The following is a 141046-nucleotide window of genomic DNA, read 5'->3' as shown; positions in this document are numbered from 1 at the left end:
GTTGGTCCTGCCACCAAAGAGACGCTGAGAAAATTGCTAAGGGAGTACTCAGCTAGTGTGGGGGTGGAAAGGTTCTGGAAAGCGTGGTAGGGGGTGTGATTGCTTAATTGAGTCTTAGGTTTGGAGTCCTCCCATCTCCAATCTGTGTGTTAACCTCTTAAGACTCACGCCTCACGTGAGCTCAACAAATACTTCTGCTGTCTGGGCAGCCTCCATCCCTTTCGAATCAAAATGGGGGTGAAAGTCTGTGAAGGGGCCCCTCTGTGTCCTGTGTGCCCTACTTTCCGCCCTACCTGGTCCTATATCCAATATCGATGTCAGAGGAAGAGCATAATTACCTGTTTCCTCAGGATGCCTAAAAGGCTCGCGGCAGAGCCCGCAGAAGGGACTCTTGAGAGGTGGTCCGAGCGGAAGGGGGGGGAGATGCGGCTTTGCGCTGGGGGTGGGGTGTAGCCCCAAATGAAGGTGCGGGAAGAGATGGGGTTAACTGACGCTTCGGCGGTAACCCTCTTTCTCCGTTGAGCCTGCCGTTCTCCAGCCTCTGCTCTCCACCCTCAAGAAGGGGAGTTAGGCTGCTGCACGGAGGGAGGGTGGGGGGATGAGGAGGGACTGCCGGGGAGCAGACATCTCAGGAAGAACAATCAAGAGGTCCCTAATTTAACGTGCACCCCGCCTCCATGCTGAGTAGCTGCAGATCGGAGGCACGGGGCGGGGGGGGGGTGAGGAGTGGCGGCGGGTGTGGGGTGTGTAGGGGGGTGACACAGACGCTGACGGCGTGTCCTTTCCGACCTGACCTCCACCCCTCAACAATCTGGGTTGCCTTCAGTTTCTCCTGGAATAGAGCGTTCACCGGCACTTTTTCTTAAAATGTGTGTTTCCTTTAATCCCCAATCTGGCCCACCTCGGGGGTGGGGTGGGGGAAGTGGGGGGCGTTGAGTTCCGTTAAATTTTCTGCCGGGCCGAATAAAGAAGGACTTCCTTTTACGTGTCTCCCCACGTGCCCCCTGGGGGCGACGCGGGGGGCGCCGGCGATCGCGGGGCTGGGGCGGGGGGGGCGGTGAGCCCGAAGCGGCCGCGCAGCCCCTCCAGGATTTCCTGCGCTCGGCGCGGCAGCGAGGCCGGCTCGAACTTCGGCCTCCGACGAAGGCAGTCCGGCCGCCCCAGGCGAGGCGGGCGCCAAAGCCGCACCCCCCGCCCCCTGTGGCCGTCTCCTCCCCTTCCCCCCTCCGCCCCGGCCGGCTCCTCCCCGCGCCCTCCGCGTGGGGGCCTCGCTGCCACCTGCCCGCTGCCCATCCCACATGCAAAGCGTGACCGCCGGGGAAGGAAGCCGAGCGCGCGCCCACACCGGCCCCGCGCCGCCGCGCTCGCCGACTCCGTCCGTCTGCGCTTACCCAGCATGCACTTCCAGGCTCCGATCTATCTCCGAGCTGCAGCCCCGGGGTCAGAGAGGCCGGAAGAAACAGGAAGTTTGGGACGGTCCTAGTCGTGAGGCCGGGAGCCCTCCACGGCAGGCCCTTCACTCGGCCCTGCCGCTCCCTTCCCCCTCCCTCCCGCTGGCCGACTTCCCTGGGGTCCCTTTCAGGGGCTGGCCTGAACTCCCAAACTCCAGATGTGTTTGGGGGTCATTCAAGGCACACTCCCAGGGTTCTCTTCGCCTTAGCATCTCTTTGGTTTATGGAACCAGGGGTGGGAGAACGTGCTCCCGGCCCCCGGGGCTGGGGCTGGGGGGTGGGGGGATGGGCTCAGAGGGTAGCTGGTCTTTTGCACGCACCAACCCCCCTTGTCCAAGAAGGAGACTCTCCCGATGACGTGGAGGTGCTGGAGAAGGCAGTGATTGACTCCCCCCCCCCACACACACACACCTCAAGCCATCTCTTAAGCGGGTAGGAGGTTTGAACCTGCTTCTAGTTCCGGGTTGTCATTCTCCCTGTCTCCACTTAGCTAGGTTCTAAGCACACAGGAAGCCCCAGTATTCCCGGCAACTGTCTCACTAGGTTTCACACTGTTCTGCAGCCACAGAAGCAAGAGAGAGGGGAGACTAAGGCACAAAAGGCCAAGGGCATATGCAGTTGAACAGGAGCGCCCACATCTGTACACCTTTGGTCAAACACGAGGGACCCACGGGAGTCTCTGTTCCCTTGGGCATCCCTCTCAGCTACCCCCACGCCCAGCAGGGCAACCCCACTACGGCAACTAGCTGGCCTCTAGCTGAGAGGGGGTCCAGCCACTGGTGGAGCCCAGTGTATTGTGTGGATCCTAACGCGTCCTTTGGCCAACACTTTTCTGGCGAGAGGCACACTCTCTGTGCGTGACTCTGTGCATGGAAGCGCTTCGCCTCTCTAACTCTTCGCCTGGCCTTCCACTCCTGCCAGTTTTTCTTCCCAGCTCGTTAGCGGTCTCTTAAGTTCTCCTGGTTGCCCTGACTCAAGGCACCTCTTCCCTGATTCCCTGAGAGGAGGAGGAGGAGGAGGAGGAGGAGGAGGAGGAAGAGGAGGAGGAGGAGGAGGAGGAGGAGTGCGCAGAATGAGAGGAGAAAGATTTTAGAAGTAGGCAAGTGAAGGTAATCACTCATGGGCAGTAGACAGGACTGTGAGACTGTCACAGAGTTGCTGTCCCAGGCACCTCCAGGCTGAATTAATTGGTCTTTCCTCTATTATCACATTGGACTGTAATTATTTGTTTACATGTTCCTCCCCCCTGCTAGCCGGTGAGCTAATGGAGGGCAGAAACTATGCCTTATTTATCTCTGTAGCTCTCTGCACAGACCCTTGCTCACAAAAAAAGGGCTGTTGAACTGGAAATGGAAGGGATTCAATTAGATGACCTCCCGGCTCTCCTGCAGCTCCAGTGTGCTATGATGCGATTTACAGACGCCAAGAGCTGCACTCCTACCCATCCAAACACACACGAGCGTGCAAATAGCCACAGCACATCAGATCACAGGATCATACCACAGTCTGAGTGCCCACTTCCCCCTACCCAACCCCCCCACCCCCCCACACACACAAAGGAACAGATGTTACGTGATGCCAAGGAACTGGCCTTTTGAAAGTTGAATCTCCAAACCCAAACATCTGAAGTGTCCACAGTCAACACCACAACCGTTTGGGCTGATTTTCCCCCCACCCTCTTAACTTTTGTAGCAGCCGCAGCACCTACTTGTGAAGACAGTGAACACTTGAGGTGCAAGGACCCTCGGAGATGTTGGGGCACAAGTTTCATTTTCTTTCACTTTCTTCTTAGTTGTGAAAGGGGGCCAAGGCTCGCCCACTTTTATTTCAATGAGTTCCAGCAGGGGGCTGGGGGGGGCAGCATTCTTGGGTGGTGGTGGGGGGGGCAGGGTCCCTCCTGACTGAACTGGGAGGGGAAGCCAGGCAGTGCCCTGGATGGAACCTGGGATCTAAATGTCAGTCTGGAGTTCTCGAAACTTGGAGCAAGCACATGCAGGATGCATGTCTGAGAGGCAGACACCTGCCTGGTCCACCCGGCACACGTGTCTGCTGACGTGCTCAGGCCCACGTGTGCCGCGTGGACCAGGCGGGTGATCAGCCCCAATTTACGCCACCACTACCCCCAGTCACAGCCTCGCCACAACCAAGGAGCGTGGCTCCTCCCCCACACACCGTGACGGCAGGTCCGGGAAGGGAGGAGGGGTTGGGAGGATGGGGGGCTTGGACAGCTTTTGTCCGCGAGTGAGGGGGATTTAAAAAAAAAAGGGTACGGGGTTGCTGCTGTCACTGAACATGCTCACCCAGCTCCCCATGGCTCTCCTCCCCGCTGCAGAGGGCAAGGAGAGGAGACATTCCGGGCTCATTCCAGCGAGCCGTGTGCATGCTGCAGGCGTGGTATGTGAGTAAGCGGCGCGTTTCCAGCTGCTGCCTTACACTTCGAGGGCTGACAGGCGGTCCCCTCCCCCCCTTCCGACCAAACTCCTTACCCACCGCTGGCCTCTCTTCACATGGGCATGATTAAAGCCACCCGGACCTTTGCAAACCCTTCTCAGAGGAACGAAATTATGGCTTTGCCCCCACCTCGCCTGCCCGCCTTTTCCCTAAGGGAATCTCGCCTCTCTGCAGACCCACGTGGAACTGGAAGCCCCGGCAAACTTAACGCCCCCACCGGCCTCTGGGAGCCCCGCTCCGACCTGCTCCTCTGACACTCCCCTGGAGCCCGCTCATTGTTCCCCACCAGGATCCTCTCCCCCATCTCCATGCTAGTTAGAGGCGCCTCCTAGCCTGGCGCGGTGGAACGCTTTGCAGCTTTCAACGCGCTATCCCACACGCGTCTTACTTTCCCTTTACCACAACTCGTCAGGCAAGTATTAGGAGCTTCCTATTACATGTTCGGGAATGAAGCTCAGAGAAGCCAAGCAAGCTGCCCAAGGTCACACAGCTAATACCTGCGGATGGGGAAAGGCCACAAGTCCATCTATTTTTTTAATTTCTTTTGGTTGTGAAGCCACACTCCACGCAGGAGTTCCCCCCGTTCCCCCCTTCCGATCCCCCCGCCCCCCCCCCCCCGCAGTAAGGAACATGAGGTTCTGCTGCTTGGAGTCGAACCCAGACCTCCTGCCGGCAAAGCAAGAGCATTCTAGTCCTTTGGTCCCCGCACACTCCATCTCTGGCTACAAAACCCGCGCTGGGCTTCCTCTACACCCCTCCTCGCAACCGCCCACGCCCACCCCCATTACGAAGTGGTTGTCCGGCATCCCCGCTTCCTGCTTCACTTCTACCTCCCAGAGTCCCTTATACCAGACTGGGTCTGGAAACAATAGGCATGTGGAAGGGAGACAGACAGACAGACACACGGATGGATCAGAAGCCCAACCAGCGAATCGCACCCGCTCCAATAAAGGGAGAAGCACTTGCGGGGTCCGGGTGCCCGGTAGCCTCGGACACGCACTCTTGTAGCTGCCCCCACCCCTACTGCCCCAGGACAGAGGCGGCTAGGGGTGGGGGCAGCAAAATCCAGCTGACAGCAGCCCCAGACCCAAGATCCTTTGGGGTTTCTGGAGTGTAGTGGGCTCCTGAATACAGCTAATACTGAAACACGGGGTAGAGAGTCGGAGGACTTTTTTTAATCTCTCTTTTTTTTCTTTTAGTTTTTGGGTCACGGCCAGCGGTGCTCCGGGCTTCCTCCTGGCTGTGCACTCAGGAGTCACTCCTGGCCATGCTCGGGGACCAGATGGGATGTCGGGGATCGAACCCGAGTCCGCTGAGTGCCAGACAAACGCCCTACCCGTAGTCCTATGCTTCGACCCCTGAAGAAGGACTTTTGTCTGGGTCTGTTTTTCAGCGGGGACCAACTCCGCCCGTAGACTGCCCCCGAGGTCCCAGCCTTTTCACTTCAGCTGACTTGAACGAAGGGCGGGGCAGCCCCCGACCCCCACCCATTTAGGAGTCTCAGCTGATTCCCAAGGAGGACGGCCCCAGTCAGCAGCGGCCCCGCCATCGGACTCCCGCACTGTACCTGGGACCCGCCCAGACTATCCTCGGGGGCGGAGCCAGCCCCAGGGCGAGCTGAAGCAGGAAGTGGTTGCAATTACACACTCCCGCCCCGCACTGGCTGCCACTGCCGGAGCGACAATGCTCACTCGTCCAGCCCTAAACGTCAGGGGAGAGGCTGGAAGCCGGCTGGCCAGAGGCTCCTGGGTTGCAGTGGAGCTCCTTTCCCGAAGGAAGGGGCTTTCCCAAGCTGGGTGAGGCCGGACGCCTCAACTGGCTGCTGGTCACATTCAGGGATGAAGGGAGGAGGTTGTGGGTCTCCGTCCCCAAGCCAGCCTTGCCGCCACTCGGCACCATCATCCCTTTTTAGCTTGGTCGCTATCTAAAAGCAGCTTTTCCCTGCTGCTAGGGCCCCCTGCTCGCAACTGCCAGGACAGCCGGCCCTCACCCCTCCCTCCAGGAGAGGACAAGCTTTGATCCTCTGCTACTGCAAATCACCAGAGCACGGTGGCGTTATCCCCCCCCCCCCATTCCTCCTGAGTTTCTGGGCCATTCTCCTCTGGGGCCGGCTCTGGGCCAGGTGGAGGGTGTGACTGGTGTGGTCACAACGCCGAGAGAGGCATGGGAGAATCAGAGCGCTGGGCTGGAATGCCTTCTGAATTCTCTTGGGTGGGTTCTCGCCCAAAGCATCACTAGCTTAGAAAATGTGGGCTAGGGAGGAGCAGAACGTTCTAGTTCTCAGGAAAGATACTAGAGGAGTGAACGAAGATACGGGTCTGAGAGAGGGCATTGGAATGAATGAAGTAGTTCATTGGGAGACTGACTGGGGTTGGGGGGTGGGCATGCCCTGCAGTGCTCAGGGCTCACTTCTGGCTCTGTGCTCAGGGCTCGCTTCTGGAAGTGTCCAGGGAACCCTATGCAGTGGCAGGGATCCAAGCTGGTTCAGCCTTACTGCCCTGTACTATCTCTCTGGTCCCACAAGTAGATAGGCTTTAAAAAAAAGACCTCCAGGCTAGATGGGGCTGGAGAGATAGTGCGTGTGACTGACCCGAGTTCGATCCCCAGCATCCCATATGGTTCCCCAAGCACCACCAGGAGTGATTCCTGAGTGCAGAGCCAGGAGTAATTCCTGAGCAACCCCACCCATAAAAAATGACCTAAGGGCCGGAGACAAAATGTTGGAGAATGGAGAGAAAGCACTAGAGTTGCAGCTGAGTCAGAGAGGTCAGTTCAAAACCCCGGCACCATATATGGTCCCCTGAGCACTGCCAGGGGTCACTCCTGAGCACAGAGTCAGGAATTGCCTGTAAATGCTAATGGCTATGGCCCCCAAACCCACATAAACAAACAAACCAAAAACACCTCGAAACATGGGACCAGGGACTGGAATGATAGTACAGCGGGAAGGGAGTTCGCCTTGCACACGACTGACCTGGGTTCGATCCCTAACATCCTAAATGGTTTCCCCTGAGCACAGTCAGGAGTAATTCCTGAGTACAGAGTCAGGAGTAAGCCCTGAGCATTGTCGGGTATGACACAAGAAGCAAAAAGAAAGAAAGAAAGAAAGAAAGAAAGAAAGAAAGAAAGAAAGAAAGAAAGAAAGAAAGAAAGAAAGAAAGAAAGAAAGAAAGAAAGAAAGAAAGAAAGAAAGAAAGAAAGAAAGAAAGAAAGAAAGAAAGAAAGAAAGAAAGAAAGAAAGAAAAAGAGACATGGGGCCAGAGAGACAGTACAGCAGGTAGGCTGTCTGTCTTGCACGTAGCCAACCTGGGGTTAATCCTTGGCAACACATATGGTCCCCTGAAGCCCACCAGGATATAACACTGAGTGCAGAGCCAAGAGTAATTCCTGAGCAAAGCCATGTGTTATCCCCAAACCAAAATAAATGAATAAATCATTTAAAACAAAACTAGAAACAAACCAGTTGGAGACAGTGGAGGTTTCTCTTTGCCCTTGACCAGCCTCTTGCACAGGAATTACTCCTGGCTCTGCACTCAGAAATTACTCCTGGCGGTGCTCAGGGGACCATATGGGATGCTGGGAACTGAACCCAGGTCGAACCCGGGTCGGCCACGTGCAAGGCAAACACGTTACCTGCCGTGCTATGGCTCCAGCCCCTGACCAGCCTCTTTTCCTGTAAGGCCTAGCTTCCTTGTTTATGTGTGCAGCCTGAGAGCTGCACTCAGAGGGTATGTCCCCAGCTAGAGTCCCGTTTCATAGCTGTTAAACACTCCACGGCACCCTCTTTTCCCTGTTCATTGGAAATTACCCCTTTCTCCCAGACCAGTTCCCTGAAGTGGTCTGGGGTCCTCATTTTGAAGTTGCCCAAAGAAGGGGCTCTCCACTACCTCTTCCCCACTGGAGCCCAAGATTTTGCCATCCAACTTGGGGGAGGGCAGCTATTGATTGCAAGCTATTTTCTTTGGGGTTCTAGGTTCTCCGGAGACTATGAGACTGCATTATAAGCAACTCAGACTCTATGGAGGGTACAGCCAGAGAAAGAAAGGGAAAAAAAGCAAGAAAAAAGTGCAAAGAGAACAACTCTCAATGTTGGGCAGGGTGCAGGAGGGGCTCTGGGCCCCACCTAAGTCTTAGTTTTGCTTCCCTCACAGCTGGAGATCACAATCAAAAGATTGTCTTTGAATATGAATGATGATGACAGGCTCCAGGATGAAATAAAGGAATAGGGATGAAGTATTTTGTAAACTATGAAGCTCTATACAGATGTGAGGGATTACTATTAGTATTACTATGCATTACACATTTTGATTTTGCTCCCCTGGATATGGCTTATTCAATATTCTCCTTAATAGTGGAAAATGATACAGCCAGGTTAGTCCTGGGGCTTCTGATGCCACGTGAATCGTGTGTATTTGAGGGGCTTGTAGCAAGTGCTTGCAAGTGTGAGAGGAATGGTGAGATTGGAAGGAACCTCTTAATAGGGCTTCTGTAAGATGGCAAAATAGGGTTACAATGGGAGCAGGTAGGGTACTTTCCTGGCATGCGGCTGACCCGGATTCAATCCAGCACCCCATATGGTCACCCAAGTCCTTTCAGGAATGATGCCCAAGTGCAGAGCCAGGAATAAGCCCTGACCACTGAGGAGTGTGGCCCCCAAACCAAAAGAACAAAAATAAAATAAAGTTGCAATTAACTTGGAAAGACTTAACATTTAACAACCTATCACAAATCACCCCTCACAAGCTGTGTGGCCAGAGAGGTCCAAGAGACAAGTTTAGGTATTCTTATTTTTTTTTCTTTTTGGGTCACACCCGGCGATGCTCAGGTGTTACTCCTGGCTCTGCACTCAGAAGTTACTTCTGGCGGTGCTCAGGGGACCACATGGGATGATGGGAATCGAACCCGGGTCGGCTGCAAGCAAGGCAAATGCCCTACCAACTGTGCTATTGCTCCAGCCCCAAGTTTAAGTATTCTTAATACTCCAAACAATTTAGGAAAGAACTTGAGTACCTCATTCCTGCTGAATTCACGACTGACGGGATGTGTGATGGAACAGAATGAGGGAGGGGTGCTTCAGCCTAATCCCCTCCTCTGCTGCCACGGCTACAGTGCTTCATCTCAGCTCTCTTCCATTGTCCTGACCGTGCCCCACCAGGCACCCTCAAATGCAGGCGTGTCTCTCTACATTCATGGCAGCAAGTCACAGTGTCCTACCTGTCTCTGCCACAACAAGAAGGCATTTGCAGAAATTTAGCAACAACCCAAGGTCATTCACACCACAGAGGTTATTGCTATTTGATGCTTCACAGCGCCCTCCAGAATCTTGCAAAACCTTGGTCCCAATTCGAAATATCCATCGACAAACAAACGAGGTCATGGATGGGAAGCACTTTGTGACCTGCAAAGCCCCATACAAACGTCAGGGATTATTGGATCATGTTGCAAAAAACAGAGCATTTCCATTCTTTGAGGGTAGTGGAGATTTGGATTTGGGCAAACAGGAGTTTACTGCATTTTACAATGTGGATTTGTGTGGGAAGTGTCTACACATGTGCATATTCTGTGTTAAGACTCATAGATAGCAACCCACCTGGCCAAATGGCTTAGACAAAGCATCCTTTAGATGGAGCAGAGCCACTATTGGTACATGAACAGGGATTGGTTGGCCTTCTATCTTTTCCACTATGCTTTTTACATAGGTGCTCTCATCAGATTCTCCCAACAACACTATGCCACTGTTAAGTCCCTCGGACTTGAGTTCAGTCCAATAAAGCACACAGTGAGCTTAGAGGAATCGACTTTTTGAGACTTGCAGGCTCTGAAAACTTCGCCTGGGAGAAATTTTCAGGCAGGGAAAAAAAACATGGTCTGTGTAGGTCCTGGCAAGGCACTCCAGACCCATGCCAGCTTCTCTCCATTCTCTATCCTCACTCTACAATGCCTCCAGGCCAAGAAGAAGGCTCCCTTTCAGTCAGACATTCAATCAACAAACATAGTTGGAGTGCTTTCCCCTCCCCCACCCCTGTGCCAGACTTTATGCGGGGCCCTGGGCATGCAAATACAAAGGAGCTTTACTGCTCACATTCACTTTGCACCTCACAAAGTGACATGTTTTATGGTGTCAGCCCTCTTCGAGACTTTCCTCGGTGTCCATTTTCTTCTTCTGAACAAAACCAGGGCTAGTGTTTTATCTTTCATTTTTGTGGTGGTGGGAATTGAACCCAGGACCTTCTACTTGCAAGGCATATTGCTTACCACTGAGCTACATCCCTGACTATGCCCTGATTTTAGATCCAGCCGGGTTGTTTAATCTCTGATGAGGCAACTAGGAACCCCTTGAGAGAGGGTAGAAATGGAGTTCTCCGGATTGGAATGCAGGTAGCGTGAACCTCTAAAGGAGAGGCAAACCTGATTTCTTTTTTGTCTTTTTGGGTCACACTCAGTGATGTTCAGGGGTTACTCCTGGCTCTGCACTCAGGAATTACTTTTGACAGTGCTCGGGGTACCATAGGGATGCTGGGAATCAAACTCAGTTTGGCCACATGCAAGGCAAATGCCCTACCCGTTGTACTATCACTCTGGCCCCAAACCTGACTTCCTGTTTTTTTGTCCACACCCTTGAAGTCAGGAGAAAAATCATGCGATCTTTGTTGTGTTGGAATAGCATTCTCACCTCTCGGGTTCTGCCAGAGTAAATGCTTTGGTCTGGGAGGACTCCTAAGTAAGATCAACCTAGAGAGTGACCTTTCAGGAGGACAGCAAAAAGACTGGTACGGGTCCCCCAGCACACAAACCTGTGCATCCTTGACTGGGAAACTCTAGTTTGTTAATTAGAACATTCAAGTGAAATGTCTTCCTGGATTTTGGAATTTTCTAATGTATCTTCATTTTCAACCCTTTACTTTCAGTGTTTTTCTTTTTTTTTCTTTTTTGAGGGGGGTCACACCTGGCTATGCACAGGGGTTACTCCTGGCTTTGCACTCAGGAATTACTCCTGGCGGTGCTCAGGGAACCATATGGGATATTGGGAATCAAACCCAGGTCGGCCGCGTGCAAGGCAAATGCCCTACCCGCTGTGCTATCACTCCAGCCCCTTCAGTATTTTTCTTGTCTAGCGGCATGGTGTGGAAAAATCTTCGTAATAGGCATGAGCCCACTTTCTAGATTTTCAGGAGAGAATATTGAGATTGGCAGAACTTCTCTTTGTTGCCTTGGTTTTTAATTCTCCCCCAGGGATACCAAACTGGAATCCCTGGACTCATAACACTCTGGAAAGGAGTCTAAGAACTATCTTTGCATTTTATAGGCTTTTAAAATTTTTTTGGGTCAAACCCAGTGATGCTCAGTGGTTACTCCTGGCTCTGAACTCAGGAATTACTCCTGGCAGTGTTGGGAGGACCATATGGGATGCTGGGAATCGAACCTGGGTCGGCCGCATGCAAGGCAAACGCCCTTCCCACTGTACTATCGCGCCAGCTCCTGTCAAGTGTTTTTGAACTTTGGCTAGAATTAAATGACTGCTGTGTGGCTATCTGGGAATTATCACAGTATTCTGGTGTTTTTTCATATGGAGCAGACACATTTTCATCATTTTTTGGTTTGTTTTGGGGCTACACCCCACAGTGTTCAGGGCTTACTCCTGCTCTATGCTCAGGATTCCCAGATCACTCCTGATAAGGCTTAGGGGACAATATGAGGGACTGGGTATAAAACCCAGGTAAGCTGCCTGAAGGCCAGCACCCTACCAGCTGTACTATCACTCCAGCCCTGGATTAGATGTATTTTCAAATGGAAAGTTAGTTATCGCCTGAAAATATATTCTGTAGACAACCATTTTGAACACAGAAGGCTAAGAGTACAGATTTTGGAACCAGAATTCCTAGATTAACCAGATAACAAACAGATTGTGGTGTACATATACAATGGATAGCATGGAATATTATGTGGACATTAAAAGGAATGAAGTGAACCATGGTGACAGTACAGGAAAATGCTTTGCATACAGCAGACTCTGGCTCGATCCCCAGCACTGCATATGGTCCCCCAAGCACTAATATATGCTACAATGTAAATGTACCTTCAAAATTATCACCTGAAGTGAGTCACCTATTATAATTTCACTTCAAAGAAATATTCCAGGGGCTGGAGCCTGTGGGTACAGTGGGTAGGGCGTTCATCTTGCACGGGGCCAACCCGGGTTCGATTCCCAGTATCCCATATGGTCCCCCAAGCACCACCAGGAATAATTCCTGAGTGCAGAGCCTGGAGTAACCCCTGTGCATTGCCGGGTGTGACCCAAAGAGAAAAAAAAAGAAATATTCCAAAGGGGTAAATCCATAGAAACAGAGTGCAGACAGGAGGTCACCAAAGGCAAGGGGAGGGAGAAAGGGGAAACAGATGCTTAATGGGTTCAGAATTTCATTTGGTGGTGATGAAATGATTTTAGAAATAGAAATGGGGGCTGGAGCGATACTACAGTGGGTAGGGCGTTTTGCCTTGCAAACGGTCAACCCAGGTTCGATCTCTGGTATCTTATATGCTCCTCTGAGCATGACCAGGAGTAATTCCTGACCGCAGAGCCAGGAATAACCCTTGAGCACCGCTGGGTGTGACCCCCCAAAAACAGAATTAGAAATGATGGTTACACAGTTGTGATTGTATTAGATGCCATTGGATTAGTCACCTTTTAACAATCTATTATTGTTATTGCTTTGGTTTGTGGATCACACCCAGTGGTGCCCAGGGTTTATTCCTGTGGTGCTCAGGGACCATACAGGATGTTGGGGATCAAACCTTGGTCAGCTGCATGCAAGGCAAACGCCCTACCCCTGTACTATCTCTCTGGTCAAAGAGTTTAGTCACTTTTTGTAAACTGTTATAAGGCTGGATAGATAGTATAGCTGGTCAAGTGCTTACCTTGCATGCAGTCAACCCAGGTTTGATCCGCGGCATCCCATATCATCCCCTGAACACTTCCAGGAGTGATCCTAGAGTATAGAGTCAGGAGTAAAACCTGAATACCACCGGGCTTGGCCTCAAAGCAAAAAAAAAAAAAAAAAAAGTATTGCCTATCATTCATCACTACTGTCACTGTCATCTCGTTGTTCATTGATTTGCTCGAGCGGGTGCCAGTAACATCTCCATTCATCCCAGCCCTGAGATTTTAGCAGCCTCTCCTTACTCTCGTCTTTCCCAATGATTGGAGGCTCTTTCAGGGTCAGGGGAATGAGACTTATTGTTACTGTTTTTGGCATATCGAATACACCACAGGGAGCTTGGGGGTTTACAATATAATTTCCAATCTCTGGAGGTGACTTGAACAACTCCAGGGAAGTGGCATGTCTCAGGACTAGAGTCCGTCTACAGACACCTACTGGCTCACAGAGACCTGTCCTTAAAATCCTGATGTGGCGCCGGGTTATAATTTCCCTATTTTAAATGGGATTTTGAGTAAGCTTGATGGTTACTAAATAAGCTTGATGATTAATAAATCTTGTTTTTTTTTAAATACTCTACTGTATGGCAAGACCTTTTGACATGCTTATTAAGGTTCTTACACCTTCTAAGACACTTGGCCCCCAGGTGTGTGGTGGGGCCTACCCATGTTCCATACCTGTCCCCATCACCTCCAGCCATCGTTCCCCTATGGAGGCTGACCCTCAAGTGTCCAGTGACCATCAAACCGCCTCAGGAAGCCCTGGTGCCCCTGGGACACAAGATACAACGCATCCACGAATGGACCAGCTTTTAAAAAAAAAATTTATTTTATTGAATCACTGTGAGATAGATACAAGCTTTCATGTCTGGGTCACAATCTCACAATGATCAAACACCCATCCCTCCACCAGTGCACATTCCCCACGACCGATATCACGGATATAACCCCCCTTTCTCACCCTCCCCCTGCCTCCGTGGTAGACAATATTCCCCATACTCTCTCTCTACTTTTGGGCATTATGGCTTGCAACACAGACACTGAGAGGTCATCATGCTTGGTCCATTATCTACTTTCAGCATGCATCTCCCATCCCAACTGGTTCCTCCAGCCATCATTTTCTTAGTGATCCCTTCTCTATTCCATCTGCCTTCTCCCCTCCGCTCATGAGCAGGCTTCCACCTATGGGGCAATCCCCCTGGCCCTTGTATCTACTGGAACGAACCAGCTTTTACTCATCACTACAAACTTCTTTATTGATCTGTTTGTCGGGAGGGGGTGTCCACATTTGGTGATACTCAGAAATTATTCCCAACACAGTGCTCAGAAGTTGATCCCAGTAGTGCTCAGGGAACCATCTGGTGCCTGAGCCTCTCTCATGCAAATCATGTGCACTGTACCTTGGAGCTATTTCCCTTCCCCCGTTAATTTTTTGTTGTTTTCTGGTTTGTGGGCCACACCCAAGTGTGCTCAGGACTTTCTCCTGCCTCTGTGCTCAGGGATAACACCTGGTGGTGCTCAGGGGAACCTGAGGTGCTGGGGGTGGAAATAGGGCCAGCCACATGCCAGGCAGACTCCTTACCTTCCTAGCTGTTCTCCCATCACATTTTTAAATTTGTAAATAAATGGACAAATGAATTCCTTCACCACCCTCTTTTAGGTATCACTGTATCACTGTCATCCTGTTCTCATCGATTTACTTAATACTCTCAGTAGCTTGCTGGGCTCTCCGAGAGGGATGGAGGAATCGAACCCGGGTCAGCTGCATGCAAGGCAAATGCACTGTGATATATATATATATATATATATATATATATACATACATACATACATATATATATACAAACACATACATATATACATATATATAGTTGTTTTCTTTTAGGTATCGTTGTTAATGTTCTAATGCCCAGGACTGGCACACATGCTTGGCTGTGGTGCGCACCAGGGGCGACACATCAGATATTGGTGCTGGCACATACTCATCCATGGTGCTGACTTTTGCACTCCTTTAGTTGGAATGTTTGGCCATGCGCCTGTCAAGGTCGCCCTTCCTAGCCATGGCACTCACATGTCTGTCTATTTGTGGCACTCACCGGTACTCACAGTGCTTTTGGTGGTGCATACATACACCTGGCTGTGGTACAGCCTGAAGTCACTGGCAGAAACGCCATAGATGAGAGACCACAGAGGTGCCAGGCTCCAACAGCAGAACTTCCAGGCCAGCCCTCAGGGCACTTGGGATACTGGGGGTTTAAACTTGTGTCCATAGACGTGCAAGGCAGGTGCTCTAAGCCTCTGTGGTGCTCAGATTCCTTGGAGCCATTGAATTATTCATTTTAAAATGATTCCAGGGATTGGAGGAATCCAATCATTTAGCACAGCGGGTAGGGCACATGCCTTGCATCAGACTGACCCTGATTCTATTCCTAGCCCCCCATATGTGGTCCCAGAGCCCTCCAGGAGTAACCCCTGAATGCAGAGCCAGAACTAAGCCCCGAGCACCACCAGCACCTTCCCCCACCAAAAAAAAAAAAAAATACTAAAATTATTCCATATGCTTGCTTGGATTTTGTTTTGTTTTGTTTTGTTTTGTTTGGTGGCCACACTCATTACTTCTCAAAGATCAGGTGTAACTCCTGGTGGAACTCGAGGGACATTATGGGGTGCTGGGGATTTAACCCAGGTTGGCTGCATGGAAGGTGAGCATCTTATCCACTGTACCATCTCTCTGGCCCCTAAAATGATTTCTTTTGAAATTTGTTTTTGTTTGTTTTAGTATCAGATCTAGTTATACTCAGGGCTCTGTGCTCAAGGGTGACTCCTGAGGTTACATGGGGGGAACAAATGTAATGCTGGGATTTGAACTGAGGTTGGCCTTCCTTGGATGTAAGGCAAGAACCTTCTTTGTACTGTATCTCTGGCCCTAAAAAGATTCATTTTATGTGTTTGATCTCAAATTTTTAAAAAATGCTAGCAGGCTGGGGTGTGGTTCTGTGGTAGAGAGCATACTTTGCATGTATGAGGCCCTGAGTTTGATCCCTGATGCTGCCAACCAAAATAAAGTTAAAATGGAAAAGTTACCACCTCAATTACTAGCCTTCAATTTTTCATAGAATCCAGCCCCTGCTAAGAGCGTGCTTAGGTAGAAGAGAGGTTAGTTTACATTTGTGGCAACTGTCCAAATCCTCTGAGGTCCCAGATCTGAACTTCAGTGGTCCATCTCCTGTCAGTGTACCTCACTTGGACACTTCCCACCTCAGAAGCCAGTCACCATGTTATGAGGAAGCCTGGACCAGTGGAGAGACCACATCCGACTGGTTGATGTAAAGACAAACTGAGGTCTTTGAAGGAGTACATCAAATCAACCATCAGACATCCAGTGAACAAGACTTTACATCAGTTTTTCAACTTTGAAATTACTGACTTTTAAAAAAGAATTTTAAAAATTGGAGCCAGAGCGATAGTATGGTGGTTAGGGTACTTGCTTTGCAAGCCACCAACTCAAGTTTGATCCCTGGTATCCCACATGTTTCCCTGAGCCTGCCAGAAGTTATTCCTGAGTGAAGAGCCTGGAATAACCCCTGGGCACCACCGGGTCTGTTCCCCCAATTTTTTTTTTGATTTTGGGGTCACACCTGGCAATGCACAGGGGTTACTCCTGGCTCATACACTTAGGAATTACTCTTGGCGGTGCTTGGGGGACCATATGGGATGCTGGGAATGGAATCCAGGTTGGCCACGTGCAAGGCAAATGCTCTACCCACTGTGATACGGCTCCAGCCCCACTACTTTTTTATTAATTAGAAAATGTTAGGTACTGTGATTTACCATACCTTTAAAAATCAAAGATCAGGGGCCAGAGCAATAGCACAGCGGGTAGGGCGTTTGCCTTGCACGCGGCCGACCCGGGTTCGATCCCCGGCATCCCATATGGTCCCCCCAGCACCGCCAGGAGTAATTCCTGAGTGCAAAGCCAGGAGTAACCCCTGAGCATCGCTGGGTGTGACCCAAAAAGCAAAAAAAAAATAAATGAATAAAAGAAAATCAAAGATCACTGACATTTCAAATAGGATAACTTTTTGGTGGGTGAGGGCCGGGGCGGAGTGAGGATCCCGTGCACTGAAGAATGTTTAGCAGCATGTAAGACCTCACCTACTAGATGCCATAGAAACTTCCCTTGCACCAAGTTATGAAAATCAAAAATGATTCTAGACTGCAAGAGAGCATACAGTGGGTAGGGCACTTGCCTTATATGTACCTAAACTGGGTTTGATCCCTGGCTCTTTATAGGGTCTGGTGAATCCCTCCATGAGTGATCCCTGAGCACAGAGCCAGGAGGAAGCTGTGCCCTGAACACAGCTGTGTGTGGCTCAAAAATGACAAATATTCTAAAGACCAAACAGATGGTGGAGAGCATGCTTAGCATTCACAAGCCCCAGGTCTGATCCTGGCTCTGCAGCGCCCCCTCCCCCTAAGTGCTGCCAGGAATGACCCCTGGCTATGCTCAGGGCTTATTCCTGTCTCTGTGCTTAGGAATCACTCCCAATGGTCTTTGGAATCAAACCTAGGCCAAACATGTGCAAATCGAGCGTCTTAACCTCTGAACTATCTCTATGCACCCACCTCTCACACTCTTTATTGTAAAAAAAATTCTAAGGGGGACAGGATGTGGCTGAGCAGTAGAATACATCCCTTGCATGTATGAGGTCCTGGTTACCCTGAAAAAGAAGTTTAGAGACATTGCCAAAAGTGGGAGAGGGCAAAATCATCCCTAACTGAGAAATAATGATTTACGTGATGTCAGTCATTAGTCTGAACTGCCCCGCTAACTTGAAATAGAGAGAGATTTGGAGATTTGTATCCAGAACATTGCTTATATTCAAAGTCCACTAAGTTTGGGGTATTGTTTGCTGTAAAACATTAAATCGTTAGAAGTAGTCCCTCCAAAAAAAGGTCTTCATTGTTAAATAGAAAAATAATATTATTTATTGAATGAACTTGTTCGCAGTACTACATGAGCTAATATTTTAAAATCCGTAGAATACTGTCAGGCCGTAGCGAAGTAACAAAGAACTGTGTTTTAAATAGGATCCATGATGGGAAAAAGTTATCAAACCCTTGGTAGTGTAATGTTTGAAGTTCTCAGATGAAGAGGAAAATGACAAAGATCTGGGACCAGGGAGATGGTTAAAATAGCTAGGGTGGAGGCCTCACACGACTCCCTGAACACTACCGGGAGTGACCCCAAGCACTTCTGGGTGTGACATCAAGCAAAGAAATTGAAAAAGTGCTCCCTGGTTTTCAAGGTTTTGTTCAAGAATCCTTGGGTTCAGAATTCCTAGTTGAGATTATTAGGAATTCAGAGCATAATACACCACCTCAAACTACACACAGTCAGCCAAGGTTGGGTGAAAAGGGGTTTCTCAGGTATATTAAAGTTTGGAAGAATTTGGCACAAGCATTTAGGCAGAATTTGTGCAGAAGGAAGAACATTGGCTCCCTGAGTTTAAAAACAAATCTGAACCTCAGGTCTCAACTTGTTTTCTAATCATCTGGTGACTTTCTTCCCCTAATGGACAAATCTTCCTCTGGAGTCCGTTACCATTTAGTGGGCAAAGGAAGACAAACAAGAACACACAGAAACATCCTTTAGAAAGCATAAAATAATGGCACTTTATGGTAAGTTACCAATAGCAGTAAAACTATATGCTAGTCTGTTCAGTTACTGTTGCAAGTACAATGCTCGGCTATATGGAAGATATCGTCAATGGTGGCCCTTGCCATGAAAATAGTTCCAAATCTAAGAGACAAGAGAGATTCTGCAAGTATTTTGTGAGTGTGGGGTTGCAAAAGGGTGGGTGGCTGGGTGGGGAAATGAAGAGTTGGGCCATGTAGCGTGGGTAGAATTTGAGTGAACCCAGACCCCCATTTCTCTCGAGCTCCTTCACCAAGCTGTCAAACAGTCCCCAAGTATTCGTGGAGAGTTGTTGGCAGCCAATGCATTTGAAACAAGTACCCACAGATAGACAAGGAGAGAGCAGCACATAGCACAGGAAAGCACCGGGTGCTGAGCTCTGCAGCACTGCACCTAGAGGACCAGGATTTCAGAGGCAAACAACAGCGATAGAAAGCTTGAAGGATTTGGCCAGGTACAAGGAGAGTTCAAAGATAGACAACTGAGGGGGGCTGGATAGCACAGCGGGTAGGGTGTTTACCTTGCACGCTGCCAACCCATTTTCGAACTTAGCATCCCATATAGTCCCCCTGAGCACCGCCAAGGGTAATTCCTGAGTGCAGAGCCAGGAGTAACCCCTGTGCATTGCCGGGTGTGACCCAAAAAGCAATAAAACACACACACACAAAAACAGGCAACTGAGAGGATCAAAATTGGTGGTTGTGGGTTCAATAGGGCACTTGAGGCCCATGGCAACATCGCAGTGGCTCCAAGAATCACCACCATACCCAGGAGAATGCAGTTGCTCCAGGAACTGGATTAAGTATCCACAGAATTCTGGCATTCAGTAGTATTTAGCATCCTCAGTGGAAGAAGTAAGGGTTTTACTGGAAGGTCTTGCTGGACCTTATTCCATTCTCCTTGTTAGAAATACACCTTTAGGAACTGGAGAGCTAGTACAGGGGCTAAGGCACTTGCCTTAAACATGGTTCATCACGGTTTGATCCCTGAAACTGCTTAGGATCCTTCGATTGTGATGCCTGAGTCAAGAATAAGTACTGATCCCATAAATATGACCTCAAAACAAAATTTAAAAATCCTCAAGTTAAAAAAATCTACAAAGCAACTACTCGGAGCCTTATACTGCTTTTAGATACTAATATACAAAAACTCATTTGATCTTGGAAGCTTTTTGATTATTGGTTTTTGGGCCATACCTGGAAATGCTCAGGGGACCATGTGAGATGTGGGCATTGAACCCAGGTCAGATGCTTGTAAGGCAAATGCCCTACCCGCTGCACTTTAGCTGCAGCCTGGGCCCCTTTATTAATTAATTAGTTAATTAATTAATTAATTTTGCTTTTTTGGGTCACACTGGCGATACTCAGGTGTTACTCCTGGCTCTGCACTCAGGAATTACTCCTGGTGATGCTGGGAATTGAACCCAGGTTGGCCGCATGCAAGGCAAATGCCCTACTTGCTGTACTATGGCTCCAGCCCCAGCCCTCTATTTTAGAGTAGGGAAACTGAGGCTGAATCCTGGCTTCCTCTCTTGCTATTTAAAGACATAGTTTTTAAGTATTGGTTGGTCTCTTTTTCCTTGGTTCTTTTATCATTGAATGGTTACATAGTCTCTGAAGTCAGGCAGGCTAAATTTGAGTCCCATCTTTGTCATTTCTTAAGGCTATCACGTTGGGCACTTCAATTCCCCCATTGTCCCACCCCTGACTTTCCAGCTTCAATTATAAAATGGAGCCTAGGAAAGATCTGAAAAGGCTTCCAGGATGTAAACCAGGAGTAAATTCTGAGTACAGAGCCAGGAGTAAACCTTGAGCATCACCAGGTGTGACCCCCCAAAACAAAAACAAATTTTATTAAATAAGGAGGCTGGATTTGAACATCTATCAACTCATCTAGCAAACATTAGTAGAAGGTTGATTCCACCCTCGGCGGGGATGGCGGAGTAGGGGGTGGGGGTGGAAGTTGTAAAGAAAGGCAAGAGAACAAAGATACATCATAGCGGGTAGGGCTCTTCTTGCCTGGCATGCAGCTGACCCAGGTTCGATCCCATGAGCCCTGCCAGGAGCAATTGCTCAGCAGAAAGTCAGGAAGTAAGCCCTGAGCACAGCCAGGTGTGGGCCCCAAAATGAAAACTAGAAAGGGAAAAAGTTGCAGTACAGAGATGAGAAATACTGGGAGCTGTCATGCAAAGAATTTAGTAAAAACCCTGTTAGAATGCTTGCCAGGCAGCATGGCTGAAGCACTAAATAAACGGACAGGCTCCGTACTGGGTGCGAAGAGGAGGGGGGGCTCTGAAAAGCAGCTAAATTCCAAGGGATGGGGGGGTGGTGGTCAGAAAAAGTTACCTGAAGAGCTGGCTGAGTAACTGTTGAGTTGGATTTGGACGAACTAAAAAGGGCCTAGAAAAAAACCGAAGGGGACCATCAAGGAAGTGAGGGGCTAGTTCGGTAAGGATAGGGAGCTTGTGAGAAACAGGGAAGAAAAGGAGGTTGGAACTACATCAGGGGAGAGTTCTGGAAGCTAGGTGGACATGATTTGGGGACTGCAGAGGATTTCCCAGAGTCCCTTCCTCCTCTAACAGTCTGTTTGATTAAGGACCTTGTAAAGTGCCTAACCAACCGGCTGAAGGAAAAGGAAAGGTTTGACCTCGAGAGGCCTCCGGGGGTGATTTTAACCCCCTGCCTCATCTCCTCCACCCCCTTTGACTATAAAATCCACAGAGTTGTTGGCTGTTTACAGAGCTAAGTTTAACCAGACACACTGTCTCCCCAGCTGGACCCCAAGCTCAGCAGGCTGGGGGACTGTGGGATGCATCCCTCTCCCACCCCCCACCACAGCAACCTGCAGCAGTAGCTTTGTGCACGGAGATTTTGAAATAGGGAACATTTAGGCCCAAAAGGGGCAGTGAATTCCCCGACCCTCCGCCAGGCTCCTGGCTGAACATAAAAAGCAACATTGGGGCCCAGAAACCAGGGAGAAAAGAGCTAAGTTGCAACATTGAAACATTGTCAGGAGGTGGGCAGGCACTCACTCTCTTCTCAGGTCTTCCAGCTGTGCTCGGCCCACGTGTACCCTAAGGCTCTTTAGGTACCTCTATTGCCCCTGCGCCCTTCAACTCTTGAGGGTGACTTACAAGAAGATCCGAAGTACCGAGCCTGACCACCTTTAGCTGACTGCAGCGCTGGGAAATTAAGAGATGACCAGACGCTTCACCTTCTTTTCATTCTCACACTCTAAAGCTCTGAACTATTGGGACTGGAGTGTTTTCATAAGATTGGGTTGTTTTTACAAAGGAGAAAAGACCTCTGAGGCAGAACCAGAGGATCGAAACAATTATCCTATGAATTTAGCCAAAGGTTAGTTTGGGGCCTAAAGTACACCCCCCATGCCTTGATTTTTTTTTCTTTCTGTTTGGTTTTGGGGCCACACCCGGTGATGCTCAGAGGTTATTCCTGGCTTTGCACTCAGGAATCACTCCTGGTGGTGCTCAGGGGACCATATGGGATATTGGGGATCAAATCCAGTTCATGGGCCTCATGCAAGGCAAACACCCTATCCACTGTACTGTCGCTCCGGCCCCATGTATGTCTTGTTGTGTCAGTGCCAGGAAGTCAGGGCCCAGGCTGATGGCAGTCCTCCATCTCTGCGCTACCCCTCTGGTGGCTGGAAATGTCCATACTGATGGCTGGTGGGTGAGTTCAGTAATTTACAGTATACAAAACTCATGTACTGGGCTAGAGAGATATTACAGGGGTTAAAGCACTTACCTTACATGTGGCTGACCCTCTTTTTAACACCTGGTGCCATATGGTAGCCTGCCACCCCCCCCCCCAGCACCACAGGGAATGACCTGGAGCACAGAGCTGGGAGTGGCACCTGAGCATTGTTGTGTGAATCCTATTGTCCCCATTCCCAAGTAATGATGGCTTCTAAAGTTTGTTTTGGGGTCACATCCAGTGGTGCTAAGGGCTTCCACCTGGCTCTGCTCTCAAAGATCATTCCTGGTAAGGCTCAGGGGACCCTATTGGTGTCAGGAATTGAACCGAGGTTAGCTGCGTGCTTTCCGTACCACCTTCCCCTGTCCTGTCTTCCAAATAAATATTTTTTAAAAAATTCTTTCCCGTATAAGATCTCATTTGATGTTCAAGGGCACTCTTGTGAGGACGTAGGGCAATAATTAATGCATTGATTATTGATTTTCATATTTTGGAGGTGACGGAACACAGGATCGGGCATCAGGCTGGCACTACTCAAATGTTAGGCCTTGCGTGGGGTCCCACTGCTAATTACAGACAAGAAAGGACTAGGATTCTGTTCTTGGAACTCCCTAAACAATTCTCTTTTCAGTTCACCAAGCTGTTTGGAGTCCAGGACCCCAGCTAGTGGCTCTTATAGATAGGAAGAAAATTGAATGGAGGCAATACTGAGGGGTCACACCTGGATCTCTGCTTAGAGATCATTCCTGGTGGTGTTTGAGGGACCGTATGTGATGGGTGCATATGAATTAAGGTCAGTTGCCTACAAGGAGGATGCTTTAGCCCCGGTCCTACCTCTCTGGCCCTGGACCATACTTTCCAATAAGTCTAGATGTGAAGTCAGAACCACTGGTGTAATGGAGACTGCAGAACTCATTGATTATGTTACCTTGAGCAAGGCACTCCTAGACATCCAGACTCAGTTTCCTGGAGGGTGTTAGAGATGCACACACTCTCAGTCTGGTCAATTACAAAACCCAAGCATTGTAGAGAGAAACAAATTAACTAACACAAATGAAAGGGCTGTGTCAACACTCTGAGGCTCTTAAAAGGCAAGCTCTTGTGGTTCTGTTGGGCTTTAGGGTCAAATAAAATAATCCTCTTTATCTCTCTTCTTCATAAGGCTCCTCACAGCTCTTCCCACTCTGCTCCTTGGTTTCCCATCATCTCCTGTAGGACAGGAAGTGTGGCCCCCAACAGGAAAAGGGCTCAGAGAAGCTAGAGCTGCAGCCAGGAAATAGCCATCTTGCCCCAACCTTCATTTCACCAGATAAATGATGCAGCCAAATGGTGAAACACAGGACACTGGAGACAAGTGCCCAGAACCCAGTCTAGCCTCACACCAGGGAATGGAGCTGCCCTAGGGCCCTTTCTGAAAAGTCCTAAGGATCGTAAGGGCAGTGGAGATTTAACAGTTAGCAGATAAATTAAGATCAATATCCTCAGCCAGGTTAAATCAAAGCCCAATCATGGGGCCTGCATTATCAGGCCCATCACAGAAGCGAGGATTCGGGTCACCGCCCTTCATTTGGAGTTCATATGTTGCTTCGTTTGAGCAAATCACTCCCAAATCTTCACTTTCCCTTCGTGCAACTTAGATTAAGCAAACATTTTAAAGTGTTTGGAGATGTGTGTGTGGGGGGGAGTGGGGGTGGTTAAACCTAACTACTAGTGAAAATGTTTCCAAAGCAAAGTGCAATGGTAAGGCCATTAGGTCCACAGCGCTGCCAATAAGAGTTGGAGGTTGCTGAAGACAAGAAGGAAAGAAGGGTCAGCAGGCCTCAGGTGACTGCAAAGCCACTTGCAGCCCCGGTGCTTGTCCTCCTTCCTACAACTCACACACATCCTTCAAAACCAGGTGAGGGAGACATACCAGGCAAGTCTCAGCTGCCATCTCTAAAATCCGTCCAAGGAAGACACCTCATAGCTTAGAGAGGGACCCTCTGGGCCCAGGACAAAAGTGGAGGGTGGGGGGAGGAGGAGGAAGACATTAATCCTTCCTTCTATTTCAAATGACTCTCTGGCTTTCTCAGGATACACATTAGATCGCAACAAACTTTATCAATGCATTCACACATCGACCCCCCACCCCCCTCCAAATTCCTGCTATTCATTTCCCATTCTGTTCACAAAGCCTCGAACCCTCCCGGAACTGCTGGGTACAGTCCCCTAATACCCTCTGGGCTGGAGCGCTGTCTTTGAAGTCCCCCCCCACCGTTCAGGGTTGGAGCTGCAAAGACGGAGACACCCTGGGACCTGAGCAAGTCTGCCGTCAGTTTCAGATCGCATGGCAAATTGCTTTCCTCCTTGCCGTTCAGATAAAGGCATCGGAGTCCTACTGCGGACCGCAGGCTGCTCAGCCTTCAGTCTAGGGGATGGTCTGGGATGTAAACACATACAAGGATTGATGCCTAAGGCCAGGCGGGGAGTCGTTAGGGAAAGGGTTAAGGGTCAAGGGGCTTGGTTTGGTGACTGAGGAGCCTGGGCCAAGCACGCAGAAGCCAAGTCCTCTTCGAGCCAAGTTTGCGGGCCCCACTAAAGCAGGCTTCCCCCTTTACAGTCCCCTTCCTCCTCCTTCCTCCCTCCAGCCTCTCCCTCCCGCGCCCCCCCCCCACCGCGTTCAGACGTCTCCCTGCCCAGGCCCGGGATTGCCCTTGCAGGGCGGCCCTCGGGGCTTGCAGCCCCCGGGGGTGCCACGAAGGTTGGGCCGTGTGGAGACGCGAGGCGGAGCCACGAGCCCCGGCATTTTCCCTTCCCCAGCACCTGTCCCACTTCGCTGGGGTTGCGCCCGCGGGCGGCCTCGGTGCCTGAACGCCAGTGCCGTGCACTGAGGTCGCCCCGCGTAGGGAAGTGGGGGGCCGGCGGAGGGGCGGGGCGTCCGGCGGGGACGCCCCCTCGCGTGCGCAAGACCCTACGCCCCCCGATCCCGTACACTGAGGCTAAACGCCCAGAGAGTCACACAGAAAGCTCGAGCGAAAACGCTCTCCGACCCCGAGCGGCGTTGCAAGAGGCCCCCCCGGCCCCCCCTCCCGCTTCCTGGAGCCGGGGACTGGCCCTGGAAGGTGGGTCCGTTCTTCCCCCGTGGCCAGTGCGGGGTCTGCGGCTGCCCGGCGAGGTTCCGGCTTCCCCGGGGCTGGCAGGGGGAGCCCCGAGAACTGCAGGCCCGCCCCCCCTTCCTCCTCCTCCTCCCTCCCCTCCTCCCCCACGTGTCCTCCGGGAGCCCAGCGGCCTGATCCCAGCACCCCCCCCCCCGCCACCTCCCTCCTCCTCCCGCTCTACCCGCTTCCCTGGCTGCTCGGAGAAGAGCAAAGTTGCGACAGCGGCCGGGGGGCTCTGCCCAGGTAAAGGGGGACGCTGGGTATGTGGTGGTGGGGGGGTGGGGGGGAGGACGGCGCGGCCCTGCGGCGGGGGCGGAGGGAAGATAAAGAAACTTGCTTGCCGCGGCCCCCACCCCGCACGGGTTCGGATCTTGCGTGGACCGAGCCCTCGTGGCAAGACGCGCCAACGCTGCCGGGACCGAGGCCGGCACCGCGACCCGGACCCGGACCGCGCGCCTGGGCCGGCTGGGCGGACACAGGCAGCGGGCCAGGCCGGCACCCAGGCAAGGGCGGGGTGGGTGGCGGTCCACCGGACCGAACCGGGGACTCCGGTGGCCTGGGCGCGGGCCGAACCCGGACCGGGCCGAGTTGGGTGGCGAAGTAGGACGTGGATTCGGGGGCGGGGCGGGGCGAGAGGGGGAGCAGGCCCGGCCGGACTGGCCTGGGCGTGGGGGCGGGGGGCGAGTTCGGGGCACTTGCTCGGCTCGGGACCGAGCGGTAGGGCGGGGCGGCGCTAGGGGCTGGGCCGGACCCGCGGGGAGAGGGCGAGGGGAGGGGGAGCCGGGGGTGGAGTAGGGGCGTGGAGTTGCGAGCGGGGTCTGGCCTCGGCCGGGGGCGAAGGTAGATCAGCGGGGCCGCCAGCGGAGGGAGGGAGGCCCGCGGCCGCGCGGCGGCGGCGACGGAGGCCAGCTTCCGCGGAGTTTGTGTCCGCCCGGGCTGCCCGAATGCGGCGAGGGACTGAGACTGGTGAGCAACTCGGAGTGTTAGACGGGGTTCGGCAGCGATTCCGGGAAAAGCGGGCAAAGACACCGTTTACGGTGCTGCCGTACCCCCTGCCCACCTCTGGAGCATCTGGAGTCGGCTTGGGGGGCGGGGGGCGCGTACCCTCCCAGCTTCTGCCCTTTCGCTCGTCCGCTCTCCCGGCGCGGCTCCTCCGCGCCTTCCTCGGCTCGCAAACTCTCCTAGGGGTCTGTGTTTGGGGGTGGACGACTGCAGCGGGGTGTGTGTGGGGGGGTGGAATTTCTCGCGCGCGGCGGCAGCCTACTTCGGATCTTATTCCTACATGGAGCTCCGTTGCGTGTAGCGTAAACGTTGGGGGTTAGATGACCGTCCCCCCACCTCCGTTCGGCCCCAGCAGTTTGCATAGCTTTGGAGACAAGGGGCGAATCCCTGGATTTCCACGTCTGGGGTGAGGTTTGGAGAACTGGGATTCACCCTTGAGCTCACTTCCACGATCGAGCCCTCCGCTCTTTCCTGTGTAACATTTCCAGGGGGATCTGAACTTGGGGTGGCTGTGTGTGTATGTGTGTGGAAAGAACAGAGTATTCATGCGCTCCTCTCTCTCTGTCTACAGGGTCGACGTGGTCGAGGACGGCTAGTCTCGGAGGGAAAGTCGCCAGCACTCCGACTTGGGTCGCACCCCCCACTGTTACTTAGGTGAGGAGGCAACGCCGAAGAAGGGGGTCCTGGTGGACAGGGCCCAGTCCGGGAAGGGGCTGGGGAATCGCTCCAGGAGGGAGTCCGTTTCTTGGCTGGGAGAGAGACACGAGCCCCGCTTCAGGGGAGGGGTTCCGGGGAGGGAGATGGGGGGGTGGTGAAGACTGGGGGGGCAGGAAGAAGGGGGAGTCACGCCCTGCCAGCTAGGGGGAGCCTCCCTCAGGCCCCTGGGAGAAGGGGGCTGAATGCATTTGTTCTGTGCCTCCCTGCAGGGGAGATCTGGGGTCTCCAGCTTTGCTCACTGGGACCGGGCACCAGTGGCCGGAGAAAGTCAGGTCGGGGCATTAGGGGAGAGCGCTGAAAGAAAGAGCCGCGGCGCACCGATCTTCTCCTTTCCTCAACCTCCCTCTTCTAGGGGCGTCGAGGTGGGGGGCGTGGGGCTCTCGAAACCCCTCGGATCGAGCGCCTCCGCCTCTCCCGGGAGTCTAGCTTTTTGCCCGGCTTGCTGCAGCCACCGCTGCCTCCCTCTCCGGAATCCGCTCGGTCCTTGCAGCGATCCCCTCCTCCTCCCCTACCCTCCCAGTGTCACCGGGGCTGCTTGGCTCTGCCCCCTTCGCCGCCGCTTGCTTGCTCCCTGCTTTCGTCCCTCCCTCTCTCGCTCGCTCCCCCCCTTTGCCGCCTCCTCCCCATTCCTCCCCCCGGACGGGCAGCACTCTGGGAGTTGTAGTCTGGCGGCGTGGGGGCTGGCGCCGCCCGCGGACGCGGCCGGACTCCACTTCCCGTCGAGCCCTGCGACCGGCACCCACTCTACCAGGCTTCGCTCGCACACACAGACACACACACACCGCTCTCCCCCTCACTCTTTCGCTCGCCGCGGCTGCTGCCAGTGTGTGGCTCTGTCTCTCCTCCGCTTTGCTGAGCCCTCCCTTCTTCCTCTCAGTTCCTAGAGTCCGACCGCCGCCGCCGCGGAGAGAGGAGAAGGAGGTCGGTGGCGAGAAGGGGTGGAGGGGGGCGTCGGATCGGGGCAGTATTCAGCGGGTGGCGCTTCGGTGGGGATAGGAGGGAGCCGGGGTGGCGGCCTGAGCCTCCCCGCGGAGCCGACCCGGGAACAGGTGCGTCTTTTTTCTCTCTCCCCCAGCCCTCCACCCCTTTAGACTCCCGGCTTCCTCGTATCCCCCCACCCGCTTCTTTCTTAAACCTTCGCTCAGCCCTGTCCCTTCTGCGCCCGGCGTCTGTTCGGCTTGCCCCCCGGGGGCGCCGTCCTCAGCGTCCCCGGACGTAGCGCTCCCTGGAGCTCGCTCCGTCCTCGCCCCTCCCTTCGGGACAGCTCCCCTCCACTTCCCACCTTCGTACCCCATCCCTGCCCTACCCTACCCCCTCGATGCCCCCTTCTCCTGCAGCCAGGTGAGACTTGTTCACCGCGATCTGAGAGACTTGTCGGCTGGGCGGGGGTCTCCATGGAAACTGGGGGTCGGGTTCATTCGGAGGTGGGGGGTAACCATTGCTATTACCCCACTTCTGGAAAAGGGAGGTGGAGGCTACGTTCTTGTTAACTACCTGGTCCCCCACCCCTTTCCAGCCAGCCGAGGCTCCGATGATCCGAACGGAGACTGGCCAGCAGGGCAGGGCGAGAAGGGGCTTTTTTTTTTTTATTTGGAGGGGGGGTTACTGTCCGTGAGGAAGTCTTGAAGAGACCGGGAGAAAATATCCGCCAACCTCCGAGGGGAGGTGCAGCGGGTGCTCTTCAGGGCTGTTTTCTCCCCGGTGTTGGGGTGCGGGAACCGTAGGGTAAGGGGGACCCCTAGGTGGCGGCGGGGCCTGGGTTCGGGAGTGGGAGTGCTGTGATGGGGGCAGGGGCAATTATCCGAGTCCCTGGAAAAAAGGCGGGGGACGACTTCGGAGCGCCCGGGCTCCGCTGCCCTCGCTGTTGGGGCGGGGGCTGCCGGGCCGGGCACGGCGGGGAGGGAGGGGGCTTAAATTGCCGGAGGATGAGCTGGGGGCAATTCTCACTCGCCCCGGCACACCGAGCGGGGTGGGGGGGGAGATCCGGCTAGCAAGCTCTCCACCCGCTTCGCGCCAGGCCTGGAGGCAAGGGGACTGAGAGCGAAGCCGAGGGCTGCGAGGAGGGAAGCTCCGGTTACGGGGCCGGGTTTCGGGATCAGGGGCAATCCCCCAGCCCTTGGAGGAGGAGGGCGAGGGATGGCCGCGAACCCCAGGGCTCCCCCAGCCCGGGTCCGGAGGGGCGTGCGGAACGGACAGCAGGCCCGGCGGAGCAGGATTCGAGCGGATCGCGGCTGGGGTACGCGGAGGGGGGGCCCGGCGGTGGGCTTCTGGGGGAGTAGTCCGGCGGCGGGGCGGGCCGGCGGGGCGTGGGGCTCCGGCGGGCGGCGGGGCGGGGCCGGGGCGGCGCTGCCGCCGCCGCCGCCGCTGCCGCCGCCGCTGCTGCTCCTGCTGGGGCCGGCGCAGCCGTTGCCGCCGCCGCCGCCGCTTCTGGGCGGGGAACGGAGGCCAAAGGGAGTCCCGTGCCGGGGCAGAGGGCGCGGGCGGCGCACCGTGGGGAGGGGGCCGTCCTGGGGGCGGGGGCAGGCGGGGGGTGGAGCCCCGACGGGGGCGGTACGAACCGGGACGACGACGACGCCGAGCCCCGGGGGCCGGGTGCATGGAGGACGAGGTGCTGGGAGAAGGAAGGGGTGGGGGGTGGGTCCCGCGACGGGCCTCGTGGGCTCGGCTCCTCGAGGTTCTGCTTCGGGACGGAGGCGCGCGGGAGCGCCCGCAGGGCCGGGAAAGGAACTGGGAGGTGAGCCGGACTCCGGCGGGGGCGCCCTTTGCCGGGGTCCCGCCGAGAGGAAGGCTGGGCCGGAGGGACGTCCGGGGCAAGGCTGGGAGGAGTCGGCCGCACCTAGGCGGGGGTTCGGGGGTGACGGAGGGTGCGGGAGATCGCTGCAAGGGAAAGATGTGAAGTCCAGGGCAAAAGCGGGAAGGGGAGCGCGGAGCACACCCGGGAGGCCGGCCGCTCAGGTGGGGGTGCCCTGCTTTTCCGCCCGCACCTCCCCCCTGTCCCCAGTTGAAGCACTGTTTTTGTTACATTGTTCAGAAATGTCCGGTGTTGACTAGTGGGAACTGTCGGATGTGGTACTTCTTCATTCTCGGTGTCTTCCCAGAGTAGACAGTGAGGACCAGCGTCCTTTGGCGAGGACACGTCGAACCCAAAGTTGAGGGTTTCTTTCCCTGAGAGTGGGAAGGGGGCCCTGTAACTTCTTGCCACCCGTCGAATGGCCATCCAGGCAATTTGGAGGCAGTTCTCCGTGGTACAGGGGTCGGAGTGCCATGTCCAGAATCTTTGCTGGGATCACTGGGGGTGCGACTGTGAGCGAGAGCATTACCCGATTAACCCCGCGGTTCTTTTTAACTTCAAAAGCTGTTTTTCACATTCGTACTTCGGAAACTGGGGAAATGAATGGGGGATGCGTTTGGTGTGGGCAGTGAGCTTAGGTTGCTAGTGAAGTCCCAAGGTTGGAAGAGACCTTAAAGGTCATCTGGTTCTCAGTTTATCTGACCTGTTCTTTCATGCTGGACTAGTAGGAGCTTTATTATGGGGACAATGGTTAGCAGCACAGTAGGGGCAGAGTTTAGGGTTACTTGGGTCAGATGGGGGTTGCACCACAGGGTGCTCAAGTGGACTCTTGATTGGCATAAAGTTTGGGGCATTCTGTTGAGGGTACATGGGGTCACCTAGTTCAAAGAATCACCCAGAGTCTCCAGATAGAAGCAAAATCTTGGGGGCAGCCTGTAAAATTTGGATGAATATGCAAGGTTAGGGGATTGGAGAGAGTACAGCGGCCAGGGCACTTGATTTGCACACTGCCAGCCCAGGTTCCATCTCAGGCACCCCATATGGTCCCCTGAGTCCGGCCAGGAGTGATTTCTGAGTGCAGAACCAGGAGTAAGCCCTGGGCAATGCTGGGTGTGGCTCAAAAAAACAAAGCAAAGTTAGTAGGCTAGGCTCGGGGCGGTGGAGGGGGCTAGGAGAAGCTATGTGCTAGGTGATGGAAGGATTCAAAGGTAGGTGGACTTGCAGGGCATGACCCTTTTGACTAAGCATTTGTGGCTGGTGGTTGGCACACTCGCCTTCTGTTTTGAGGCTGCAGCCCCAGGCTGGATGGGAAGAGGAGACTCGGGCCTCAGAGTACAGAGCTGTGCTCAAAGTGACTTGTAAGAGGTCAGCTGACTCGGCTACCAGATTGTCAGGAAGGGTAGGTAGGTTTCTTTCCCTTTTGCTTCTTAAGTCAGTGGAAGAGGAAGAAGATGTGCGGGACTCGGGTATCTTCGGTTAAGGGGGTAGTTGTTTAGAACGGACTGATACGGAAAGCGTGGTTAGGGTCGGACAGAGGAAAGCTAAGTTCATGGCGGACTGTTGTCAGAGCCCGGATTGGAGCAGAGGATAAGGGAGTTCAGAAGAAATGGTGGCTGTACCCAGGACACTCATACAGATCTAGCTGTTTTGTCTTGGCTAGCTGAGGAGGGAGAGAGACAGGAACCCTTTCTTAGTGGTTCAGACTTTCTTGGGAGGCGACGGGGCTTCCTCCAAGGTTTTCTGTGTTTGGTGGATGATGCAGTTCACTACCTAGGGGGGGAAATGCGGTACAGATGACAGAGGGCTCAGGATGTAATTAATCGGATTACGGGTTCTAAAGTGGGGCTTCTTCTAGAGGAACAGGAGGATGAGAGGAAATCCTGAATTTGAATGCCAGGAAGAAGAAAGGCAAGAAGAAAAGTTGGCAAGAGGGTGGGTGGAGCAGTGAAGGGGTCAGAAAGATTTCATGTTAAAACCTAGGCAATCTTTAGGATGTTTTCCAGAGTGAAGTTTCAAGAATCTTTCAGATTTGTTCAACTTTTTGCTTTGTTTGTTTGGGGGGGGCACACCTGGAAATACACGGGTTACTCCTGGCTCAGGAATCATTCCTGGCGGTGCTCAGGGATGCCCAGGTTGAAACCTGGGTTGGCTGCGTACAAGGCATGTGCCTTACCAGCTGTACTATTGCCCCACCCCACCTTTCTCAACTTTAATGCTAAAATCCCTAAGGTTGAGGCTGTAAGGTCAGAGACCAGTGATCTTGGGGTGATCTTAAGTTGAAGAGAAAGTGGCATTTAGGCATTTGCGCCTGTAAAGGAAAGAGAAAACAGATGTAGTAGACAGCGATGTAGTAGACAGGTAGGGAAATGCAGAATGTGAAAAAAGAGGGGAGGGGAAATAATGAGCTGAAGGAGGAAGACAGTCTGTCCGGAGCTGGTGTAGAAAAGGTTAAAAAATTGCCTTTGATCGATAGCCTTTAGCCAGGGAGAGTCCAGGAAGTGGAAGGTTAGTTTGGATGCGGGTCTGACAAGTCCAAGCACTAATGAGAAAATCTTGATGAAAGTGAGGCTTCGAGATGGAGGAAGAAATTCAGGGTCCTAGGTGGAAGGGCCTTGAAAGGAGGAAGTGGATATACACCAGTGTTGTGTCTGCAGTTGGTAGGGCCTCCTAGGTAGGGGGAAATGAGGGATAGAAATTCTGGAATGATAGAATGAATAACTGTAGCTGAGAGTCTTGGGCCAAAATTGGAAGAAGGAGCTGGGCACTGTGGAGAGGTACTTCAGTAGGGCTTGGGGATGGTTCATTGGTTTTAGGATGGGCTGAATTTAGGGTGACATAGAGCATCTGACGCAGTGAGCCAGAGAGCTGTTTTCCAGCTCAACCAGCACCTGGAATTGAGAGAGAAGTTTGTGGCTGAATTGGGTGGGAAAGCAAACAATAGAGTGGCGCAGAGGAGTGCTGGGGAAAAAGTAGAAATTCGAGGGAATAAAATGGACAGGAAAGGAGAGAAGCTACTGATGGTTGAGGGGAGGAGACATGGACCTTTTTGGGTTTTCAAAAACCAAGGACATTTCTCAAACTTCCAATTAGGTGTGAGTGTAGGCTTGCCAGAATGTTCAGCATCAGGATGGCTAAAAGAGGGAGGTAATAAGAGGTAATCTGCCTTTCAGCCACTAGGATGCTAGTACAGTATTTTATATAATCTCACATGCAAGCTAGGCTTTATTAATGTCAGGTTTTGAATGGTCATCCTTAAAATGATATAGAAACTGTTCTTCTTCTAAATTGCACCCTTTCTCACTATCCATAACTTAAAAGCGGTCTTTTATGATGAAAATTTGCTTTGGTGAGGTGAAGTTGAATTCTGGTCAAGAGTAAAATTTAACTCTGCTTCTATCATGATTCAAATAAGCTGTTCTATGTCCTTTTCTTTTCTCCCAAAGCAGAAGCCGCCCTTTACCCCTAAAACATTCAAAATGGATAATTGCTTAAAACGTGGCTGCCGGGCCAGAGCGGTAGTACAGCAGGTAGGGCGCTTTCCTTGCACGGCGCTAACCGTGGCTCGAACCCCGACATCCCATATGGTCCCCCGAGTACCGCCAGGATTGATCGCAGAGCACAGAGCCAGGAGGAGTTAAGTCCTATGCACTGCCAAGTATGACCCCAAAACAAAAACCAAAAAAAGTGCCACCTGTCAAGGGCGTGTTTTCCCTCCTGGGTGAATTCTGATGAATTGGAAGAGAGGCGATTTATTATTTGTAAAATGTGGCAACTTTCAGAGTTTCGATTTCAAAAAGACTTTAAGCTAAGCATCCATAAAGAATTGAGAGAATCATGGGACAGGTGAAACAGCTTTATGTTTGGGGCTTTTCAGAACAAAATGTGGTGACCTCGCTGCGAAGCTATGCCTAGAAATGTTACTGTTTGTGCTGTTTAAGGGTCCAATTGGGTTTCATCAGTTTGGTGGCGAACAAGCTCATTTTCATGCTCCCAAGTTCGGTAGAGAAGTGTACAGGAGTGGCAATTCTGATGCCCAAGGTGAATCACTGTGCTCTGTCCCTGGGCCCTGGATGTGAATAGAGACCTTTGTGCCAGGTAACTTTGTTGCATCATGCATTTAGGTGAGTGTGCTGGTGGGTCTTAGACTTCAACATGCATCTCTAGGCTTTGGAGGCCTTGGGTTAGAGTTCTTTCTCTTGTACTTCCTATGTGGCAGGTAGTGAGCCACTTACAAATCATGTCAGAGAACAGGAAAGATTGTATAGAGGGTAGGACACTTGCCTTGCACGCACCTCACCTGAGATTGATCCCCGACACCACAAAGGGTCCCCTGAATCCCACCAGAAGTGATTCCTGGGTAGAGAGCCAGGCGTAACCCCTGAGCACTTCCAGGTACCCCCCAAAAAACAGCACCAAAAAAAGCTTCTTAAGCGAGAGATATAGTAAGGCAGGTAATAAAGTCACTTGTAAGAAGACTGGGTTCAATCACTGGCACTGCAGGACTCTCGAGCACTGACTAAGGAGTATTGCCTGAACAGTTCCGGGTATGACCCACTCCACAAAACAAAACCTTCTTGAACCTCCGTTTTCTCAGCTGTTAGATGGAGGTGACAGCCCAAGTCTCACAGGGCTGTGATAATTACATGAGAGGATATGTGTGTGTGTATATATATTATATGTGTATAATATAATATATATAGTGAGAGTGTGTCTAAATTCAGGGTATATCTATCACTGGATCTTGTTTTTATCAGTTGTATACTAGGACTTTACTTTTTTTGGGAGAGGGCAGGTGTTGGGCTATACTTGTTGATACTCAGGGACTGCTCTAATTCTGTGTCCAGCAGTTGGGATGGAGAAGGGACCACTGAGTCAATGATGGTTGGAGGGATATCTCAGGATGGGAGATGTGTGCTGAAAGTAGACTAAGGACCAAACATAATGGCCTTTCAGTATCTGTATTGCAAACCATGATGCCCAAAAGTAAAGAGAGAGTAAGAAAGAAATGGTCTGCCACAGAGGCAGGAGGTGGGATGGGGTGGGGGTGGCAGGAGAGATACTGGGGACATTGGTGGTGAAAAATGCACACTGGTGGAAAGATGGGTGTTCGATCACTGAATGACTGAAACTCAATCATGAAAGCTTTGTGACTATCTTACGGTGATTCAATTAAAAAATTAAAAGAAATTAAAAAATAATTCTGTGCCCAGAGATCACTCCTGGAGATGCTCAGGAAACCATATATGGTGATGAAGATTGAACTAGGGTTAGCCACATGCGAGGTAAGTGCCTTAACCCCCATAGTATCTCTCTGGTTGTCAACGTTTTATTTTGTATTTGGCAACTATGGTGGCAGGGGAACTGTGGCTTCCCTCGCCTCTTGATTCTCTGTTCTCTTTCTTCATGTTTCTGCTGATATTAGTACATATTTAGTGTTTACAAGGTAGTTGGAAGAAATAGCTTGGCTCATCACAGCACTATTGCGTCCAACTTTTTTAACTTCATTTTTCTTAACTTTTTAACAAATCTTAAATTTTATTTATTTTGATTTGGGGGCCACACCCACCTTTGCTCAGGTCTTACTCCTGGGTTTGCCTTCAGGACACACTCCACCATATGGGATGCTGGGCATCGAACTCGGGTCAGCATGTGCAAGGCAAATACCCTACCTGCTGTGCTATCTCTCTGGTCTCGCTTAAATTTTTTTAATTAAATCACTGTGAATTACAAAGTTACAAAGATAGTTATGATTGAGTTTCAGGTGTATAGTGTTCCAAAACCTGTCCCTTCACCAGTGTCCACTACTTTCCACCAGTATTCCCAGCGCCCCGCCCCCCCCCCACACACAGCCTGCCTCTGTTGCAGGTACTTTTTCCTTCCCCATTGTCCTAATGTTGATTCTCTGTGCTTCCCTCACTTATATACCCATCTTTTCCCTGACTTCAACCCCGGACCCCCACCCCTGCAACTGTTGTGTAACATTGTTCAGTATTTCAGGGAAGAAACTTCAAGGGACATTCACAAAAAAGTTCATTTTCTTTTATTTTTGGTTCTGGTGCTCAGGGCTTACTCATGGCAATGCCTAGGGGTGCTGAGGATAGAGAGCCCTGGTTGGCTGGGTGCAAGGTGAAGTCTGATCTGCTGTGCTATCTCTTTGGCCCCTCGGGGCACTTGGGGCCAAGCTTAGAGCACAGCTGAAGCCTAGTTCACCAGGGTGACATTAAAAAAAAACAAAACTACTGCTTTCTGGACAGAGCTGCTGGATCTAATTATGACTGGTTAGGCTTCCCAGTGCTCTCTGACTTCTGAAACATCTGTGAAAGTGGGTAGATAGACCTGGGGTCTGCTATGGCTCTATCAGGCTGTTCATTACTTATGGGAGAGAGAATAAGGTCTCAAAGAACTCAAATTTGAGACTCAGCCAAACTTCTGAGCAGAGGGAAAAAACGGGCTATAAAATAGTGTCCCTCTTTGCAACAGGAGTGGACTTTGATGCCAGCAGTCAGCTATGCCCAATACAGGGAGAGCATGCTAGCAGGGCCAGTTTCAAACAGTAGATACGTTAACAAATTAATTTCGGTTTGACTTTTGGAATGCATTATTCTTCTCTGCCTGCCCCACTACCCAGCAGATTTGCCTCCTTATTTATATTCTATTTAGACAAGTATTAAAGTGAGTTGTTCCCCAAGCACACATCAACTGTAAGTGGCAAAGGGCCATTCGTAAGTCAGCTGGGTTTAAAAATTAGCCGTGGCTCAAGTGCACACAGATAATTGCAACTTGATTTGGGGGGTTTTGTTGTTTTGCCCTGGCCCAATTTCATTTCATTTCTGTGATTGTCTGTATTGTGTCAGTAAGAATAAAAGAAAAGAATTATGAGAGCCAGGGAAGTCAAAGGGAATCCATCGACACAATGCTTTTGACCAGTGTTTCTTGGTTTCTGTATGATGTAGAAAGGATTTCAGTTCCACCAGTAGTTTAGCAATTCTTTATTGAGTGCATATTGTGTGCTTTGTAGCCTATTAGATGCTACCGGGAAGGGACTCTTAAGAGAAAGAAAAATATTGAGAGAAGGAACATGAGACTAAGCAAGCGAGACAGAAGGGACTGGAGAGGGAAAGGGAGAGAATAAATATCAGAGCTAACCCATCAATGGGCTCTCTAATTTTGGAGGTGCTGAAGACTTAGAGAAAAAGTATTGTGGCTAGAGAGATAGTACAGTGGGTAGGGCACTTGCCTTGCACGCAGCCAACCTGGGTTTGATTTCCAGCATCCCATATGTCCCCCGAGCACCGGCAGGAGCAATTCCTGAGCATAGAGTCAGGAATTACTCCAAGCATGCTGGGTGTTACCCTCCCCACCCCCCAAAAAGGTAAAAGTTGGATGAGGAGATACCCTTGTTGGATGGAAAAGCCCACCTCATTAGTTGAGTATATGGAACTGGATACAGCAAAGGGCCAATGTCAAGGGCCATGGCAGGCATCACAGAAAGGATTCACCAAGTATTTACATAGCCCCGCTGAAGATCAAAATTTAGGAAAGCCAATTCTTATTTATGTACCTATAGGAAGGAGCGATAGCACAGTGAGTAGGGCATTTGCCTTGCATGAGGCTGACCCGGGTTCGCTTCTTCCGTCCCTCTCGGAGAGCTCACCAAGCTACCGAGAGTATCCCGCCCGCATGGCAGAGCCTGGCAAGGTACCCATGGCGTATTCAATATGCCAAAAACAGTAACAAGAAGTCTCACAATGCAGACGTTACTGGTGCCCGATCGAGCAAATCGATGACCAACAGGACGACAGTGCAGTGCTACAGGAAGAAGCAGTGCTCCCAAAATGGTCTTAAGTGACTAGGGTGGTATTTTGAGGTAGCTTTGTATTTTGGAAAGGACGGATTCATTTCCTGATAATCACTTAGGATTTCTAGGTATCTGTGACCTTTAGAAGTTGTACAAAATCTTGTAGTTAGAGCCTGGGTGTAGTATAAAGCAATGATGAGGTCTTTTTCCTGAATTGAAATAAAATAATTTCCTTCCTGCAGAAAATGGAAGTGAACATAGCATTTGAATAACGGGGGAAGAGTATGATGACAGTGCATAGAGGAGTGCAGACAAGCTGGTGGTATGAAAATGGGAGGGAGTAAACTCCTGTTTTTCCCTCCTTCGTTACTGGAATACAGTTGATTTCTGTCTTGTAGACTTTAATATTTTTCCCATTTCTCACACAGACCTGTAATGTAGGAAATGGGCATAGTGAGATGGTCAAGATGGTTGATGGAGCCAAAGCGATAACACAGTGGGTAGGGCACTTGCCTTGTACCTAGCCGACCCGGGTTCGATCCCCATCATCCCATACGGTCCCCTAGCACTACCAGGACTGGTCCCTGAGCACAGCGCTAGGAATAAGCTCTGAGCATTGCCAGGTGTGGCCCCCCCCATAAAAGATGGCTGAGACCTGGGGGGCTGAAATTGCTGTCCCAGTCCCCCCCACAGCTTAAGTATGTGGATACTAGGCTACCACTCTTTGGGGCTGGAGCGATAGCACCAGCGGGTAGGGCGTTTGCCTTGCATGCGGCCGACCCAGATTCGATTCCCAGCATCCCGTATGGTCCCCCGAGTACTGCCAGGGGTGATTCCTGAGTGCAGAGCCAGGAGTAACTCCTGAACATCACTGGGTGTGACCCAAAAAGCAAAAAAAAACACCCCAAAACCAAAACTAGTCTACCACTCTTCAAGGGTGCTACTCCTGTTTAATTAGATAGGTTTAGAGTGATGTAGATATGTTTTTGGGGAACCATACCCTGCTTTGCTCAGTGGCTACTCCTGACTTTGTGCTCTGGGGTCTGTCTTGGCAGTGCTAAGTGGGGTGGGTCATAATGTGTGCAGGGAATCAGATTTGGGTCTTTATCCTTGTCCTATCTTTTTGCTTCTGATTTGGGCAACCTTTAATCATCAGATTACTCCAAAAGGATGGGGATTTAGCACCGGCAAGGGGGTGGCTAAGGAGGTGGTTTGGATGAAAAAGATGGCCATGCCATTGCAAGGAAAGTCTAGCCTCTCGAAGTGACTACTTTGGAAGTGATCATATTCATTTTTGGTGGAGGAGGGAGGTGGAGTTGGGCCGGGCCTGACTGTGCTCAGGGCATATCTCTGGTTCTGTGCTCAGGGATTCCCTCCTGGCATGGCTCAAGGGATGCTCTATGGTGACAAGTATCAAGTGGGAGTCGGCCACATGCAGGGCAAGTTCCTTTACCCTCTTTACTATATCGCCAGTCCCTATTCTTCTTCATGAGTAAGCTCTTATGTGTTTAACAGATAGCTAACATTCCTTTGTATTCAGTCTCATAAATGTTTATAGACTAGGTATTTAAACACGAATGTAGCTGAGAGTGTATGGAGGTGTGTTTGTGCTAGAGCCACATGCAGGCAACTCTTACACTCTTTCGGGTAAATCTAAGAATTCATAGATCTAATGTATCTAGGGATAGGATGCCTTGTCTCTCATAACAGTGACACTTAGTGTCACACCAGGGGAAGCATTTTAATAGAAAACAAAACCAGGGGCTGGAGCGATAGCACAGCGGGTAAGGCGTTTGCCTTGCACGCGACCGACTTGGGTTCGATTCTCAGCATCCTATATGGTCCCGTGAGCACCACCAGGAATAATTCCTGAGTGCAGAGCCAGGAGTAACCCCTGAGCATTGCCGGGTGTGACCCAAAAAGCAAAAAAAAAAAAAAAAGAAAACAAAACCAAACAACAGGCTTTGGCCTGAGAAAGAATATAGCAGATAAGGCACTTCCTTTGGCACCTGACCTACCCAGGTTCAATTCCCGTATAGTCCAAAAACAAACAAACAAAAAAACAAAAAAGAAAAAATCTTGGAGAAATAGAAAGGGTTAGAATATATATAGTCAGGCAGAAAGATTGGGGTGAATGGCATAATGGGCCTTCCTTCTTTGATTTGCTTGGCAGAGTATTTCCAGTTGATTGTGTGTATGTGTGTGTGTGTAGTAGTAGTAGATGAACTTTTTTAGCACGAAGGGAAGCAAAGTTAAAGTAGGTTTTTTTTTTTTTTTTTTTGCTTTTTGGGTCACACCCGGCAATGCACAGGGGTTACTCCTGGCTCATGCACTCAGGAATTACTCCTGGCGGTGCTCAGGGGGACCATATGGGATGCTGGGAATCAAACCCGGGTCGGCCGCGTGCAAGGCAAACGCCCTCCCCGCTGTGCTATCGCTCCAGCCCCAAAGTTAAAGTAGTTGAGGCATGTCTTTGAGACTCTTGGGTGTCAAGGAATGATATTTGGTTAATGATAGGGAAAGGTAAGGGAGCATACATATTGGGTGGGGAGTCCGAGGAGAATATTAGGATCCCCTTATATGTGAAATCATCCAATTAGGACAACCTAAATAGAGAACTGCCTAGTTAGACAGTAAGGTTTTCTGGTGGTGGTGTAATTAGGTAGGAGAAATTGGAATCTTAGTCTCCCGTTGAGTACACATGAAAGAAGAAAGATGCATGTTTAGGGGTCGGATAGCTTGAGCCAGGTCAAGTTCTCGATCAGTATGAATCTAGTTTTCCCATCAAAAGTATGGGATTTTTGAGACATTTTGACTTCTAAAAGTGGCGGTCCAATAACAGGTTGGAAATTATGGCCTTTTCACTTGAAGCCGTAGAATCTCAGTGTCACTGATGTCTTGGTTCTCCTGGGGATGTCCTAGACTTTGTTTTTTTTCCAAAGTGGGGGAGAGTGGGGGCGGGGTGGTCTTTCCCCGGCTTCTGTGATGTTCAAACATGAATGCTTCTGTCTCACAGGAGCTTCACCCAGAGCTCTGGCTTTCTATTGGAGCAGTAGGTCCCGAAGTCGGTTTCCCTGACTTACTAGTCATTGCTGACCCAACCCTCCTCCTTGTCTGCTAGCCACACCTGTCCTCTTGAGTCTGGATCGAGGGCTAGACTTCAAGATGAATATTTTCTGGTGCTTTCATTTTTCTTTTCCAAGCCGTAATTGCTTCCAGGTCACCCAGCAGTGTGAACCCAAGGAAGCCTGCCAGAGTACTACCGGATTGAGGTTTCTCAGAATCTCTTGAATCTTGAGTTTCTAACATCCTGTTGTCCCACTGCAGCTTCTAGGCTGGTACTGTCCCTGTGGGGTGGTGCAAAGGATAAACTGCGGCAGGCCCTTGACCATGGAGTTACATGTCTGGGCCCTCAAACTCACTTTAAAAAGTTTTTGGGTCATGCCCGGTGATGCTCGGGGCTTACTCCTGGCTCTGCATTCAGGAATTATCCCTTGAGGTGCACGGGGGATTATATGGGATGCTGGGGATTGAATGCCGGTGGGCCACATGCAAGACAAGCTCCCTACCCGCTGTCCTATCACTCAAGCCCTCAAATGGATTGGCTTTTTTTTTTTTGCTTTTTGGGCCACACCCAGCAATGCTCAGGGGTTACTCCTGCCTTTGCACTCAGGAATTACTCCTGGCGGTGCTTTGGGGACCATATGGGATGGATACTGGGGATAGAACCCGGTTGCCCACATGCAAGGCAAACGCCCTACCTGCTGTACTCCAGCGCCTCAAATGGATTTGATGGTGAAATCACCCACAAATACACGGGCAGGTTGGATGCTCGGGGTGGAGGGCCGAGTTGTGTTCTGTATATTCCCAGTGCTGAGGGTTTTGCACATAAGGGATCTTGAGCCACAAAGAGAACTCTGTGACCCCAGGGATTGCTGGGCTAGATGAACACCCTCCCCTATCCAGCTCTTATCAAGGTTAAAAAGTGGAATAGTCTGAGCCAGCAGCTCATTGGGCCGGAACACATTGCTCTACACACAGAAGCCCCGGGTTTGGACTCTGGAACCCCACGGTCCCCTGAACACTGCCAGGAGTGACCCTTGAGCACTGAGCTGTGAGTAACTCCCAAGCAACTTCAGGTGTGCCGCCCCCCCCACCAGGCAGACAAAGCAAGCAAGCCATCCCACACCCAGAACCCAGTGTCTCAAGTTGTGCTTAACCTTGGCCAAAACAAGTGAGTCAGAGCAAAGACTCTGGTATCTCTGCTGATGGTCTTCTCTTCCTCAAATGCTTGACGGCCAGGCTTGGGCCTCTGTTGTGAAATCTGCTGGTTCGGGTCCCTTCATTTCACATCGGAAAGTCTCCTCAACCTGCACAACCTTTCGGTGACTTTACTGCTGGTCCTACTACCAGCTCCCCCTGATCCTTCTGAGGACTCTCATGTGTTGTTCTTCCCCCATTTGATGCCCTGTTCTCTCTCCGCTCTTCTAAGATGTCTGTGCTCCGTGCTTCCCCACAGCGTTGCAGTTGGGACCAGGATGGTGAAATACTTCAGGTTCCCCTATTTCATGTTTTCCTTTTTGGTTGCTGTACTTCGCAAGCTTCTCTTTTATGCCTTTCGCACCTGCCCTCTCTTGTAGCGTGCGTTGTGGCTTTTCTTTTCCCTTTGGCATTTTTTGAGGGGGGTGTAGGAGGGATATCTGTTTCCATTTTGGTGTCTCTCCTTGCTTACTACCCTTGGTGTAGCTGTGATTTTGAAAATGACTGCTTTGCTATTATTTCATTTTCTTTCATTTTTTAAAGTAGTTTCTAGGCTACTTTCGGCAATGTGTGGGTCATTCCTGGTTCTGCACTCAGGAAGTACTTTTAGGGGTGGACCATATGGGATGCTGGGGATCAAACCCGGCTCCAGTGTGTGCAAGACAAGCTCCCTCCCCACTGGACAATCGTTCCAGGATCCTTAGTTCATTTGCTTTATTTTATTTTATTTTTTTTGCTTTTTGGGTCACACCCGGTGATGCACAGGAGTTACTCCTGGCTTTGCACTAAGGAATTACTCCTGGCGGTGCTCAGGGGACCATATGGGATGCTGGGAATTGAACCCAGATCAGCCCGGTGAAAGGCAAACGCCCTACCCACTGTGCTATCACTCCAGCCCCAGTTCATTTGCTTTTTAACTGCCTCTATTTTGTGGTGTGCTGATGGCTAGCTCCATACTCTCCATCACCAATTTACTGAATTCATTCCTTTTGGTCTTTTTTCGGGTTGGTTTAGTGTTTGAGACCACACCAGGTGATGCTCGGAGGCTACTCCTGGTTTTATGCTCCAGGGACCATGGGGGGCTCGAACCCAGCCCTCCTGCATACAAAGCATGTACCCCGCCTATTAAGCTCTCTCTCTGGTCTCTTTTTTTTTTGGTTTTTGATTCCCTCCAGTCTTGGTCTATTCTTCTACTTAGGTATGTGTGTGCCTTTTCAATCCAAAAGTTTCCTTCACTTTTTTAGCTACACTCAAACCATTCTGGGCTCATGAAATGTTCATTTCTTTGTTCTCCCAATGGGCTGGATTTGTCTCCTGAGTGCTTAACCCCACCCCCAAAGTGGGGCTAGCTCACAGTGGTCCCCTTGCCTTCCAGGCAGTGATTAGCACTTGATTCTGGGGCCATGCAGCTGTTCATTTCTTAACAATTACATGCTCGTGACATCTGGGGAAAATCCTTTGAGGTATATCATATCCTTGTGCCTGTGTTTCCTGGGTCACGTGGGATTACCACGTTTCTTCCAAAGTTCCTTTTGGGGACTTGGCCTTTTGCCTGTGGTGTGATGGCTCCCATCAGAGAGAATGAAAGACTGAGAAAGCACACCCCACCCTTGAGCGCAGGCACTGCACGCAAAAAGCAAGTGGGCACACAGTGGCTCCACCTTGAAGTGTGTTGAAGGAGTTTTCATTTTGCTTACCTTTTCCTGAGAAGCTGTTTACAGTTGCATGATCACAGATTTGGTTTGCCAGGACAACAGCAGAATCACAACACAAAATCCCTAGGTATACTGGATCAGAATCTCTAGAGTGGGACCTACCAATCTTGGTTGTTTTTTTTTTGTTTTTTTTGGGGGGCACTTAAGCCACGCCTGGCAGTACTAAGGAGATACTCTCAGATCTGCACTTAGGAATTCCCCCTCCCCCAGTGCTTGAGCTTGTGGTGTCAGGAATTGAACTGGGATTGGACTGCAGGCAAGGCAGCCTTAGCTCCTTATTAGCTTAACCCCTTACTACCTTAACCTTAACCCCTGTACTAGCCCTGGGGCTCCTGGATTTGCCAATCTAGAATCCAGACACGCTCCGTTTGTGCTTGGGACATGTTGATATATGTCCTGTAGGCATTGATGCCACCACAGGTGGCCCCTTTCAAGTTCGCTTTGCCTGCTCGCAGACTTGGGAGGACCCATCTGGCCCTCTTGGGTAGACCCCCTAGCTGGATACTGCTGGTCTGTGCTATCTGCCTCTACCTGCTTCTGTTGGAGCTACTGCTAACAAGCAGTGGATTTAATATCCGGAGGCTGCTGTTCTCACCAAGTGGTCAATGTGTGTGTGTCGGGGGGGAGATGGTGGGGGGGCAAGATCTAAGCAGGTGCTACGTTTTTCAGTCAAATGAAAAGCAGGGGAGTCCCTCAACAGTCTTGCTGTCTAGGAAGTCATAAACTGTGTATTGTTCAAATACTGTTCTAGTTTCTACTTGGTTCGAGTTTCTACTTGGTTATCTTTCCATTGTCATTATTGTGAGTTTTTTTGGTGGGGGGTGGGGGCTCAAAACTCCCTTGATCTAGGTGTGTTTTATATGTTTCTCTATTTCCTAATGTTAGAACCCCTCTCTCCGGTCACTGTACCAGGCCCTACAAACTAATTTCTTCTCAGCAGTACAAAAGTGAACACGGTGACAAAGCCATGAAGACTGGCTTATATCTTCTGTCTCTGGTGTTATGTAGTAACTAAAACTACTGTGTGCTGCTGTTTAGCTAACGGCAAGAATGACCGTTTTCTCTTGCTGTATCTTCCATTGCTTCATCAGGAGAAAAGATTAAAGGAGAAAAAAAAAACCCTAGTCTATGCACCAATAAAGCAAGCTATTATTTTTCTTTTTATTTAATTTTGGTTTTGGGGCTACACCTGGTGATGCTCAGGGCTTACTCCTGGCAGGACTCAGGGAACCATATGTGGTGCTGGGGATTCAACCCGGTTCGGCCATGTACAAGGCAAGTGCCCAACCCACTGTACAACCTCTCTGGCCCTGAGCTGTCATCTACAATGGGGGATATCATAAAATACTCTCAGAAAAAGTCAAAACTGGAGTAGCCAGGATTGCAGGGAATGGGGTATCCTGAACTGAGGTGAAGGTCAATCTAGTTGTCTTACCCCATGTTGAAACCTGTCGAAAATTATGTTTATCCTCATCGCTGTCCTAGTACTACTGACAGGTAATTTTCAGGGAAAAGCAAACTCATGAGTCTCATGCAGATAGAAAAATGAGCACGTGTTAGAGCTTTTATTTTACATGTTAACCAACAGGGAATGAGACTGATGAAAATAGAAGTAAAGCTGGCTTTTTCCACAGGGGTGGTGGGGGATTCAGTTCAAACTCTTCAGACAAGGAAGGTCGCAACATCGCTCCATTACCTACAATTTACAGAGGTGCAATATAGCTTAAAGATAACAAATTGGGCTAGAATCAGGTTGTCTCCATAATATGTGTCACAGGGATTACATGGTTTATTTTCTGTTACTGAACTACAGCAATTATTTCTCTGGTAAGCATGGTGGATGCTTACTTTATTTGTTTTTTGGGCCACACACACAAGTTTCTGGGACACCATGCAGTGTTTGGGATCAAACCTGTGGCTCCTGGGGCTGAAGTGATAGACAGCGGGTAGGGAGTTTGCCTTGCACATGGCAGACCTGGGTTCGATTCCCAGCATCCCATATGGTCCCCTGAGCATTGCTGGGGTAATTTCTGAGTGCAGAGCCAGGAGTGACCCCTGTGCATCACCGGGTGTGACCCAAAAAGCAAACAAAAAATACCCAAACAAACAAACCTGTGGCTCCCAATTGCCAAGCATCCACTTCAGTCCTTTGAGCCAGCCATTTCCTTGATCCTATCTTTTAATTTTCCTTTTTCTGTTTTTTGTTTTGGGGGTGGGCACACTGGGTAATGCTCAGAACCTTTCCTTGGCTCTGCACTCAGGGATCACTCCAGACAGGGTTTAGGACATTATGGGGTGCTGGGGATTGGATCTGGGTTGGCGACGTGGAAGGGCAAGTGCCATACCCACTGTACAATGTCTCCATCCCCCTTTAATGTTTCCTTTGGCCCCACCCACTGATGTTCACCCACTCCTACCTCATGTGCTGAGGTATCACACCGGGTAGGGTTCCGGGGACCCTATGCAGTGCCAGAGATCAAGCCCAGATCAGCCACATGCAACACAAGCCTGTTAGCCCCTGTACTATCTCTTTGGTCCCCAGCTTTTTTTCAAGTTGATTTTGCTGCTTTTTGATTTCTGTGGGTCATACTCTCAGTTCTCTTCAGACATGCAGTTCCCTACAACACACATGTAATTACTGACTACATTATCTAAGACATTGTAGAGGACTGTCAGGGAAAAAAGACATTTCTTTTTCAGGGTTGTCTCCCTGGCAGTGCTTGGGAACTTCATGGTTCTTCCCAGTGATATTCAGCTCAACCTTACAATTAGGTGTTGGGGTCCACTAAGGCTGTCCTGCTGGTGCTCAGAGCCATATCTTAAGCTCAGTCGCCAATTGATGGAGAAGACAGCCATGCCACATGCCTAGGCAGTCCACACTGTCCTGGAGAACCAGGCTCAGTGCTGTGGTAGAGGCAGGGATGAACTGTTGGGGGAAAACCAGAGAGGCTGGGGAGAAGCCCTGAAGGCATTCCAGCTCTGAAGGGTCATTGAGCAAGAAAGAGGGGGAGACAGGAAGGCCTGTTTGGGACAGGGAAACAGCCAAATCCAGAACTGGCTGATCTGTTGAGGGAAGGGTCAGGAGCTGGTTTGGCGAAGGGTGGCAGGGTAGTGGCATGAGATGGCAGGAGAGGACATCAGAGAGGGCATTCAAGCCTGTTTCTGGAGGGCCCAGGTTGTGCTACTAAGAAATGTGGGCTTGATTCTGAAGCCAGAGGCAAGCTATTGAAGGCAGTTGAGGGGAAAAAGGGGGGGTGGGCTTGACATGATCGAACCGGTGCTTTAGAAGAGGAATTGATTGTAGAATCAAGATATGGGAGGCAGCGGGACCAGTTAAGAGGCTATTGTAATATTCTGGGAGAGAGATGATGAGGCCTGCATCAGATCATGGCAAGGAGGGCAGGGTGGGAGAAGAGAGGATAGAGACGGCATTATTAAGGCCCGGCTCCTGATTGGATGATAGTGGGCGGTAGGGGGAGAGAAGGAGTTGAAGACACTAAAATTTCCAGGCTTGGGGATATGGTGCTGTTCAGTAAGATTGGAAACCCCACTGGGGGGCGAGAGTGGAGCGTTGGTTTATGGGAACAGATAATGAGTTCAGTTTGAGACAGGGAATTGGAGGGGCCTGGTGGACATCCAATTAACGGCAGGTCGTTGGCAGCTGGAAAATTCTGGTCTGGGTCGAAGGAGAGAGGTCAGGGCTAGAGATAACAGTTTGGGGAGACAACAGAGGTGGAGTGTTGAAGATGGGATCTCAGCTGAATGGAGGAGGGGCAGGGCTGATATCTACACACACAGGGGGAGAAGTGGGGGTGCAAGAGAGCCAGACTGCGCTCGACAGAGAAGGGGGGGCAGGCAGAAAGACGGGAGAAGGGAGCCTGAAGATAGAAGCTTGGATGAAGAGGAGGGAGCTGCAGAGGGGAGGGGCAACAAGGAAAAGGGGAGAACAGGAGAAGGACCCCGAAGGTGTGAGAAAGGGGGGCAGTGGAGGAAGCTAGCACTATGCAGATGCAAAGGTGGGATGGAAGGAAGAGGGGAAGAGAGTGACAAGAGTTGGGGTGAAGGGGGAGGTGATAGGAATTGAAGTTGGGGGCAGGAAGGGAAAGGGAGAGTGATGGTAGGAAGAGAAAGCGGGAGAAGGAAAGAAGGAGATGAGATGGCAGAAGGGTGGCAGCGGGGAAGAGACACTGAATAAAGGGGGGGACAGGTTTCCTCCAGGAAGGGTCTAGGGAGAGAGCCTCCAGAGTGCCTTATGGGCAGTGTGGCAGGAAAGGCTGGTAGGTACAAATGGGCTCGGTTGGTAGCAGGATCTTGAAAGATAATAGTCTGCAGAGGGGTTACTGAGACTGCACCTGTCTCACTGTTTCACCCCTTTGCTTGTTGTGCTGGACCAGTCTTGTGCTTTTGTGTGTGTGTGTGTGTGTGTGTGTGTGTGTGTGTGTTTGGTGGGGGTGTTTTCGGAGCACTTATGGTGAACCATAAGCAGGGACCACTGTGCATGTGCTCTCTGTCTCTCTGTCTCTCTTTCTGAGCAAGCACACCCAGCGATGCTCTGGGCTTACTCCTGGTTCTACAGACAGGAATTACTCTGAGTGGTGCCTCGGGGAACAATATGGGATGCTGGGGATTGAACCTGGGTCAGATGTTCGCAAGGTGAATGCCCTACCTGCTATACTAGCTCCCTCCCCAGACCATCTCTTCTTTGTTTTGTTTTTATTTTTTTTGTTTCTGGGCCACACCCAGCGATGTGCCAGTGCTCAGGGGATCATATGGGATGCCAAGGCTTAAACCCAGGCCAGCTGTGTGCAAGGCATGTGCCCTGCCCACTATACTAGTTCCCTAGCCCCACCCTGCATCTTTTTGGTTTTTTTGATCCATACCCAGTGATTCACAGGAGTTGCTCTTGGCTCTGCACTCAGAAATCACTCCTAGGGGCCGGAGCGATAGCATAGTGGGTAGAGTGTTTTCCTTGCACGTGGCCGACCCAGGTTCGATTCCTAGCATCGCATATGGTTCCCTGAGAACTGCCAGGAGTAATTCCTGAGTGCAAAGCCAGGAGTAACACCTGTATGTTGCCAGGTGTGACCCAAAAAAGAAAAAAAAAGAAATCACTCCTGGTGGGGCTCAGAAAACCATATGCAATGTTGGGGATCAAACCCGGGTCAGCCATGTGCAAAACAACCCCCCCCGCCCCCTTTACTCCTTAGCTCCACTCCCTTTCTCCCTGTTCTCTCTCTCCCTCCCTCCCTCTCTTTTTCCCCTCTTCTTCCCACCATCCTTTCTCTTGACTCCTTGATCTTAGTAGGCAGCTTCTAGCCTTAGGTCCTTTGCATCAGTTGTTCCTTCCTCCTGGCATGCTCACCCCAGCCACCAAGCGAACCCCTTTTCTTTCTACAGGTTGTAGCTCCTCCCTAACTAGATCTGTCTCAAATTTGAGCCCATTCCACCCTATGTCCCTTCAGCAGCCTGTGCTGTATCTGTGTTATACCACCTAACACACTAGAACATTGAAAACTGGTGGGGGAGGAGTTGGGTAATACCTGGTGGTGATCAGGGCTCACCCCTGGCTCTGTACCTAGGTATCAGTCCTGCCTGGGCTTGGAGGATCACATGTGGTTGTGGGGATTAAACTCGGGTTGGCTGCAGGCAAGGCAAGTGCCCTAGCTTCTGTATTACTCTCTGGCCCAAAGTTGAATTTTTCATGTGTTTATCATCTGTCTTGGGCTGGAGCGATAGCACAGTGGTAGGGCATTCACCTTGCACATGACAAACCCGTGTTCGATTCCTCCGCCCCTCTTGGAGAGCCCGGCAAGCTACCGAGAGTATTGCGCCCGCACAGCAGAGCCTGGCAAGCTACCCATGGTGTATTCAATATGCCAAAAACAGTAACAACAAATCTCACAATGAGAGACGTTACTGGTGCCTACTCGAACAAATACATGAGCAATGGGATGATAGTGACAGTGATGGTTATTATCTGTCTTATACCATTAGAATATAAGGTTGGTGAAGCAGGGATTTGGGGCAGACCTTGTTAATTATTAAATTCTCAGTACCTAGGGTAGTAATATAATTGGAGCTCAAGATATATCGGTTAACTTTTCTGGGGCCTAGGGTGGTGTAAGGATTCAGTCAAGCCCAGAACCATATTACGGGCATGCACTTTACCATTGAGGTACGTTTTGGACTCAATATATATTTGTTGAGTGAGTAAGTGATACTGTGTTGACTGTAGACAGTCTCTGAAAATTGTGTAAAGGATAACTAAAACAAATCCCTCATGTGACAACCTCTCACTGTGATTTACTTTGGGAAGTTGAGAACAGCATACAGTTCTGATCACTGTACACTTCTGTTAGTTGAGCTTTGAGGGGAATTTTCACTTTTTTTATTTTCTGATTTGGGGGCCATTACCCAGCTGAGCTCAGAGCGTTCTCCTGGCTCTGTGCTCAGAGATTACTCCTGGCAGGGCTCGGAGGACCATATTCAGTGCCAGGGTTGAACCAGGGTCAGTGGTGTGCAAGGCAAGCACCAGAACCCCCTCTGCTATACCTCTGTGGCTCTTTTCACCATTTTTTTGTTTGTTTGTTTTTGGGCCACCCCCGGCGATGCACAGGGTTTACTCCTGGCTCATGCACTCAGGAATTAATCCTGGCGGTGCTCGGGGGACCATATGGGATGCTGGGTATCGAACCCAGGTTGGCCACATGCAAGACAAATGCCCTATCTGCTGTGCTATTGCTCCAACCCCTCACCATTTATTTTTTTATTTGGGGGATATTCCCGCTGGGGGTGCTCCACAAGCAGGATTTTAGCTAATAAATTAATCCAAGCCCTTTTAATAAGCCACTGTGTGTCTGTGTGTGTGTATTTGGGCCACTCTTAGCTGTGCCCAGGCCTTACTTCTGGGTTTGCACTCATGGATCACTCCTGGTGGGCTCAGGGGACCATATGGGGCCCCAGGGATAATAGAATCCACGTCAGCCACATGCAAGGCAGGTGTCCTACCTGACACAGTATCGCTTTGGCTCCTAAATCTCTTTCTTGATGCTTCCTTTGGTCTAGAAAGTGGATCTGTTGTGTGTTGATTGGCAATGGTGAGAACTGAATGCTGGCTGGAATAGTGGATCATGGGGATGACAGACTGATTGGAAGGGACAAAGACAGAGATGTGGTTCTTGATGGAACATGACTTGATGTCTGTGTGCGTGTGGGCAGGGCACTCGGAGTATTGCATCTGACTTAGACGGAGCTTTAAACCAAGTTAGATGCATGCGTGATAAGCAGTGTGCGTCCCCATTTGAAATGGGAATGAGAGTGGGTTTTTTTCTTTTCCCGAGGGCCTATAAAGCATGTGCTTCCTCTGGAGAGCTTCAGTTGGCTGTGTCACTCAAAGACTTCCATGTGAGCAGAAGATCCCCCGCCGTCTTTCACCGCGCTGTTCGTTCAGGGGATCAACCATCTCATTGCAGTTGCTTAAGCTAATGTGGGGAGCAAAATATACTGTCATCTCATTTGTCTGAAATAGATGGAATTCCCTTGAACGTGCAAGCCCGTCTGTCTTTAAGATCATTTCATAATCACTCTAGGTGATTAACAGCATCTTCGTTTATCATCCAGAAACCTGTGGATTCCTGGAAGGCTGATGCTCTCCCATCCCCATTTGGACCTTAATTTTCCCCAGCAGGCCGGCTTGTGAAAGAGACTGCTAGGTACCTATAGGCACCCTATAATTCCCTTGATTGAAATGTTTCTGGACCCAGAGGTGACTCGAGCAGATGTCCCTGTTATGAGTTCTGATTTTTGGTTTTTGTTTTTGCGGGGGGGTTCTTTTTCCTCAGGGGGAGTGGCCACAGCAGATCCTATCAGGTGCTGAGTGGCTGTCATGATCTCTACAGCCCCGCTCTACGGCAGCGGCGTGCACAACTGGACCAGCTCTGACCGGATTCGCATGTGTGGCATCAACGAGGAGAGGTAAGGCAGTGGCACCCGCCAAGCAGGAGTCTCCCAGTAGAGCCTGGGGCGGGAGAGGGTGTGGAAAGACTCACGATGGCTTGTCACTTTCCAGGGGGCTAGGGTGGGGTGACAGGAAACCAGGTATGTGAATGGTCTGCTCAGCTACACTGTCCCTGATCAAATGGTCCAACTAGAATTTGTCCCGTCGTAGGGAGTCCCAACGGGCTCAGGCATTTATTTGCACTTGGTATTTGCTGCCTGCAAGTTCGTTTCTCGAGAGCCCAGGTAAAGGAAATTTGGTTGTCAATCATTCAGCTTTGTACTGGGAACAGGTAGTGGGTATTCCGGTGGCTATTCCAGTGATCCTGTCTCACGAGGCTAACGAGGATGTGTAGCGTGCTCTCTTCAGAAGTAGCGAAGCCAGAGCGAGTCGGGTGCTTGCCTTGCACGTGGCTGACCCGGGTTCAATCCCTGACATCCCCTATGGTCCTCCAAGCATTGCCAGGAGTAACTCCTGACAGCAGAGCCAGGAGTAACCCCTGAGCACTGCCAGGTGTTCAGTACCTAAGTACTGAGGATAAAAGGAAAAAAAAACCCCACGTACATACCAAAGTGAAATCCACACTGCTTCATGCTGTCGTTATCAGGACAGTTGGTGAGACCTGTATGTTCTGTTCTTAATTTTCTGCTTTCTGAAGCATGTGGTTTCTCAAGCTTAGACCATTTCTTGATCATACCCTATCCTAAGGGCACACAAAGCATTCTTCAGATTTTATATTTGATGCTCATAACCCTTGGCGAAAGAGCTGTGTGTTTAAATGTTGCAAAGCCGCTTCCATTTTGAGGGAAGGCATGAGTCCCCCCTACTTGCTGGGGGGTAGGTGCTGTTTCAGTCCATGGACCGTTTAAACCCTCTGATCAATCACAACACAGAATAGTGGGGCTTTCCCTCGGACTCGGGATCTGGTGTTTCCTTGGGTAAATCTTGCAAGCGGATAGGCAGAAAGATATGCAGGTTGAGTTAAATTGGTAATTGTGGTTATTTTCAAAGGGAGATGAATGGGATATCTGTTTATCTGCTTTGTCTTTTGCTGGAGAACTCTGTTGGCCTAAGTTCTTCTCATGGTGTTAGAATAGACCTTTTTATTTATTTATTTAATTATTTATTTATTTATTTATTTAGCTTTTTGGGTCACACCCAGCGATGCACAGGGGTTACTCCTGGCTCTGCACTCAGGAATTACTCCTGGCGGTGCTCAGGGGACCATATGGGATGCTGGGATTTGAACCCGGGTTGGCTGCGTGCAAGGCAAACGCCCTACCAACTGTGCTATTGCTCTAGCTCCCCTTTTTATTTTTTAAACCATTAGGTTAATAGCTTACTGTTCTCTATACTGGGGAATGAGTTGAAGAAGGAGTTAAAAGAAATTTAATTTCGGAATATAAAAGTCAGGACCAAGGAGACTAAACTTCCATTCAGAAGCTGCCGAAGAAAGGTGTCTCCCTATGCATTTGTGCTGTTAGGTAATTACTGAGCAATGAGCTGGGGAAGGCAGGCTGGTGGTATTGATCGATGCAAGAATTCACTGGCAACTAGTTATAAGTAGTTGAGACTTTCATAGAGCTGGGTTAGAGCACCCCCCACCTAAAAATCAACGGTCAAAGTTATCTTGGTTCACTGTCCATCATAAATGCCTGCTGAGAAAGGAACAGGAAATGGGTCTGGAACATAATTTTCTCTCTTTATGGGCCTTTCTTGGGATGTTAAATTACCAAATATGCCGAGCGGTCAGGATAACCTTTTAAGCATTGTCACTTCGGATCTGATCTGTTCTTTATTGTTGCCTTTCTTCTATACTCTGTGCTACTGTTGATTTCCAAAAAGTAATCTCATCTTATTTAAAACCATCTTCACAGCTCTTTTGTAATGGGTAGAATTTAGAAAATGTACAAGCCAGCCAGGGATCTAACTCTTAAAGTTACTTTTCTTTTTAGTTTGGGGGCTACACCTGGCTACTCCTGGCTCTACACTCAGGAATTATTCGCAGTGGTGCTTGGGGGACTGTATGGGATGCTGGGAATCTAACCCAGGTCAACTGCATGCAAGGCAAGAACCCTACCCGCTGTTCTATTGCTCTGGCCCCTCTTAAGTTATATTTGAGCAGCCAACTTACATTATCAGTTTACTGAGGACAGTAGGAGCAGGGGCAAAATCTTTCTGCTGGGCCAAAGGGGCTTTCTTTCACCCATTCATTCATTTATTCATTCAGCATAAATTTAATAAACCCAGGGAGAACAAACCAATAGTCAGGGGACTTGGGAATTTTGAAGAGAGTCGCATTCACACGTCTTTGGGAATTAACTGAAGAAGAACATACTTTCCCAAAGAAGACTTCCCAAAGGCAGTGACATTTTGGCTGGGGCTTTGAGGGATTTGTAGGAGTTTGAAGTGGGAGTTGAAATTTCCCCTATGTTGTTTAGGGAAGGCAGTCTTAGATTAGAGCGGGAATCCAAGCAAGGCAAGTCTTATAAGGAGCCTGGGGCATGTCATACAGTCAGGACCCGGGGCTGGAGCGATAGCACAGTGGGTAGGACGTTTGCCTTGCATGCGGCCGACCCGGGTTCGATTCCCAGCATCCCATATGGTCCCCTGAGCACCACCAGGAGTAATTCCTGAGTGCAGAGCCAGGAGTAGCCCCTGTGCATCACCAGGTGTGACCAAAAAAAAAAGCATACAGTCAGGACCCAATAAGATCTGAAAAAGCTCCCTTTTCGAGTTCTTACTTATGCCTTTGCATTCAGGGATCATTTCTGGTGGTGTTTGGGGGGCCTTATGGGATGCAGGAGGGATCAATTCTGGTTGACCGTGTGCAAGGCAAGCACATAAGCCCCTGTCCTGTGTCTCCAGTCCTTAGCCCTCGCCTTCTTTAACCGTCATTTGTTTCTAATACTGGAACACTCACACTTCTGCTTTGGGGAACCCTGCGGTGCTGGGCTAGAACCTAGGGCTCTCACATGCGGATCATGTACTCCTTTCAGCCATCTTCCCCTGCCGCCACCCCAGCTCTTCTTCCCCTTCAGTCACCACTTCCCCAGCTCTCCTTTGTAGGCTATCAGCCTTTCCCTCTCAATGAAGCTCCCCCCAGAGCCCTGAGAACATGGGCAGAGACCCATGATGCTCTCCTTGATCTTATTTTTGGCTTCTCTTCTTGACTCCCCTGTGGTTGCTTGTCCACTGAGAGGAGGGAGGTAGTAGGGCTTTTCCTTGTGTTGGGACTCAGCTCCAGGTCCTCTGATTGCTCTTTGGTCGGGATGATTGCTGAGGGAGGAACAGGCTGCTTCTAGGGTTCTCACTGTGCTCAGGGCGATGCTGCAGAGGAGAGGATGCAAACCTGAAGGTGGTCCACCTTCCCTAATCACACAGACCGTGGCTCTGCTTTATCGTGACACCACCCCCCCACCCCCCCTGCATGACTCTTACGCTTTATTAATTTTATTTTGGGGGGGTCATATCTGACTATGCTCAGCACTTACTCCTGGCTCTGTACTCAGGTATCACTCCTGACAGTGCTTGGGGGGATAATAGGGGGTGTTGGGGATCAGTCCTAGGTCAGCCGTATGCAAGGCGAGCACCCTCCACACTATACTGTTGCTCTGGCCCCTGAAGCTATGTGCTTACTTATTTTGGAGTTGGGGCAGTACCTGATGATACTAAAGACTTCCTCTGTGCTCAAGGAACCTATGCCATCCTGGATTGAGTTGCAAACACCCTAACTCCTATATTTTATCTCTAGCCCAAGTTCTGATGGGTTTGTCTTCAAATTTGAGCTTCACTCTCCCGGTCTGACTGGGAGCAGGGGGAGGTGGTCAGGATATACTCTTTCCTTGTTTGTTTGTTTTGTGGCTACCCCCAGCAGTATTCAGGGCTTACTTCCCGCTCTGAGCTCAGGGATCACTCCTGGTGGGGCCCTTAGAGGACCCTAGGTCGGGTGGGGGCTGGATCCTCAGCTGGTACATGCGCAGCAAATGCCTGATGCGCTGTACTATTACTGTGGTCCCAAGATGAGTCATTTTTAAAAGCTGCCTTCCCCAAATCTCCAATTTTTCAAGCAAGTGGCATAGGTGCTGCAGGCTGGGTTTTCTTCCGAGTATACCCAGATCTCTCACCTTGAGCTCTCCCTTCTGTAGCTCTATGTAATTTGAATTTGATGTCTGACTTCAGGGGTCTCCCCATGGGAATGTGGTGCTGGCAGGTCCGTGGGGAGAGTGGGGACCTTCCAATGGTGGAGTACACAGATGAATGTGAAAAGGAGGGAGGTGCTGGCTGGTGCCCACTGGAACTTGGGAATGGGGGGAAAGTGGCATCCAGTCACTGCAAATGCTAAGAGGCATGGACTGTTCTAGGCAAGCCCCCCCAGTGTATGGGCCGGGGGTTGCAGAGTTAGAGCACAGAGAGCACAGTGCAGGTTGCTATTTATTTTTATAAAAGATTGCCTTTAGAGTCCCTGCAGCCAGCTTTCATTAGTGACTGAAAATCAGATGGCCTGTCAGAGGAAAATGGTTGGCATGCCTTTTGAGGTCTCTAGTGATTTACTTCTCCCCTTCTGGCCACGCCTAGCATCTCTGTCGGGTCACCTTGACACACTGGGGCGTATCAGCCTATGTGCCCGATGAAAAGAGGACAGGTCTCAGAGTGGGGAGTCTAGTCCAACACTGTCTTCTTTGCGGAGAATTGCAGAGGTGGCCGTACAGGCTCCAGCTTGCAGCCTGGCCTGCCTCCTGTCCCTTCCGCCATGCTGCCCAGCCTATGTTGACTCTCCCACCCAAGCCAAGCAAGACAGGAAGGTTTTATGGGTAGCCAGGCAGGCAGACGGCCTCTGGGGGGGGAAGTGTGCCGGTGGTTCCAAGACTAGGCCTCACATCCCTTTCTGGTCCTGTCATTCCATGGCAGAAGAGCACCTCTTTCTGATGAGGAGTCCACGACAGGTGACTGCCAGCACTTTGGATCTCAGGAGTTTTGTGTCAGCAACAGTTTTTCCAAGGTAAGGGGCCAGGGCCTGCATACTGCAACCCCCCCTGCCCCGCTCTGCCAAAGATGGAGCTGAACCATGCTGTCTGTCACCCCGTGGGCACCATGGGCAGGGGCATAGCTGTTGCTGCTCCTTGCGGCTCAAAGCTATGCTTTGCTACTGCTGAACCCCCTCCCCCCGCTCCCGCTTCCCTCCCCCAGTTGGTGGAGTTGTCAAAGAGGACCATTCTTTGGCCTCTTGGGGGGATCGGGACACTTGCACCCTGCACACTGTTCTGTCATTGCAGGTGGAGCTCACAGCCGTTGGGAGTGGCAGCAATGCCCGGGGGGCAGACGCAGATGGCGGTGCGACAGAAAAACTTGGGCCCAAGCCTGAAGATAAGCCTGCCGACCCCCAGCCCCCAATGGACTATGCTGGGAACATGGGGGAGGCTGAGGGCCTCATGGTGCCGCTGAGCAGCCTGGACGACGGGCTCACGCTTCCCACGCCCGACGGGGCAGACGGCTCCTGGACTCCGCACAGCAGCCAAATGAGCACGCAGGCGGACGGCTCGGCAGCCGGGGTAAAGGCCTTGGACCCGCGGCACAGTGTGGGGGAGAAGAATACTTTTATTTTGGCAACTCTGGGAACTGGAGTGCCCGTGGAAGGCACTCTGCCTCTGGTTACCACTAACTTCAGTTCGCTGCCGCCTCCCATCTGCCCCCCTACTCCCGGCTCGGCCTCTGTTCCCCCATCTGCTCCAGAACCATTCCAAGTTCCCCTTTCCGTCCCAGCCCCTGTGCCGCATTCGGGGCTTGTTCCTGTCCAGGTCGCCTCTTCTGTCACGGCTCCTTCCCCACCTTCGGCCCCCGTGCCAGCTCTGGCTTCGGCACCACCCTCGGTGCCCACTCTCATCTCTGACTCCACCCCCCTCTCTGTGTCTGCCTCGGTCCTGGTGTCTGTGCCAGCTTCAGCCTCATCCTCAGGCCCAGTCACCCTGTCAGCTCCTGCCCCAGCACCCCTCTCCGTCCCTGTTTCAGCTCCACCCTTGGCTGTGATCCAAGCTCCAGTGCCTCCTTCAGCTCCAACCCTGGTCCTTGCGCCTGTCCCCACTCCAGTTCTGGCTCCCATTGCTGCATCCACACCACCGGCAGCTCCTGCTCCGCCTCCGTCCGTGCCGATGGCCACCCCAGCCCCATCCTCCGGCCCCCCTTCTACCCCAACTCTCATCCCAGCCTTTGCTCCTACACCCGTTCCGGCCCCGACCCCGGCTCCAATCTTTACTCCCGCACCTACGCCTATGCCGGCTGCCACCCCGACAGCCATTGCCACCTCTGCACCTATCCCGGCCTCCTTTAGTTTGAGTCGAGTGTGTTTTCCTGCAGCTCAGACACCAGCTATGCAAAAAGTCCCCCTGTCCTTTCAGCCCGGGACGGTCCTGACCCCAAGCCAGCCGCTGGTCTATATCCCACCTCCGAGCTGTGGACAGCCGCTTAGTGTGGCCACACTGCCAACCACTTTGGAGGTCTCGTCCACTCTTACACTCCCTGTCCTGCCATCCTACCTGCAGGACAGGTGTCTTCCTGGAGTGCTGGCCTCCCCGGAACTACGGTCTTACCCATATGCATTTTCTGTGGCCCGGCCTCTGACTTCCGATTCTAAGCTGGTCTCTCTGGAGGTGAACAGGCTTCCCTGCGCATCCCCGTCCAGCAGTACCAGCACCCAGCCTGCCCCTGATGGGGTCCCTGGGCCTTTGGCAAACACAGCCCTCACCACTGCTTCCGCCAAGGTGCTTCCAACTCCACAGCCATTGCTGCCTGCGCCCAGCGTGACCTCGGCCCCATCGCATCCCACCAAGATGCCAGGCGCTACCGAGCAGCAGACAGAAGTGACCTCCGTCACCTTTTCTCCCCTCAAGTCGCCCCCGCAGCTGGAGCGCGAGATGGCCTCCCCCCTGGAGTGCAACGAGCTGCCCCTCGACCTCTCCTCCAAGTCCAACCGGCAGAAGCTGCCGTTGCCCAACCAGCGCAAGACGCCCCCCATGCCCGTGCTGACCCCGGTGCACACCAGCAGCAAGGCCCTCCTCTCCACCGTTCTGTCCAGGTCTCAGCGCACAGCCCAGGCTGCCGGCAGCAACGTCACCTCTTGCCTGGGGCCCACCTCCTCGCCCCTTGTCATCTTCCCCGAGATTGTGAGGAACGGGGACCCAAGCACCTGGGTGAAGAACTCCACGGCGCTCATCAGCACCATTCCGGGCACCTACGTGGGAGTGGCCAACCCAGTGCCAGCATCCTTGCTGCTGAACAAAGATCCCAACTTGGGCCTTCCCCGAGATCCCCGCCATCTCCCCAAGCAGGAGCCCATCTCCATCATCGATCAAGGTGAGCCGAAGAACCCGGGGGCGCCGTGTGGCAAGAAGGGCAGCCAGGCTGGGACTGAAGGACAGCCAAGCACAGTCAAACGTTACACCCCAGCCCGCATTGCCCCGGTGCTGCCAGGCTGCCAAACCAAGGACATCTCCCTGTGGAAGCCCCCGGGGCCGGCAAATATTTACCCACGGTGTTCAGTCAATGGCAAAGCCACCAGCAGCCAGGTCCTACCCGTTGGCTGGTCCCCGTACCATCAGGCATCTCTGCTTTCCATTGGCATCTCCAGTGCTGGGCAGCTGACCCCCACCCAGGGGGTGCCCATCAGGCCCACGGGTGTCGTCTCTGAGCTGTCGGGTGTGGCGGCTCTTGGCCCCAGTGAAACTGTGCACGGACTTCCCGATGGGCAGCCACGACCTGGAGGCCCCTTTGCTCCAGAGCAGGATGCTGGCACGAAGAACAAAGCTTGCCGGATCGCTGCCAAGCCTTACGAAGAACAAGTGAACCCTGTCCTCCTGACTCTCAGCCCTCAGACAGGCACGCTGGCGCTGTCCGTCCAGCCTAGCAGTGGGGACAGGCGAGTCAATCCGGGGCCTGAGGAATCCAACAGCAGTCCGAAAGCGGACGGCCCCCAGGGTGCCTGTGGCGCGAAGCTGGCTGGAGACACAAAACCTAAGAACCAAGTGCTGGCCACCTACATGTCCCACGAACTGGTCCTGGCCACCCCTCAAAACCTCCGCGCCATGCCCGAGCTGCCTTTGCTACCTCACGACGGCCGCCCCAAGGAGCTTCTCTTGGATGTGGTCCCCGGCAACAGGAGGGCCTCCAGCACAGAGCTGCCACCACTGGGAGGCCAGGTGGACCTGGGACGGGTGAAAATGGAGAAGGTGGATGGTGACGTTGTCTTCAACTTAACCACCTGCTGCCGGGCCGACGGGCTCCCAGCAGCTGCCCAGCGGGGTCCGTCTGAAGTTCGGAGTAAGCCCGGACAGGCGCGAGTGAAGCAGGAAAGTGTCAACACCTTTGCTTGCAAGAACAAGTGGCAGCCAGACTCGGTGGTGTCCGAGGGGGGAGCCGACTCTCTGCCGCCCAAGAAACTGAAGTCTGGGAAAGAGAAGGATGGCGAGGAGCAGCAGCAGCGGCCGCTGCAGGTCAAGGTGGTTGGCCGGTGTTCCATGGGAGCCAAGGTGAGTTGCTGGGCTTCGGTGGAGGGGGGTGGCCACGTGCCTTGCCCTGCAGGTAGCAACACCATTTTTCCCTTTGCCATGTGCCTCCCAAGTTGCTCCATTCCAGAAACTCCATTCTGTTGAGACCCTTTTGGAGTCGTTTGCTTAGGTCATTTCCTGCAGAGCCCCTCTGCCTTCTCCATGACAGAGGTGACCACTGTCCTCGGGGAGCCTAGGAACCTGGGAGAGGGTTCTGAGGGGACCAAGGAGCCTATTCGAAGTTTGCACGTAGTTGTCTGGTGCCTGAGCTGGTTGTGGGAGTGTCCTGCAAGGGTTCGGAGAGTAACTCGGGTGTCAGTCTATTGAGACATTGGTGTACGGGGCTGCTCAGACATCTGAGGCTAGGCTAGTGGTACATGTTCTAGACTAAAACGTGCCCCCCCCCGCCAAGGACTTAAAAGGATGACTTCCAGAAGGGATCTAAGGCCATGGACAGTCCAGGGAAATATGTGAAGTTGAAGAGTAAGGCTTATTTTGAAGGTTGGATAATTGGCAGTTAAATTTACAATCCTTGGTGCTGGAGCGATAGTACAGTGGGTAGGCTGTTTGCCTTGCATGTAGCCGATCTGGGTTCGATGGCTGGCATCCCATATGGTCCCCTGACCACTGCCAGGAGTGATTCCGGAGTGCAGAGCGAATAGTAACCCCTGAGCATCACTGGGTGTGACCTAAAAAGCAAAAACAAATTCACAAGCCTTGACATTGGGTGTCAAGATATACCCAATGTCAAGATATAGATATAGATAGATAGATAGATAGATAGATAGATAGATAGATAGATAGATAGATAGATAGATAGATAGATACACACACTAAGAAGTCAAGTTTTATAGCCAGAGTAATGTGGATTTGTCAAGGGGGCCAGAAACTCTTATGGCTCTTCACCGCCAGGAGTAATTCCTGAGTGCAGAGCCAGGAGTAACCCCTGTGCATCACCAGGTGTGACCCAAAAAGAAAAACAAAAGAAACTCTTAGGCTCTTTTGGATCCTAGTGTGATTTGAGAAGTGGATGAGGGCTGTAGACCTGAGCTCTGGAGTCTGACGTCACCCGTCATTTTATGCCCATTATGGTGACCCCGCCTCCCCTCGCCAAAGCTCACCCCTGTGCTCCAGGTCAAAAATCCCGAGCTAGGGCTGGGGTGATCATGCATGGGCTAGAGCATAGGATTATTGCTGTGAACCCTGGGTTTGATTCCGGAACTGCCCCCCCACCCCACCCCCAGCAACACTGGGTGTGGCCCCCACAACAAGGAAAACCAAAAAAAAATCAGGGTTTCTGGTGGGTTTTCTCCGTAACCTCAGCACCACCTCTGGATGGCAGGCATGCCAAGTTGGAACAAAGGTAGAGCCTGGTAAAGCCCAAACAGCGCCTGCTCACAGAACTGCCAGCAGCCCTGGCTGGTAATAATGAATGTCCTCACCAGCCGTGTCATCCCAGCGACTGCCCATAGTCATCAGTCCCCTACCAAATGCTTTCTACATGCATTACCCGGTCCAGGTCCTCCCATAGCCCTCCACGGTGAATACTGCACCTTGAGTTTTATTTTATTTTAGCTTCTTGGGTCACACCTAGTGATGCTCAGGGGTTACTCCTGGCTCTGCACTCAAGAATCACTCCTGGCGGAGCTCAGGGGACAATATGGGATGCTGGAAATCAAACCCAGGTCGGCCATGTGTCAGGCAAACACCCTACCCGCTGTACTATTGCTCCAGCCCCTTGAGTTTTACTTTTTGAATGAAGGCAGTGAGTAACACACCCACAGGCACCGGACCTGGTAAATAGAGCCTGGTGCCCTCAGCACCATGGTGTATGTTCTTCAGCCGTGCCCTACTGATTTTCCCATGCTGCTGTGGAGCTGTTTCCTCACACATATTCAGCAATTGTTTGCCGCTGAGCTACTGTTGTTGGGCCAGCCCCACCCCAGCAGTGGGGAAAACATCTGCAGGAGGGTGGGTGTGGTGGTGGCTGCATGGCCCTGAGGACTCTGCTCCCTGGAGCCAGGCTTGGGGTCTGAGTTTGCCTTCTGGCCCCTACCTGCAGCTTTGTGGTGTCATCACGGGACTCCAGTCCTCTGGCCCTCTGTTTCCTCCTTTGGATGGTGAGATAGTACTTTTGGGCTTGTCGTCAAGATTCAGTGAGATAATGCTGGGACATGTCCAGAACAGGCAACCTGAAAATGTAGCTGAGTTGTTGCTAAAGCTTGCTGAGGGTGGAGGGAGGTAGTGGAGAGGAGTAGTGGGGGAGACGCTGCTTCATGGCTGTGCAACACTTGAGGTGCTGCAAAAGTTCAGGAACTAGATGGTGTGGCGATGCTTTTCACAGCTTGGTGACTATTATATTTTAAACATATATATATATATTTTTTGCTTTTTGAGTCACTCCCGTTGGTGCCTAGGAGTTACTCCTGGCTTTGCACTCAGAAATTACTCTTGGTAGTGCTCGGGGGAACAAATGGAATACTGGGAATCGAACCCCAGTCGGCTTCATGCAAGGCAAACACCCTACCCACTGTGCTATTGCTCCAGCCCATATTTGTGTCATTGTAACCAGCAAAATGCACTTGGTCCCTGCGCCCTGTGTGGCTTATGTCATACAGAGGACTTAGGCCCAGGCAGGCTCCACTTCTTCCTATATGATATGAACAGATTGCTGGATTCCCTAATGGAGAGTAAAGTTCCAGGATCAGGGGCCTTGAAGGAACCCACAGTGACTGGCCGTAAGGATTGAGGCAATGTCCATTTTAAGAGTGACGGGGAGGGTAGAGCTAATAACTTGCATAATTTTTTTAAAAGTCCCACTTTTCTACACTTTACCTGGTGTTCCCTTCTCTATGCAAGCTGCCCCTTCCTCCAGCGTGTGAGGCCAGCTTCCAAGCCTTGGAGCCACCCTCCTGGTACTTATCTCTACTATTCTTGGGTGTTAGTCTCATATTCTGTTATTTCATATTCCACAGATGAGTGCAATCTATGTCTGTCTCTCTCTTTCTGACTCATTTCACTTAGCATGATACTTTCCGTGTTGATCCACTTACATGCAAAGGTCATGACTTCATCTTTTCTAATAGCAGCATAGTATTCCATTGTGTAGATGTACCAAAGTTTCTTAACCAGTCATCTGTGCTCATGCAGTCGGGTTTTTTCCAGATTCTGGCTATTGTAAACAGTGCTGCAATGAACATTCGAGTGCAGATGTCATTTCAACTGTACTTTTTTGCCTCTTCGGGGTATATTCCCAGGAGTGGTATTACTGGGACGGATGGGAGCTCAATTTCTAATTTTTTGAGAAGTGGCCATACTATTTTCCAAAAGGGCTGCACCAGCATTCCCACCAGCAGTGTAAGAGGGTTCCTTTCTCCCCACATCCACGCCAATAGGACCTGCACGGGATGGGAGATGCATGCTGAAAATAGAATATAGACCAAACACGATGGCCACGCAATGCCTCTGTTGCAAACCACAGCACCCAAAAGGAGAGAGGGAACAAAAGGGAATGCCCTGCCACAGAGGTGGGGTGGGGTGGGGGAGATGGGGTGGTAGGGATACTGGGAACATTGGTGGAGGGGACTGGGCACTGGTGGAGGGATGTAAACAAAATGCAAACATGAAAGTTCATAAGTTTGTATCTGTAACTCATGGTGATTCACTAATAAAAAAGAAAGAAAAAAAAAAGTCCCACTTTTCCTGGGAAAGAAATCATTAATAAGGGGCCAGAGCAATAGCAAGAAGGGCCTTGCACACAGCCGACGTGGGTTTGATTCCCAGCATCCCATGTGGTCCTCTGAGCACTGTTGGTGTAATTATCCTGAGTGAAGAGCCAGGAGCAACCTCTGAGCATCACTGGATGTGACCCCCCTCCAAGAAAAAAAAACAAAAAGAGAAATCATTTTATAAGCAAACTTCGATCAGGGATGGATTCCGAATAGCCCCCTGGAATTTCTGTTGGCGAGGTAGAACAAGGCAAGGTGAACCAACAGGCACATCTGCAGACTTGGCCTGTTTTACAACTGAACTAAAAAACTCTAGTCCACTCTGCCACTCCAGCTCAGAGGCTGCTCCAAATACAAAAACCTAAAATCCCATAAAAACAAAGCCTGTCATGACCACAAATCAGGATCGTCTCATGTCTCCACCACCAACCAGAGAGAGCGCGAGTGAGAGATCCATCATTGTCTTCTGATCCTTTGATATATTATTTGGAAAACCTTTCAACCCCCTGGTAACTAGAACTCTCATCTTACGTAGTCCCCTGAGGTGTCCCCACATTTTGCTTAAGTGAGGGTGTGCAAATATAATCTTAACTTTGAGCCCTACCCTTGCAGGAGATATAGGCAGAAATCCCCTGGATTTTTTTCTTTTATTTTAGGGCCACAGTTGTTGGTGCTCAGGGTACTCCTGGCTCTGCACTCAGGAATTATTCCTGGTGGGCTCGGGGGACCGTATGGGATGCTGGGGATTGAACCCAGGTTGGCTGCATGCGAGGCAAGTACCCTCCCTGCTGTACATCTCTGAGAGCCCAGAAATTCTCTGTGTTTTGATCTTTTTCAGGAAGTAAAATTAACGATCTGTCCCGGAAAAACCCAACTCAAATGATATTAAGGGGGCTCGGGAGATGATGCAGTGGGTAAATTGCTTGCCTTACACGCAGCTGCCCTGGGTTGGATCCCTGGCACTTCATAGTCGCTCGAGCCCCGCCAGGAGTGATCCCTGAGTGCAGAGCCAGGAGTAAGCCCTGACCACAGCTGGATGTGGCCCAAAAACCAAAAAAAGAATGATAATTAAAATAAATTATATTTGAGTTGATGTGCTTTTTTACTATATCTACCCCCCTCACCTCCCCCACATGCACACTTAAAATAGTTTTCTCATGGCCAGACTTGAAGGTCAGATTTTTGTTGTTTGTTTTTGGTCTACGCCTCATAGTGTTCAGGGCTTACTCCTGGCCCTGCGCTTAGGATTTACTCCCAGTGAAGCTCAGAGCACCATACGGGATACTGGGGATCCAACCAGGGTCGGGGTCAGCTGCATGCAAGGCAAGTAAACCTGCTGTACGATTGCTCCAGCCCCTGATTTGAAGCTATAGTTTCTCATCTTCCACCCCCAAGTCCTTTCTTTCTCCAAATACTTTGCTTTGTGGGACTTGGTAGCAGCCAAGGGGAGAACAGACTGGAACTTGGAGCTGAGCCCTGTAAGAAGCAGGAGGCATTCATCAGATAGTAGAGCTCCCTGGTATATGGAGTAGGACCACTCCCTGTCCCTGGAGAATTGAGACCCTCCTCTTCGAATCTACCCCCCAAAGTGTTCCTTCAGTAAGATGCCTGCCCCCCTCCTTTTGGGGGAAGTTACACTCAGCTGTGCTTAGGGCTTACTCTTGGGTCTCTGCTCAGGGATCACTCCTGGTAAGTTTCAGAGGATCATGTGGGGTGCTGGGGATTGAACCCAGGTTGAACACATGCAAGGCAAACACCCTACCCACTGTACTATCACTCGAGCCCCAGATCTTTGCCATCCTCTTAGCTGGAGCTAAGTGGTGAGAACCTTCTAAAAGGTGGCGTATGGGGAAGAAGGGGGAGGACTCCTTTCTTCCTTTGCTTCGTGAAGCCTGATTTCATTGTGACACTGTTTTGGTTAGTCTGTACTTCTGGATCCTAGAACACTGCAGATTCCTACGTGGCCCTATTTTGTTTGGGTGCAGGAGACCTCATAGCTTAAAAAATACGTGACCCATAGAATGAGGGGTGTCCTTGTCGTAAGTAAGCAGAGCGTTTGGGCTCTTCTGATGCCCTGAGCATCATCGATGTGAGTGGACCAGAGCCAACACAGTGGAAATCCAAGTAGAGAAAGAGAAAAGATAGAAGGGTGGTAGGGGAGTAGTTCGGGTTGGCCTGGGCTTAGTCAGCCCTGCTACTTCCTTCCTTCCTTCTAGGCACAAAGAAAGTGAGGTATAGGGTTGTCCTGAGAAATAGTGGCCCGTGAGGTGAGTGACTGCCTTGGGCTGTGTGTGTGCCCTGGACAAAACATAGAATCTCTTAGAGCCAGTTCAGCGATGAGGATGGCAGTGCCCCATTGGATATTGGAAGAGAAAAATCCAGTAAGCCAGAGGAGAGCATTTTGCAAGGCTGCAAGTGCTGCCGAGTGTAAAGTGGCATTATTAATAAGGCCTGGGCCTTCCCCGAGTCTTCCCCATGCAGGGGGAGATTGGAATGGCCCCCGCCGTGCTGCTTCTCCTCTTGCTTAGTGGAATCTATTTTCCAGGATTAATTTACACAGGAAAAGGGACAGTTTCTCTTGATTTGGCCTCTGTGCAAACATATTTTCAGTGGTCGGTATCAAATGAAAGGATTCACAGTGAAGTGATTGGAACCATGTCGGCTCCCACATTGCAGAAGAGACTTTTTTTTTAAAGTCTCGGTTTCGTCTCATCAGGTGTTTGGCCTGGAGTGGAGGGGGTCTGGCTTAGCACCTTTTAAGATGACTGGGTATGGGGGCCGGAGAGATAGCACAGTGGGCGGGACATTTGTCTTGCATGCACATGGCCGAGTTGGCACCAGGAGTAATTCTGAGCACAGAGCCAGCAGTAAACCCTAAGCACTGCTGGATGTGAGCCCCCAAACAAAATGAAACAAAAAAGACGGGGTGCTCCTTGGTTTGGTACTGCTGTCTGAACCTGTTAGAAATTATGGGGCTGTAGCTCTCTCTGAAGGGTTAGCTGAGGGCACTGGACTTAGCACCCGCCCCGTGCCCCCCAAGCCCTCTAGCCTGCTGTGGAAGGAAACAGGTGAACTCCCCTCTCCCTACCAGTGGTGGTGGCAACGGAAGCGGGGGACCTGCGTGTCCATTTGAACAGATATCCTTTCCAACAGCCCTCACCATATGACCCTCTTTGCCTCTCCACAGTGCCGGAAGTCACCTAGTGACCCGAAGGAACCCATCAAGAAGAGCACCAGGGGGGCTACAGAATCAGGAAAAGAGCACAATGGGGGCAGGGTAAAGCACAAGCACCGGAAGCCAGCCAAGCCGGAGTCCCAGTCTTTGGGAAAGCGAGCAGATGGCCACGAGGAAGGTAGGCCCCGTGGACCCTGGCCGTAGGGGGATGGGTAGAGGCCTGCTCCGGGGCTAAGGACTCTCTTTGAGACTGACCCAAAAGGTGAGACCACCGTGGGAGGACACTCGCTGATGCCTGGGGGAAATCAAGGCAAAGAAGAAAGGGGTCTGGTGGGCCTTCATCTGCTCCCTCTGGCCCACCGGAACAAGGTGACTCCCACAAACCCAAATCTGTCCTCCGACAGACTAGCCAACTTATTCCCCTCCAGCAGGGCTAAAAGCATGGAAAAGAAACGGGTTTAATGAGTGCAGAGACAGAAACTGCAGCCTGGAAGTTCATTACCCTGATTTGTTTGGGTATATGAAAAAAAAACACTCCTCCATTAGACGGTCTTGCATGTGGCTCAGTGGTAAAGTGCGTGTCTGGCATGCATGAGGCCTGGGTTCAAGCCTCGGTGCTACAATAAGGAAAAAGTTCCATTCCAAAAGATTGCAAATAAATGGTGAGCTAGAAGCCTACACCCAGATGATTATTTCGGGACCCACAGGCTGCTGGCGGTTGAGCGTGGTGGGGAATGTGTGTCCTTCACCTGGATGCTCTGTCACGGAGAAATCCTTGGGTGGCCTCCAGGAAGAATCTGCTCTTATACGGGCTGGTTTTCATGACCTTCCAGTTCAATCTGGTGCGCCTTTTTCTAGTTTCTTCTCACAGAGCATCTTACTGCTCTCTGTTCCTGCCTTGCTCCATCCTCTGGGGCTCATTGAGGCTGTCCTTCTCTGGGACCTGTGACAGCTCAGCTGTCACTAGTCAACTGTAGGCAGCCGGGCCTTCTCCTTGCCTCCCCATTACCCTGGTAAACAACTCTCATTCTTAAGAGACATGGGCAGGGGCCAGCAGCATATAACAGGCACTAATTGCTGTTAACCCAGAGAAAACACCAAGCCTGCCTTGATTTTATTACTCTCCCTTGCACCGGAGCTGCCCCGGGAGGGCTTTCCCTGTCCTTTGACTCTGATTGTATTTTTCTGCCTTCTACCCGACGCCGCCCATCACTGCAGGTTCCTTGGAAAAGAAAGCAAAGAGCAGTTTCCGTGACTTCATCCCCGTGGTTTTGAGCACCCGGACGCGCAGCCAGTCTGGTGAGTGAGGCTGAGGCCACAGCCCTTTTGGACCCTTCTCTGCAGACAGGGGTAGAAATCTGGTTGCATGATTGGTTTTGCCACGGCTTCAGGTGAGAACTTGAGAACTCTGGCTTAAGATGCCCAATTCCAGGGAAGGAGAGATAGTACAGTGGGTTTGGGCACTTGCCTTGCATGCAGCCATCCCAGGTTTAATTCCTGGCACCCCCGCTAGTCCCTTGAGCCTGCCAGGAGTGATCCCTGAACGCAGAGCCAGGAAGAAGCCCTGAGCACTGCCGGGTGTGGCTCCAAAAGCAAGACAAAAATAATGCCTGGCTCCTTGCCAGACATGAGAGCCCAGAGTGGAGAGGCAGTGCCTGTGATCGTCAGACTGGCATTAGCCTTCACAACAGGGACATGACATTTCTAGTTGAGAGCCGATGGTGGAAAGTGGAAAGGCCTCTGGCACTCGGGAGAACTGGTTTCTGCTCCAGGTCTGTTTTTTTTTTTAATTTAAAAATTTAGTTTTTATTTTTTAATGAATCACCATGGGGTACTGTAGGATAACATAGCCTCAGGTAGTTTAGGTTTATTGGGTTACTCCCGTTACAGTGCTCCCATTCTGTGTTTATTTGTAGCTTCTTTCTTAGTGTTCTGTTGACTTGTAAATATTGTTTTTCTATTCTTCTTGAGTCCTTTGCATAGTTTATTCAGAGCCATGTCCTTTTTGTATGGACACAGAAAGACTTAGCAAATGCTAAGTCTTTTGTAACCTGGGAGTCATTTGACTCTACATGATATTTTCCTCCTGGGCATCTGTTCTTTTGACCTAAGCCTCAGCTACCCTTACTTCCTAGCACCCCCAAAAGCAGGGTCCCAAAGAGGGACGAGACGGGACCCAGGGCAAGCGGTGGGTTGTGTGCTACCCTGGCATTGAGATGGGCCTGGCCAAAGTGCCTAATGCTTAACTGTAAGTTAAGAGCTTGATCATGGACAAATGTTGTCATGATCCAAACAGTGATAACTGGATTTGGACCCTGCTAGGGTTAGGAGTGATTAATCTGGCCTGAGTGCTGTGGTCTGAACCTGTGGCAAGATGTTGTCAGGAGAGCTGCCTTGCAAACCTCAATGTATGCCTTGCTATGTCCATGCAAAAATAACTAGTATTAAGATGTTAATGAGTGTTTGGAATAATGGGGAGAGGTGAAAAACCCTTAAGAGGTATTTTGCCTACTGGCAGTCAGGAAGGGCTTTGTAATGCCCCTTAGGTTGTGTTCCCTTTAAACCTGACAGCCCTCAGGAAGGGCTTTATTATGTTGATTTTGCTACCTGGCGGTGTGTAACCTAGGGGCAAGGGCGAGAGAGTTAAAAAGGGAGGAAAGAGATGGAGAGTGGCAGTTGATGCAGAGAGAGGCTGGAGCTGGGAGCGCGGGAGATGAGAAAGATGGAAGATTGAATAACCGGTAACTAATCAGCAACCAGCTTGGTCCTCGTTCTTCCTTCGCCTGTCCTTGACCACCGGCCGTCCCAATCCAGTCCACACACTGCGGTTCCAGAGCACCGAACGCGGGTGGTGAGACAGAGCCGCCCGGAGAGCCCGGGCATGCTTTAATTTATTACAGGGTACAGTTACAGACTTAGAAATTTTCATGCTTATGTTTCAGTCATACTATGATCGAGTACCCATTCCTCCACCAGTGTTCCCTCCCATCCCCCTATCCTCCTACCCCCGTCCTCCCCACCACCTCTATCTCTGTGACAGGCACATTCCCTTTTACTCTTTCTCTCCTTTAGGGTGTTGTGGTCTGCAATGCAAGTGTTGGCTCTGGCTTTTCTTGATTATCGGGGGCCGGTTTCAGGAACAGACAATTAACCTTTAGGCCTTCCTCTTAAGTGACACATGTTGTCAAGATTGGAAATGACCATTCAGCCACCAGGGCCAGCAGAATCACATTTGGTCCCCTAAAATAGAATAGCCCTTTCTAACCACTGCTGTCATCTGCGAGCTGCTATATTGGTTGGTTCTTTGTCCTGTATGTGGTTGACCAGCTCACCCAAATTCTCTTGCAAAGTAGGTAGTAGCATCAGTGCGTGGTACAGTTCACTGACATTCTACTGACTCACTCCTTAGCACACAGAGGATACAGTGGGAATGGGGGCTTGTAATGCTGACCAGCAGGTGTCCAAAAATTATACAGTGCATAGAGCACTTGCCTTGCACACCGTTGACCTGGGTCTGATTCCCCGACACCTCATTATAGCCCCCTGAATCCACTAGGAGTGATCCCTGAGCACAGTGCCAGGAGTAAGCCCTGAGCATCTTCAGGTGGGGCCCAAAACAACTAAAAAGTTTTTTTTTTTTTTTTTTGCTTTTTGGGTCACACCTGGCGATGCACAGGGGTTACTCCTGGCTCTGCACTCAGGAATTACTCCTGGCGGTGCTCAGGGGACCATATGGGATGCTGCGATTTGAACCTGGGTCGGCTGCGTGCAAGGCAAACGCCCTACCTGCTGTGCTATCGCTCCAGCCCCCTAAAAAGTTTTTTTTATACTCAAAGTATTCCCTGAATCATCAAAGAGCAACTACATTATAACTGGTCCCATGTTACTGTTAATTACATTATACTATATTTGGACTATGGAAGTTGGTGATCCAGGTGTTATCTCTGGTGATGCTGTTTTTTATTGAGTTTTTTGTTTTCTTGTATTTTGGGTCACATGTGGCTGCGCTCAGGGCTTATACTTGGCTCTCTTCTCAGGGATCACTCCTAGTGGGGCTTAGGAGACCCATGGGATGCCATAGGTGGAACCTGGGTCTGTTGCCTGCAAGGCAAGCCACCTGCCTGCGTTACTCATTTTCCAGCCCCTGGTGACCCTAAATTAACCAAAAATGACCCTAAATTAACCAGAGTATTAAGTTAACTAGAGCACTGGGTCCACTACCTGATTTGTAGAACAGAAAGTTTGAAGGGTACTTGATATCTTGTTTTGTTTTGTTTTGGGTCCACACTGGCTATGATTAGGACTTACTCCTGCCTCTACACTCAGGGATCATTCCTGGCAGGGTCCAGGGACCATAGAGGGTGCCAGAGATCCACCCTGGGTTGGCTACGTATGTGACAAGTGCCCTATCCACTGTGCCATTACTCCAGTCCCTGTGTGTTGTCTTTAAACAGTCTAACTGACTTGAAGCCATGGTTAAGGACTGCTCTGCCTTGAACCATTTCTTTCCTCTTCTGTCCTTGCTTAGGTTTGGGGATTACTGAGTTTATAGACAAGCCTGGGGAGAGAGATGTTGGTGTTCTAGGGGAGGGGTCAGATCTTGCTGTGGTTGTCAAACCTTACCAATTGAAGACCACACTTTCACTGCTTGCAAGGTTGAAGAAAGGAGAGGGGAAGAAAGTGCCCACTTGGTGGGGTAGCTAAGGAGGGCAGGAAAGAGACCGTTCATCACCATGGAGTGGTGGAGGGAGCAGGGGATGGACCGGCTCTGTGGTGAAGAAGAACTTGGGTGGGGGCAGGTGCCAGGAAGAAATTCCGCTCCATTACTGAACTCTCAGCCACTCAGTGGGAGGTGGAGATCTCCGTAAGGAAAGAGAATCCTGGGTCTGGAGTGATAGTATAATGGTTCAGGCACTTTCCTTGCATGTGGCCGACCCAGGTTGCATCACTGGCATATATATAGTACCCCAACCTCACCAGAAGTAATCCCTGTGAGCACTGTTGAATGTGGTCCCATATCAATTTTTTTTTTTTGCTTTTTGGGTAACACCCGGCAATGCTCAGGGTTTACTCCTGGCTCTGCACTCTGGAATTACTCCTGGCGGTGCTCAGGGGACCATATGGGATGCTGGGACTCGAACCCGGGTCGGCTGTGTGCAAGGCAAATGCCCTACCCGCTGTACTATCGCTCCAGCCCCCATGTCAATTTTTTTTGTTTTGTTTTTTTTTTTGTTTTTTTTTTTTTTTTGCTTTTTGGGTCACACCTGGCGATGCACAGGGCTTACTCCTGGCTCTGCACTCAGGAATTACCCCTGGCCGTGCTCAGGGGACCATATGGGATGCTGGGATTTGAACCCGGGTCAGCCGCGTGCAAGGCAAACGCCCTACCCGCTGTGCTATCTCTCCAGCCCCTCAATTTTTTTTTTATAAAAAAAGAATCTGGCCAAGGCATCCGTGAGCCAGATTAACCTAGGCTATGTCATACAGGAAGGGACAACTTCTTGCTGGGCTTTTTCCAGACACTTCTTTGGTGACAATTGGGCTTATTCAGGGTAACTGTTTTGTTTTGGGGCCACATTCAGTGGTGCTTAGGACATATTCCTGGCTCTGTGCTCAGGGATCATGTTTGGCAGGCTCAGGATTATCATATGAGGTGCTGAAGTTTGAACCTGGGTTGGCCGCATCTAAGACAAACACCCTACTCACTGTACTATTTCTCTGGCCTCCATTATTCAGGGTAGCTCCTTGTGGGGGGGGAATGCTCAATGGCTACTCCTGGTTCTGTGCTCAATAATTACTCGTGGTGGTGTTCTGGGGGACCATATGGGATGCTGGGGATTGAACCAGAGTCTGCCACGTGCAAGGCAAGGACCCTGCCTTCTGTACCATTGCTGTGTGCCCCATTCAGGGTAACTCTTACTGATTTTGCCACACGGTGAGCAAAGGTGGGAGTATGCCATGCCATTCCACCCTCCCTTGCCAAGCTCTGCCAAATCCAATTTCCTCAAGAGTGATAGACTATGGCCCTTTTTTGCCCTTCCTACAATGCTTGATACCTCATAAGCACTAGGAGTTGATGGGATGAATTCCCGTGACAAGAAAATGGGGATGAGTAAGTGAGGTTTTGTTTTGGTTTGGTTTTGGTTTTGGTTTTTTGGTTAGGGGCCATACCCGATGATGTTCAGAGCTTACTACTGGCTTTGCACTTAGGAATCACTCCTGGTGGTGATCGGGGTGGGGGGGGGTTGCACAGGGTATGCCAGGGATTGAACTCGGGTTGGCCATGTGCAAGGCAAGTGCCCCATCCACTGTACTGTCACTCCAACCGCTGGGCATGAGATTTTGATATCTGGTAATTACGTGATCTCTATTGGACACTGTCAAGTCCAGGTGAAAGATCCCATTTGAGCCCCAGAACACTTTTGTGAGGTCAGGAAGACATAAATCAATTCTCCAATTCCACAACTGAGGAAACGGAAGCAAAGGAACATTCCCAGAGCTTACAGCTGGCCCAGGCTGATCTTAAATCCAGACCTTCAGACTCCTATGGCAGGGCTCTTGCTTTGATCCCATACTTGGTCCTTTTATGAGATACCTGACCATCCTCTGTCTGCTCATCCACAGGAAGTGTCTGTAGCTCCTTTGCTGGTGTGGCAGACGGTGACATGGGAAACCAGGAAGTCTTCCCCACTGAAGAGGACGAGTCAGTGACTGCCTCTCCTGCTAAGCGCCGAAAGGTGAGGAAGGCCCAGCGGGATACCCAGTATCGCAGTCACCATGCTCAGGACAAGAGTCTCCTGAACCAAGGCCGCAGACACCTGTGGCGAACCCGAGAAATGCCCTGGAGAACAGAGTCTGCCCGGCAGGTATGGGACACCAATGAGGAGGAGGAGGAAGAGGAGGAGGATGGCCTGGTGAAGAGGAAGAAACGAAGGCGGCAGAAGAGCCGGAAGTATCAGACTGGGGAGTACCTGACCGAGCAAGAAGAGCAGCGGAAGAAAGGAAGAACAGGTAAGGCCATCCAGGGTAGGGGTTGCGGCCTCTGTGAGGTGCTGACACCCGTCCCCAAACCACCATGACTTGGGTGTTCGGGGATGCGCACTCATCTGGTGTTCTCCATGCCAGTCTCGGTACCCACAGAAACTTGGTGCTGTCTCCAGTGGGGATCCTCTGGTGCAGCCCTGAGGTTTGGGACTGGGATTGTGATGGAAGGGGGTTGCACTGGCCTCTGGGTATGAGCTGAGGGCATGAAAGCCTGAGCAACCCCCTCCAGCCCCAGTTTCTTAGGAAAGTCTGGAACCTAGATACCAAAGTGAGTTTCCAGTTGTCTAGAGGGAGCTTAGTCTTTGGCGAAATTGGTTTCTTGTAGAATCCCGGGCTCAAGGGTAAAGAAGAGGGCATTGATGGCCTTTCCTGGAATACCTCCAGCTCCTAAACTAAAAAGAAATGCCATGGCTTCTTCAGAGCACCTGACGATTTTCAAGTATAAAAGGGCACAACTTTGGTTTTTTTTGCCCAGTTAAAACCTTCAGGTTCTTTGGAGGCCCTGTGAAGCTTTGAGGGGTTCCAAGGTGGAATCACTGTTTTCAACCTGAGGCCAAAAAAAACACACGCCAAAGAGGACACTGGTATTGGCTTTGCATTGTCAGGTGCTGCACTCTGTATTCAGAGGCACAGGCTACCAGGGAAGTCAAAAACAGTCACTTCCAATACGTGCTATTAAGGCTTACTCTTTTTTTCTCTTTGGGTCACACCCGGAAATGCACTCAGGAATTATTCCTGGCGGTGCTCAGGGGACCATATGGGATGCTGGGAATCAAACCCGGGTTGGCCGCATGCAAGGCAAACGCCCTACCTGCTGTGCTATTACTCCAGCCCCCTAAGGCTTACTCTTTTTTTTTTTTTTTTTGCTTTCTGGGTCACACCTAGCAATGCACAGGGATCACTCCTGGCTCATGCAATCAGGAATTACCCCTGGCGGTGCTCAGGGGACCATATGGGATGCTGGGATTTGAACCCGGGTCGACCGCGTGCAAGGCAAACGCCCTACCCGCTGTGCTATCGCTCCAGCCCCCTAAGGCTTACTCTTATTGTAGATTTCTAGATAAGCATAAAGCACATCTCGGGGTTCTGGAAGAATACCTGTGTCTCCCAGTCTCTCTGATCCTTGGAGCAACAATTGTCTCCAGTATTGCATACATATTTGTAGTCTCCTTATTGAATGAAAACTAGGCCTACACTGAGTCAGTGTAGATTCTGCATTTGCTGTAATACACAGAAAGCTAAACCTTATTCCTGACACCGTTGAAATGTTTATTGTTAATATTTTGGCTTTTTGGGTCACACCCATTGCTGCTCAGGGGTTACTCCTGGCTCTGTGCTCAGGAATTACTACTGGCCGTACTCCGGGGACCATATGGGATGCCTGGGATAGAACCTGGGTTGGCTGTATGCAAGGCAAACACCATCCCTGCGGTAGTATCGTTCTGGCCCCATTTTTTGTTTTTTATTTTATTTTCCTTTTTGAGTCACACCTGGCGATGCTCAGGGGTTACTCCTGGCTCTGCACTCAGGAATCACTCCTGGTGCTGCTCAGGGGACCATATGGGATGCTGGGAATCGAACCAAGGTCGGCCACATGCAAGGTAAACATCCTCCCTGCTCTACTTTTGCTCCAGCTCCTGTTGAAATGTTCAGATAGGTTTATAATACCTATCTCACTATGTAACTGAACTAATTATTATCAGCTACTCGAGAAAGAGTACCTGATTTTTCTTTTTTCTGCCAGAGCCACAATAGATGGGTCATAAATTAGTAGGCCTCAGCCACTGGTGTTAGGTTGAAGAGAAGCTTTAGATCTCCTAATCTTCTCTAATAACTCTGGTTTTCTAGAAACTTGGAAGTTTCCTGTAAAACTTACAGGCTTTATGAACCCAGTGGACCTTCATGCTTGCTTGGTTCAGTTTTTCACCCTTGGCCAAGATCCCTGCATGCTCTTGTCATATCACAAGCTTAGCTAGCCTTTATGGAAACTCCTTTAGCAGCCTAGACAGTAGGGCCGAGCAAGGTACTCTGATGACATGGGGCCAGCTCCAGTGATTGGAAATCCAACCGTTGTTCTTGCCTGTCGGTCCCTCCTGTTGTAATCTGTCTTTCAGGTTGACACAAAAAAGTCAGAGGCCAGGGGCTGGAGCCATAGTACAGGGGTTAGGGCACTCGCTTTGCACGTGGCTGACCCAGGTCTGATCTCCGACATCCCATCCAGAGCCTTGCTAGGAGTGATCCTTGAGCACAGAACCAGGAGTAACCCCTTAGCATCAACTGGGTGTGGCCCAACTCCCCCTCTCCCCCCGGCATAAAATGTCAGAGGCCAAAATAGGTTGCAGCATTCCTCATGGAGACTCAAAACCTTGCTGTTTTTTCATTTTTAATATCTTTTTTCAGGTCCTGCATTTCGCCATACTGTTAATGATGATTTCATACCTATATCATTCCAATACCACTGTTGCCATCAGAGCCCACTTCCTTCCACCAAGTTCCAAAGGCCCCTCCCTTTCACCCCCCATCCTGCCCCGCTCAACCCCACAAACTTAGTTCTGTGGACCAACTCTCCAGCTCTGTCGGCATTGGCACTTGGTTGTTCCCTTTAAATCCCACATATGAGTGACCTCCTTCTGTGTCTGTCCCTTTCCTTCTAACTCATTTCACTCAGTGTGATACCCTCTCCATGGCCGTGACCTTTCTTTTTGTCCTGGACATGGGGGAAAAAAATCCCTTCTGGTGCACTTGCTTGGAGGCTCTACGTAGGGAGTGCAGCTACTACTCTAGTCTGGACTAAAGAATGCTCGGGGTGGGTCCGTCTCTATTCCGGAAGGCTGCCACTTCAGGAGGGACACACAGCCATGAGGGGATGGGGACACCCACCTGGCCAGCCAGATGAGCCGAATCAACACTGGCCATCAGTGGGATGACACATGTCATAGCCAAGGCACCCCTCACATCCATGGCTTCTCCCATCTTGACCTAGAAGAACTCCTTCCACTCCTAAACCTGCTTCCAGTCCGTTGCTTTCTATGAAAGGTCAAGCCCTTGCCGTTTGGCAGTTGAATTCAATTCGCTGAGAGCCTGCCCAACTCTGGAGTGCTCGTGCTTTTTCTGTGGCGTTGGAAGCGACCACATGGCTTGCCCCCGAGTCCCACATTCCTCAAAGGCATGGGTCTGATCCTTCTGTTTGATTGCAGCCCAAGGAAGTTGTATTAAAGGGCCTGGGTTTACACTCTTCTTTTATCTGGGGGTGTGGGGGGGGCACACTTAGTGGTGCTCAGGACTTAATCCTGGCTCTTTGTACTCAGAGATCACTCCTGGTAGTGCTTGAGAGGTCATATGGGATGCCGGGGATTGAACTTGGGTCAGCTGTGTGCAAAAATGCCTAATGCGCTCTGGGCCCATGACCAGAAGCACCATTCAAAGTCATCCAGCGCAGCAGTTCTTGGGCCACTGTGGGGACTTGCTCGCGGAGGCTGGGCTCGTTGGGAGGAAGGCGTGATATGATCACGTGTACCCTACAGCCAGTACTTCATACTAGATTGGTAGATCTCACTTCTGGGTCTGCTGTGCCATGTGCTATGTGGGAGCACCTGTCAAGGTGGGAAGGGAGCAAGCTGAGACCTCAGGGATCTGGCTCTAGCCCCTGCTTTGACAAATGGAGGAAGAGACGTCACTCACTTCCCAGATATCCTGATTTTTTCCCCTCTTCTTTTTGCTATTCAGGGCCATGGCTGGCATTGTTCAGGGGGCTACTTCTGGTTCCATGCTCCATGGGTGCTGTGAGCAGTGCCCTAGGGACCACGTGATGCCAGGGATTAACCCCAAGCCTCTTGCTTGCAAAGTGTGTGCGCCAGCCCTTTCCACTCTGTCTGGTCTGACGGTTGGGTTTTTTACCACCCACCAGGCCTCATGATCAATCTTTTGGTATGTGTGTGTCTGGGAGGAGGGGCTGGGGGGAGATCAAGTAACACGTGGGCATATTCCTACCTAAAAAGCTTGCATTGAAATGATGGCCATCGTTTTTGTTTGTTTGTGTGTCTTGGGCCACACCCAGCAGTGCTCAGGGGTTACTCCTGGTGGTACTTGGGGGACCGTATGGGATACCCAGGATCAAACCTGGGTTGGCCATGTGCAAGGCAAACGCCCTGCCTGTTGTACTATTGCTCCGGTCTCAATAATGGCAATCATTATTTACTCTTTTTCTTCTTTTGGATTTTGGGCCACACCTGGCAATGCTCACGGCTTACTCCTGGCTCTTCTCTCAGGAATTAGTCCTGGTGGTGCTCAGGGGACCATAGGAGATGCTGTACTACTGCTCAGGCCCCTCAATCTTTATTCTTTATCATACTGTATCAAGGGGCTTTGCATATATTGCCTCATGTAATTCTCATTACCAGTTTGGCGATGGGGATTATAGTCTCCCTTTTTTCACAAACACAGAAACTGGGACTGAGGGAGATTATGACTTTCTTCTTGCCACTCACATAGCCAGTGACGTCAGGAGACATGGGTAAAAAGGCCTACGCTCCCCTATCCCCGGGGCTTGGGACTGACCCGGTGAGCTTAGATGGAGTTACCAGTAGGGCTTGGAATTAGAATGCACTTTGGGTTTTGTTTTTGTTTTTGAACAATATCCAGCAGTTCTCAGGGGTTATTCCTGGCTCCTCACTCAGGGATCACTCCTGGAGATGCTTGGGGGACCATGTGGGATGCCAGGCCAGACGCATGCAAAACAAACACCCTGCCCACTGTTCTATCACTCCAGCCCCCAGAACATAACTTTGTTTATGAGCTTTGGCTAGAATTCGAGACATTGACCAATGTGTTACGATGACAGCAGACCAGGAACTTGATTTCCAGCCGGAGATGGCAGTGGGCTTCTGCCATTGCCCACCAGCTCAGAAGGCCCAGGGCATCTTTTGGGTTCAGGGAGTTTCTGGGAAACTTGAGATTGTGTGTCCTTGGAGCGTGACAAATCTTGCAGTTAGTGATCAGACTTTGAAGGACACCTTAAGCCATTCCATCTCATCTATTGCATGCTTCGGTTTCAGCAGAGCTGTGTGAAATTCGTTTTCAGAAGGGAGGAAAGAGAGACATAGGGCAGCTGGCAAAGTTGCAAAGAAAGTTTGTGAGCTGTATTTTATAAGGAAACCCTTAGAAAGACCCCTATCTCTGGCTGGCACAATAGCACAGCAGGGAGGGCATTTGCCTTGCACATGGCCCATCTGGGTTTGACCCTCAGCACCCCATCTGATCCAGCAAGCCCTGTCAGAAGTGATCCCTAAGCACTGGGTCCCTCAGAGCCAGGAGTAACCCCTGAGCACCACTCACAAGCCAAAACAAACAAAAACAAAAAACAAACAAAAAGACCCCCAAAAAAAAACAAACAAACAAAAGTACCCCCATATACTGGACAGCCAGATGAGCTGCCCTCTGCTGGCTGGGATGGGATTTGTGTCCCTCTTCAGGGATTTTGATGCTGATGTGCAGTGTCCAGTCTCGAACATTCAGTGGAGTTGTTATCACCACAGTAGATATTGGCAGCCGGTCATCCCACTCCTCCACCGATAATAGAAGTACGTTACTGGGCTGGAGAGATAGTCCAAAGGTGAAGACATTTGCCTAGCATGACACTTTGGTGCCCCCCTACTTTGAATCCTCATACCTCCTATGAAATCCTGAGCCCAGCCAGGAGCAAGCCCTCAAAGTATTACCTGGTTGTGGCCCAGAAACCAGAAACCATCAGCAACAACAAAAGTCATGGTGGACCAAAGTGATAGTACAGCATAGGATCACTTGCTTTGCATGCTGCTGGCCCGACACCCCATATGGTCCCGTGAGCCCCAGCAGGAGTGATTCCTGAGCACAGAGCCAGGAGGAAGCCCTGAGCACCACTGGATGTATAGCCCCTGAACAATCTAAAAAAATGTAGTGACTAAGATTGGAATCCTCGAAGTCCTGTGAGTGATCTTAGAGAAAGGCAGCTCTTGTCTTGTGTTCCATTCCCCTGCCATCCATTCTTTTCCACTTTCTTGCCTTCAGAGTCAAAGATTCGGAAGCCAAAACCTCCCCCACAAAGTTTGACAGAACCTCGCCTCAGGAGCAGAAGCCTTCCTCTGCCCAACAAAGCCCACGGCGTCTTGGAGTCACCCAACGGCATTCTCCCCAATAACCTGGAGGAACCAACCTGCCTTGAAAACTCAGAAAAGCCATCAGGAAAACGGAAGTGCAAGACCAAGCACATAGTGCCCGTCTCTGAAGAGACTAAGGTACGTTTGCGGGGAAGGACAGTTGTGGCAGAGGCGAGTGCACGGGGCTGGCAGGCTTTCCATCGGCTCAGGAGTCCACAGTTCACTGAGTAAGGGATGGGGAGAATACATGTTTATTAACGTTTTTCTAGAAGGCTTGTGTAGGGTTTAAAGAATGGAAACTGTTACCATTAGCATTTGTAAGCTCTATAGGATTTGGTCCCTGCAGCCTTTTCTTTGACAAGCCATGTCTTTGGGTCAAAGAAGTATCATATTCTATGGCCGGATGTTAGCCTAAAATAGCTTATTAACATCCAATCAAGAAGCTATTGTCTGGGGGGCTGGAGCGATAGCACAGCGGGTAGGGCGTTTGCCTTGCACGCGGCTGACCCGGGTTCGATTCCCAGCATCCCATATGGTCCCCTGAGCACCTCCAGGGATGGTTCCTGAGTGCAGAGCCAGGAGTAACCCCTGTGCAGAGCCAGGTGTGACCCAAAAAGCAAAAAAAGAAAAAATAATAAAAATAAATAATAAAAAGAAGCTATTGTCTGGGCGCAACTCGCTGGAAACCAATGGAAGTTAGCTGAATCGGTCTAGGTGAAGAAACACCTTGTAGAAGCAAGTTGTCCATTGGTGCCCAGACACAGGTGAAGCCAGGTGGGTTCAGTTACAGTCACTCTTCCCCACACCACTTTCCAGCTCCTACTGTTGCTGTGGAGTCACAGACTGGATAAGTAGCGCTCACATACCAGTCAGTAGCCAGGCAAGCAGTCTGGACTCCCTGGTTCAAAACAAAATCATCAACGTCTCTCTTGGGTCTGGTGTTCATGACGCTGACATTGGAGCCTACACACTCAACTCTATTCATTACACACTCATATATACATATATATATATATATATATATATATATGCACAGCGGGTAGGGCATTTGCCTTGTACGAGGCTGACCTGGGTCCGATTCCTCCGCCCCTCTCGGAGAGCCTGGCAAGCTACCGAGAGTTTCATGCCCACACAGCAGAGCCTGGCAAGCTCCCCATGGCGTATTCGATATGCCAAAAACAGTAACAGCAAGTCTCACACTGGAGAGGTTACTGGTGCCCACTCGAGCAAATCAATGAACAACAGTGCTACAGTACTACACTCTCTCTCTCTGACTATATATGCTGTATATTCTATACAGCTCTATACTCCATTCGAAGACTCACACTATCCTCTTCCTCCAGTGGCAGGGATGATTTTTTGTGAGTTAAGCAGATTGTATGCACATAGAATGTGTCTGGTCATTGGCAACCAAAACAAACCAAAAAAAAAAAGTTATACTGAACTCGTTAAGGTGAATGGGATTTTATTTTGTACGGACCTTTCCAGCTTCTGAGCAAGGAGTGGCAGTGACAAAACAGAGCCCTATGTCTTTGGGCCCCCTCCTTTCCTGTCCAGCACCCCCTCTCCGGCCTGGAAAATAGTTCTAGTTCAAACAAGACACTCAAGCCATTTTCCTCATCTTTAAAATCAGAGATGACGCTTCATGTCCTTTTCATCTCACGAGAGTACTTGGGGAACAAAAGACACCCAGGATGTGAAAGGCTTTGATGGCTGGAGAGGGTTCTCTGAGGTTGCTGTCCACCCATGAGCATCAGGCCAAGGCTCCAGGCATTGTGTGGCCAGACAGCGGCCACTGTGCCCTCTCTCTCCGCTGCCACAGCAGATGGCCAGAGGGCCACAGCGGTTTTCCTTATTTCACGGTGTGGAATCCAAGCCTCTGAGAAGCGAAGCGGGGAACCTCTCAGGGCAGAGGACCACTTCATGGTCACGAACGGCGCTTAGGTCAAGAGCAGCCCTGGAGCTGCAGCTTGTTCTGTTTGCTGCCACTCGGCAAACGCGCTTCTCTCTTTGCGAGGGCGGGGAGCTGGGCAAAGGCTCTCAAGTGGCGTCCCCGAGCGTGTCCAGCCAAGGTGGGTTCCGCATCCCCCTCCCTGCCGCCAGTTCTTCCCCAGACACTCAGATGGCCTCATCCCACGCAAAGATGACCAGCCGCCTGACACCGAGCAGCACATGCGGATGCTTCTGGCAGTGCGCCCACTGAAACATTTCCTCCGGAGTGGTTTTGTCCCTTCACAGGGCCTCTCTTTCTCCCCACCGCACCCCGCCTTTCTTTCTGTCCCAGTCACCGCCACCTGCTCTAGTTGCCCCCCATGGCACGGAGCTTTGTGGTGAGAAGTGATGGGGGAGGGAGTGAGGGGGACGCGCCTGCAGCTCTAAAGCTGGGGCAGTGGCCAAAGGCTTCTTCCCACAGGGGCTCTGAGCCAGGGACAACTGGGAAGGGGAGGGGGCCCCCGTTTGCTCTCACTCCTCCCCCTCTCAGACAGCCTCCCTTGTCTGGCAGCTCTGGCCCCCAGAAGGAAAGTCACCCTTTGGCTGCTGGTTTGACTTAGCTCAAACCTGGGCATTTCACCCCACATCCCCGAGTCCTGCCAGGCTTCCCCTCTACCCTCGTGGCGGAAAAAGCATGGTTCCCTATTAGCCAGACCTCCCTGCCAGAGCTGGTACCCCTCTCCTTTTCAGGATGGAGATGGGGTTGCAGCTCCCATTGTCTCAAGATTTGCCTAGAGAAACAAACTCCCCGGGCTCTGGTGTTTTCTCTGCTGCCACATTCCCGTCCTGGCTCCTACCGTTTGTTCTGGGCCACTTTCCTGGCCGCCACAGCTCTAAACACGGCTGGCTTGAATCAAGTTCATGAATACTAGTTAGGCGGGTGTACCCAGGCCTCAAAGAAGTGGTGTCAGGAAGAAAAGAGAAGACTATAATAGAATGGGGCCCGAGTGATAAAACAGTGGGTAGGGTGCTTGACTTGCATATGGCAAGGTTCGATCCCCAGCGCCCCATGTAGCTCCCCCAAGTCTGCCAGGGGTGGTCTCTGAGCATAGAGCCAGGAGGAAGCCTTGAGTATCCCTGGGCATGGCCCCTAGACAAACAAAACTATAATAGGAGCTGCCCCCACCCCACAATACATTTCACAGGGGAGGTCAGATTTGCCTGTGAAACTGTTAGGAGGGTATGAAGGCTTCAGATGAGATTCAGACACCGTGATCTGACTGTAGAGAGGGGGCCAGAGAGAAGCAGTCTTGTAGAGAGGCTTTCGTCAACCTTTGGACACCCAAGTGGGTCAGCTTCTGTCTCGCATGAGCAGTCCATGGACCGGAAGTTAGAACCAAGGCTGCAGGCCAGTGGTTCAGAGCCTTTCTACAGGAACTGCTTGTGGAAGAACATTGTCAAAATTGTGGGATTTCAGTGACATTTTGATGTCCTAAGGAATTTAGACAGGGGACCTGTATTTGACACCTATTTGGGGGTAACTGATGGCCCCAAATCCTAGCCACTCCGCACCGTAATAGGTGTGTAGTACCTAGCTCACGCAGGTTCTGGGGTCCGGAATTCAGGAGTGGCTGAGCTGAGTGGCATGGCTCCCCCCTGAGTGAGGCTGCAGACAAGGTTTTAGCCAGGTTGACCCAAGACTTGAGCTCAAGAATCTCTCTGCATGGTAGCTCCCTCCGCTGGCCGACAGGATGGTAGCAGGTGTTGGCTGGAGGCCTCTTGGGTTTTTTTTTCTTTTTGGGTCACACTCAACGATGCTTAGGACTTACTCCTGGGTCACACTCAACGATGCTTAGGACTTACTCCTGGTTCTGCACTCAAGAATCACTCCTGGCGATGGGGCTGGAGAGATAGCACAGTGGGTAGGGCGTTTGCCTTGCACGCAGCTGACCTGGGTTTGATTCCCAGCATCCCATATCCCCTGAGCACCGCCAGGAGTAATTCCTGAGTGCAGAGCCAGGAGTAACCCCTGAGCATCGCCCGGTGTGACCTAAAAAGAAAAAAAAAGAGGGCTTGAGAAGCACGAGGCTGTCTCCATCAATTTCTATAAATTCCAGCCCCTTCCTTGGGCTTGTGTGGTTGAAGGTTTGAGCCCCTTGGCATCTTGACCCTGGGTAGAGATGGACAGGCACCCTCACTGATCTGTGACCTCCCCTCTGCTTTTCAGGGCAAAGGGCGCTGGAACCAGCAGAAGCCACGCGCACCTAAACCCACCACCCAAGTGAAACCCACGGAGCCAGGCGCGCACTCAAGGTCCAGAAGCGCCGGCCCAGAAGATGTTTCAGACTCAGCGACCGCCCGGCAGATCCCGCCAGAGGCACGGAGACTCATAGTGAACAAAAATGCTGGGGAGACGCTCCTGCAGCGGGCAGCTCGTCTCGGCTATAAGGTAACTTGCTTTCCCGCAACATCCTCCCTTCAACGGAGCAGGATGTCATTGTGAGTTTGGGTGGAGATGCGATGCTTCTCTGTTGGCTCCTCTGTCACCCAGGTTGCGGTGGTTTGGGGCTCTCAGAGACCCAGGCTGGCCTTCCCCTTCTCTCCACATCTCCTGTGGGGTCACTAGGTCCCTGGCGTGGTGGGGGGGAATGCAAACTTATTGGACTGGTCATTTGGGATGAATGTAATGAAAATGGTAATCAGATTATTCCATCCTACTTCTTGGCAAGAAACGGGATTCAGGTGTTTGTCTTATATTGTCTAGTATTTCCCTGAGTGGTGACTCTCCCACTCAAGAGAAGAACAAGTCACACTTCATATCCTCCCCCAACTTTCCCTTATTTCCACTTCCTCTTCTCGTAGTAGGGGGTGACCAGGATATGTTAAGAGAGAAAGCTGTGCTTAACCTGGAGCTGCCTCCCTGTGGATCTGATAGGAAGCTGGAGTGGATGGAGCGAATCTATTACCAGGTTAAGAATTCAGATCAGGGGCCAGAGCAATAGCAAAGTGGGTAGGACACTTGCCTTGCACGTGGCCGACCTAGGTTCTATCCCCGGCATCCCATAGGGTTCCCAGAGCACTGCCAGGAATAATTCCTGAGTTCAGAGCCAGAAGCCCTGAGCATCGCCGGGTGTGACCCACAAAGGCAAAAGAATAAGAACTCAGAATATTTCTGGAGCAGAGAGACAGTTAAAGCACTTGCCTCGCATTCAAGCACAGCTGCGGCCCGGTATGAATCCTGGAACCACCAGGAGTTACCCGGAACAAGGTGTGGCCCCTGATTACCAAGAAGTGTGCCCCCCAAAAACCAAAACGAAATGGAATTCTAATTTTCCTTCCACTCACATAAATCTTCAATCACAAAACCTCCATAAGCCCAGGGAGGTTGTAATACCACCACTAATTTTTATTTTACTTTTAATTGTTGTTCTGTGGTTTGCAGTACCCTTGCAGTACCCTGGTGCTCAGGGCTTATTCCTGCTTTTGTGCTCAGGGACCATTTCCAGCATGCTCAGGGACCATATAGGGTGCTGAGGATTGAACCAGGGTCGGCCATGTGCAAGGCTTATGTGCTGTACTTCCACTCTAGCCTAGTTTACAATACTGTTAGTGATGGTTTCTCAAGCCCCTAATTCCAACACCACACCCATCACCAGTGTACCCGCCTCGCCTCCTTCCCCCAAGGACCTCAGTGCTTTTCCTCCCTCTCAGCCCCCCCACCAACTCAATTGTATGAATACGGTTTCCACTTCACCATTTTATAAATGAGAAAACTAAGGCATAGCAGTGGGTCCAAGTTCACTCAACCGTGTGTATATGTGTGTGTATGTGTGAATCCTAAGTCATTTGCAATCACAAAATTACCTTGTTGAACATTTTTTCTGTTTCCTAATGCTATTTTTTTGGGGGGGGCGTGCATTCAAGCAGTGCTTAGGGGACCTAGGGCCACTCCTAGCAATACTGTGCCAACTAAGGCAGATGGTTTGATGCTTGGGCTCAGCCATTTGGTTCTGGGGCCCCACAGGGCTCACCCAACTGCTGCTCAGATGCCATTTGGCTCCAGGGGTTGAACTTTGGTCCCTGTGTGTGTGAGATTGTGAGCTATCTACCTGGCTCCTGTTTTGGACTTTATAAGAGTTTGTTTTTGTAATTTTCAATGGTTTTCTGTAATTAGGCGGCATTTCCCCAGCACTGCTCAGGAGTGGTGTAACTCGGGCCTGCATTGCTGGGGTCCCTCAGTGCCACATGGCTGGTACTTGCAGGGAGAAGGCATGTGGTTGTTAAGGATCAAACTTGGGGTCTTGCATATGCACAGCTTTTTTCTCAGCCCTTTGAGCTATATTTCTCTTCTTCCCAGTCCCTCCTTCTGTTATTTTAGGTGAGGGTGGGTTGGGGCCATATCTATTGGTTCTTAGGAGGTACTTCTGTCTCTGTGTTCAGAAATGACCCTGGTGGTGCTCAAGGGACCATGCATGATGACAGGGGGTGAACTCGGGTTGGCCACATGGCAAGGCTTTACCCTCTCAATGCTCGCTCTCTGACTGGCCTCTGTTTTTTAAAAAAGACTTTTGATATCTATAACTGACTCTGCCCCCACCCCCACCTAAAAGAGAGTTTATAGGGACCACATCGGGCAGTGCTTTGAAAGACATAAGGTATTTGGGATCAAACTGATTTATTTTTTAGTTACCTACAAGGGTGGGACTGTCGGGTAATAGACAAGGCCCTCTTTCGGGGACTCCACAGCACTGCTTAGAGGACTGGAGGCCACTTCTGGTGATACTTAGCCTAGTTGTAACAGTCTGACAGTTTAGTGCTTGATCCCATTGGTGCTACTCAGGCTTGGCATTGCTGGGGGCTCCGAGGGCCACCCCAGCATAAGGGAACAGAAATTGAACTGGGGGCTCTGGGGATAAGGGCATGCACTCCAGTCCCGTAGGTTATCTTTTTTTATAGAGATTCTTTATTTAAACACCATGGTTTACAGAGTTGTTCATAATAGAGTTGTTATGAGCTTTCGAGGTTCTAATACCAATCCCACCACCTGAGAGAATTTTTGTCCACCATGGTTCCTATTTTTCCAACCACCCCACAAGCCTACCGACTTGGCAGTCACACAATCATTTGTTTAATGCTTGTTATAACTAAATGGTTCGAGGAATTATCAAAAGTAAAAGGAACTTTCTGAAAGGTTACCTCTTACCACAGGGTCGTTAAGTCCTTGTCTGAGGGTTTACTAAGCTGTTTGTTGCTAGTTGAGCCTCCTGTGTTATTGGTTTTGTTTTTTGGGTTTAGTTGGTTTCTCTAAGTTCCTTTCCCATCTAATTTGGTGGGCTTCTACTGGATTTTCAGTATCGTGAAATTTGAGGGTGTCGTGCAGCCACATACACAGCCGTGCAGTCCAGAAATTTCAGTATTTGCAGAATGAGGGGAATGGATTGACATGTCTGTGGGAAGTGGGCATGACTGTCAGGGCTTCCGAAAGCATGGAGATGGGGTTGAGGGAGGTTCCCTCCTCCACTCTGAGACAACCCTCCAAAGTTCTCCAAGCCTGACATTGAGGTACAGTTTGGTGTCTCTGCAGAGGTTTTATTTTTTTTGCTTGTCGGGTCACACCCGGTGATGCACAGGGGTTACTCCTGGCTCTGCACTCAGGAATCACCCCTGGTGGTGCTGGGGGACCATATGGGATGCTGGGACTCAAACCTGGGTCGGCCACGTGCAAGGCAAACACCCTACCCGCTGTGCTATCACTCCAGCCCCCTCTGCAGAGATTTTTAAGTGAAGCCATGGAGCTGAGCCTTTGGCATGGTGGCAGCACTGGGGTGTGGGTGTGTCTGCTTGGACTTCCGCAGGGCCGGGACTCAGTCCATCCCCTCCCAAGTATGCCTCAGAAGTTTACAGCCGGGAGACGTTGTGTCCATGAATTTTAGCAGCGTGGCTTGCATTTTATCCAAGATTCAGTTCTTGAAGCTGAAGAGCAGGGCCAGTAGGTGAGTCAACATGGCAGCAGCAGTGGGAGCTCGACCTTCTTTTGTTTTTTTAAGGCTTTCAATAGCTATCTATGGCTTTTTCATTTCAAGTGGCCATGTGCAGCAGCCTTGGGAGGTGGTTTGCGCCTGTGCCCCACTAGCCGAACTCTCTCCCTGGTTCCTCTACGTGCCTTCTTGAAAACAGCTACACCTCCAGCCAGGCTAGTGAGTACCAAAGAGCTGCCTTGGACGAGCACTCACCCAAGCGGCCATCTTTCTCGAGGACCTAGAATAGGGGTAGAGAGATGTCAATATCTAAAGAGAGAAAACCAACAACTATGAACAAACACCACCCCTGTCCCATCTGTGAGGTCAGTTTTCTTTGGTTTTAGTTTTTATTTTATTTAGGCGGGCATCACACCGGTATTGCTCAGGGGTTGCTCCTGGTGGTGCACTTAGGAATTAATCCTGGTGGACCATAATGGGTGCCGGGGATTGAACCCAGGTCAGGTGCTTGTAAGGCAAGTGCCTTACCCAACTGTCCTCTCTCCAGCTCCCGAGGTTAATTTTCTTTATCTGGGGTCAAACCAGTGAAGCATAAAACTTTGGAAAAGCAGTGAGGAGAGGAAAGAGAGTTGGGCAGTCTTTGGCAGCGGGGCGGGGGGGGGGTTTGGGGGGAGGGAGAGGCAAACATTTGCATGGGAGAGGAGGCTTGGCCTTGATCTCTCCTGGTTCAAGGCAGCAGGACAGGTCCTGTGTACTGCCCCCCACTGTGTTCCCCCCCCCAAGCAAGCACACCCACTCATCCTTGGCTTTTGTTAGCATGCTTACTTGCTCTAACCAACCACTCATAAGCTAGCTATGGGATCAGGAAAGCCAAGTGAGCCATCGGTCAGGGCCTGGGAGAGGGTTCATGAGATACCCTTGTGAGTTCGTACTGCCAGCGTCTCCTCCTCTCTCCAGGGTCTGCCTCTAACGTCCCCCCTCTGTTTACATTTAACCTCAGCCCAGACTAGCTAATCGAGGTGGTGGCCAGGCCTGAGTCCCTCCTGTTGGTTCTGTTGTCTCAGTGAATAACCAGGCTAAATTATCCTCGGGCTGGAACTGACTGCCCTGGGATAAGCACCCGGCGCTTGGAGATCCCACTTAAAACAGCAAAAGGCAGTGGCCAGGGAGAGATGGTACAATAGGTAGGGCTTTTGCCTTGCACATGGCTGACCCAGGTTCAGTCCCACCCCATATGGTTCCCTGAGCCCACTGGGAGTGATCCTCGAATGCAGAGTCTGGAGTAAGCCCTGAGCACCACTGGCTGTGGCCTCCAAACAAACACACAACAGCAAAAGCCAGTGTTCAGGCATCCTAGGAAAAATGCTTCTTCCCTGCTCTCGACCTAGTTGCAGAGGCTATACTTGCCCCTGCATGTCCCATTCCCTTAACAACGCCCCAGACTGAGCCCCTGGTGTTCAGGGCATTGGGCCCAGTGTATTCAAGCCTTGAGGGGCACGTGAGCATCTCTGAGGACTTCACCCCAACGGCCCACACACAGATGAGTGTGCTTGGTCCTAGAAAATGGCTCCCCATGGAGTTTCTCTAAAATGAAAAACAGAAATGCTCTATGACCCTGCAAATTCCACTCCTAACCATCTAGTCTAAGAATTCCTAAACAGGGCCAGAGACATAGTACAGTCTTAGGGCATTGGCCTTGTACCTTGGCATGGCATTGGGTCTCCTGAGCCCCTCCAGGAGTGACCCCTGAGCACTGCTGGGTACGGCCCAAAAAACAAAACTTTAAGAAAAAACTCCGAAAACTACAAAATGCTAATATGGAAAGGTTTATGCACACCTGTGTTCATTCATTGCCGCTCTGTTTGTATTAGCCAAGATGCAGAAATGACCCAAGTGCCCAGTGGGAGATGAGTGAGTAAAGAAGTTGTAAGATACAACGCACGCGCACACACACAATTGAGTACTCCTCAGTGGTAGGAAAAGATGAAGTCTTGCTTTTACCTTGAACATGCATGGAAGTGGAGGGGGTGAGGTTAAGTGAAAGAAAGTCAAGAGCAGAAAGACAACTGCTGGATAAGCTCAGTCATAAGCAGCATCTCCAGAAACAAAGCAAGGCACTAGCTGATGTCCAGGGAAAATGGACAGGGTGCTCTCTTCAGCAGCACGTGCACGAAATTGGAATGATACAGAGAGGAGCATGCCGCTGCTCAAAGATGACATGGAAATTCATGAAGCATTCCATGTTTGTAGTGGAACAGGGGTCGGCGCTTTGGTTATCCTGCTGATGCAGGAAAAGTGGGATAGCTAAAACACAGACCCAGGGCCTGTAGCGATAGCACAGTGGGTAGAGCGTTTGCCTTGCACGCGGCTGACCCAGGTTTGATTCCCAGCATCCCATATGGTCCCCTGAGCACGCCAGGAGTAATTCCTGTATATATCGCCCGATATGACCCAAAAAGCAAAAAAGCAAAAAATAAAAACCACAGACCCAACAACACTGAAAACATGAGATCTAAGCTGCGACCACCAGAATTCTTTAATGTGTCTGTCAAGGTGGCAGGTGGGGGTGGGGCGAGAGGTAGAGGGAGAGAGTAGCACGGGGGTTGGAGGGGTAAGGGAGTTTGTAACACTGGTGGAGGGAAATTGACACTGATGGTAGGGTTGGTGTTGAAATAGTATATTCCTGAACCCTGATATCAATAACTTTGTGGGTGGTTCTTTCTTTCTTTCTTTCTTTCTTTCTTTCTTTCTTTCTTTCTTTCTTTCTTTCTTTCTTTCTTTCTTTCTTTCTTTCTTTCTTTCTTTCTTTCTTTCTTTCTTTCTTTTCTTTCTTTTCTTTCTTTCTTTCCTTTTTGTATCACACCCAGCGATGCTCAGGTCACTCCTTGCTCTGCACTCAGGAATTACCCCTGGCCATGCTCAGGGGACCATATGGGATGCTGGGAATCGAACCCGGGTCGGCCGCGTGCAAGGCAAACGCCCTACCCGCTGTGCTGTCACTCCAGCCCCGATGGTGGTTCTTTAAATAAGTACTGTCACATTGTTGTCCTGTTGTTCATGGATTTGCTCAAGCGGACACCAGTAACGTCTCCATTGTGACACTTGTTGTTACTGTTATTGGCATATCGAATACGCCAGGGGTAGCTTGCCAGGCTTTGCCCTGTGGGTGAAATACTCTCGGTAGTTTGCCGGGCTCTCTGAGAGGGACGGAGGAATTGAACCCGGGTCAGCCACGTGCAAGGCAAATGCCCTACCAGTCAAAATTTATAAAATTTAAAATTTCAAAAAATGAAAAAAAAAAAGAAAACTAACACAGATTCTGACAGGAACTGAGGTGGTGGTGGGGGGGAGGGGAACAGAATGGAAGGGCTGTGGTGAAGTATTATGGGCATTTCGGCGGTGGGAGAGTGGGGGACCATCGGCCCCCTATACTCTATAAGGGTTTTATACTCCTTGTAAGCCAATTTTCCTTCAGTAACTTCCTAATTCAGAAAAAAGCAACGCAAAGGCTTTCCCTCGCCGAGGCCCGAATCAGGGCTGCTGCTGTTGACGGGTGTTCAGACTCGTCTGTCTCCAGGGTCCCAGGCAAACCCTGTGGCTCTTTTGACATTTGGAAGCGTGTCCAGGCGAACTGGGCAGGGGTCCCGGGATTCTGCTGCTCTCAGCTCACGGCTTCCCTCTGGCCCCGCAGGATGTCGTCCTCTACTGCCTCCAGAAAGACAGCGCGGACGTGAATCACCGCGACAATGCTGGCTACACAGCCCTGCATGAGGCCAGCTCCCGGGGCTGGACCGAAATCCTCAATATCCTGCTGGAGCACGGAGCCAACGTGAACTGCAGCGCGCAGGATGGCACAAGGCAAGCAGGCCGCTCCCCCGCGCCCCCCCAGCCCCCCGAGCGTTCAGAGACCCTGGAGGGTGTGGAGAGAGGTGTTTCTGGATTGCCAGCTCAGGGGAAGCGGAGGGGTCTAGAGATCCATCCGTCGGGCAGCTACAGCTTGAGCAGAAAGGTCACTGGGACACCCCTTCAACTGTTCTGAAGCATGCAGGGACACTTGAGCTATGGCTTTCTTTGACTCCTGCTTTTTGTGGATGGTGCCCCCAACCTGGGAGTGCTTAGTTCATCTTTCACACCTGGGAGTGTGAAAGCCCCCACACCTAGGAGTGCTTAGTTCATCTTTCAGACTCTGTCCTCAAGGCTCACATCTGGAGGGGCTTGGTGGTAGGTGGTGGTGGGGGGGGAACTTTGTGAGCTGTTGAGGATCGAACTGGGGTCCAGGGCAAAGCAAGTGCCTTGACTCCTGGACTATCTCTTCCGCCCACCTGCCGTGTCTTAAAATTAAAAGTGACTCCCTCTACTACCAGAGGGTCTACTTCCTGGACAGGAGAGACACATGCTGCTTAGCAAACAAGGATTTGGGTCAAAGGATGCAGGCTCTCCTTGGCTTGCCACCTGGCATGTAGAGCCTCCGTCCTTGCTCCCGGGATGTTTATCTGCATTCTCCCCTCCTTCCCAACAGCTGTTTACACTTTCTCCGCAGCTGCGTGGTGTCCTTGTGACCAGCCCCAAGGTTTGAGAGAGGGAGAGATTAAAATCAAGGGGAAAGAGGTGCAGGGCAGAGGAAGAAGAGGTGGGGAGATGGCAGTTGTCCTACCCCAAGTTTTACCCACTTCACCTGGACTCACCTCATTTCACTTCGTCCTGACAAAGCCACCGTTGGCCTAGACACGCACGTGTTGTTCTCACACTGGGTCGGTTTTGCAGGCCAGTTCACGATGCGGTCGTCAACGACAACCTGGAGACTATGTGGCTCTTGCTGTCATATGGGGCTGACCCTACTCTGGCTACCTACTCGGGGCAGACGGCCATGAAGCTGGCAAGCAGCGACGCGATGAAGCGCTTCCTCAGTGGTAAGCAGGACCCAGGGTTGAAGTCCCCATGCACGGCGCTACAGGGCTTCCTTCAGAGAGTGTCCGCATTTGCGACAGGCTTGAAAGTACCTAAAAGGTCTACTTTCTCTTATCCCCTCTCATGCGTGTCCACATCTCATGCCTCTCCTTCCGGTTCTGGGTCTGGGTGGCGCCTGGCAACCTATGTTCTGGTGAAGTGTGTGAAGTAGGCCTCTTTCTAGGGTTTCAACTCCCCCCCCATCACAGTTGGGTTGACCTTCTCTTTGGGTGGAACATCAGTTACAAAGAAGTGGCCCTTGGCATTTTGGCTTTGGTCTAGGGCACTTTTTCCTCAGAGTCAAATGGGGCCACTGTTCTCTTTCCTGCTGGGTTTTCCTCACAGCCTGTGGGATCTGCTGCTTCTCTGGCCCCAGGACCCCTCATCTTCGCCTTCTTTCCTCTTCTCTTTCACCTGCCCGTCTGGAAAAGTGTCTGGTGTCGAGACCCCTGGCAAGGGCCACAAGCCAGCATGCTTTTGTTTTCTCATTAGCGCATAGCAGCTGTTGGTCTGCCACCCTTGGGTAGCCCAGCGGGGCTGGGAGAGAGGGGTGGCTAGTTGGGGCATGCTCAGTAGGCCTCTCCTCAGACCTGTCCTCCCAGAAGGGAACCCCGCCTCCTTGGTGATGTCACAGCTTGGCCCTTACTCTCAGAGTTACTTCTTTGGGCTGCTTGAACAGGCTAAGAGCTGCTGGGAGTCAGATCACTGAGCCATCTTGAGGCTTCAGGCTTTGTAGTAGACCCCATCTGAGGTCTGAGTCCACCAGACTGAGGGTCTGCTTGAGGCCATTCCCTGTCACCTCAGGTTTGGCCCTAGTTAAGTTTTTTTTTTGGGGGGGGGGCGTCACACGCAGCGATGCACAGGGGTCACTCCTGGCTTTCCACTCAGGAATTACTCATGGCGGTGCTCAGGGGACCGTATGGGATGCTGGGGCTCGAACCTGGGTTGGCCACATGTAAGGCCAACGGCCTACCTACTATGCTATCGCTCCAGTCCCCTAGGTAAGTTTTGAATCCTCCTCCCCTCCCCACAGAGTTCTGAGGATGCCAACCAAGTAGGGTGCAGTTGTTGGTGAAACACAGACTAATTATGTACCTGATGATAAAGATGATAATGGAGGAACAAAGGAATGTGAACTAAATGTCCCTGTGGAAAGAGGGGTAGGCTGGAAACCCCACCTTTACACTGGCCGGGAGGGAAGGGAGGCCTGGACTCCTGCCCACCCAACTTCAGATGGACTCACTGAGGCCCAAAGGCCCAGTTCTCACAACTCCGCATAGGCTGGCTGGGGCAGAAAGACAGCTCAATCCCTCCCAACTTTGGGGTCTCCGGCCTCTTGTCCCCGAGGAGCAGAGCAGCTTGAGGATATTCATTCAGTTGTTTCTCCAGAGAAGCGCCACCTCTTGTTCTCTTTTATTGGAATCAGCATTGGGGGTGATGGAAGGGCTTGGGACAAGACACCCTCTGTGGCTTCCTGTCACATGGCCCCGACCACTTGCCCTGTGTATTTAACACTCATTATGAAATGCACTCCCCTGACTGGCAGCAGAAGCTGGCCCTGCCAGAGTGCTGAGAGCTTCACACGACAAAAGCAGCCCCTCAGGAGCGATAGCACAGAGGACAGGGCGTGTGCCTTGCATGTGGCCGACCCGGGTTCAATTCCCAGCATCCCATATCCCCTGAGCATGGCCAGGAGTGATTCCTGAGTGCAGAGCCAGGAATAAACCCTGTGCATCATCAGGTGTGACCCAAAAAGAAAATAAATAAATAAATAAATAAATAAATAAATAAATAAATAAATAAATAAATAAATAAATAAATAAAATAACAACAAAAGCAGCCCCTCAGACACTGTCTCGCCTCAGCATGGGGCGAGATCCGGGGGGCCTCACAGGGCAAGAGGCAACCCTCCCGAGGTATGGGGAGCCCTCTGGGTCCAACTCAAACTGTCTCTGACCACAGTAGTCAGAAGTCCTTCGCCAAAAATTCCAGAATCATTTGAATTTATCAAGAGTTTTGAGTAGTTAAAATGTTAGAAATAGTGCTTTCTTCCCTCTGCACTCGTTTCTGTGAATTTGCCCCAACAACCATCCACCCTTTGCTAACTTGAGCGCTGGTCCATAGCATTAATGCTGAGACTTGACTGAATTTTATAATTGCCTCACCTGTCCAGGATGGACATCTTCATTCAGATCCTGACATTTCTTCATTTTTTTTTTTGCTTTTTGATTCACACCTGGCAATGCACAGGGGTACTCCTGGCTCTGCACTCAGGAATCACCCCTGGTGGTGCTTAGAGGACCATATGGGATGCTGGGAATCGAACCTGGGCCGGATGCATGCAAAGCAAACGCCCTACCCGCTGTACTATTGTTCCAGCCCAAGATCCTGACATTTCTCAATTGTTTATGGGGTGGGGGTTAAATGGACCACACCTGGCTATTCCCAGTACAATACTAAGGATACCATAGGGTACCCAGAATCCCACATGCAACTTCATCCTCCAGTCCTTGTGCTATCTCCCTAGCCCCTGATAAATAGGGGGGAGGCTTTTGGGCATGACTCAGGGACTGCTTTTTGCTCTGAGCTGGTAGGGGTGTGCTGGATCACTCCCAGTGGTATTGGAAATCTAAACAGGGTCAGCTGTATGCAAGGCAAAGCACCTAGACCTCTGTTCTCTTTCCAGCCCCATGTCCCATATTTTTCATTTTCTTAGCATAGTGCTAAAGCTGATAGCACAGCGGGTAGGGCGTTTGCCTTGTATGCAGCCAACCCGGGTTTGATTCCTCCGCCCCTCTTGGAGAGCCCGGCAAGCTACCGAGAATATCTCGCCCGCATGGCAGAGCCTGGCAAGCTACCTGTGGTGTATTTGATATGCCAAAAACAGTAACAACAAGTCTAACAATGGAGACATTACTGGTGCCCGCTTGAGCAAATCGATGAGCAACGGGATGACAGTGACAGTGATACAGTGACAGTTCTAGAGCTTCAAAATGGGGACTGGTAAGGGGCCGGAATGATACTAGAGCAGGAAGGTGCTTGCTTTGCATGCAGCCAACCCAGAGCCAATGCAGATTCAATCGCCAGCATCCCATATGGGCCCTCGAGCCTGCCAGGAGGGATTATTGAGTGCAGAGCGAGGAGTAACCCCTGAGTATCTCTGGGTGTGACCAGAAAACAGAAAAAAAGGAGTTGGAGGATCAGGAGGTGAAAGGAGGGCTGAAATGGGGCCACCTCTTTTCCATGCAAATGCCAAATGGTGACTTAAAGCTACCAGGAGGCCTACACCTGAACAGGACTCATGGGCCCACATAGCAACAGGGCTCAAACCCGGGGCTCCACGCTCTGCCACTTGAGCCCTGTCACTTGGCCCCTGTTATTTGTGCCTGTTCGGCCCCGTTGTCCTCCCTTGCAAATTACAAAGAACTTATGGGTTATAGGGTTCTGCTCTAGGGTGTGAAGTCAGTGCCAGATGTGCCATGAGGTTGGAGGCTGGGGTCAGGGGGTATTACCCTGTACTGTTGCCCCACCTTTCCGACCCTCACTCCTGGGTGTGCTTGTATGCATGTCTTGTTTTTAAGGGGCCACTCCTGGCAATGCTCAGAGGTAACTCCTGGCTCTGCACTCAAGAATGCCTCCTGGCGGTGCTCAGGGGACCATATGGGATGCCGGGGATTGAACTTGGGTCTTCCATGTACTAGGCAAATAGTGTCCTACCTTCTGTACTATCGCTCCAATACCTGTGTGCACGCCTTACCAGACCTTTTGCTTTTGGACGGCTGGAGAGAGTGTACAGGGATTAAGGTGCTTGTGTTGTTTGCAGCCGAGCCTCGTTTCATGCTCAGCATTACCCAGAGCCCCCTAAGCCCCACCATGAGTGGTGGCTGAGAACCACCAAGTGTGGCTCCCCAAACAAAAAATAGTAATAATTTTTTTTGTTGTTTTGCTTTTCATCCCTGCGCATTTCCCTGATCGGTCTCAGTAGATTGTCTTCTTCCTCCTCTAGCAGAGATTTGACAGAGCTGAAAAGGAAGGGGAATCCCTAGAGGGTACAAAGGGCCCCATTTTCTGCAGAGTTGTGCCTGTCCCTTGCAGCACTTCCTCGCTTTGTGGAAGGCCTTTGTTTGGGTAGTCTGAGCCTTAAATCCTCTTCAGCGCACTAAGGGCTGCTTCTGTTGACAGGTTTCCTGTCGTGCATCCTTCAGTAAAGGGAACGGCTGGGTTGTAAACATGAATTTACCTATAAAGTGGGTTGGCTTAAAGCAGGGCCCACTTCTTCTTGCGTCCTTCCTTTTTCCTTTCCCTTTTCCATTCCTTCCACACTCCTTATTCCCTCCCTCCCTATCCATGCCTTTTGTGGGCTTTTTGGGTCACACCTGGCGATGCTCAGGGGTTACTCCTGCTCTGGCGCTCAGGAATTCCTCCTGGCAGTGCTCGGGGGACCACAGGGGATGATGGAACCTGGGTCGGCCATGTGCAAGGCACCTGCTAAACTACTGCTCCTGCCCTTCCATGCATGTTTTACCCCTGTTACTTTCTGCTTTATTGGCGGGTATTAGAAGCCACACAGGGAAGGAGGGGCCGACCCTGGGCTGGGAGCACCAAGCCACACAAACGCCCGGAGGCTTTGTTGGCAGGCACGCATGTGAATTTTGGTGCTTTGACGAGAGGAGCAGTCTCCCTGACAGCCCGGGGAGAACAGGCCCAGTTTCCCTCCTCTGTTGGGAAGAATATGGCGCTCTGTGGGGAGACTCGTCCCAGGCTGCTCCGGGCCGCCAGCGGAAGTATCGGGACAGCTTTTGCTTCCACTGATAAAAGGGTTCGCAGTTCACCACTTGAGATCACTGAATCACAGCTTTCTGCTTTTCCTGCCAGAGACCCCTGCCATCTGACCCCGGGTCAAAGAAGGCTTGTTTTCATGTTTTCCTCTCCTTTCATGTCCCTCAGCTGGTGGCTTGGTTGGAACAGACGGAGAGGGGTACGTTAGGGCCCTGAGAAACAGAGAAACTGAATGCCAGGGTTACCCATTCACATACAGTACTTGAAATAACAATGAATGAGGGGCCAGAGAGATGGTGCAGCGGTTCCCCGATACCCCGTATCATCCCCCGAGTCCCACTGGGAGTGATCCCTGAGCACAGAGAAGCCATGAGCACAGCTGGGTTTGCCCCCCCAAAAAAAATTGAAATGCATTTAACAATCATTTAAAAGTGAATGAAGGGGCTGGAGAGATAGCACAGCGGGTAGGGCGTTTGCCTTGCACGCGGCCGACCCGGGTTCAAATCCCAGCATCCCATATGGTCCCCTGAGCACCGTCAGGAGTAATTCCTGAGTGCAGAGCCAGGAGTAACCCCTGTGCATCGCCAGGTGTGACCCAAAAAGCAAAAAAAAAAAAAAAAAAAAAAGTGAATGAAGGGGGCTGGAGCGATAGCCCAACGTGTAGGGCATTTGCCTTGCACGCGGCCAACTTGGGTTCTATTCCCAGTATCCCATATGGTTCCCTGAGCACCGCCAGGAGAGATTCCTGAGTGCAGAGCCAGGAGTAACCCCTGTGCATCCCCAGTTGTGACCCCAAAAGCAAAAAAAAAATAAAAATAAAAGTGAACGCAGGGGCTGGAGCAACAGTACAGTGGGTAGGGCATTTGCCTTGCAAACAACTGACCTGGGTTCAATTCCCAGCATCTCGTATGGTCCCCTGAGTACCGCTAGGAGTGATTCCTGAGTGCAGAGCCAGGAGTAATCCCATGTGCATCGCCAGGTGTGACTCAAAAAGCAAAAATAAAATAAAATAAAATAAAATAAAATAAAATAAAATAAAAGCGAGCGCCTCGGGGCTCGGAGACAGTAGAGCAGTTATGCCTAGAAATAGTACAACTCATGCCTAGCAAGCACCCAAACCACGTTTGATTGCTGGCACCCCATGGTCCTCCTAGAGTTGCTGAGTGCAACCCTGGAGGTCCCCCCCAGGCATTGCCAGGAGTGGTGCTGGAGGCCCCTGCCATCGACAGGACGGCTGGGATGTACCCGTACCACAGGGCCCGAGCAGTAGTGCATCTCGGGCCCTTGCGTTGATCCTCACAGCTTGCTTAGCTGAGCGTCGCTGGTGAGGCCCTGGGCCTTCTGAGCACTGCTTGAGAAACTGCCCTGCCCCCTGCCAAAGTGAACCATCCAGAAGCTGGGGAAAGACAGCTCAGTGGTCAGGGGTGGGTCTAGACAGCCGCTACCAGCAGTCCTGGGACCAGGCAGCACTGCCTTGCCAGGCCATAGCATGAAACTGTCTAGCCTAGTTGACTGAGTATTGCCCAGCCTACCTTCTGGGGCCTTCTGAGCACCGCCTGGCAGGCCCTTCCCCAGAATAATAGAAATGAAATTGGCCAATTCTGTGATATGTCGTGCATGTGCGAGGTTGCACAGTCGCTGCCTTTGTCTGGGAGGAGGAAACTCTTCATCACTCACAAATGAAACCGCTCCTCATGGCACTTATTTCCCCATTGCCACCCGCTGCCCCCAGCCTCTGGCAGCACACCCCTCCCCCCACCCCCCACCCCTCACCGTCTGCTCTCTGTCCCTCTAACTCTGACTGCTATGGGCGTTTCATACAGCAGGGGCACTTCATGCTTGCATTCTTTCGCACAGATTCAGGTTTTCAAGAATCACCTATGTCTTTTTTTTCCCACTTTTTGCATGACTATTTGGGGGGTCCTTCCAAGTCATGCTCAGAAACCCTGGGAGCTCCTCCTGATGATTCCCGGCCAGCCAACCAGAAATTCCCTGTGAGGACCTGAGGGAAAAGTGCTCAGGAGCCTCCAGGGCTGCCCCAGTGATGCTCAGGGGGGACCATGTGATGCAGAGGTATTGAACCAGGGTCAGCCGCATACAAGGTGTGTGCCTTAGCCTCTGTCCTATCTTCCCCACATTTATAAAGAGACAGAGATTTCTTCTGATAATCTGAGCCTGAAGCGCACCTATGAAACCTCACTGAGGCGGAAATGGCGAGGCAGCAGTTAGCATGAATGAGTATGCAAAAATTTTTTGAGCATTCCCCCCCCCACAAAAAAAACAACAACCTGCTACAACATTAGAGCAAATAATGCCTCCACCCTAAAATGACAGAGTCCCAGCAGGAGGGATATGGGAAATACCCAGGAGTGTGGAGTTTCCGGAAAGACTGCTTCTTCTCTTGGGGCCACAGTGATAGTACAGTGGGTAGGGCATTGACTTTGCAGGCTGCCGACCCAGGTTCAATCCCCACCATCCTGTATTGTCCCCTGAGCACCAGCAGAAGTGATTAATGAGGGCAGAGTCAGAACTAACCCTTGGGCATCGCCGGATGTGATCCCCAAAGCCAAACAAAAACAACCAATCAATAAACCAACAAATAAATAAATGACTGTTTCCTTTCCAATACCTCCTGCTCACTGAACTGGGACGCAGGGACCACACTGGCTCTTCTCGTGCAAGGAGACATCCTCTTTGAGATTTCCTTCCTTTAGCTAAAACCAGCAATCATTCCTTGGTTCCTTGGTATCTTCAAGGGACTGGTACCAGGACCATCCCCAAAAAAAAGGTACCAAATCCCAAGAATGCTCCAGTCATGTATGGAAAGTTCTATGTATGTATAAAAATGTGCATGTTCTTGCATCTTTTGACAAAGTAATACTATGTTTTGTTGTTTGCCCCCTACACACACCCGGCAGTGCAGGTGCCTACTCCTGGTTCAGGGCTGGGGGTTAGCACTGGGAGAAGGACGTGGTGTAGATCAACTCCCGGGCTCCTCAGGGCCAGGACAGCTGCTAGGGCTGTTACCTTGCACACAGCTGACCGGGGTTTGTGGGTTTTTTTTGCTTTTTTGGGGGGAGGGGTCATACCTGGTGCTGCACAGGGGTTACGCCTGGCTCTGCACTCAGGCAGGAATCACCCCTGGATGTGTATATGGGATGCTGGGAATTGAACCTGGGTCGGCCGCGTGCAAAGCAAACGCCCTACCTGCTGTGCTATCGCTCCAGCCCCTGACCGGGGTTTGATCCTCCAGCACCACATATGGTTCCTTGAGCACCTTCAGAAGAGACTCCTGAGCACGGAACCAGGAGTAAGCCCTGGGCACTGCCAGGTGTGGCCCCAAAACAACCAAGAACAGAAATGAGGATTCTGCCTGCAGAGTAGGCACTGCAGCCCTCCGGGTCCCTTCCGTATGCTTCACATCACTCATTTTCACCCCTTTTCACACTTGCAGCTTCACACCACTCTGTGGATGGGAGGTTGGAAGCCACGGTTCCAAGTCCTTCCTAGATTACTTGCAGTACCAAATAGAGTGCCAGTGCTGTGTATTTGGTGGTGATCATTGCAGTGCCTAGAGGACAGTGATGAGGAAAGAACAGCCTTACTTGTTGGGTGCAGACAGAGCATTGTGGACCCCAGTGCATGTTTGGTATCTGTCTCCACTCTAGTTGGTTGATTTCTTGGCTGCAAGAACTTTGCAAAAACAGGGAGCTCTGTGTGTTCACACTTCTTCCTTCTCTTTTTCTTTTTTTTTCCCTTTTTGGGTCACACCCAGCAATGCACAGGGGTCACTCCTGGCTCTGCACTCAGGAATTACCCCTGGTGGTACTCAGGGGACCATATGGGATGCTGGGAATTGAACTCAGGTTGGCTGGGTACAAGGCAAACACCCTACTCACTGTGCTATCGCTCCAGCCCCCTCTTCTTTTGTTTGGGCTGGGGATTAGCGGTGCTTGGGCGGCCACTCTTGGCTAAATGCTGGGGGGACCATGTGGTACTAGGGGACGAACCAGTGTCAGAGCATGCATTCACCCCATCGGGCTATCTCCCCACCTTTTTTTGTTTTTTTTTTTTTTGCTTTTTAATTCACTCTGGGTTTGGGGCCACACCCGGCAGTGCTCAGGGCTTCTGTCTTTGCACTCAGAGATGGTTCTTGGTGGGGATTAGGAGACTCTATATATAGGTGTTAGGTGTGGAACCTGGGTCAGTCAGGTGCAACTCAAGCACCTTATAGGTACGATCTCTCTATCCCTACTTCTTGGCCCTTCTGGCGAAACACACTGAGAGCGAGCAACTAGGCAGTAGGAGAGTCACAACTATGAGGGAAGGTGCTTCATTGCATAAAATAATCAAGTTGTCTTCAGCTGTGTAAATAAGTACATCGGGTAGGGCGTTTTGCCATGCACATAGCTTACCCGGATCCAATCCTTGGCATCCTATGTGGTCTTCTGAGCACCACCAGGAGTGATTCCCAATTGCGGAGTCAGGAGTAACCCCTGAGCCTTGCTGGGTATGGCCCCCCAAACAAACAAAGAGAAAAACCTTACAAAAAACCCCTGCGAGTTTTGTCCATGTGGGGCTGATCGATGAAACAGTTCTGCTAACTGGTGGTAGCTAGGAAAGAAAAGCGAAGAGGGCACTTACCTGTATGCGGCTGATTCCCCACCCCATGCAGTCCCCAACCCCACCAGCTCTTCCAGAGCTAGGAATAGCCCTTGGACACTGCTGGTTGTGGCCCCAATACCTAAATAATAAGTAAAAGCCGGGGCCTCAGACCCGAGTGCCTCCAAGACTGATCAGGTAAGCGTGCAGACAGGCTGGGGTGGGGGATTACTAGTGGGGGAGCCACACATGTCGTCTTTCTTCTCCGGCTGACTGTTGACATGTTGGAATGTGGCCATGGACTTGGCGGATTCACTGATTATTTTTCCCCCCCCGAAGAGAAGTTGAAAATCCAGATTTTTCACTGTGTGTGTGATCACACTATGTTTATTTATTTATTTTGTTTTGTTTTGTTTTGTTTTGTTTGGTCACACCTGGCAATGCACAGGGGTTACTCCTGGCTCTGCACTCAGGAATCACTCCTGGACATGCTCGGGGGACCATGTGGGATGCCGGGAATCGAACCCGGGTTGACCGTGTGCAAGGCAAATGCCCTACCCACTGTGCTATATCGCTCCAACCCCACACTATGTTTGAATGGTTGAAGTTAGTTCAGTTTTCAAAAACTTAAAACACTGGGCCTGATGAACCACAGGGGACAAAGTGGCCTAGATTTGACTCCCTGAAACTGACTGGCCACCTCTGGCGGCAGAAGATGCTGCCCTGGCACCTTCTGGACTGTGCTGGGCCTGTTCCTCCCTTTGTCCCCTGCGTAGATGGGTGCTGTGCTTCTCCATTCTTCCCTTGGTGTCCCCTTTTCTCACTGTTCTCTCTTCTCCCTTCCAGATCACCTCTCAGATCTTCAGGGCCGGGCGGAGGGTGATCCTGGTGTATCCTGGGACTTCTATAGCAGTGCCGTGCTGGGTAAGTGTGAAATGGATTTCTTCCAACCTTTGTCTTTGGCTCAGAAATGTGAGTTTTGTTTAGATTTCACCGAATCTTCTCAAAGATAGTAGTGGACCTGGGGATATAGCCTTTTACCTGTTGGCAGCGAGGTTACGGACTGTGTTGGGGAGGAGGGTATTCGGGGGCCACACCTTTCAGTGCTCAGGACACTGTTCAGGAGTGACATCTGATGGTGCTCAGCAGGATATATTGGTGCTGGGGATTCAAACTGCATGCACAACAAGTGCAGTAACTCCTATGTTGTCTTTATGGCCCATAAGAGATTCTTTTGGCCTTATTCCTGGCTCACCGTGTCCTCACACTCAACTTGCTGGCCGAGAACAGAAGATGCCGCTGACTCAGACGGAGCCATCCGTCACCAGCCCCTTCCTAACCCCCACCTTTGTTTTGTAGTGCCGGGCTATGAACCTGTGCTTCACACAGGCAAGGCGAGTGTGCTGCTGCTGCTGCTGCGAAGCCATGTGTCTAGAAATCATCACTTCCTTTGGGGACTAGATTGAGAGTATGGGGGCTAAGGTTAAGGCTGCATTTGCCTTGAATGCAGCTGACACCAATTCCAGCCCCAGCACCCCAGATGGTCCCCTGAGTACTGCTGGGTGTGGCCCACCCTCCCCCTAAGAAAATTAAGGAAATTCTTCAGTCTTCCATTTCTCCTCCTTTGTTCTCTTCTAAGTTGGCCAGATGCTCCAGTGCCCGTGTCACCTCTTGTGGCATTCACACTCAGGAGGGGACTTCGCCCCTTGCCCTGGCAGCTGTCACTCCATTTCTACCCAGCCCCCGTTCATCCAGGACTGGCAGCTAATGTGTACCCATCGAGCAAGGGCTGCAGACGGAGGGAGATGCCCACCCCAAGTGGGGGCACTGCAGCTTGGCACGCTGTGATGAGATGAAACACTCATCATCAGGCAGCTGAGGCAGGATTCAGCGAGACCCCTTCAGGGTTCTTGGGGAGCCTGGGGGAGTGGCAGTTGTGGAGCAGTTTGAGGAAAGGCTTGTGCCCTTTGGAAAGTAGAGGATGGCTGGAGCAATAGTATAGTGGGGAAGGGCGCTTGCCTTACACGCCGCCACCCCAGGGCCACCAGAAGTGATCCCTGAGTGCAGAGCCAGGAATAACCCCTGAACACTGCTGGTGTAACCCAAAATTAAGACAAAAGAAGAAGAAAAGCAGGAGTCTGAGGAATCTCTGGCCACCAAATACTTCCTTCCGGAGGCTAGAACTTTCCCGGCCTCTCCCCGGGAGGTGCACTAAGCATCAGCAGCCTTTGGCCTCCAGTTCTCTGTCTGACCTGCTGTTGATTTTGGCCCCCTTCTCGTTTTTTTTTATTTTTTTTATTTTTTGCTTTTTGGGTTACTCACCCCCAGGACCCCCAGTGATGCTCAGGGGTTATTCCTGCTTCTGCACTCCTGGTGGTGCTCAGGGGACCATATAGGATGCCAGGGATCAAATCCAGGTCGGCCACATACAAGGCAAATGCCTTACCCGCTCCTACCCCCTTTCTGTATTTCTGTATTTCTGTAGAAATATCTATTTCTGTATTTTTTTTCTGTTCCTATACATGTCACTCCATCCTAACCTGTGGACTCTCCTGGCAGAGGATAAAGAGGGATTCGCCTGTGACCTCCTTCAAAATCCTCCTGGGAGCTCGGACCATGAAGGGGATAATGGAGAAGACGATGATTTTATGTTCGAGTTCTCTGACAAGCCTCTTCTCCCTTGCTACAACCTCCAAGTGTCGGTGTCCCATGGGTAAGTGGCGGAGGCCTAGGGGACCCAGCGCCAGGATCCTGGCAACCCTTGGCCCGCCTCTCAGCAAGGGGGCGGGGCTCTCCATTTGGCAGCCAGTTCGGGGAGAAAAAGCCCTGGGCAGGCAGAACCCAGGTGCAGCTTTGTCATCAGCTGAAGAGAGGCTGTCAGTTCACTCCATGTGTTTCCTGAACCCCAAGATTCAGATTCTTTGCTCCGCAGGGTTGTGGTGCAGTTTCTGGGGGGGTGGGTGCTTATAAGAGATAATCAGGGCAGTAGCGGGATGATGATCTGTTAGAAGCTTGGGAACATTTATTTGTGTGCGCGCGCCCGTGCGCTTTCTGGGACAGTCAGACAGAATATTTAAAAGGGAGATTCTTGAAAAAGCCAGGACATATGGTTGCCATAGCTGTGGGCCACCAGGGTCTTTAAGTGATCCACAGCCCAGTTTCTCAGCGCCTTAATGTTCGCAAGATGACGGCAGCAGCCCTCTTAGCTCATATTACCGTGCATATTATAATGGGATCACGCGTTTGCAGAGGCCAGAATCTACCTGACATTTAACATTAGCCTGAACCCAATCTAATCTTTATTGGGGGCTTCAGGAAAGAGTTGGACAGCCTGCAAGATTGGGAATGCAGGAGTTTCTTGTCTGCTGAAGGAGGTGGGTGACAGGCAGCATGAAGCATTGGTGGCTAGGAAGAGACTGAGATAAGTATTATCCTTCATTTTGGTTTCTGGGCTATACCAAGCTATGCTCAGGGGCTACTCCTGGCTCTCTGCTCAGGGATTAGCATTTCTTAGGGGCCACTATGGTGCCGAGGTCAAACCCCTGGTTGGCTGCGCGCAAGGCCAGTGCCCTACCCCCTGAACTGTCTCTGGTCCATTGTCCTTTGTTTACCTCAATCATCTGTTCCTTTCTCTGGGCATCCTCACTTCCGGGCAACCAGTTTTAAGAAGACTTTTCCTTCACAATCCGTTTGAGAGGGGGGGAAAGTGCATCCAAAAGGTTTGAAGAAGAAAAGTGGGAGCAGCACACAAGCGGGAAGAGGGGCTGGAGAGTTGCTTAGGGCCATACAGGCAAGATTCTTAGTGGTAAGATTCACAGTGGAGACCCCCCCCCCATACACACACACTGGCCAGATAAGATTAAAAATAGCCGATGCGATGACATTAGGTGGGATCTAGTTTCAGGGGCTTTGGGGTCCTTATTCTTCTGAGCAGAAGCTGATCCCTAAGGGCGGGGCGGGGCCTCTGGGATATAGTATTGCATGCTTAATTAATTCCTCCCTAGCATTCAGCACCTCCTCCTCTGAAACAGGATCTTGGGCCCCAGGCAGTGAAGGACCCAGAGCAGAGAGGTTTAGGTGCAGAGAACTGCTGGGCAACCCCGGGCCATGTGGCACTTTGCAAGCCAGGCAGGAGGCAGGTTCTCCGCTGAGTGCCCCATGCTGGCAGAACTGGCTTCCCTGACTCCTCCAAGCTGGGCACCCCTCCTGCATCAGTTCTTCCCCGCAGCTGCAATCCTGATGTGCAAATGTATGTGCTTCCAAACGTAGGGGGAGAGTGCGTGAAAACTCCGAGACCCAGTGGGGTTCCAAAAGTGCCCGAGCAATAATACAGCGGGTAGGGCACTTGCTTTGCACGCTGCTGACCCGGATTCAATCCCCACCATTCCACACGGTCCCCCAAGCACCGCCACGAGTGACTTAGGGTTACAGAGCCAGGAGTAACCCCCGAGCATCGCCAGTTTGTGGCCCTCCCAAAGCAAAACCCAAACAGTGCCTTCTTCAGCAAGGCCAGCTCCGATCCGGCTCTCTAGTGCTGATCTTCGGAGGGGTTGGGCTCTGTTCTTGGGAAGCGATGACCTGTGCCTGTAGTGCCTCTTTTCTCTGACCCAGCCACTCGCTAGCCCCTGAGTGGCTGGGATGACCACGTCTGCTGTCTTCGCAAAGAAACCCGGTACTGGGCGCCATGAGCATGGTGGGTCTGACTGGAAGTTTCAGGTGCAGAACATTGAATTCCATCAGCAGGTCTTCAGCACTCAGAGAGGCAGTCACACAGTCCTGGCCTCCAGCCTCTCGAGTCTGGGAGAGTGACAAACGGATGTACCCTGAGGGCAGATGGTGTTCGAAGTAAATGGGGCTGGAGAGATAGTACAGTGGGCAGGGCGCCTGTCTTACACATGGCCAACACCGGTTCAATCCCCGGCATCCCATATGGTCCCCTGGACACTGCCAGAACTAATCCCTGGGCACTGCCCGGGTGTGACTCCCAAAGCCAAAAAATAGAAAATAATAAAGTGGGGGCATGAGCTAGGTGCCTTGAGACACGAAACATGGGGCTGATGGGCTGCTCAGCAGGGCAAGGCAGTGGGGATTTCTGGGGTGACCTGGTGTTGGAGATGGGCTCAGGAGGTGGTAGTGGGGAGCACAGTGTGAACATAGGCACCAAGATAGACATTCATAAAGCAGGGGCCCTTGTGGGGTGGTGTGAGTGCTCATATGTGTGTTAGAGGTGGGAGAGACAGGTTGAAGAGTCTTATTTTTTTTTTTTTGCTTTTTGGGTCACACCTGGCGATGCACAGGGGTTACTCCTGGCTCTGCACTCAGGAGTCACCCCGGGCAGTGCTCAGAGGGCCATATGGGATGCTGGGAATCGAACCTGGGTCGGCCACGTGCAAGGCAAATGCCCTACCTGCTGTACTATTGCTCCAGCCCCAGGTTGAAGAGTCTTGAGTGGTGTCCAGTGTTGGGGGGAGGTCTTGAATACTATTCTGCTTCAAGAACTTGGGGGTTTGGGGATGGGAGGTAGCAGGGCTCCATAGAACACTCTGGAGGAAAGGGGTGCCAGAGCCAGGTTGGGTGTTTAGAAAACGGAGGGCCAGGGCCTAGGAGGGCAGGGCCGGTGTACAGGAGAGCAACTCCTGCAGAGAGAAACTCCGTTTGGAGGCAGATGCCAGCGAGTCAGTCCGGCCCAGAGCGGAGCACAGCTGGCAAGTGGGGGCAGGGGACAGTGAGCCGGGAAAGCTCAGGAAAGAGGGGCCACAGCCATGCAAGGCAGAGGCGGGGGGCTCGTGCCTTGCCCCGGCCACCAACCCTCCCAGCTGTCCCCAGGCAGCCATCGGGTGGGTGTGCTGGACTGTCAGACAGGGCTGTAATGTGAGCTTGGGGCCTGCCAAAGAGTCCTGCTGTGCGCGGGGAGAAGCAACTCTGCCTAATGCATTCCAGAGCCAGAGCAAAATGCCTTTCTGATTACCCACAGTTTCTCTCTGCCCGGCACCCCCTCTGCTGGGGAAGCTCCTGAGAAGGAGACTGAGGAGGGGGGGAGCTGGAGGGAGAACAGGAAAGGGAAAGCAGCTGGGCTTGGCATGGGGTCCTGCCGGGGTTTGTGTGTGTGTGTGTGTGTGTGTGTGTGTGTGTGTGTGTGTGTGCGTGCGCGCGCGCGCTCGGAGACCTGCATCCCAGCAGATGGTGGTTCCCGGTCACAGGGTGCCTGCTGAACCCTGGGGGTGCGGCGGCAGTGGGGGGGGGCTTGTGCTAAGAACTTTACATTCTGGAAATCCCATTTCTCTCCTGCTTTGCCCTTTGGGGAAGCGGCCCTGGCAGGTTGGCTGTCAAGCGGGGAGGTGGAGAGACAGTACATACAGGCTGGAATGTGTTTGTCTTGCATGCGGGTTCAATCCCAGGCACTGCATAGGGTCTCCCAGTTGCCTCCAAACTACCTCCCCACAAAAAGGCGGATGTCAACAGGGTCCCGGAAGGAAAAAGCTGAGCCCGCCAGGATGGGACGGTCAGGGAAAAAAGCTGCCACCTCAAACCCACCCCAGATATCCTGTGGCTTAGTGGACCTTAGCGGGGCCAGGAGCCGTCGGGCCCGCGGTGGTGGGTGTGTGGGGAGCCCGCTCCTGCTTCCCCTGACGGTCACCGCATTCTCGCCCTTGCCACCAGGCCCTGCAACTGGTTTCTCTTCGCCGACGTCCTGAAGAGGCTGAAGCTGTCGTCGCGGATCTTCCAGGCTCGCTTCCCGCACTTTGAAATCACCACCCTGCCCAAGTCGGAGTTCTTCCGCCAGGTGTCGGCCAGCCAGCTGCTGACACCCGCCGAGTGGCCCGGGGTCCTGGACACGCGCGCCGCCTGCGCGTCAGAAGCCGTGGAGCTGGTGCGCTACGAGCCTGAGCTCCTGCGCCTCCTGGGCTCCGAGGTGGAGTTCCAGCCTTCCAACAGCTGACGGGACCCAGCCCGCCTGCGGCTTCCGGCTCCACCCAAGCGCCCCCATCTCCCCCCTACCGAGCACCAGACCGCAGAATGAGGCAATAATCTGGACCAACAAGAAGCCGCCTTATCAATGCCAGCATTAGCTAATGACTGGATTGGGGGAGGGGAGGGAGGGGAGTTTCCAGTTCCTTCTCATATCCCCTTTATCATTATTGTTGTGTTGGGTGATGGGGGTGGAAAGTGGGACTCGCCGTCCGAGGACGCGAGTTCCTGGGGAGGGGGGTGGCGGCGCCAGGGTGTGGATGTGGCCCAAGCCCGTACCCGGGCCCCACGTTGGCCACAGCCTGGCCAGAGCCAAGAAAAGCCCAAATCTCCGAGTGCCCCCTCCCTGTTCCCCTGTGTTCTTCTGTCTTCCATAGTATTTATTTTATTAGTATTTAATTTGTATTGTTTCATTGGTTTCTGAGAAGTCTGTATCACTGTGACAATTTGAGACAACCTGTTGTATGGAGGGGCTCTCGGCCCCTCGCTCCTTCCTTCCTCTCTCGATGCCCCAGGGAGCTGCTCCCTCACCTCCCCAAAGCAACTCCTAGGGTTCTTCTTTCCTTCTGTTGGGGACTGGGTGGGAAAGGCGGGTGGGGCCCAACTTAGGACTCGTAAACCTGGCTGGTGCTGGCCCAGGGCTGGGCAGTGGGGAAAGATCCTCAGGCTTCGGTGCTCGCCCACCCCCAGGTCCCCTCACCCTCTCCTGCACGGCAGCCTTGCTGGGTGGGGGAGGGGGCAGAGGAACAGGACGGTCCTCTTCAGAGAGGCGAACTGAGGCTGGCCCTGCACACGATTGTTGTCCCCCAAACACCTCGTTCTCTCCCTGCCCCTCGCACAGAGTGCACAGGACGGCTTCGTGCCTGCATCCCCCCCTCGTCCTCCCCTTATGCCCAGCCACCTCACCCTGTTCTGGCCTCATCCTTTCCGGAGACCGCACTGTCCACTCAACAGCCTTTGGCCCCGGCCTTTGCCAGGTCCCAGCACCCCTTTCCGTTCTCTCTATCCTCCCTTTGCCCCCCACCCCCCACATACACTTGCCTTTGGCATCTGCTGAGGGCCCATGGATAAACGGCCAGGCTGCTTCTGCTTCCTAGGAGACTTGGGGGGTTCTGCCTGGGGAGCAGGGAGCTGAGTGAATGAGGGGTGCCGGCCGCCCTTCTGGCCTGCCTGGTTGGTTCAGGGAGAGGGGTGGGGGGACTGGGCCGCCCCTCGTCCCTGCTCCCCTGTGGCATTGTCTTTCCCGTTCTTGCTCTTATTTTTCTACCAATGGCTATTTTTCCGAACAATCCTTTAGAGAGTCAGTGCCATCCAAAGGCAGGCGGGCCTCCATTTGGGTCCAGCTCTGGTTGGAGATGGTACAGTTTTATTGTACAGGTGCTAAAACAACAACAACAAAAGAAGAAAATGGAAAACAAAAAAAAAAAACACCAAAAAAGGCAAAAAATAAAAAAAAAACAAAAAAAAACAAAAATAACCAGTTTGAGGATGGGACAGTCTGTTCTCTGGCGACTCCTGACCCATGTGAGAGCATTGGGGGTTCATTTCTTTGTATTGTGTTTGTTCTTTGTTCCTGGGGGGGCAAGTGGCAGTCCTCCTGCCGTAGGACAGCTCCCAGCCCACCATACTGCCCAGTTGGTTTTGAACAGTTGTTCTTTTTTTATTCTTAAAAATTTATATATAAAGTTTGAGGGATTTGGGGTGTTAAGTTGTGGGTTTTGTTGGGGTTCCTGGTACTGTGTGGTTTATTTCATGTTTGCCTTTACTATTGCATTTGGGCATGTATCCTGGCTGCCCTTGATGTCTCAGTTTAAGCGCCTGGCTGTGGAGTCAAAAACACTTGCATACTGAAAAAAACGTGTCGGGGCTTCTGTCTCCCGTCTCTCTTTCTGCTTCTGCCCACTGGGGCTTTTCGGGGCTTGAAAGTTGGTACCCCAGTGAGGGCTGTGAGGACCCCCTCCTTCCCAGAGCCTGATCTGCAGTTTGGGCTTAGGAGGGATGCGATGAATGAAGACACAGTGGGGTGATTAAGAAAGGCACCTGGAAAGACCAGACCTGGGCAAAGTCTGGGGAAGGGCCGGTGGGGCTCAACCATTTTGTGTGTGTGTGTATGTGTGTGTGTGTGTGTGTGTGTGTTCACGCACATGCGTGAGAGCATCTCCTGTGTGGAAGGGTAGCTGGGCTGGAGGGAGGAACCCTGTTTTAGGTGGCTATGAGGAAGGGGGGTTTGGGGCCACACTTGGGGGGTGCTCAGGGCTTTCTCTGGGGGACTCTGGTGCTGGAGGTAGAACCAGGGCCAGCTGCATGCAAGGCAAGTGCCTGATGCTCTTGGAGTATCTCCAGCTCCAGAACCTCGGTGCCAGCCCCCTCTCCTCTGGACCAGCCAGGCAGGGCAACCGGCTGCAGGGGCTTCACACCCCCCCTCCCTTTTGTGCCAGTGCACCCCATGCCTTCTACCCACAGAGTGAAGGTCTCTAGGGTTCCGACTTCCGGAGACCCAGATACTAGGGCCTCATGATGCCCATCTTGGATTTGACCTTCCCACTTGGAAGAAACGCTGGGACCAGTGAGTAGGCACCCCGGACTGCTGTTGGGAAGGGGATATTCGGCAGGCCCAGGACGACAACGCTCTGCAGCTCCATTTGTTGGGTCCCTCTTGGGCTTGATCTCTAGAGCCCTGCTCCGAGAACAGAGAAGGGGCTTTGTGTGTCCGGAGCCCCCACATCTACCTTCACACGCCTCACTGCCCACTGGATCACATGGCCCTCTAGGATCGGCATTTTCTCTGGCTTCCAGACCAGTACTGATTGTGGGTATACTGAATTGACTGTTAAGAATTTCAAACGTGGGGGCCGGAGCAGTAGTACAGTGGGTAGGGCGTTTGCCCTGCATGCGCCTGAGCCGGGTTCAATCCCTGCATCCCATATGGTCTCCCCAGCATCGCCAGGAGTAATTCCTGAGTGCAGAGCCAGGAGTAACCCGTGAGCATCGCTGGGTATGACCCAAAAATAAAAAAAAAAAATTCCAAACATGGGGGCCACATAGTACAGCAGGAAGGGTGCTTACTTGCCCACAGTTTACCCAGGTGCAATCCCTGGTACCACATGTTGTTCCCCCAAAACACTGCCACGAGTGATCTCTGCACACAGAGCCAGAAGGATGCCCGGAGCACTGCCAGGTGTGACCTCCCAAAAAAACAAAATTCAAACGTGGGGGTAGGGGTGGGAGCCAATCTGGCTAGTCTGGCTCAGCAGTAGGGATATGCCTGCAATGGGGGTGGTTTGGGTTCTATCTCCCGCACCACATGCCCCACTCCCCACCCCCATACTGCCAGGAGCTACCCTGGAACACTGAGCCCAGGGATGGCCCCTGAGCACTGCTGGGTGTGGCTCCCCCAAACACACAAAACAAATAGCAACAGATGATGAAGTCAATCGCAAGGTAAGGTCCGGGGCTGTGGGCATCAAGGATGGGAAAAGGCAGCTGTGCTTTCCAAAAGGCTCCCTGGTGAGAAGTCTCACTGATGCTTTTCTAAAGAGAAAAATACGGGGCCAGAGACTACAGCGAACAGGGTGCTGGCTTTGCACGCTGCAGACGGAGTTTGATTGTCACCCTTCCTGAAGTCCCTGAGCCCGGCTAGGAGAATGATCCCTGAGTGCAGAGTGAGGAGTAAGCCTGAGCACTGGCAAATATGCCCCCCTCCCAGTGAGAGATGGAGGGAATTAGGGTAGCAGCAAGGAATTCTCCAACGGAGGGAAGATCTGAACAAAGGCTTGGAGATGTGGACAGCCAAGTCTTTGCAGGAGAATCATGAACCTTGAGGGTAAGGAATTCTTGCTTTGGGAATTACCATGTGTACATGAGGACACATGAACCTGGTAGGTTATTTTGTGTTTGTTTTGTTGTTTTGGGCCACTCCAGGCAGTGCTCAGGATGCACTTCTGGCTCTGTGCTCAGGACCACTCCTAGCAGGCTTAGAAACATACGGGTTTGCAAGGCAAGTGCCCTACCTACTATACTACCGCTTCAGCCTGAGCTCAGTAGTTTGTTTTTTTTTTTTTGGTTTTTGGGTCACACCTGGCGATGCACAGGGGTTACTCCTGACTCAACTCAGGAATTACTCCTGGCGGTGCTCAGGGGACCATATGGGATGCTGGGAATCCAACCCGGGTTGGCCGTGTGCAAGGCAAACGCTCTACCGCTGTGCTATCACTCCAGCCCCCGGGCTCAGTAGTTTTGATCGATTCTGTTGAGTCAGATAGCTGTGCCTGGCATGCAGGGGGCCCAGGTTTGATGCTTCAGCACTGAAAACAACAAGGGCATTGTGAGGATCGGATGCGAGGAGGGAGAGAAATGAAGGTGATTGAAAACTAAAGGGTGTTGGGGTGACTGGTGGAGTGCTGTCAGGCTGGGCATTCAAGCATGAGGAGATACTGTGGTCAAAGTTCCAAGGACCCCAAAGGCACCAGGCTGGTTCTTGAGAGAGAGGTGGATCCCTTCTGGGGAGAAAGGCCAGGGCAGTGAGTTGTCTTGCTTTGAGGTTCCTTTCCCTGTACCTTTAGTCCATGGTTGTGACAGTACACCTGCATCCCGCTCTGGAGAGCAGTGGACCAGTGACCGCTCCTACAGTAATCCCCTGGTCCTTTCCGTCTGGCCAAGGGGCAGAGCCAGCCCCACCACGGACCAACCTGAGCTGACCTTGAGGGAGCCAGACAGCTTGATGTGCCAAACTGGGGTTCCACTTACCCATGACTGGAAAAAAAAGAAGTCATCCCGAATAAGCACCGCTCCGTGTTGAAATCACAGCCCTAGGACTAATGATGCTCCTACAAGAATGTACCTTGGGCGGGGGGTGGGGGGTTGAAGGAGAAGCCCAGCTGGAGTTTCATAGTTACAGAGAAAGGACGATCTGATCCGATCGCCCCTTATCCCTCTGGCGGGACTCGAGGTGCGATCTGGCAGTAAACTGCCTATTCCGTAGTCGACCCTGGAATGGGGAAGCTAGCCGGCGTTTTCTCGTTACACCGCAAGGGCGGCCTGCTAGGTTGCAGTGACCTTCTGGACCCTGGAGCGGAGCCGGCTGGGCCTCCACGTGTCCCCACCCCGCCACCCCCCGCCGCCGCCCCAGCCCGTAGGCGCCCACCACGCGAGGGGCCGGCGGCCAGTCACAGCTCCGGGGCTTCCGCCGCGGGCCCCTCCCCAGCTCAGCCCAGCGCCGGCCCTCGGGGAGGGCGGTCCCTGACGCGGGCTGTGGCGGGCGCCGGGATCGCGCTGGGTTCCAAGGTGGAGATGGACGAGGAGATGTAGCGGAAGGCAGGCGGCGGCGGCACAGGGCGAGCCCGGCCGGTGCCGCCGCCCACGGCCCCGCACAGCCCCGGGGCGGGCCGCTCGCTCACCTGCGGGCCCCGATGCCGGGGGCGGGGCCAGGGGCGGGGCCAGGGCGCGGCCGGCCAATCGGGGAGCGGGCGCTCGCGGACGGCTCGGTTCCCCTTGGAAAGTGCTGAGGCCGGCAGCGCCGCGAAAGTTCACTGCTCCGGGAGCCGTGGGAGACGCGGCAGGGGCCCGGAGCTGTGCAGGGACCGTTTGGTGGGCAAAGTCAGGGCTGAGGGGCCGCGGGACCAGTTCGGCAGCGGCCGCCTCTGCTCCGAGTGACGAGCCCCGCCCGACCGCCCCTCCCTTCCCAGCTCCCTAGAGCCGCCCGTTCGCCGTCGACGGCTCGGCAGCGCCACCTACTGGACGCCCGCCCCACGTCCAGCCTGCCGGGGCCCAGGATCCCAGAGGCAGCTTGCTTTGCCCTTGGCGTCCCTGATCACGAACGCAGGCGAATGACCACGCTCATTTAACAAAAGACACACAACTCTTTTGAAAAATTTTATTTGGAGGGGACTGGAGCGATAGCACGGCGGGTAGGGCGTTTGCCTTGCACGCGGCCGACCCGGGTTGGATTCCCAGCATCCCATATGGTCCCCTGAGCACCGCTGGGTGTGACCCAAAATTTTTTATTTGGAGGAAGGGCGCTCACACCCAGATGTGCTCAGGCCTTTGTCCTGGATCTATTCTCAGGGATCACTCGGGCTGTGCTCAGATCTTATTTGGTACCTGGGCTGCCACGTGCAAGGCGAGGGCTCTACCTCCTGTGCTATATTTCCGGGCCACTCCAGCTCTTAAAATTTCGTGATGGAGGGCCAGAGCGACAAGTACAGTGGGTAGGACTCTTGCTTTGCACACAACCAACCGAGCTGGGTTCAATCCCAGCATCTTATATGGTCCCCTGAGCATTTTCAGGAGTGATCCTTGAGTTCAGAGTCAGGAGCAAGTCCTGAGTACCACCGGAAGTGGCTCAAAAACAATTTTGGTTTTTGGGGCCACACGCAGCAGTGCTCAGGGGCTACTCCTGGCTCTGCACTCAGGAATTACTCCTGGTAGTGCTTGGGGGACCACATAGGAGGCCCAGGGTAGAACCTGGGCAAGGCAAACGCCTTATCTGCTGTTCTAGCACTCTGGCCCAACAACAAAAAATTTGTGATGGAGTCATAAAGATCGAACATGGAAAAAATTTCCCTGTCCTTCCCACCGTGCCTGACACTTCAGCTGATACTTGGCCTCACCCCGAGGTGACAATATAGAAAGATAAAGTTGGGATATTGAGGTTTGACCTTGGTTATATCCTGGGCACTGCCTGCCCTCCCTCAGGGCTGCCCAGCATAGTGGGTGTGGCCCTGGTGGTCCAGGTATTTTTTGCCAGCAAGGCACCACAACCTCAGGCCCTTGCATTAAAAGGTTTGTAGGAGTGGTTCTCATACCCTGACCCTAAGTACCACGTTGGAGGATGCCCTCCCCCCCAAAATAGAAAAGCTATTGCTCCTAGTGAAAGCAAGACCGCAGAAAGCAGCCCTGGGCTCCTTGTTGCCTGTTTTTTCCGAGGAGGAGATTGGCCATCGGCACCTGCAAAGGAAGCAATTGCCTGCAGTATCCTAAGAGGGGTTCCAAGTTTTACAGACCCCCAACTTCTTTGCCCCCTCCAAAGATGCCCAGGAGATATTCCCAGCTCAGTACTAGAGGAGTCACTTCCTGTGGTGCTCAGGGGACCATGCGGTGCTGGGGGTCGAACCAGCCTGCAAAGCCTGTGCACCGGCCTTTGAGTTCTCCCTGCAGTCTTGCCACTGTAGAGGGCTGAAATCCCTTTGATTCAACACAGGACTCACTCATTATTTAATAAACATTTATTGAGCACCGACTGTGTGCCAGGCGCTGGGGCAACATCAGTGACTAACACACAGTCCCTGTCCTTGAGGAGCTCACAGTCTACTGGAGGGGAAGCAAACAGGCAGCTCGGGGGCTACCGTGTGCTAAGTGCTACAGTCAGAGGTATATGCAAAGTGCTGTGGCAGCCGGAGGAAGGAGCAATGGATCGATTGCTGGCGGGCTGAGGACGAGTCCTCTTGACTCCATCAAACCACGGCCAAGGCAGGGATGTTGCTACCCGTCTCCAAGATTACACTGAACCCGTCTCCCGAGGTTCTTCTAACCCTCGGGACACACCATCTCAGAGCGGTTTACCAGACTCGCCAGTTTAACACTTTGAGTAGGAAAGAAACTGGACAGGGAAGTTTCTTTTGGGGTAAAGGATGCTTGAAGTAACAAATCATGGATGCTAAAACTGGGGCAGAGGGGTGAGGGTACCATGAGCGCACCCAGGCCAGGATGGACAGACTGTGAGTAGTGGGGCACCTGGGGTGGTGAGCACCAGTGCAGAGAGGGGTTCAGAGTTGTCAAGTCCCTCTACTCTTTTTGGTCTCCTTGTCCCACCAGCTCCAATAGTAACCGTGTAACCTTAGCTGATGCTCACTATTCTGTAGTGTGCCCCATCTGTGGAAGAACACAGTCCACTACCCTGCTCCCCTAGACTGAAACTATTTGTCTCCCCATTTTAAGCTATATTTAAGTAACAGTTTTGTAAATCCAATGGAGGAGATGTCACAGGCTTTTGTTCACTTGTTACCAAACAGTAGCTGATGTGGCCGCTGAACACAACTCAACAGAGCCTGGTCCAGGTGTGCAGAGTCCGGAAGGGAGATGAATGGGTGGAAACAATGTGTGGGTCCCCTCAAACAAAAGTGCAGACGACTAGAGACTAGTGGCAAGAGAAGGGAACAGAAAGAGAGGGCTGCCAAGTACAAAATCCTTGGGGGCAGGGAGTAAAGTGAGGGGGGGAAAAAAACCTTCAATGATTGCTGTGAGCCCCAAAGTGCCGTAGCCCCCTCCTTCTGTAGGACTCCTGCTATGTCTCAAGACTCCACAAAGAAAAATCTCCATGCTCAGCAACCAGACCAGAGCAGAGGGTCCGAGTTCGGAAAATCACCAATCTGCAGGCAATGAGTAACCCCCTATGGGCACTGCAAGAGAGGGAGAAGTGGTGTCCTGACAGGTGCAAGCAAGCGAAGGACAAAGGGAAACGGGTCGCACATAGGGACTGTGTCCAGGGTGAGGCGGGAGAGGTGGGCTGGAGATGCTATGAACAGTAGGGAAAGGTCTGGAGCATCTGAGACTTTGCACACTGTGATGGGCTTCAGAAGGGGGGTGGGCCAGGGGTCAGTGGCTCCCTAAGGTCAAGCTTGGAAGGTCCAGGAGATGGTGGCCCAGTTCATAGACATCCGTTTTTGGTGCAAAAGCTCTTTGGGTGCGACTGCTCTGCCACTAAGAGGGGAAAAGCTACAGACGAGTCCGAGGAATGGATAAGAAGGGGTGGGCAGATAGCCGTGGTGTTGCTTGGGTGGCAGAGGAAAGTAGTGTCTCACTCTGTGAGGGGGGGGGGACATTCAGTGTCAATAGGAAGAAGTGAGGGACCTCCAGGTGCTGAGCTCTAGGGAATGGGGGTGAGAAGGGTCAGGACTGTCCTTCTCGAAGCCAGGCCATGCCTCAGTGCCCAATGTTTGACAGGTGGCCCTTCTTCCAGAGGTTACTGGGCTCCCTCTCAATGAGGGAAGTGGGGTTGCCTGGGGAGAAGGGAACTGAGGCTGTTGGTCTGGTCAACAGGCTCCTGGATGGACCCACACGGGGCTCAGTCATTACCAGTGACCCACCATCAGGAACTGGTCACGGTGAATGGCTTTTCATTAGAAAAAAAGGCACCTTTGGCCCAAGTGCTGGAGATGGCTGACTGTGCATCCTTGGACAGGTGCGCAGTCAGAGAAGGCTCCGTTCTGGGTTGGGCACTGGGTGTGAACAAGGCGGGTGGGGGGATGGCGGTGGCGGGGCGGTAATGAGGAGAAAGAAAGAAGAGCCACTTGGAGAAGCATTTGAGCCAAGTGGCTAGCCGAGGACATCCCAGGCAGGAAGCAGATACACCGGAGGAACTTGGCTGAGGTGGGGGCACAGGCTGCAGAAGGGGGTATGCTGCAGGCCTCAAGGGAGTGGGTGGGTTGGCCAAAGCTATGAAAATAATCAAGGGGGGGAGGATGTGGGGGAAGGGCAGAGTGCCATGAAGGCTGATGTCTAAGCTGTGCCACAAACAAGGAAGCCCGCCTCCCCCTGGGCCCTGTGGCTGGTGCCAGTCAAGGCTCCAAGTGCTCCCTTCCCTCTCTCTGCATTTTGGTCCCACCCAGCCTTCACCTTGCCCCTGAGAGCTGTGTGTCCCGCACCAAACATGCAGCCCCAAAGCTCTCTTACCTGCCCTGAACTGGCTCTAACTCTATGATATTTCTCCAACTTGCGGGGGGGAGGGCGCAATTTCAACATGTCCTTCAGCATCTCTGAGAAACCAAATCTTGGGTCATACAAAGGAAACTAGAAAAGCAATGTCCCTGAAACAACAATCTCTTCAATGGGCTCAGCGACATACCCCAGCAACCCCTACCCCTGTCCTCCTCAAGAAACAGAAAACACGAGTCCACACACAAAAACACAGATTCACATATGGGATAGTAAGTTCCCTGTGGAGGGAACGGAGGTGGTGAAGCCGTCCAGGCCAGAGGCCGCTTCCCACCGAGTGTCTGCACAAACCGCAAACTTCACAAGCGCTTTCTCCCTCCATCGCAAGGGGAAGCCTCACAAGAAGGCATCGCCTCTAGCTCTCAAAGGCCGGGCTCAGATGCCAGGAATACTCAAACTAGGGGGCATGGCAGAACGTGGCTCTGGTGATGAACAGAGTTCTAAGATATCAATAACCCACTAAAATGCAAGGTTAGGCTTAGAGGAACCAAGATCTAAGATAGCCATAACTGACTCAAGTGCTAGGTTAGGCTAGAGGAACCAAAATCTGAGATATCGACTCACTGAAACGCAAAGTTAAGCTAGTAGAACCAAGATCCAAGATATCAATAACTGACTGCAGTGAAAGGCTAGACGAGTAGAACCAAGATCCGTGATGGCAATAACAGACTGAAATGCAAGGCTAGACAAGCAGAACCAAGATCTGACATGGCCATAACCGAATAAAATCCAAAGTTAGGAGAGAGGAACCAAGATCTGAGATAGCAGTAACCCTGTGAAGTGCAAGTCTAGCTAGGCTGCTACGAAAGTCAGGCTTTATGAGTCTTCACCATATGAAAACGCTGCTCAATCTTGCCGTGGTACTTCTCACCGGCAGCCCCACCATTTACAGACTGCGGGGATCCCTCTTAATGAGGGAAGTGGGGTTGAACGGGGAGCGGGGAGCTGGCGTCGCTGCTCGGGTCAGCAGGCTCCCAGGTGGGACCACACTGGGCTCAGTCATTAACAGCGACCCAGAGCCAGAAGCTAGCTCAAGTTCAGCCACCGGGGTTAGCCCAACCGTGGGATGGTTGGGAGAAGAGAGATTTGGGGTACCCACCAGGCTTGGAGTGTGGGAAGCCTGGGCCATCACATGGGCAGACGCTGGCTGGAAGTGAGCCTGCTCTCTGAGGAGCTCTCTCAGGGTTTCTTCTGGAACCAGGAGACCCTCCACCGGGGTCCCAGTCACCATGCCCTGCACGTAGGAGGTAGGCCCCTCCTTGACCCTAGGGACCGTCGCCGGGGTGCCACAAGTCCTGATGAAGGCCGCAATGACAGTCCCGGGGGGCTGAACGCTGGGCCTGGTGGGGGTGACCCCCACAGACGAGCTGTTGGCCACGGTGGTCGGGTGGCTGGTCAGAATTTGGGGGAGGCCACTTAGAATCAGCGGAGCCCCACGTGCTGCCACCTGGCTCTCTTGGAAGGTGGCATTCAGGGGGAAAGACGCCTGCAAAGTGAAAGTGTCCTTGAAAGTGGCACCGGATGGCACAGTCTGCAGCACGAGCTGGGGGGCTGTGGAAGTGACGACAGGGGGCGCCCTGGTCAGCACCGTGGTCAGCGGGATGGTCTGCAGGGTCAGGCCCGGACCGGAACTCACAGGGGCCACGCCCAGGTGGATGTTGCTGGGCACTGAGGTGCTGTGGAGAACAGAGAAGGGGGACAGGGGGTGGTTAAGGCCAGAGAAGGGTGTTTCCTTTCTGGGGGTGGCTTTCAGGGGCGGAGGTGGGGGTGGCATGCCAATGACCGGCGCAGTGACTGGTCAGTGGTATGCCAATCTTCCTGGCAGCCCACGGGCTAACCACTCATCATCTGGTTTTCCAGCTTGAGAAAATGGGGAGTCTAGACAGCTGAGATCAGCCATCTGGTTTGTTTCGTTCTTGGACCACATGGGCGGTGCTCAGGATTTTCTGCTGGCTCTGCACTCAGGGATCACTCCTGGCGGGTCTCGAGGACCTCAGGGGGTGTCAGGGATTGAACCCAGGTTAGCTGTGTGCAAGGCAAGGACCCTACCCACTGTGCTTACAGCGCTGGCTCTCGCTTGGCATCTGGGTGCCATGCCGCTGCACTTGCTGCTTGCCCTCGTGGCCTGCACCAGCCGGGTGAGTGACAGGCCCACGCACGAAACCCAGACCAAGCCCCACCTTTCCCAGGAAAATCAGAGGCACCTTCGTGTGGACGAGAAGTAGGGAGAACTTTCCGGGTGCACCTGGAGGTCCTGAGAGAGGCAGCTGGCATCTTGGTAACATGTTTCTGGTGTTCTTTTCTGGAGTGGGGGAGTCTTGGGGGTGGGCCCAGGTGTGGAGCCCCTGGTATTTACTTGGGGAGCACTATAGGGTAATCACAAGAACTCCTGTTGGTGACAGAAACCGGCCCCACTCCAACCCCCCAGCCCAGATCAAACAACGTCTTCACCCTTCCTTTGGGGTGTGGCCTTAAGCAAGTCACTTTGCCAACATGTGGCCCTCTGACCACCCAGGGCACAGGAAACAGCAGAGTTGGGCCAGAAGTGGGAAAGTGCCCCCTCCCTGACCACCAACCTGAGGGAGTGCCGGGATCGATCGACCTGGGTTCTCTTACCTCATGGCTCTGGTGAATGTGGCCTGGGTGGTGGCTGCAGTGACAAGCACGGTGGAGGTAGTGGGCATCTCACTGTCTGGAGAAAGTTCCAATTCCAGACTCGCAGATGGCCGGAGACCAACCTGCTGATCTGACATCTTTTCCCAAGAGGGGCTGCTCTTGGCCACCGGGGAGCTGGCTTTGGTCTTGGAGCCCCGCCGGGCTGAGCTGGTGGAGGCAGTGGGCGTGGCTGGGGAGGCTTCTGGGGCCATACTTGTTTCCTCTTCATCCTCGATCACCACCAGATCCTTGGGCATCTCCTTAAACTGGTACACCAGCCTCTGCCCTTCCACCTTGGTGAGAATGCCTCTCTGGTAGTAATATCTGGCGAGACAGGAGCAGGGGCAGGGTGTTAGCCAAGGCTGACTAAGAAAAGCCATGTGGTGGGGCTGGAGCGATAGCACAGCGGGTAGGGCGTTTGCCTTGCACTCGGCCGACCCGGGTTCTAATCCCAGCATCCCATATGGTCCCCTGGGCACCGCCAGGGGTAATTCCTGAGTGAAGAGCCCGGAGTAATCCCTGTGCATCGCCGGGTGTGACCCCCCCCCAAAAAAAAAAGCCATGTGGCAAGGGAGGGCAGAATCCAGTCAATTCTGGAAATTGGGAGATTTTTTAGGATCTTTCTTTTCTTTTTTGTTTTTTGGGTCACACCCGGCAGGACTCAAAGGTTTCCTCTTGGCTCCGCACTCAGGGATCACTTCTGACTGTCCTGGAGTACCACATGAGATGTCGAGGATTAAATATGGGTCGGCCAAGTCAGGCAAATAAATACCTTACCCACTTACTATTGCTCTGGCCCCACTAGGGACATTTCTGAAATCTTCCCTGCAGAGGACTCAAAACAGTCCCCCAGACTGTGGACTCCCAATGCTAGCCTTTACCCTGGATTGTGGGAGAGGAGAGGCCATGAGTGGGGTGTGTGTTGGGGGGTGGACACTGATGGGGCTCAGCAATACCCCTCCGCCTAGACTGGCTCTGAGGTGCAGAACGTGAAAGACACCCTAAACATTTTCACTCCACGGGCCAGGGAGGTGAGGGCATTGTCCTTGCAGGTGGCTGACCCCAGTTCAATTCCCAGCACCACCTGTTCCCTTGGGTATCACCAGGTGTAGCCTTGGAGGCTGCCAGCACTGCACGGGTGGCCTGGGGAACCCCAACATTACAGGATCCAAGCAGCACCGCATGCCTGAGCACTCCCTAAGAATCACCCAGGGTCCCCCTCTGGGCCTCCTGAGCACCACTTGAGAAGCCCTCATCCCCAAAGTTCTTCCTCTATAAAAAGAGAAAGGGCGGGATTGAAACACAAAGCAATGTTTCTCCTTCCCAAGGAGAAAGGGGGTGGGCAGTGAATTTAGGCACAGGACTCTTCCATGAAGGAGGAACTGAAGTGGGGACTTGGGGGAGGTCAATAGTGGGGGACAAACCTGTCGTGCTGGAGACCCTAGCTTCCATCCCTGGCACCACGGGGACTGACCAGGAAGGTGTACAGGGGTCTCCAGTAAAATGAGAGGGATCGAGGAGGCAATTATGAAGATGAGGATGGGAAATAAAGGAGGAATAAGGGTCAAGGGCTGTGGGTACATCAGTCTTGCGGGGGAGTGCTCTAGCTCCATGTCCAGACCACAGAATCAACAACACTGAAAATGCAAGATGCAAACTACAACCACCACACTTTTTAACGTGTCTGTCAAGGATGTACACTGGGGCAACTCGAGGGAACCTGGGAATACCTGTGGAGGGAAGCTGACACTGGTGATGGGATCGGTGGTAGAATTTGAACGTCTAAAACCTAACTATTGGGCTGGAGTGATAGCACAGCGGGTAGGACATTTGCCTTGCGCGGGACCAACCTGGGTTTGATTCCCAGCACCCCATATGGTCCCCTGAGCACTGCCAGGAGTGGCTCCTGAGTGTAGAGCCAGGAGTAAACCCTGTGCACCGCTAGGTGTGACCCCCAAAATATAAATAAATAAATAAATAAATAAATAAATAAATACATACATACATACATACATACATACATACATAAATAAATAAATAAATAAAACCTAACAATCGGTAACTTTGTTCATGACAGTCCTTTGACAAAAACGTAACAACAGCTTTTACTCCTCCAGCCCGTGTTCTTCCTCGAATACGTATCTCACTTGTGTGTCTGTTTCTTGGCTTGTGTGTTGCCACTCTGGAGAAGCCCGTGTTCTCTCTTAAGCGTGCATTCCTCTCTCACTCCTGCCATGTCTAAGTAAGTTTCATTCAATAAAAATGTTCCTGCTTCACAAAAAAAAATAAAATCATACCAGAGTGAAGCAAAAGTCAGACGGAAACCTTGCCTTTTGGGTTTTGGGTTTTGGTTTTTGAGCCACAGACCCGGTGATGCTCAGGGTTACTCCTGGCTCTGCACTTGGGAATCACTCCTGGCAGTGCCCGGAGGACCATATGGGATCCCGGGCATCAAACCCGGGTTGGCCACGTGTGTGGCCTGCACCCTACCTGCTGTGCTATTGCTCTGGTCCCGAGAGAGGGAAATCTTCCCCAAGGGAGAAGTTCGGACTCCTCCCCACTCCCCTGGAGTTCCTACCTCAGTGCGCGCCCCATGGTCTCGTAGTTCATGTCTGGTTTATTCTTCTGTTTCCCCCACAGCTTGGATACGGCCTTGGAGTCCACCAGCTTAAAGATGCCTTTCTCTCGCTGAGTCCACTTGATGTACTTGGGACAGGTGTTCCGGTCTTGCAGCAGTGCCAGGAGGAATTCCCACAGATAGATGGTGCTGCCTGCAGTGGAGGCAGGCGGTGAGGGCCCCCCACGGCAGCCCAGCTCCCCACCCACGGCACGCAGCCATACCTTTGCCATCCTTGGTCTTCTTGCGGATGGGGATGCTCGGGTCAGTGACCGGTGAGCTGCTGCGGCTGCTCCTGGTCTTCCGGACTTGGGGGAGGGGAGAGTAGAAAGCAGAGAGCCCAGTGGGTGCTACAGGGTAGTCACTCACGAGGCAGCCCCCCAAGTTGCTTGCAAAAACAGCAAGCTCAGGTTGCAATCCCAGGGGCTGGAGCGATAGCACAGCGGGTAGGGCATTTGCCTTGCACGCGGCTGACCCGGGTTCGACTCTCAGCATCCCATATGGTCCCCAGAGCACCGCCAGGGGTAATTCCTGAGTGCAGAGCCAGGAGTAACCCCTGTGCATCACTGGGTGTGACCCAAAAAGAAAAAAAAAAGAAAAAGGCAGACCAGGAAAGAGTCAGGTCGCCATCCACTGTGGCTGCCCTGAGCGTGCCTTTACTAGCCCACTCCCAATGGCCTGTCTTAATTTTCAGGGACATCTGAGAGTTGCTGCTTGCAAATGAGCCCCCAGGTGAGACCAGGCCTCAGGTAGTTTTATTTTGATTTGGTTTTATTGGGGTGCTTTCTTTGGGGGGAAGGGTGCTTTCACACCTGACGGCGCTCAGGGCTTACTCCTGACTCTTCTCAGGAATCATTCCTGGTGGAGCTCAGAGGACCCTGGGAGTGCTGGGGATCGGGCCCGGCTTGGCTGCTTGCAAGGCAAGTGCCCTACCAGCGGTGTGCTCTCCCCAGCCTGAGGCCTCTGTGCCGAGGGGGAAATGGCACCATCAAGCCGCGTCAGTGGCGTGGGTACGCTTGGGCTGCCACGCTGACAAGGCATTATCAGCCAGCCATGGCCTGAGTAAATCAATAACAACGGCGCTTGGGAAAGCCCAAAGTCCTCCTCCATATACAGCCACAGCTCCATAAACTACGTAGAGAGGAGATAAGTGCACGGTCTGAGGGCACCACCACCCCACCCCCAGCACACGGAAACTGGCCAAGGGGGTCCCAGTCCCAGCTGCGAACACGCAGCCTAGGCTTCAAGCCGTTGGCATCATGGGCGGCTCTGGAAGAGCTGGCACAGATGCAGGGCTGACAAGCTAACAGGAGGCCAGGTTCTAAGGCGGGGGCCTCTCTGTCCATCCCCCACGGCATAGAGTCGCACATTGTCCTGTTCATCAGGGGGACACTCACTCACCCCTCTCACCCCTAGGATCTCTCTTGCCAATGGACACACACACATTCTCTCACTCCCTTGCCTTCCCTCTCTCAGTGTCTTCTCTCTTCTTTCTCACTCAGTACTTTCTCTTTCTTTTTTTGGGGGGGAGGGCTGGAAGGTGGGGGGTGGGGGAGCCACACCAGGCTCTGCTCAGGGCTTATTCCTGGCTTCTGTCAGGCCTGGCGGTGCTCAGGGGACCCTATTCGGTGCTAGAGACCGAACCCAGGTGAGCCGTGTGCAAGGTAATCGCCCTACCCCTCTGTTTCTGTCTTTCCGGCCTCCTTCATGCTCTTTCTCCGTTTCCCACTCCCGTGCTCTCTTGCTCTCCCCATCATTCTCTCGCTTTCTCGCTCACTCGTCGTTCTGCATTCATTCTCTCGCTCTTACTTCTTTTCTTGGATTTGACATTTGTCTTGGCGCTCTGGTTGGTGATGTTCTCTTGTGCAGAGTGCTCCACCTGGCCACCAGGACTGGACTCAGCGGCAGGAAAGAGGCAGCTGGGCAGACTGACAGCGTCAGAAGGGTCTGCCTCTGGCAGCATTTCGGTGGTGCTGACTGTGGGAATAGAGGCCTGATGCGGCTGGGGCCCCGGGCAGAGAAGGAGCCGGGGCTCGGGGGGGTGCTGGGGGGGCAGGAGGGTGCGTCCCCAGCACTTGTGAGAGAACAGGAGGGTCTCAGGGAGGCCAGAGGTACCCTTCACTCTGCACAACATGTGCAGGTCTATGGGCAAGAGAGCCCCCGCACCCCAGTCACATTTCCAGACACCACCAGCCCTGCCAGCGGGCAGTGAGTGCCAGGCAACAGCCAGGGTAAAGAGCCACCTTGATTTTGTCATTGTCTCACTTTCAATTCAAAAGGGGGCATACATGGCATGGAGTCCGCATTCCAGTGCTTTGACGCTGAGCAAAGCAGCCAGGCGTGGCTGGCCGGGTGCCCACAGCGACTCGGCTGGTCCCTGCACTCGGGTTGATTCTCGAATGACTATTAATCACTGAGCTGGGATGAGAAATGCCAAGTCTCTCCATCTGCAGCTTTACAATGTACTCGGTTCCCATTGTCTCCCCCTACCCTCTTGAGAAGAGGCTCTTCACTCCCACGGGTTTGGAGGCTTCGGGGAGCATTCTGGGGAGGGAGAGAGGGGCTGGTCTCCAAGAACTGGAGGGTGCAAGGTAGGATGTTCCAAGCCTGGAACCTGGCTAAATAAGCCCCACTCCACCAGTCTTGCTGGGGAACAAAGCCGGAAAGCAGAGAGACTGAAAAGTCCCCACTCCCCTGCTCACTCCCTAACAGAGGGAGGCAACCCAGGCCCCAGTGCCGACACACCTTGAGAGGACTGTGCTAAGGGACATGGGTCTCACTCTATGGGTCCCTTACCCTGAGGGCCCCAAGAGTCATAATCCTAGACACGAAGGAGAAGGGAAAATGAGTAGAACTGTGCAGCAGTACACTTGCCTTGGCATGCAGGAGACCTGGGTTGAATCCTGAGGGAGAAGAGGGGAGGGGGACAGGAAGGGAAGGAAGGGGAGAGGAGAAAGGAGAAGAGAGGAGAGCAGGGGAGAGGAGAGGATGGGGAGGGGAGAGGCCAGGAAAGGTGAAGAAGGGAGAGGTGGAAAGGGGAGAGGAGAGCTGGGGAAGGGAGGAGAGAGTTGGGGAGGGAAGGGGGAGGAGAGAGGAAGGGAGGAAAAGGGAGAGGAGAGGAGGAAAGGGGAGGGGAGGGAGGGGGACTGGAAATGTCTCCCAAGGGCTAAGGTAGTGGAGAATTCATATTTAATGGGGACAAAGTTTTAGATGAAAATGATGAAAAGAGTTCACAAGACAGTGACAATAGATTTATGAGTGTACTTCGTATCGCTGATCTGCATCTTTTTTTTTTTTTGCTTTTTGGGTCACACCCAGCGATGCTCAGGGGTTACTCCTGGTTCTGCACTCAGGAATTACTCCTGGCAGTGCTTGGGGGACCATATGGGATGCCGGGGATCGAACCCGGGTCGGCCGCGTGCAAGGCAAACGCCCTACCCGCTGTGCTATCGCTCCAGCCCCTGATCTGCATCTTGAAAGAAGGGAAAGGAGGCCCATTTGCTACCACTGCGCATTTTACCTTCATTTTAGAATTGGGGGGCGGGGCCGGAAGTCACAGAGGCCTCTTCCTAGTCTGAACTGCTCCCCTGCACCCTTCCAGTCCAGGGCCCAGAACTCTTTGATCTGAATGAGCCACATGGAGCGGGCACAGAGGCCCTGCATGTCTGGGCACCTCAGAGCCCTCTATAAGGATGGGACATTTTTAAATAGAATTTTGGAGGCTGTGACTGAAGGCCCCAGGGTTCGAGCTTACATATCTGCTTCTCATCCAGGAGGCTGCTGGGAGAGTCGTCGTTGAGCAGGACTTCATTGGCTGGCGGGCCATGTGTAATGTCATTTTCATTTTCATCTGGTTTCAGGTTTCAGAATGGGGGGTGCAGGGGAAGAAGAAAAGTTATCTTATAGCCTAGGGCAAGGTCAAACCGCCAAGGTCAGCTCGGAGGCTAGTTCTAGGTGTCCCTAACTGCCCTTGTCTCTCCCCCACACCCATCACCTATGCTGGTCTTTTCTCCTCATTGTTCCAGTCCATCCCCAAACATCCTGGACCCATTTTTGCCCGTTCCCTCTTGTGTGAAGTGACACTTCCTTTGGTTTGTCCTAAGCACCCTACCGACTTTTCACCTGTAGTGGGGTCCGCTTCATGCTGCGTGAGGGTCACAAGAAAACCATGGGGGTTACCACTGGTCCCTGATGACAGTACCCACTTCCTTGCCTGCTTTTCCTACCCCGGAAGGGAACAGACCTGCCAGCAAAATACTGCCCTCCAGGATCTGATCCTGCGTCATGCAAAAGGTCCCATCCGTGAGGATGTTATTGTGACTGTCTTCCAGATCCAGGCCCGAGTACAGATGCAGTAACTCAGGGTAGGGGACCTGCTCCACGATCACTGCAGGGAACACCGAGGGGTCTTCCAGCTACGGAGAAGACAGGGATTGGCTTAAGTCCCCTACTCCCCCCACCACCTCCCGCTCAAATACCCGCCAAACCCTCCTTCCCCATCAGAATCTGGCTCTTCTGGCAATTCCTTACGCTTGCAGCCTGTAAGGGATGGGGCTGACAGTGCTCTGGCCCGACCTCACTAGAGGAAGCTCTGAATGGGCCCTTGATGAGGGGGCGCTGGCGCCAAACTGAGCTCCCATGGCCAGTCTTGATTGGTAGTAGTTACAGGTCAACTGGAGGCTGATTTGGGGCTTTGTCTAGACTCTGGCAAGCTCATAAGGCCAAATGAGAAAGGAACAGTCACTGGCAAAGACTGCTGCATAGCCAGGTGAGGGACTCAGTGTACTAGCTTAAATAAACGATTACTATCTGGGGACTCGGCCTGTGTCCAGTGAAGACACAAAAATAGTTATAAACTAGAGAGGTGGACAGGGCCTGAGCAATAGTGAAAGGGCACATGCCTTTCACCTGCCGACGGGGATTCAATCCCCAACACCCCCTGTGATCCCCTGAGCCTGCCAGGAGTCATCCCTGAGTGCAGAGCCAGGAGTAACCCTTGAACACTGCCAGGTATGGCCCCCAAACAAAAAAAAAACAAAATCCCAACGGAGAGAGGTGGAAAGGAAAGAGCCTGGGTCCCATCTGGAGAGGGGGAGATGAATTTCAGCTCGACTCTATGGCTCCATGGGGACACTGTTCATGCCAAAGAGGAAGGGCAACCCACGAGGGCAAAAATCAAGGTTTTGAGGAACCAGAAGAGGGATGTTGCTAGGTAACGTGAGTTTGAGGTACCTTGGACATATTTGAAATGGAGATGTCGATCAGGGAGTCAGAACTATGTGTCCAAGAGCTAAAAGGGCGGTCGCTAAGTCCCTTGGCGTGGATAAGAACAGGAGGAGAACTCTACCCCTAGAGAACACAGTTGTTGCAAAAGCAAAGAAAGTTAAATTTATAAAAGAGCACGATAGCAAATGGTTGAAAAAACACATTAGGCCACAGAGATAGAACCAGAGTAAGGTCTTGTACGCGCCTGACCCTGGTTCAATCTCTGGTCAGCCTGGTTTAATCTCTGGCCGGCCCACATGGCCCCAAGCACAATAAGGAGTGACCCTGGAGCACAGAGCTGGAAGTAGGCCCCAGAGCATTGCTTGGAGTAGCCCCAAACCACTCCTCAAAATAAAACTAAAGTAGAGAAGGAAATATACCAGGATTTTGTTACTATGTTTTCTTTTCCGTTGGTCCCGGGGACATCGGATGATGTTTTTCTCCTTTTCTGAACTTTGCAAATGTTCTTTCTTTAAAACTGTGACACACTCAGTCTCACCTTGCTGGAGGATCCAGAAAAACAGAAATTGACAAAAAAAACCCACACCTTGGGTTTGGTCCCCCGGATGGAGAAGTTTGGGAGGCCATTGGGGGGTCCCAAGCTATATTAAAAGGATCTCAGTGCTGAAGATCAGAGGCATAAAAGCAATCAGATTCATTAGATGTCTAATACAATAGTCAGTAACTTACTTATGTAACCGAATTGAATGTAAATAACATTATTTTAAATTAATTTATCTTTGGAGGGGGTCTGGGGCCAGACCCAGCAGTGCTCAGAGCTCACTCCTGGTAGTACATGGCACCAGGGTCAGCTGCATGCAAGGCAAGTGTCTTACCCCTGCCTTGTTTCTCCAGCCCTTGTAACATTACACTTTTTAAAGATGAAAAAATTCTAGGGGCTGGAGCAGAAGTACAGTGGCTAGGGCACTTGTCTTGCATGAGGCCAACCTGAGTTTGTTCCTTGGCACTCCATAGGGTCCCCCGAGCCTTGCCAGGAGCCATCTCTGAGCACAGATCCAGGAGTAAACCCTGAGCTATGCCCCATGTGGCCCCCCTCAAACAAACAAACAAACAAACAAATCCAAATTTCTAGCCTCTTTAGCCATAGTTCAGGTGTTCTGCAGCCACATGTAACTAGTAGCCCCAAACTGAACAGCACTCCCGAGAATTCTGGCATCTTACCAACTTCTACTGGACTGTGCTCATCTAGTGTCAGGCTGCCTGGCTTTGAGACCAGGCTCAGCTGCTCATTAGCAATGTCATCTTGGGCAAGGGACTGATGCTTTCTGTGCACTGGGACTCTCATTTATGAGGTTGAGTCAATCGGGGAAAGGGGTGACGAAGACCACACTAGGGGTGGGTGACATAAACACCGTGGTGGGGAACCATGGGCAGTCTGGTGGTGGTGGGGGGTGCAGTACATCAATGCCATAGACCTTGGAGGGCTGGAGAGATAGTACAGCGGGTAGGGTGCTTGTCTTGCACGTGGCCCATCTGGATTCAACCCCTGGCATCCTATGTGGCCCCCCAACCTCATTATAAGTGATTCCTGAGTGCAGAGCTAGGAGTAACTTCTGAGCAGCCCTGGTTGTGACCCACCCCCCAAAAAATAGACTTTAACACTATCATAACCAATTAATTAAAAAGGAAAATAGGGGCTAGAGCGATAGCACAGCAGGTAGGGCGTTTGCCTTGCACGCGGCCGACACGGGTTCGATTCCCAGCATCCCTTATGATCCCCTGAGCACCGCCAGGAGTGACTCCTGAGTGCAGAGCCAGGAGTAACCCCTGAGCATCGCTGAGTGTGACCTGACAAGCAAAAAAAAGGAAAATAGCTGACAATATTTGTTGCTAACAAGACAATTTGAGGTTTCAATCCCCCCAATTCAAAACAATCATGTTATTGATCCCATAGGCTCTTTCAATAGAGTCTTCTCTGTGCAGTGCCAGGGATGGAGCCAGGGCCTCACACCTTCAAGGCATGTGCTCTAGCCCTCATCTATATCCCCCGGGGATACAGGCAAAATCCTCCTACAGGATTTTCTTTCTTTCTTGGTTTTTGGGCCATATCCAGCTATGCTCAGGGTTTACTTCTGGCTCTGTACTCAAGGATCACTCCTGGTGGGCTCAGGGGCCATATGGGGGTTCCGCGGATCTAACCTGGGTCAGCTGCATGCAAGACAAATGCCTTACCTGCTGTATCATCTCTCCGGCACCCACAGGATTTTCTCAAAAGATTAATATGCATAAAACGCAGAGCCTGGCATAGAGTAGGTCCTCATCAAGTCTTTCAGGTATCAGAGGCATCCAGAGATCTGGTGATGTCTTATTTCATTTTTGTTTTAGGGCCACACCTGGCGGTGCTCAGGACTTACTCCTGCCTCTGCACTTAATCACCTCTGGTGGGGATCGAGGATATGGGATACTGAGGATCGAACCTGGGTTGGCTGTGTACAAGGCAAGCATCCTACCTGCTGTACTATCTCTCCAGTGCCCTGATGTCTTATTTCTTATGTTGACTGGTGAGTTTACAGTGTTCATTTTGTAGTTATTAACAAGCAAATACCAAAAAAGTCCTCACTTAGCATCCTCTCTAGTTTCTTAAGAGCTGCAACTTTTCCTGGGTTGCTTTTTAGGGGCCACACTGAGCTGTGTTCAGGGCTTCCTCCTGGCTCTGTGCTCAGAGATCACTCCTGATGGGCTCAGGGGACCGTATCGGATACCCTAGTTGGCCATGTGCAAGGCAAGTTCCCTGCCCACTATACTATCACTTTGGCCCGGAAACTGAAACTTTAAAGGAAACAATACTTAACAAAAGTAGGTTAACATCATTTTGTTCAACATCAGCAGAATTATTTTCTCCTTGATATTACATGCACATACACACATGATTTACCTACTCATGTATTCATGATGCACTTTGCAATGAAATAATTTCTTAAAATATCAGATGTATGAGGTGAGAAAGTAAACATGGGTGGAGCCTGTGCTGGAGAGAAGGAGCTCAGAAGATAGGAGGAAAGGGAAGGGAGTTTTTCTTCTTTCCTTTTCTTTTTTTCTTTGCTTTTTGGGTCACACCCGGCGATGCACAGGGGTTACTCCTGGCTCTGCACTCAGGGATCACCCCTGGAGGTGCTCAGAGGACCATATGGGATGCTGGGAATCGAACCCGGATCAGCCACGTGCAAGGCAAATGCCCTACCCACTGTACTATTGCTCCAGCCCCATTCTTTCCTTTTCTTTATTGGACCATTCCTGGCTCTGCACTCAGCGATCACTCCTGGCAGGCTTGGGGGGGGGCGGTTATATGTGGTACCAGGGATTGAACCCGGGTGTGCAAGGAGGAACGTGCCCTACCCACTGTACTACCTCTCTGACCTGAAAAGCTTTTCATTTAGAGTTGGGGTAGTCGAGTCAGAGAGATAGAGCAATGAATGTAGGCATGCTTTGTATACAGGAGACCTGGGTCCACCTTCCAGCGCTGGGCGATCCCCCAGCACGATCCCCAGCACAGAACCGAGAATATTCCCTGAGCACCACCACATGTAGCTCCAAAATGAAACAAAAATGTAGGGGCCAGAGAGAAAGATAGTACAGGAGATAAGGCACTTGCTTCGCACACAACTGACCATGGTTCGAGCCCCAGCACTTTAATATGGTTGCTAGGAGTAAGCCCTGAGCACGTCTAGGTGTGGCCCCCAAATCCTTCAACAATGTAGAGTTGCAGAGGCCTGAAGAGGCTCTACAGAGGCCTGAGGAGCCAGGAGATCTGATATAAGAAGGGGGTGGGTATCAGATCACCGGGGCAGGAGGCAGACGAAAAGAGATTAAGCAGGGGTGACCCTGGCAAAGAGGCACACTTCTTTCTCCAAGGTCAGTGTAACAGGAAAAAGAATGGGTGGTGTTATCTCTAAAAAAGGAGAAGGGAAGGGAATTGAAGGAGGCCTTGAGCTTCTCTGTAGATAGGAGGGCTGCTCAGATATAGATAGGGAGGTAAGACTGGCCTCCAGGGAGCTAGAGCAATAGCACAGTGGGTAAGGTGCTTGCCTTGCATGCAACCAACCTAAGTTTGATCCCCGGCCATTCTGTATGATCCCCTGAGACCACCAGGAGTAATTCCCTGAGCACTGCCGGGTGTGACCCCAAAACATCAACAGTAAAAAAATAGTTTTTGTTAAAAATAGTTCTGTTTTCTTTTTTGCCTTTTGGGTCACACCCGGCCATGCACATGAGTTGCTCCTGGCTCTGCAATCAGGAATTACTCCTGGCGGTGCTCAGGGGACCATATAGGATGCTGGGATTCGAACCTGGGTCAGCTGCGTGCAAGGCAAACGCCCTATCCGCTGTGCTATTGCTCCAGACCCAACAAAAAATAGTTTTTAATGGAACTAGGGAAATAGGTCAAAGCGTCAGAGTGCATATTTTGCATGCGGGAAGACCGTGTTTGATCCTTGACACTCCACAGTCTCCTTAACACTACTAAGAGTAACCACTCATCTAGGAGTAGTCCCAGAGCACCTGGTTGTGCCCCTGCAAACAAAAAGTTAGCTTCTCTGCAGCCCAGAGAGGTAGCTTGGAGTAAAGTACTTGACTGGCACATGTGAGACTCTGGATTTGATCTCCAACAAGAAAAATACCTACACATATACATATATAGTGTCTATAAAAAATAAACAGGACCAGAGTGATATTATAGAGGGTAGGGCACTTGCCTTGCATGCGGCCGACCCAGGTTCCATTCCCAGCATCCCATATGGTTCCCATGTACTGCTAGGAATAATTCCTGAGTGCAGAGCCAAGGTAATCCTTGAGCATTGCCAGTGTTGCCCAAAACCAGACCAAAAAGTATTAAGAATAAATATTAATGGTTGGTGAAAGGATAAGAAAGAAGTGGGGAATGATCATCAGACTGAGAACCAGGAAAGGCTGGATTTTCCTCCCTTCTACTCCCATGCTCTCCAAAGGCCAGCAAGAGAGAGGGAGCTGTATAGAAGGTGCTTTGTGCTCACATCCCGCTAGGGGGCAGCCTCTGGTAGGTACTAAGATTTGAACCAAAATTTCTGGCCTCACAAGGAACTGAAGATTTGGGCTGGAACGTACAGCCGGTAGGACGTTTGCCTTGCAAACAGCCGACCTGGGATTGATCCCCGCGATCTCATATGGACCCCAAACAAAGGCGGAGTAATTCCTGAGTGCAGAGCCAGGGATAATCCCCGAGCATCTCCGGGTGTGACCCAAAAAAAAAACAAGAAAAAAAGGACTGAAAGGACTGAGGATAGAGATCTTGCCAATCAGGCTGTAGTACCCTTAAAGAGAACCCAACAGGTTGTCCTTTGGATAAAGATGGAGAAGTGGCAGACAGTCGAGAGCACAACTGGCCCAGAAGATACTGGAGCCAAATGTGATTAGAATTCAGGAGTCATAGCTTCTACTACCCTATTAATTCCATCCTCTGGACCTGGGAGCCACTTCTCCAGTTTGGAGAAAGGGAGGAGGGGAGCAATCAGTGTATCAGGATGCCACCTGTGGTCCTCAGGGGACCATATATGGTGCTGGGGATCAAACATGGGTCAACTGCATGCAGGGCAAGCACCCTACCTGCTGTACATTCTCTCTGGCCCCGGGGTGCCCACTCCCTCCCACCGGAAGACCCATTTCCATTGTCTCCCTAATGCTCAGATGGACGCCAAAAGGACAAGTCCAGAAGACCCAACAACTGCGCCCGACACAGGTATGCATGCAGGTGCCCGGAGTTGGACTTTGCCCTGTGGTCCCAGAGGGCGGTGCTCACTCCTCTGTGTGTTTGTGCCAACAGGTTTCTCACTGACACTGGGGAGGTGCATGAAGTGAGCAAAAAGGTTGACTTGAGATGAGAAAGAGGGTTGGTGTCTAGCTGTGTATTCAGCCACCCCTCCCCACTTCCCCTGCCCTCCCCTGCTGGTTGATATGCTAAGCAGCTGCGCCCTGCCGGTGGTCCATGAAAGTGAGTGAATCAGTGCACAGTCTGTGTGGCAGGCAGACCCGAGCCTCTGAACCTAGTAGGTCTTTGATCAATATTTGCTGACTGTCTGCTGTCTGTGTGTATTAGTTCATTTTTTGCGGGCTAGCCAGGCTCTGCATCTAGGATCCTACCTGGTGGATATCATCCATCCCGTTGCTTGCAAACTCAAAGACCATGTCGCTGGGCTTCAGGGTAACAGCCATGCTGGGTCTCAGAGCTGACAGCGGGGTCGGTAGGGCCCTCTGGGGCTTCGGGGAATCTTCTGACAAAGAGCTGCTATGTGCCACCGTAACTGGACCACAGCGAAACCAGGGGAGACAAAACCAGGAGGAGGAGGTGGCTTAAGCTAGGATCAAGGCTGCATGATAGGCTGGGCCAACCGCCGGAGGGACCTAGGGAGAGAAGGGGGAAGGGTACGGTAAGTCATCTTCCTTCACCTCTGTTCCCAGGATAGTCGTAGAACCAAGATAATAGCCACAGGGAAAGCAGGACAAGCAGAGACAGGTAAGGAAGGGGAAAGAGGAAGTGAAAGGAGCACTTTCGGTGTGAAGAGACCCTGCCTCGCTGACCAGCATCTGCATCTGACCTGACCGCAGACACTCGCAGCCTCTGCCCCCCCCCCCACGTCTAGGAAAGGGACTTCGGGCTCTCCCTCCCCTCCACTCCAGGGCCTCATGGATGGGGGTAGAGCACCAAGTATTCCTACAATTCCCCTGGGCCGGGAAGAATTCCAGAGCTCAGGGACATGGGGATATACACGATGTTTCTCCAGATGCTGCCTGCCTTGGTTTACCTTGGGTGTGGGGGAGGGGCACTTAGCTCTGAAGGGTAGAGGTTCCAGGTGAAGAAGTATCCTGTGGGGGTTGTATGGTGTCAGGACAGGTTAGGATGGGAATCCCAGGCTCTGTCATGCCTCCAGAGAGCCTGAAGACAAGAGGCAGGTGGGACTAGACCTGTCACTGCCCTGCCACCAAGGCCAGGCAGGCAGCCAGTGCGCGCTGGAGAGGACAGTCTCTGGGCCATGTGGTTTCTGCTCTTGCTTCAGCTTAGCTTTCAGTTTCAAGATTGAACTGTCACCCTGGGAACTGGTAAGGAGAGCCCCGGCAGGGGGAAGGGCCCACAGAACCTTTCCCCGTCCCCTAGGGCCGGCTCAGAACCGGCCCCCACCCCCACCCCGCCTTTTCCAGGAAGTCTGTCTGCTGCGGCACACACAACCCCCCTCTCCTCTCCCTGGATGCCTCAAACCTCACATGGTACCCCCGGCAGGGCCTCCAATAGTTTCCTTTGTTGTCTGTTCCTCTGTACCTTGTCTGCGGTCACCTCATGGCAGCCTGCCTTCCAGAACCCCCTTCTGCCACCCTCTCCACCATACCTCACACCTGGCTTCTCCACTTCCGGAGGCCACATCTTTGGATCTCAGACTTCTATTTTCAGGGGCCTCTGTGTCAGGGGTGGGTCTGGGGACATCTACCAACATTTCGGTTCAACACTTTTTTTGCCCTGTGGGCCACACCCAGCGGTGCTCAGGGCTTATTCCTGACTCTGTGCTTAGGGATCAGTCCTAATGGTACTTAGGGGACCATACGGGGTGCTGGGGATCAAACCCAGATTGGTCTACCCACTGTACTATCTCTCTAGCCCTCTGATTCAATTCTGGGCACCCGAAGAACTGGGCCCACGTATAGTAGGAGCAACATGTTCGACCCCAACCTTCTGGACACTGAGCAGTTTTGGGATAGCCAAACCTATTCTCAGTCCAAAAAGAAATGAGGAACTTCCAAGAGGGGCAAAGAGAAGGAAGGGGGTTGGGGGGCCACGGGTGACCTCTCTAATGACCGCTCTCCCCCATAGGAGACACTCAGGCCTCTCCCACTTCCTTTCCGTTAGCCCACAGGGTTGTCTCCGCCCTCTCCCCACCCCTACCTTCACCCCCACACCTTTCCACTCACCCCCACCAAAAATTTTTTTAAAGCTTTTCAACTCGACTTGTTTGTGCTTCCAAGAGGCTGAGCAAGAAGCCAAGCCTGACCAGGACAGAGTTGGAGAACGCTCTGTGCCCCGGCCCTCAATATGATATCTCCTGAGGCCTACGAAGCCTCCCAGAGTCGTGGATTCTTGGAAGGTCTGTCTCCCTAACTAAAGCACCCCAAGATCCACATTCTGTGAGTCCCGCCCCCCTGGAGGCCAGCTCTCTGGCCCAGAATGCAATTTCAGAAGAACCAAACAAAAAGCCATCACTTTCATCTGATCCCATTCTGTCTAAACATGAAACTCCTGTTGGTATCTGTCCCCTCCCCCTCCACCAGGGCATTCTGCATTCTGAGGGCAGACAGGGAAAACTGTGCTGGCCATCAGTGATCTTTTAGCATCTTGCACATCTCCTAGCAGGGAGCAAGAAGTTTGTGTACATGGAACAGGTGCGTGAATAGATGTGTGGATGGGTGGATGGATGGATGAGTGGGAACAGTGGTCCAGGGTATAGGAAGACCATGGTCCAGTGCATAGGGGTATAGTGGTATGGGGCATAGGGGGAGAGTGGTCTGGGTTATGGGGGGGACAGTGGTCCATAGCATAGGGGGAGAGTAGGCTGGGGCATAAGGGACAGTGGTCCAGGGTATAAGGGGACAGTGGTCCGGAGCTTAGAGGGACAGTGGTCCAGGATATGAGAGATGAAAGATGGGTGGAGTATGCTCTGCACTTATAGATAGATGAGTGAATGCATGGGTGGACAAGTGAGTGAATGGATGGATGGATGGATGGATGGATGGATGGATGGATGGATGGATGGATGGATGGATCAGTAAGTACCATGTCAATATGTTCCTGGGAAACAAATAGAAAATACACAGTGTGTATGGGTGCACACTGGGTGTGGGGTGAGTGTCACACACATATATGTATTACATCTGCATATTTTGAAGGGTTTGGGGTTATTCCTGGTGATGATCAGGGCTTATTCCTGTGCAAGGATCAGTTTTGGTGGTGCTTGAAGCACCATGTTTGGTGCCAGGTACTGAACTGGCTCAGCCACATGCAAGGCAAGAAGTGTCTTACCCCTGCACTATCCCTTATGGCTCCTACGTCTGTCTGTTTTTGCCTTTTGTTTTACACAAGTACAATATCTGTGTTCACCATCGGTATACAGAGCCCCCCACTAGATATGCTCAAGGAAATTGGTGTTCCAGGTCCCCAATGGGGGGGGGCGACTAATGCTACACAGAGAGTCTCTGTGTAGCCAAGAGCTGCCCCCCACTGACCAGCAGAGCCACAAGCTCAGTCTTGCTTCCTCCTCCCCCAGGCCTGCCTTCGTGAGAATGACAGCCCGAGCTCATGCTGGCTCAAGAGCCTGTGGTGAAGGGGGGAGGGGTGCCGGGGAGGAGCCCAGAGCTTTGCTGGGAAAAGGGCTGCCACCACCATGTCCACCGCCCACTCCACATAGCCCCTTCCTGACAAATAGAAAGTCCTATGCTCTCTGGGAAGAGAATGGCAAAATACATACGAGGCCAGGGTGCCCTTTGTCGTGAGCCATCCAAAGTGCACCTTGCTGGCGAGGAGGCCAGAGAGGAAAGACAGCGTTGTGCTGCTCCGGGTGGAACACTTTTCGTGATCAACGCCCAGAGAAGAGAAGAGAAAGAACACAGGCTTTACACGCTGCCATATTTTGGCTATTGGAAACCCCGGTGCAATAAACATCGGGCCCTATGAGAAAAAGAGAAGACAGGCAATGGGTGAACCTGGGAACTGGAGAGATAGTACAGCGGTTAGGGCGCTTGCGTTTATGTAGCTGACCCAGATTCCATCCCCAGCATCCCATATGGCCCCCCAAGCCTGCAGGAGTGATCCATGAACATAGAGTCAGGAGTATGCCATGAGCGTAGAGGGTGTGGCCCCCAAACAAACTAAAAATGAAAGAAAACCCAACAGGAAAAGAAATAGACAAATCCAGAGGCATGACTCAGCCAGAGAGGGTCTGCCTTGCAAACAGGAGGCTGCAGAGGCCTCACGTTTGATCCCAGCACCGCCCCCTACGACCAAGGGCGATGCCAGCAGCTCAGCAGTTTGGGATCACTGATGCCACCACCAAGTACATCATCTCCGTCCACACCACAACCAGGTGTCACAACCAGGCGACTGACTAAAGTGTGAGATCCTCAGTGAGTATTGCCAACTGTGTACACAAGGACCACCACCCAGACTGGGGGCACCTGATGAGTTGTCACCACCCCCAGAGTGCGAGCCCCATCACCAAATGTGTGACCCCTACAGCAGTGGGGGCGTGCGGGAGAACCACAGTTGAAGTGTGTGATGCTCAGCAAGCTGCGCTAGCCAGCTCTGACACCCAGTGAGTGCAAGCCTGCGAGCAGTCACCTCAGAAACAATGGGGAAAGGGAAGGGAACGGGTGGAGGACAGGAAAGAAACAGGTCAACTTCAGTCTACTTCCTATTGCTCTTGATTTGGGGGCCACCCCTAGCTGCGCTCAGGGATCATTTCTGGTGGTGGATATGTGGTAGTGAGGGTGGGGATGAAACAGGGAGAGGGGCAGACTACATGCAAAACTGGTACCTAACCCTCTAGTATCTCTCTGGATCAACATCACATTTGTTTACATGTCTACATGGCTAAAATTGTCAACTGTGGGGGCTGGAGCGATAGCACAGCGGGGAGGGCGTTTGCCTTGCAAGTGGCCAACCCAAGTTTGATTCCCAGCATCCCATATCGTCCCCTGAGCACCACCAGGAGTAATTACCTGAGTGCAGAGCCAGGAGTAACCCCTGTGCATCACCGGGTGCATCACCAAAAAGCAAAAACAAACAAACAAACAAACAAAAACCCACCAATAAAGTTGTCAACTGGATGTGGGTTGAATGAGCCTAGGATTGAGAGGGCTTCTGAGGCTGAATGAGCCTAGGATTGAGAGGGCTTCTGAGGCTGGGCCCAGCGGTCCAGGCAGATCCTGGCTGTTGTCTGAGACTGACGCGCAGGTCAAGTGGGAAGAAGCAGCTGGTCAGCTCACACACACACCCACCCCATGAAACCTTCCAGTCCAGAAGGCTCCCCTTCAGATGTTTGAGGATTTGAAAGCGAAAGGTGGAGAGAAGTTCATTTGCATGCTCACTCTCTCCCCAGCAGAGGAATGAATACTCCCCGCAAACCTCTCAAAATAAACTCCTCCCCGGATCCAGAAACCAAAGAGGACTACACATGGAAAATTGTGGGGTGCACAGCGCTCTATTCTCTAGTGTCCCTACAGATGCAACAGGACCCAGCTCCCTGGTGCCACCTTGAGCCCTGGGACACTGT

The 141046-nt window shown here is 51.8% G+C and overlaps 2 protein-coding genes and 1 non-coding gene across 10 annotated transcripts; 2 read left to right on the top strand and 1 right to left on the bottom strand.

Annotated features, from left to right (window-relative positions):
• The first annotated feature begins 26215 nt into the window (after positions 1-26215).
• On the top strand, positions 26216-111195 carry BCORL1 (BCL6 corepressor like 1). 8 transcript variants are annotated; one of them, XM_055122799.1, is made up of 15 exons: positions 26216-26354; positions 26962-27044; positions 51513-51645; positions 56579-56669; positions 56944-60189; positions 67123-67288; positions 68329-68409; positions 73735-74121; positions 80200-80426; positions 84448-84669; positions 91890-92056; positions 92963-93108; positions 103373-103450; positions 105086-105239; positions 109187-111195. In XM_055122799.1, the coding sequence occupies exons 3-15, from the start codon at positions 51557-51559 to the stop codon at positions 109464-109466; spliced, it is 5334 nt and encodes a 1777-aa protein (XP_054978774.1). In that variant the 5' UTR covers positions 26216-26354; positions 26962-27044; positions 51513-51556; the 3' UTR covers positions 109467-111195. The 8 variants fall into 8 exon arrangements, with proteins under 8 accessions (XP_054978774.1, XP_054978776.1, XP_054978777.1 ...); XM_055122802.1 differs by lacking the exons at positions 26216-26354; positions 26962-27044 and adding an exon at positions 27894-28028 and having other exon boundaries at positions 73735-73847; positions 73977-74121; XM_055122804.1 differs by lacking the exons at positions 26216-26354; positions 26962-27044 and adding an exon at positions 27900-28028 and having other exon boundaries at positions 56944-57219; positions 58207-60189.
• LOC129400536 (U6 spliceosomal RNA) lies at positions 90345-90446 on the top strand. Its single transcript, XR_008627760.1, has one exon. It is a non-coding gene; the product is annotated as a U6 spliceosomal RNA (small nuclear RNA).
• Positions 111196-120092: 8897 nt separating the features above from the next.
• Positions 120093-135947, bottom strand: ELF4 (E74 like ETS transcription factor 4). Its single transcript, XM_004606421.3, has 8 exons — positions 135876-135947; positions 128722-128893; positions 128233-128328; positions 126288-126455; positions 124703-124786; positions 124440-124632; positions 121823-122185; positions 120093-120882 (listed from the first exon to the last, which is right to left on the bottom strand). Exons 1-8 carry the CDS (start codon positions 135945-135947, stop codon positions 120093-120095), a joined length of 1938 nt encoding a protein of 645 aa, XP_004606478.3.
• Between the last annotated feature and the right edge of the window lie 5099 nt (positions 135948-141046).

This window comes from Sorex araneus, chromosome X (assembly GCF_027595985.1).
Source record: "Sorex araneus isolate mSorAra2 chromosome X, mSorAra2.pri, whole genome shotgun sequence".
NCBI classification, from domain to species: domain Eukaryota; kingdom Metazoa; phylum Chordata; class Mammalia; order Eulipotyphla; family Soricidae; genus Sorex; species Sorex araneus.
This window is presented reverse-complemented; position numbering and strand designations above follow the sequence as displayed.

What these genes read in the sequence shown, in the direction of transcription:
- BCORL1 (XM_055122799.1), top strand. Translation starts at nt 51,557, where the DNA reads ATGATCTCTACAGCCCCGCTCTACGGCAGCGGCGTGCACAACTGGACC. An exon ending in TGTGGCATCAACGAGGAGAG is followed by an intron (nt 51,646 to 56,578) that starts GTAAGGCAGTGG and finishes ATTCCATGGCAG; the next exon opens with AAGAGCACCTCTTTCTGATG. An exon ending in GGTGTTCCATGGGAGCCAAG is followed by an intron (nt 60,190 to 67,122) that starts GTGAGTTGCTGG and finishes GCCTCTCCACAG; the next exon opens with TGCCGGAAGTCACCTAGTGA.
- ELF4 (XM_004606421.3), bottom strand. Translation starts at nt 135,947, where the DNA reads ATGGCTGTTACCCTGAAGCCCAGCGACATGGTCTTTGAGTTTGCAAGC. An exon ending in GGGCAGTATTTTGCTGGCAG is followed by an intron (nt 128,329 to 128,721) that starts GTCTGTTCCCTT and finishes ACCTGAAACCAG; the next exon opens with ATGAAAATGAAAATGACATT. An exon ending in ACCATGGGGCGCGCACTGAG is followed by an intron (nt 122,186 to 124,439) that starts GTAGGAACTCCA and finishes CTGTCTCGCCAG; the next exon opens with ATATTACTACCAGAGAGGCA.